At 38.3% G+C, this 144,179-nt stretch overlaps 5 protein-coding genes across 7 annotated transcripts; 3 read left to right on the forward strand and 2 right to left on the reverse strand.

Moving 5' to 3' along the window:
• Positions 1-6,615: 6,615 nt before the first annotated feature.
• Positions 6,616-16,453, forward strand: il15l (interleukin 15, like). Of its 2 annotated transcripts, none has more exons than XM_079823609.1 (5): positions 6,616-6,863; positions 7,030-7,340; positions 7,436-7,480; positions 10,953-11,084; positions 16,136-16,453. In XM_079823609.1, exons 2-5 carry the CDS (start codon positions 7,149-7,151, stop codon positions 16,247-16,249), a joined length of 483 nt encoding a protein of 160 aa, XP_079679735.1. In that variant the 5' UTR covers positions 6,616-6,863; positions 7,030-7,148; the 3' UTR covers positions 16,250-16,453. The 2 variants fall into 2 exon arrangements, with proteins under 2 accessions (XP_079679735.1, XP_079679736.1); XM_079823610.1 differs by having other exon boundaries at positions 10,956-11,084.
• Positions 16,454-27,571: 11,118 nt separating this feature from the next.
• On the forward strand, positions 27,572-77,069 carry supt5h (SPT5 homolog, DSIF elongation factor subunit). Of its 2 annotated transcripts, XM_079822656.1 has the most exons (30): positions 27,572-27,654; positions 28,109-28,231; positions 34,400-34,559; positions 34,669-34,734; positions 40,849-40,860; positions 42,735-42,804; positions 42,890-42,958; positions 43,078-43,143; positions 43,247-43,277; positions 43,368-43,436; positions 46,125-46,376; positions 46,527-46,616; positions 46,967-47,037; positions 47,119-47,224; positions 47,308-47,401; positions 48,967-49,103; positions 49,299-49,454; positions 49,561-49,707; positions 57,840-57,986; positions 58,074-58,199; positions 58,283-58,367; positions 60,811-60,945; positions 61,081-61,183; positions 63,179-63,306; positions 63,386-63,491; positions 63,579-63,737; positions 63,809-63,977; positions 69,868-70,071; positions 70,362-70,457; positions 76,722-77,069. In XM_079822656.1, the coding sequence occupies exons 2-30, from the start codon at positions 28,151-28,153 to the stop codon at positions 76,860-76,862; spliced, it is 3,276 nt and encodes a 1,091-aa protein (XP_079678782.1). In that variant the 5' UTR covers positions 27,572-27,654; positions 28,109-28,150; the 3' UTR covers positions 76,863-77,069. The 2 variants fall into 2 exon arrangements, with proteins under 2 accessions (XP_079678782.1, XP_079678783.1); XM_079822657.1 differs by lacking the exon at positions 40,849-40,860 and having other exon boundaries at positions 27,577-27,654; positions 34,669-34,736.
• rnaset2l (ribonuclease T2, like) lies at positions 76,959-87,983 on the reverse strand. The gene is made up of 10 exons (XM_079822669.1): positions 87,871-87,983; positions 87,690-87,783; positions 87,504-87,561; positions 87,260-87,327; positions 87,048-87,105; positions 86,901-86,968; positions 79,320-79,433; positions 79,188-79,236; positions 79,024-79,098; positions 76,959-77,682 (listed from the first exon to the last, which is right to left on the reverse strand). Exons 1-10 carry the CDS (start codon positions 87,878-87,880, stop codon positions 77,497-77,499), a joined length of 780 nt encoding a protein of 259 aa, XP_079678795.1. The 5' UTR covers positions 87,881-87,983; the 3' UTR covers positions 76,959-77,496.
• A 2,694-nt stretch (positions 87,984-90,677) lies between these two features.
• cox7a1 (cytochrome c oxidase subunit 7A1) lies at positions 90,678-97,014 on the forward strand. Its single transcript, XM_079822673.1, has 4 exons — positions 90,678-90,811; positions 94,692-94,778; positions 94,915-94,999; positions 95,118-97,014. The coding sequence occupies exons 1-4, from the start codon at positions 90,797-90,799 to the stop codon at positions 95,174-95,176; spliced, it is 246 nt and encodes an 81-aa protein (XP_079678799.1). The 5' UTR covers positions 90,678-90,796; the 3' UTR covers positions 95,177-97,014.
• On the reverse strand, positions 95,520-101,550 carry chp2 (calcineurin-like EF-hand protein 2). The gene is made up of 7 exons (XM_079822670.1): positions 101,220-101,550; positions 100,654-100,726; positions 100,464-100,544; positions 98,668-98,792; positions 98,357-98,418; positions 98,161-98,283; positions 95,520-98,049 (listed from the first exon to the last, which is right to left on the reverse strand). The coding sequence occupies exons 1-7, from the start codon at positions 101,284-101,286 to the stop codon at positions 97,996-97,998; spliced, it is 585 nt and encodes a 194-aa protein (XP_079678796.1). The 5' UTR covers positions 101,287-101,550; the 3' UTR covers positions 95,520-97,995.
• Between the last annotated feature and the right edge of the window lie 42,629 nt (positions 101,551-144,179).

Below are 144,179 nucleotides of genomic sequence, written 5' to 3' on the forward strand. Positions count from 1 at the left end.
ACATTGTGTTTTAATGGTGCATGTACTTTTTAAATAACCATAACTTGCTACATTTTCTATCGATTTTCAAACTGTTTGGTTTGTTATAAACATCGGAGGTGTAATTATGACACTGCATACTTATGAATAATTATTCATAATTTGTTCAACCATCCAGAATTATAGCCACGTTAATAACATTTGTAAGAAACCAAACCATTTGTAAATCCGTCAAGATTTCACCGAGATAAGAGTATTTGTGTTCAGATCACTCACCTTACATCAGGTACCACAGAGCCCGCCAGAAAGCTTGCCTGTGACAAGATGGCCGCCGGTGATGACGTTAGAGACTTCGCCGTAAGACATCTAGCCTTTATTATGTATATCTATGGTCGTGTTTACGAATAGGTCATTGAATCTTTGATTCAACCGACTCATTCAAACGCTGAATCATTCAGTAACACGCTGTTGCTGTGAGGTGCGTTACATTTCTGTTGTGATCTTTGTTTGGAACTATTTTCGCTGCTGAAATAGAACAAAAACAGTCCATTTTGCATCTAAAATGTAAGTGACTTAATGTTAATTAATTGTTTATGGAACTGGCGTATGAAATCAGTGTCATTTTCAGTATTCAGTAAAACACTCTTAGTGTGATGTTGCTTAACTGTAGCCTATCACCATGGGCGTCAGTTTGGTTTGAAATGTGCTGGGGACAGAGACGCATTCAGAAGTGCATTTTCAGAAGTGCTGGGTACATTTTTTTTTCTCTTTCGCGCAGGTCATGTTTTGAAAGACTATGTCCTGCAGCTTACTAATGTAAATAAATAAAAATGTCAGATGAGAGACATATTGCGGGTCTTGTAGCCTATCTTACTCATGCCGACGAAAGCGCCCCGCGAATTCTTTAATATTTTTCATTTTTGCAATTTTTTTTCCACTTCATTATCAGAGTCCCACTGGAGCCCGTGTTTTTTTTATCCTCCCTATTACACATTAGTTACAGCCATTAAAATAGTTCAGTTTTGTTTTTAATGTCAAAGTAGATATATTTCGTTTTGTTTCTTTATTAAGTTAATTTAGAAAAATGTTTAAAGCATTTAATGTTTGTTAAACTAAAGTTTTTGCTTTTTAAAGTGACGACCAAGCGGCCAGCGGCCGACAGTGAGTTAACCCAACACTTTAGCCTCTGAAATCAACACTTGACTTGTCTTGCTTATTAAATCCATAAAAAACACTTAAAGCATCGTTTAAACGTTTAGCCTATTATCACCACCATCACAGTAAAAAGGCATTTTTGACAAGATGAGGCAGGCAGATCGCAACGGCGCGCGCAAACAAAACGGGCTACACAATCTAAACAAATAATTAAAAATAAAAAACATGCTGGTTGTCTTACCTTAGGCTACACCTCTCCGCGAAATGAATATATATCCGATCTTCAATTCCCGTGCTACATGCACATTTAACGGAGTTCATGTCAACGAAATCAACCGATATGAGTATTTTATTCATCAGCTCTTTTCAACATCAAAGACCGCATTATGAGAACGAGCGACCTAAACACTGGTAAGAGCATTTAGTCTCATTAATTTTAATGAAGATGATTGTGCTTTTGTTTTGAGCATCTAAAACTTAGCTTATTTTCAGTTTCACTTGTGGCAGTTTGCGTGTTGGCTTGCTTTACTCATTTGCGGCGATGCGTGTTGCATAGCGCCGTCCTATAGCCTAAAAAAGCCCGAAGCCCGGCCCGCGTCTGAGGTAGGCTATGACTGGAAAATTGGCCCGAAGCCCGGCCCTAGGGCGTAAAAAAGTCGGGGCCCGTCGGGCTCGGGCAAAAATGTAGGGCTCTACTTTGAGTAAGGCTGAAAGCGTCTTTCTTTTTAATACATTTCTTGAATGTCTCAATTACAGTAGGCCTACACTGAAAAAACAGGAAAACACATGTTGTCCAATTTACTTAATCGTATTATTTGTGATCTACGCAACAAATTTGTGTTTCTCTTCTAAACATGATTTCATTGCTTTCGATTAATGTAATTCTCTAAAATGTGCAATCTACTAGATTAAATTATTTGGGGTGAATGTGAACCAATTAAGTACTCGAAAATGATTTTTGCTGAAACTGTAGTTCCCAGCATGCTTTGCTTGGGACTTGACGACTAGAGTAAAATTGTTGAAATTAAGTGTTATTTTATGTGTTTTTGGGCAAAATGAGAAAAAGGGGGATACTTTATATTGTTTATTAGTGTTTAATGTTTAATTATGTTGGAATTATTCGAACCATTTAAATTACACTGGGTTACCATAGTGGAGAAGAGCGGAGCGATTGCTTAGGCTATGGACTGACTCAGCACATATCATTAAAGAGCATTTCACACTTAGCATGTATATGATGTGCTATTGCTGGCAAATATAATGAAAGCTATTGAGTACTGTGTTATAGATCAGTCAAGTGACAACAAAAATAAACAAAAATAAACGTGTTTTGATTAAAGAAGTAGGGTCTCAAGCCCCCGTGTGCACCACTGTTGTAAGAGAGGCATATTAAAATCATTGTGAGACTACTCAATTCGGTTACTTAAAAATTACTTAATTCCATTATGTTGAAATTATGTGAACAAATTATGTTTGTTTAACTTAATTGAATCATGTGGAACCGATGTACATGATTAAATCATGTAAATCCAACACAACATTTTTTTCAGTGTAGCCTATAGATAATTATGATATTTGTGGCTGCACCGGGGTCCGTCATTACGCTAAATCATGAGCGGTCCATGGCACCTGCTACCCATGGCTGTTAAGAACTGTATAGGCTACATCAATCCATTACAACAATTTCGTGTTATGGGCACTGCCACTGATACAGGCAGCGGAAGAGCCTATTTTACGGAGCTTCTGCTTTTCAAACGTTTTTACACAAAAGATGTCGTTAAAACGACATAAGATATCGTTATTACGACACAATTGAGTGGAAAAAATAATATGTGTGTGTCAGCAATGCTTCACCGCAAAATTGAACTCGAGGTTTAAAAAAAAAAAAAAAAAGTGGTGGGTACAAAAGGACTCATGACGAAATCTGGTGGGAACGCGTCCACCCCGTCCCCCCCGAAATCGACGCCTATGCCTATCATGTTATAAATATAAAAACTACACAATTTTAACCGAGTATGTTAAAGGGGCTATATGCAACTTTTTCCCCAAAATAAACGTAACAATAGCCTTTTTATTTTACCATTTATGACTCAAACATCTCCTGATGAGCCTACTGACACCTTGTCCGCTCACAGTGGGTGCACCTATAAGCCTGTATCCTATTTTTCCTATTTTCTGGCGGGTCGTTTTTTTCCCGCGCTGTCTGCGGGTGTGACGTCACCACCGCTGCGAGAGCGAGCAGAAAATAAGAGCAGTTCTGTTTTTTGGCCACAGGTGTCAGTCGCGAGTTTAAATTTCAGAAAAACGCATATAGCCCAAGCCTGTCAGAAATTGAAGCTTTCGCGCCTCGATCGCCCCCCGGTGGCCGGTCCCAGTATAGCTCCTAAACCCCGCCTCTCCATGTATTAGAATGGGCGCGAGACACACTAAACAATTTAATTACACTTCAAATAATTGTTTCCTAAAGATGGTTTCTGTCATTTTAGGCAGTTTTTATTACAATAATTTCATTTCAAGTGTTCGTTTTTTAAATAAGTTTAGTTTTAGTGAGTTATTTGATGCTATAAAAACGAGGGGTGTGACGTCATGATTGACAGCTGAGATTGACGGGTTCTCTGAATGAAGTTGTCACTGAGGCACTAACGGACTTTTTTCTGGATTTTTGGGAGGAGATTGGAGCTTTAGCTTTAATTTCTACACTTCCATAACTGTTTATTTCACACCAACATAATGAATTGTTCTGCATCTGCGAGAGTGTGGGCGGGCTTTTGATAATCGCGCCTCTACTTCCTGTTCTCTACTGCGCAACTCCGGTCCCGAGATCGCTACTGCGCAGACTCGGTCCCAAGATGTCAGCGCCGTGAGCGGGCCTATGAAAGCTTCAACTTTGGTCAGCGGAAGTCAATGAAGTCGCGTCGTCCATATTTTTTTACAGTCTATGATATAGCCCCCTTAACTGGGTTTCTTTGTATGAGCGGTGCTCATTTGTTAATTTGTCAACAGACAACCTTGTGTTCGTCAGTTCGTTATATATTATTATCCACTATCGATCTCCACTTACACTAACTGAATGCAGAATCATTCTTGCACTTTGGTGAATGTAGAATTCACAGAATGTAGCGTATACCCCGTCCGAATGATGGCCAAACTTTACTGATGGTTTGTGAAGTTTATTACATCGTTTTTCACTTTTTCACACATACAAGCTGAACAAACAAACAAAGCATAAGTGCGCCTTAATGTCTCATTCACAAACTCTCTCTCTCTCTCTAGCCCTCTCTCCGTGGCATTACCATTAACATACACAGTAAATTACACAAAAACACACAGTAAACAAACATATACACAGACCATATGCTTTTCGGGGGTGCAGTTAACTGATAACTGGTGAACTTTGTATCAGCAAAACAACTCGTGCGAGCTCTCCCTTTCACTACCCGTTGACTATGGCTACCCATCAAAATAGGAGTCCTCCTTATAAGACAGATAATGCAGACCTTTAAACATATCTAAACTCACAGAAATAAAATAAATATGGTGAGAGATTAATTTGGAAGCGATGGTTTAACGTTACAGATCTCAATGCAAACGGGAGAAGCCTCTTGTTACGATCGCAGATGATAACATCCAGGATCAACACTGTTCATGTACCGCAGGGTAAGATTACATAAATTCACATTTAATCAGCAGTTTAATATGGAGAGATGCACTGAAATGTAGACCTTCGTGTTTCTCTGACCTACACCGTTGCTTGAGAACAGTTAGTTAGTCGGTTTGTAGCCTACGTTAGCAGGGAATTACTAACTTTAATAGTAACTTAAGGAGAGTAACCAGAAAATCCTCTCAGGATCCCTGGCATCAGTATTGCAGTATACCTCAGGCACGACGTTTGCCATTTTTGCATATATATATTAATGTAATCTATATAGACTATATGCTTCTTATTTATTAAATCCAGGCAATTATCTGATGAAACATTGATTAAAATGAAGATACAATTTGTACAAAACGAAATTCACAGGCTCATAAGCAAAATCATAAAAAATTTCGTTTAAAATCATTTCTGACCTTCTGTCTTCTGACATATTGCGCATCTCTTCACTTTTCATAATCAATGTAGCCTAGATTGAATTTAAAATAATTTTTTATTAAAAATAAAGAATTTAAACATAAACAGGAACTTCCTGTAAATGGTCTGAGTACGAACCATACAAAAAATGCTTTCACACTAGAAACGAACCTTTGTTCGGTTTGATCCGGACCGAGACTACCTCTTTTCGTCGGACCAAATTTCGTCTGTTTGGTCCGGACCGTGGTACGGGGGAGGTTTCACACCTGTAATTTTGATTCGGACCAAACTGAAAAGTCCGAAAATCCGGACCAAACAAGGTAGGTGTGAAAACGCCCATGGCTTATAACAAAAAACAGAACAATGTCTAAAAGCTGCTACGTGACAGGGTGTACAGCAAACAAGCTAAAAAACACAGAACTAAGTTTTTATAAGCTGTCGACCCCCGTCTCGGGTGTAGTTCATTGTGATAAGTCGCCTGTATCCACTTTTGTGTCCTTAAACGCTCGTTTTTTGTGTCAACCGCTTATAAAAACTCCTAGGTTTTTTTTTTTTTTTTTTTTATAGCTTGTTTGCTGCACACCATGTCACATACCAGCTTTTAGACATTGTTCTGTTTTTTGTTATAAGTCAAAAATGACAAAGAGGCCGCTTCACGGTCAAAGTCAATGGAGACGGTTTGATTGGCATAATCTGAAGACCACGCCCACCGGGGGTGGGGGAAACAATCAAACCGTCTTTGAAGCGGCATCCTTGTCATTTCGGACTTATAACAAAAAACAGAACAATGTCTAAAAGCGGATATGTGACAAAGTGTACAGCAAACAAGCTAAGCAAAACCCACAACCAAAAACCCATAAGTTTTTATAAGCTATTGACCCAAAAAACGAGCGTTTATGGACAAAAAAGTGGATTCAGGATTGAGACAGCGTGACACGTTATATTACACTGAGAACTACACCCACTACAGGGGAACGTCGTCAGAGGCAGGAAATATCATATATAAAACTGACATTTGGATATTTGACTTAACAGTGACAACATTACTACAAATAGGCTATAGGTATACTGAGGCATACTGAGTGTCAGGATCCCAAAATTTACCCATTATTCCTGCTGAAGCGTCACGTTTTAATGCCTTTATCCACTTTTGTCTCCTTAAACTCTCGTTTTTTTGGGTCGACAGCTTATAAAAACTTATTTCTGTGTTTTTTTTAGCTTGTTTGCTGTACACTTTGTCACATATCAGCTTTTAGACATTGTTCTGTTTTTTGTTATAAGTCCGAAATGACAAGGATGCAGCCTCACGCAATGCAAAGTAAATGGAGATCTCGTTGGATTGTCCCCCCCGGTGTGGGTGTGGCCTAAATACGCTCTGTCTCTATATAAACACACCGCACCTTCTGCCCTCCAGTGCTCCGTCGAGATTACACTACGCTGCGGTGCTCATGAAGACTGATACGGTTATTTATGTAGGCTATTGTAACGTCACATCAGCAGAAAGTGGACGGAGATACGGATCTCAACTTTTTATGAATGCTTTGCTTTTCCTTGGAGTTGCGGCAGATGAAAACACGCTGATCTATTCTACACAATGATTACACGTGAATGTGCAATTCTTGGACTTGTTAAACTTTTGCCTCCAGAAATGTTTGATGAGGTAGGTCGGTGCTTAAAAAGTTAAAAAATGTCTTAAGTCAGTGTCAATTTTATTTGTCAAATGCAGTTTTGCCTTTACATTATATCAAATAAATAGCTGATAAGAATGCACATATTTCTTAAAGAAATAATCCTGTTAATTCTATTTGTCTCTTTTGTTTCTTTAGATTAGAGGCAGAATGTGTCTTCAACCATGTGCTCCGTTGTGTACCTAATAATAAGCCAAAACCCAGGGAGGTTGAAATGTAGGTAGCCACTCAGAGCACCCCATCTCTTCCTAGGCCTGATGACACATCTGGTGCTGAGGGGGAGCTGGATATTTGATATGAGGAGAGATTTACTCCACTATTCCATGCGTTTCACTTCATTATCTCTGTATCTGCTGATCATGTTGACAAGACAGATCAAGTGTCAACCAGCATGCAGCAAGGAGGGTGTGAAGATAGTGCAAAATATCACAGAGAAGCTGAGCCCAGTGGTACCTTGTTATTAAGTACTTTTTTTTATTTAGGAATTATTGATGGGGATTTCTGTCCTTACTCTGCGTCTAAGGTGTGGTTTCTCTCATGACAGGAAAACGATTGCATGCTGTACACACCAACTCTAGCAGATTTTGAGGTATGTGTTTTTACACACTTTCATTAGTTGTCAGTATATGAATGTCCTGCCAAAAAACAAAAATCTTTTACAGGTCTGTTGCCTGAAGGGACATTTGAATCTTTGTCCTGTGATAATAGTAATATATAATCACTCCTCAGATAACTGATCATATAATTGCTTTAGAATTGGAGTCGAGATAGTGTTTGGATACGTTTTATGCTAAACGTATATTGGATAGCATTGCATTGCATGCTGATGCAAGCAACAACACTGAATTTCTGGGCTCGTAGATTTTTTGTGAGCAACAGCTGGGTCATTTTCATCCTTTGTTTATTCTTTTGTCGATCTTTGGTTTACACAAGATTTGCAGTAGAAAACATTCCTGTAAGCTGATTTATTTCTGAAGACTTTGTGTCAGCACCATTTGGAGATGTTGTGTAATTTGTTTGTATTAAATGCATACAGGCTGTATTGCATCGTGTCAAACATTGGCCATTTGTCGCAAAGCCCGCCCATTTATGAGCTCATCCAATGAATAGCAAAGCCGGCTGTCACAAATACAGCCATTTAAAAGGCACCTATTATGGTTTGGACATAAATGTGTGTGTGAGCACAATCACCCTATAAATGATAAAATCCACCCGATGCTTTTAAAAAAAAATCCCCATACATCATAAGCACTGTCTCAGAACGAGACGTTCACTATGCTCAGGCCCCGCCCACGACTATTGACAGACACTGTCGTAGCATAGACCCCGCCCTGAGCGAGATGTACACAGTCTGCCGTTGTTCCAGCTATGGTATTTTTCTGTGGTGTATATAATAAATGTTGTGAAATAATTGACTAACAGAGTACTAACATATTGACCAATTTAGGGCTGTCAAAAGATTAATCGCGATTAATCGCATCCAAAATAAAAGTTTGTGTTTACATAATATATGTGTGTGTACTCTGTTAATTATTATTTATATATAAATACACACACAAGCATGTATATATTTAAGAAAAAAATATTTTTTATATATAAAACATTTATATTTATATAGATTATATAAATGTATATACATGCAAATATTTCTTAAATATATACATGAACCAATTAAATTAAAGTAGGCATTCACTGAAGCTGCAACGCTTCAGTAAACGGTGCGAGATGTAAGTAGCTAAACTAAACATTTCGTATTTGACGGCAGTTTTAGGGTAGAAATGTTAATCAACCAACAAAAATAATCAGGCAAACTACAATACAATTTTGCTATTTTGAATTAAAAAAGGACATTAATGCGTTTAAAGCCGATTTCATCCAATTAGGCATAAGGTCACAAATGTGTACATATTGTGAATTAATTTACCTAGCATTCGTAGCTTCAGTAAATTAACTTATCTAAGAAAATGCTTAAAGGTCCCATGGCGTGGAATTTTTTAATTGTGTACTTATATTGTTAGTATGGTTTTTACATCATAAAATGTCACAATTTAGGAATAAAAGGCATTTTTCTATCCTGATTCTAGCCCTCTGGCTTGAACGCTCTGTTTGAAGGGCATGTCTGCTGTGAAACTTCAGTGAAAACGCCCACTGTTGTGATTGGCTGACATCTTTGCATTTGAAATGAGTAATAGATTTCGTGGCGGAGGGGGCGTGGTTTAGCGGGGTCTGCAAGCCCTGCCAGAGAGAGACGGACTGGGTAGTGGGCACTCGTGGACCAGAGAGACGAAGAGCTGGAGAAAGATTGCTGAGAAAGTTATTTTGTACTGAGTTGTTGAGAGCGCTGTGAGCGCAAGTTTAATTTGTTTGTATCTGAGAGTTCTGAATAAACATGAGTCCCAGTCACGCCGACCCTGTCTTCCTCCTTATTCTACAAACTTTGTAACATGTGGAACCCCTCTCGCTCTTTTTTTTTTTTATTGTTTTTTTAAGGTTTTTTTTTTACCATTACCGCTGTCGAGATGAACGAATCGTCAAAGTGTTGATTATAGCATTATTTTTAGATCTTTTCCCATCGCATTAAAGGCTGCAGTGATGAGCATTGAGTAGACAGACAGTCTGTTGAATGCAGTGATCTCGTCATTGCAGTGCTATTTCTCTCACAAAATGCTTTGACCACAACTAACAGCAAACACGACATCGACATGAAGCCACCTGGGGACCATATACAGGCAAGGGGAACTCATATTAATGTTAAAAAACCTCATAAAGTGACATTTTCATGTCATGGGACCTTTCATAAAATATAGGCTAAATATCAGTTGACCCTATATTTACTTTCTTCACTGACACAGACGAAAATGAAAAGACTATCGGTCAAAGCTCAGCTTTAGGAGGGTAAGAGTCACGGCAAGAGAAGGAGACTGAGAGAAAAAGAGAGTGATGGAAATGAGGAGAGGGCAGGTATGACAAATAATCTACTGCCCACTAGCATGGTTCCCTTTCGATACCTCACTCGTACTGCGTCGCTAGACGCTGTGGGGAAAACTCCTTTTTCTCAGAATACTGAAGCTTTTATGGTCATGCAGTGAAACTGCACGGCCATTGGTTCAGGACAAGTTGTCTATGGTCCTGAGGGTCCTCAGGGGTCCCCATTCGAACCTCTCCAGTCTGCTGACTTACGGCCTTTCTCTCTCTAAAATCCACCCTTCTGCTAGCTCTAGCATCGGTTAAGCAAGTCAAAGACTTGCAGGTGCTCTCAGTGAGCGCTTCCTACCTCGAATTTGGGCATAATGACTGCAAGGTCATCCTCAAGCCAAGACACGGCTACATACCTAAAGTGCTCTCCATTCAGTTCAGAACACGGGTCATTACACTCTCCTCTCTTCCCCCGTCAGGGGATGAAGGAGATTTATATTTGCTCTGCCCCATTCAGGCTTTGAGTGCTTCTATTGAGTGCTCCGCCTCATTTAGGCAATCGGAAGCAGAGATTATCCCATTGGATAGTGGATGCAATTGCCCTAGCCTACTCATTGGGCCTAAATTGGTGTCTAGCGACGCAGTATAAGTGAAGTATCGAAAGGGAACTCCAGTTTCAACTGAACACCGCTACTGACAGTTTCTGATTTCTTTTAGTTAGGTGAGATCTTGAAGCTCGGCCCTCTTCTCGAAAGGGGGCTGGAGACACCAGCTCATTTGCATTTAAAGGGATACACACAAAAATACACGTTTTTGCTCACCCCCCAAAAGTGGCAATTTGAACATGCTGTAAAAATGATCTGTGGGGTATTTTGAGCTAAAACTTTACATACACACTCTAGGGACATCAGAGACTTATTTTGCATATTGTAAAAAGGGGCATAATAGGTGCCATTTAAAGCCCGGCAATATCCAATCAATAATCTGATGCTTTTTATAAAGTAAATAATGCTCATGCTGCTCTCATAGACCTTGCAAAACCATTTTTTGCCGATTCGAATGTGGTTAGTTTTTGTAGTCTGAACATTCAGTCTTTAAGCAGCATCGCTGCTACAGGCTATTAATCGTTGTGTCTTCTCCTTTAGCAGAACTGCTCCAGCTCCACGCTTGCGTGTTTTGCATTGGAACTGAGAGTTTTGTTTGTTGAAATCCAGAGTGTTCCCAATGTGTATCAGAAGCTAATTAGGATTCTCAACAACCTGAATAAACATGAAAAGGTGAGTTCAATATCTACAAGTCATCTAGGATGATACAATAATCTGATCATCTACAGTGGGGAGAACAAGTATTTGATACACTGCCGATTTTGCAGGTTTGCCCACTTACAAAGCATGTAATAGTCTGTAAATTTTATCATAGGTACTCTTCAACTGTGAGTGGAGGGATCTAAAACTTACACAGCTCTCTAGTCTTGGCCATTGTGGAGAGGTTGGAGTCTGTTTGATTGAGTGTGTGGACAGGTGTCTTTTATACAGGTAACAAGTTCAAACAGGTGCAGTTAATACAGGTGATGAGTGGAGAACAGGAGGGCTTCTTAAAGAAAAACTAACAGGTCTGTGAGAGCCGGAATTCTTACTGGTTGGTAGGTGATCAAATACTTATGTCATGCAATAAAATGGAAATTCATTATTTAAAAATCATGTGATTTTCTGGGTTTTTTTTTTTTATTCCGTCTCTCACAGTTGAAGAGAGTGTGCTTTGTAAGTAGGAAATCCTGCAAAATCGGCAGTGTATCAAATACTTGTTCTCCCCATTGTATTATTAGAGAAGTGGCTGTATAATTCTGAGGTCTGTGTTCAGCTCATGTAATTGTTAGTGGCTTTGTAATCAAGATATTAGTTCATAACAGATAACCTTTAATATAATAAAAGATGGTATGCAGGGTTTGAAATAAATTTTTTACTCACCAGCCAATTTGGCTACTTAAGTTACCGGCCATTTTGAACTTCTACTAGCCAAAACAAAAATATCAGAATCCTATGGGTGACGTCACGGACACTACGTCCATATTTTGTACTGTCTATGGTTGAAAGTTATATTATAATGCTACTCTGCGTTTGCTCGGCGGCTACTATGAGACACTTAGATAAGATGGATCGATATTACGCACGACTGTACAAAGTGGAATCAATGATTTCTAATTAAGAAAAAAACAATGCATCAAGAAGAAAAGGACAATCTATATTATTATTTCTGTACATGAAGCATAGACTTTATTCATGCCACAAAAACAAACTGAAAAATGCACGATACACAATCTTCCAGACTAGTCAGTACGTACACAGTTCTTTCACAAATCTTCTTATTTTAATGGAAAACATTGCGAGTGATGTTTTGGCACGGGCTATGACTTTGAACAGCCGAGTCTCGTAGTTGGGCGCCGGTGTGAGTACGGTCAAAAGTATATGTTCAGGCTCCTCTTAGGGAGAAGGCCTCTGATAGCGATGACATGCAAAGCAATACATGATTTAGCCAAATTGGCTAGTGAGTTGATATGCTTTACCCGCCGCGGTAATACTTGTAATGGCCGTACACATACTGTATACAGTTACTGTGTATATATATAAGTGACAGGGAAAAATTTCCCCACATATGCAAAAAATGCAAGTTACTTTGAAGTAAATACTTATTTACAATATACTATTCTTTGTTATTCAACAGCTATTGAACAAATATTAATTTAATCACAGCCAACCAAACTTGAATTCAGTTAAATGTTTTGAATAGCACTTCTCATAATGCACAACATATTGATCCAAAGACGGTGGCAAGGGAAGAAAGGAAGAAATCCTGAGAGGAATCAAAACTCTGTGATGGAATCCCACTTTCTCGGGTTGACGCATTTAAAGTCGCCATGAAATCAAAATTGACCATTCTTGTAATTTGTAAACAGTATGTAATGTTGTTTTTATTATAAATTATAAATATCTGTGCACTTATGTGTCTGATTTCAACAGTATTTCTCAGAAATCACTTTCTGCACCTTTTAAACCAATTTATTTAAAGCATATATGCATGCATTTATACATCCACAAATGTTTCACCAGATTTAATGCTTTAAGTCCTTAAAGGCACAATATGCATAATATCCATAAACCTTTTAGAACAATTTGATGTATTTTGTTGACTTGTGTACTTGCATTATCCCAAATGTTTCTAAGAATGTTTAAATCCAGAGACATAAGCAATTTTAACCAGCACAACCAGGCCTATCAATAGCCGCGTTTCCATTACCCTTCATAATGTGCAAATTGAAATTATGAATTGAAAATACGCCCAATGGAAACGCACCAATTTCGCAAAAACTTCTAGACTGATCTGCCGGCAATTTGATTTTCGCCCTGCAACTCAGTCTGGAAACCTGTACATTAATTTCAACTGCCTCTGTTACACTTTTGCGGGAACCAATCACAGACTGGCTTATCCACCTGCCGCGCTATTGGCGGGTTTAACACGATGACGGATAGAGAAGGGATGGGTTGTTGCCCGTTGATTGATCACGCCTCTTGTGGTCTGATTGGTTGAAGGTCTATCCAATTGCGTACAGAGTCATTTGAATTATGCTCGTTGATCACACCTCTTGTGTGGTAGAAAATACATAGCAGAGTCCTCAGACCAATGTTCAATCTTAAATTGAGCTTGGTCTGGTGATAGCCAGACAAAACTCCAATATCGCAAAAAAGTTTTTGCAATTCGAAAAAGGGACTGCAAGGGAAACCGTTTTTCGCATTTACAGGTCACCTGGTGTATGTAAAAGTCGATCATTCTTTACAGATGACGGTATGTTTGGACAGAAGACGAGACAGTCCTTTGTTAAACTCATAAAAGACAAGAAAATTACAGGAATACTGGATTCTAAACAACGAAGAAATGCCACAAATGATCAAGACCTTGAAGCAGATATGAGGGAGAAACACCCACAAACACCTCATACGTGGCCGCTCCCAAAGGTGCTTTCCTTGCCATAAATGCTTGAATAACACGCCTACATCTCCTTACATTTATAATATCGGCCAGTGCGGTGACTGGGATATACAGTACACTTATCGCGAGAGGAAAAAATACCTTTTAGTCGCATGACATCGGTTAATGGAAACGCTGTCATTTCGCAATAGTTTTTTATCGACATTTAGAAAATATCGCAAACGTTTTGTGCAAATCTGTAATGGAAACGTGGCTAATGACATCATATCCGCGTTACCCTCGATTTTATTCAGTAGAAACCATGGAAACACACTTAGTCTTATTGTTTAAATCTGGTTATCTTGATTTACCGCGAGTACCATATTTTACCATGCCTAATATCGATCTAGCTCACTGCAGTGCGAACAAGTGTCTCATAGTAGCCTCCGAGCAAACGCAGAGAAGCATTATAACATAACTTTCAACACACTCAATGTATCTACTATGGTAAAGCAGCGCTGCGTTACCCCACCTACACGAGAAGAAGAAGCGGAAGCGCTCGTCTGTCATAATAAAAGCTCCACTGCTCTCGAGCCGTGTGTCGCGCTTGTCTCACATTAGCAATCGCTCCAGCGGCCTCGTTCCGCTCCAACGGCTTTCAGCCCCACCCAAATCTTTAATACATTTGCTCATCCATGAATATGATTTCTACCCGAGTCCTGTCGGATTCTTTTCCAACGTCTGTAGAGGTGAAGACAACAACCCCCATGAAATCAAGGCATCATCAAACTGCACCTTTGTTTTGAATAGGCGACCTTTAGCGGCATAAAATACATATTGTGTCTTTAATTGTCTTTAAACAAAAATAAAAAAAAAATTCATGAGATTTACACAAGACACTAAAAATAAAATAAAATAGATACCAAAAATGTCAAGTAAAAGTATTTGTTTCTTCTATTCGCACTGGCCTGCACCCAGACGTAATGATGTTGTGTGGCACATTACGCACTCGAAATAAGCTGTCACGCAACTGAAATTGCAAACATTTTTTCCACTGAATAGTTCATGTAAGTTCAAACGTTCTAGCCTGCTTGCATGTTAGGCAGCTATTTTAAGTGACAGTGACATGACGTAAAGTACATGTCACAAGTACAGTAACTCGTACTCTGAATTTGTCCTCTGCATTTAACCCATTCAAGTTCATGCGCGCGCACACCACACACGCCACACACACACACACACACACACACACACCAAACCGTGGACAGCCATTTTCACTGAGGCACCAAGCGTGATTGGGGGTTAGGTGCCTTGCTCAAGGGCACCTCAAGTCCTTTCCGAACCCGCTGAATCGCTAACCATTAGGCCATGACTGCCCTAAATGTATCACTGCTTATGTTTTCTATTTGTTTTTACAAAGGGTTGAGTCTAAATTATTTCCTGTGACCATAAAGATTTAAGCTTTAAATAACTAAGCTTTAAATAACTAGGGTTTTTCCTGCAATTAACGGCTGCGCTTGTGATCGGGTTCATGCTAACTGAGGGAGAGAACCCAAACTGAGCACTGTCTAGCTCTTTCTCCCCCACACATATGAAACAAAATCAACTGAACTGACACAATGGTAAAAGTTTGGAACACCGAATACATGTGTGCTCACTCCATTGCTTACGTTGCATGAGTGCCCACTATTGGCAGAAAAATCTTTTGCAATGGACTAAACTGGAACGTCCTAAGCCATTGATCACTTGAATCCACTATGGAGTTGATTTATTAATTATTATTTTTCCTTATTAAATTGTTTAATGTAGCCTTCTCAATGTATATAGGTGTGTTTGAGTTGTTTTTAATGTTTTTAAAAAAATAATTAATATATCATAGTTATTTGTGGTAGGCTCGGTCAAAATCAAGGGAGTGAAGGAATGTCCATATAAACTTCCCTCGTCCACTTCACGAAGTGAAACGCACTTTAAAATAGCAGCAGGGATTCCCCACAGGGGAAGTTCGCAAGTAGGGTTCGCAAGTGCGTGACTAAAAGTGGAGTGGAACGCAGCCAATGTCTGTCAGCCACCATTGAAGACCATTTTGACCCAGGAAAAGGCCACCCATAATACAAACAAGGATAATAAACTTAGGTGTTGGTTCCACAAAGCCTTGCCAAAAAGTAAAGAAGAAAATATTTAAGTTGTAAATAAAACTAGGGTGCTATGGTGTTATGCAGTTGCTAGGTTGTTCTGGGTGGTTTCTTAATTGTCATAAAAGTTTTGTCCAAAAAACAAACCTGAAAATAACCTGGAAAATGTTTTCATGAGATTCACACAGATTCCACTGCTGAGCACTAATCTTTTTACATAATACCCTATTAAGTTACAGGACAAAATGGACCCATGCCCAGACTGTGAACTCTACCAAGAAAAAAAAGCAAAGACTTTTTTGGAAAGCTTACTAAACATTTTACAATGGATGAATACTAAATGCTGATGTTACGCTCCAAAGGAACGTCAAGAGACATTTAGAGAACTTCATGCAAAAACTTGATCTGAAGGAGCAGCTCTGTGGATCCCTGAAGCAGTTCTGGAGAAGTTTCTGAGTGGCGAAACGGGCAGCATACGCTAAGCTACGCACATATCCATCTGTATACGAACATGCAAAGATATATTTTTCTTAAATAAATTACTTTTATGGAATATTTGCTACAGTAGTCTGCTTTGACAACAAGTTACCTCTAAGTCTAAATCCATGACCATGTGTTTGTTGATCATTTACTCGACTATAAATTATTGCTGGGAGGCTAATTATGCAGTTGGTTGGTTTGAGAATTAGTATATTCTTATGAACAAAACTAATGACCGTTACCTTAACTAATATAGTTTAATGCAGTGGTTCTCAAATGGGGGTACGCGTACCCCTGGGGGTACGTGAAGGCACTCCAGGGGGTACGTGAGATTTTAAAATATAGCCTACATATATTTAAAAAGTAGCATCAGTGCAAAAATCTTTTAAAAATAATGATTTAATAAATATTTCAGGAAAATATAAGTATAAGTCCATAAAATGAATTTTATATTCAGTAGGCCATTCAATTTCATTATCCTAAAAACCCAGAGTCTCCCCCCATACCAGGATGGTTTAACCCAACCTGTCATATGCCACCTGGCATCACCTGTCAATCACTTGGATCAACGATAGGGTGACCACGTCCCCGTTTCCCGGGGACAGTCCCGGTTTTGTAATGTTCTGTTCCCGACTGGAGTTGTCCCCGGAAATGTCCCCGTTTTACAGCTCGTTGCAAACAACCCGCAGATATATTGGAAAAAAGCGCCCAACCAACATACAGCTGCTATACGCTGACTCTACTTGGTCGCGCGATTGCCGCGCCGCTACTACTTCATGAAGAACGTACCGAGTCGAGAGCAGACAGAGCGCCATTATCGTCAAATATCACAAGAAACCTCGTTTTCGCTTTCAAGGTAGTAACATACTAACTATTCGTTTTTAATTTAAAGTAATATTTTATGTGCTTTATAAATGGTAAATGGACTGCATTTATATAGCGCTTTTAACAGACCTACGGCCATCCAAAGCGCTTTACATTTGCCTCACATTCACCCATTCATACACTCATTCATACACCGAGGGCAGTGTCAGCCATGCAAGGCGCCATCCAGCTCGTCGGGAGCAGCTGGGGTTAGGTCAGCTTGCTCATGGACACCTCGACACTTGGTCAGGTGGAACCGGGGATCGAACCACCAACCTTCCGGTTTGTAGACAACCTACATAAACCACTGAGCCACTGCCGCCCCACGGCATATAACAGAGCCTCAACAAGGTGCGGGAATGTTTTGTCCCCAAAAGTCCCCGCAGTCACAACGCAGTGATTACCACACATCTGAACTATAACTTCAATATAAAAACCTTAACCCTAACCCCAAACAATTACACTTGCAACCAATACATGTGCAGAATACATACTTTCTGCTTAAAATAATCCTAAAATGCTAAATAACAAGACCAATTAAGGACAGGAAGAATTATTTTCAAGCATAAACGTAACAAAACTTTTGAAGTAAAAAAAAGTAATTTATGTAGTATAACTTAAATACAATTATAAAATGTTATAATATTTGTTGAATAGTTTTATTGATCATATTTATGTTTTATTTTTGTAATGTGTTTTTGTTAAGTCATGTTACAATATTGTTTTTAACTGCTTAGACTATTTACAATGGTTAGCTTACCAATAACTGTTTTCATTGTTTGTTTGTTTTTTTTATTGTATGAAATCCAGACCAAAAATCCTAATAATCAAAATAAATCATACTTATTAATGTTAATAATAATATACTAATATAATAAACAAATATTTCACAGGGGGTACATCACTGAAAAAAGGTTGAGAACCACTGGTTTAATGTATATTAATAGAAGATTTAAGTAGTTCACAGTTACTAAAAGCATGAGTCAGGGCCATAAAATGTGATAAGACAAGTTCATTGAACACATGTTGACCTTTTGTTACATGCCATTGTTGAGTCATTATAATATAGCCAATAAGGAGTGTTGGGAGTAACTAGTTACTGGTTAAATTAGTTACTAATGAATGGTTACAAAGAGGGTTAAATCTGAATATTTACTGTAAAAAGCTATGTTGAATAATATTTGTTGCTTTGCATGTTTTTGTGTGCATGATGCCTCCTGCCATTTAAAGGCCGTTTAGTAAATCGATGCTATTCTGATGCTTTTGATTGCCTCTTTTGTTTGAATTTGCAGCGTCTGCCAATAACATCAATCCACATTGCCGCTCAAAGCTTTAGGCTACAACCTGTCTGAGAGTGGCCAATAGTCAAGTGATAAATGCGTTCCAGTGCTGGAAATGAAAAAAAAATCATTTCACTCAGAAATCTGTATTTAAACAAAACAATCTCGAAGTAAAAAAGGTGAAAAAGTCCCCACAGTACATTGCATGGTTTATTTGATAATCGGCAGTTCGGCCATGATGTTCACATCACAAAAGTACACACATGCATAATGAAACCGAGAATATGCAGAACATCTAAAAAGTTTCAAGTTTAATTTACTGCAATTTGACCTTTACAGATGGTCTATAACTTTGCAGAGAACAAAACTACATGACTTGCAAGTATGTTATGTGTATAATGTATATTACTGTACATGTTGATTGATTGCCGGCAGATGCAACGCAACATTCTACTTTGTGACGTGAAAAGAATTTGACAGTTTCAGGGACATTGCTGACTTTGGCAGTCCTCCAAAAAATATCTGTTTTTGTATATGTATCTCTTACCTTTTTTTGGTTAAAAAAAAGTTTATTTAGTATTCAGAATGCACAGTTGGAAAGAAAATATATTTATAGGAACATTTCAGCAGCTTCAAGATAATTAATGTTAAAGCAGAGAACATGATTCATGTTTTACTTTAATGTTTGCCTACTTTTATGAGATCCCACTCTCGTGACTCTCCCTTCAGAGCTCCTCCAACACACATTAGATTCAGAGTCTGCGAAGTGTCTCAAAGCACATACCATACAATAATAACGAATGTAAAAAACAGAGCTCCTACTTGTACCCAGGGGGGTCTCTTGGTTTTATAAACATCAGGGGCTGAGCCATTTTCAAAGTCATTAAATGTCAACAGACCCCTGCATCATTTAATTTAACTCTTTCCCCACCAGTGTTAAAAAAGAAAAATCCATCCGAAAGAGTCATAAAAAAGAAAGAGTCCATCAGCTTGTGTTACCGGCCTCAGCAAAGGACACACAGGCAGTGAAGCACTGTTTACCTATGAAAACACTGTGAAACAATTAAAGAGACAAACAAAATGAGTGTCGTTCCTTTGGCGCTTCAGTTTACTTCTGAGATCGCACCTGGGAGAAAGCTAGTCTCTATAGTGTGCTTCACAGGAGCGCTCAGGGGACATCTGCTGATGTGGCGGTGAACTGACATATAATTCTATTGGTGTTCATATTTTTAAAAAATAATGGGGTGTCTGTTTTCACAAAAAATTGGATGACTTGTAATTTTCTACTTCATTCTGAAAAAATCTGAGCTTAGACAAAAAAACCTCAGCGAATACTGTCTAAAACTTGATGACTGCTCTGTCAAGTCCTCGTCATCAGTTAGGGTGTGCCCTGGGTGTGCTCTTTGAAACCAATCTTGCATCTGAAAGCCATGTTTCATCAGTAAAACCGCATTCTTCCATCTTAAAAATATATCTAAACTACGACATTTGCTCTCAATGAAAAATGCTGAACAGTTAGAACATGCGTTCATGACCTCAAGGCTATTATTGTAATGCTCTACTGGGTGGGTGCCCTGCATGCCTAATAAACAAACTGCAGCTGGTCCAAAGCGCAGCAGCTCGAGTTCTTACAAGAACCAGGAAGTATGACCATATTAGCCCGGTTCTGTCAACACTGCACTAGCTCCCTATTAAACATTGCATACGTTTTAAAATCTTGCTTATTACTTACAAAGCACTAAATGGTTTAGCTCCCCAGTACTTGAGCTGACTCTTAACACATTATATTCCATCATGTCTATTGCGGTCTCAAAATTCTGGCCAGTTGATAATACCTAGTTTCATTGAATGGAAGAAGTTTGGAACCACCAGGACTCTTCAGCTGGTGGGAGGTGACCAAGAACCTGATGGTCACTCTGACAGAGCTCCAGCGTTTCTCTGTGGAGAGAGGAGAACCTTTCAGAAGAACAACCATCTCTGCAGCACTCCACCAATCAGGCCTGTATGGTAGAGTGGCCAGACGGCACATAACAGCCCATCTGGAGTTTGCCAAAGGGCACCTGAAGGACTCTCAGACCATGAGAAACTAAATTCTCGGGTCTGATGAAGCAAAGATTGAACTCTTTGGCCTGAATGGCAAGTCTCATGTCTGGAGGAAACCAGGCACCGCTCATCACCTGGCCAATACCGTCCCTACAGTGAAGCATGGTGGTGGCAGCATCATGCTGTGGGGATGTTTTTCAGCGGCAGGAACTGTAAGACTAGTCAGGATCGTGGGAAATATGAATGCAGCAATGTACAGAGACATCTTTGATGAAAACCTGCTCTAGAGCACTCTGGACCTCAGACTGGGGTGAAGGTTCATCTTCCAACAACACAACGACCCTAAGCACACAGCCAAGATAACAAAGCAGTGGCTACAGGACAACTCTGTGAATGTCCTTGAGTGGCCCAGCCAGAGCCCAGACTTTGAAAATCTCTGGAGAGATCTGAAAATGGCTGTGCTCTGACAAACCTGACGGAGCTTGAGAGGTCCTGCAAAGAAGAATGGGAGAAACGGCCCAAAAATAAGTCTGCCAAGCTTGTAGCATCATACTCAAAAAGATTTTCTAAGTGGTGCCAAAGGTGCTTCAGCAAAGTATTGAGCAAAGGCTGTAAATACTTTTGAGTTCTTGATATCAACAATTCAATTACTGATATCAACGATTAGCATTTCTAATATCAAGAATTTAATTGTTGATTTCAAGAATTCAATTGTTGAAATAAATATAATTTCAGATATCTAATAACAATCTCATTCATGATATCAGAAATTAACATTGTCACTAGTGGCAATTGAATCGTTGATATCAAAAATGAAAATTTTTACTAGTAGCAAATCATCAACAGTTGAATTTGAATGGCAACCTATGGTGACGTTTCACGAGTGAAAATACAATTACTGATATCAAGAAATCGAGTTTTTACTAGTTGAAATTGAATTGTTGATATCAAAAATGTATATCCTGTAAATGAATAAAAGTCAAAACGGCTTGCCATAGACAAACACCATCGCAACAAGCATGCAGAGACCTGCTAGTGAGTAATAACTTTTTTCATAGATGAGAGATGTGCAACCGAGTGGATAAGTGATCCAGTGACTAAAGATGTAACTATCTAAATGAGTAACTATCTCAAGTGGCATCTCAAGACATGAATAATTGACTCATGGACTGTAGGATTGCAAGGTGAATAACTGATTCACAGAATCTGTCAATATCCACGGTTAGTTATATTATTTGTGGAAGGTTGAATCACTTAATACCTGCAATAATGCTTATGACTTGTTAAAACATTGATAGTCTCTGCCTAAACTGACCTATGTGAAATAGGTTTCTGCTGGAGCTTAAGGGTACTCAGATCTAACCCTTCTGTCAGACTAGGCTAGTAACATGGGTTGTTGTAACACTGCCACCAGGATAGCTTAAGCACAGGTACATGGCCTAGTAAACTTTTAGTTTTTACTTCTTTGACTGTTAAGAGACGTTTCCCCCTTTTTGTTAAATCCCATGTTCCCCCTGTGAAGTGTTCATGGTTTTTTTGTTTTGTGGTTTCTGTGGGGTACTGAATGTCATATGTGAAGTTAAGACAGGTTTTGTTTTTAATTGTATGTATTTTGTTAGCATTTTTTCTCCCCCATACAAATGCACACACACACACACACACACACACACACACACACACACACACACACACACACACACACACACACACACACACACACACACACACACACACACACACATACCCTCCTTAGTCATTTCACTCCTCCAACCTTCCCTTTTCTACCCTAAACGAGACAATCGGTTCTCTTAAGATAAGCTATGATGTAAATGGTCTCCATAGTCCAAAGATGATTTTATATCAGTTGAAACAACCCCTGTGTCAGATAGCATTTATTTAGGAAACGCATTTATCAGATGCAGATATATATTGAGGCTCATAGGGTGTCTAATTCAAACACATGGGGAGACTTTAAATGTAAAATTATTACTAGATATTTCCGCACGCCACAAATTGTGACAAAGATGGGAGCAGGGCTTTCTACACTCTAAAAAAAAGGTTCTATATGGCACCAAAAATGGTCGTTTTGCTCGTTATCATAGGGGAACCTTTTAAGTGCTATATAGCACCAATTTTGGTGCTTCAGTGGATCTTCAGAGGTTCTTTGACTAGGTGCTATATAGCACCGCTAACTAAGGTGCTATATAGCACCGCTACAATATAAAAACATGTTAAGATATGGTGCTATATAGCACCGAAAGTGGTTCCTCTATGATTACGACCAAGAACCATTTTTGATGCCATGTAGAACCTTTTTTTTTTAGAGTGTAGTTGATGCTGGAGGAATTGTGGGGCACAAGAAGGCAACCATACTCACATTTTCTTGGCTTTTCCAAAGTTAAAACCATTTTGGGAAGATGTTTACTTAGAGATATATTCAACACTGATATTCCTTTTGACCCCATTGTGGCTATTTTAGGGGCAATACCTGAAGAAAGAAGGAAAGATGATTGAATTACCTACTTTAGATACTTTCAGCAGCTTTGAAATGGATTACGTTTAAATGGCTCAAACTAGAACCGCCCACACATGAACAGTGGATCCAAAGAGATATATTTATGGAATGGATTGAATAACTTTCTCCCTTTGCCTTCAGTTGAATATTTTTGAGGCAAGACAGAGCCTGATTTCAAGAATATTACACAACAATGATTAACAAAGCACTGTCACGGTGTTCAGGCAGGAAGACAAAGACAGGCAGATACGATACAACATCCAAGGACAATTTAATGATGAAGGTACTCAGGCGAGGAATACAAACAGGTCGACACGCACGCGCGCACACACACGCACACACACGCGCGCGCGCGCACACACACACACACACACACACACACACGCACACACACACAATAACAGAGATCAGACACAGACTGGGAGAAAGGGGAGAACTAAATATGGAATACAAACGAGATAATTAACAGGGCATAGCTGGAAGGAACTTAACTAATGAGGGTTACCATGGGGACAGATGAATGGCGGGAAAACTGAACAAGGAGACATGTGACAGGAAGAAAACACACAGGAAGTCCATGGAACAAAACAGAACAAAACTGTGACCACACATATAGGAGTGGGAAATGTACACACAATTACAAACCTTTGTCTTGTTTTTGTGCTCGATTTTTTTTATTATTATTATTTTTAAAATTATTATTATTAAAATTCTGTTAAATATATGCACCGCTGTTGCCTATTATTGATGTTTATTCGTGAAGACATGCTGTTTCTAATAAAAAATTAGTTTGGAGAAAAAAAAGCAATTTCAGACCCACTTTATATTAGCTGGCCGTAACTACTATGTACTAACATTTTAATTAACCATTTGATACAATGCACTTAATGTGTACACACATGTTTTTACATTGTACTTACATTTTTAAAATTAGCTGCATACATCTGTAATTAATGTCTGCATTTATAATTACACAGTTGACACTTCCCTTACACCTAACCATACCACCACACCTGTCCCTAACTTTACCCGTATCCCACCTCAATATCAGCAAAAGTGTTTTGCAATACAATATGAACACAATAAGTACATTGTACTTATTTTTTGATGTAAGTACATAGTAGTTAAGGCCACCTATAAAGTGCGGCCGCAATGTCTTTACAAGAAAATATCTCCCTTTGCTTTTAACTATGAGCGTCGTAACTTTCCAGATATTGTTTAAGCTCAAACAGCAACATTACACACTAACTAAAGTTAAAAAAGTGAAATCATAATCAACCACCCCTTTAATCTGCGGCACCAGACACCAGTTATTTTGCCAAGAGATTTCTTTTATTCAACATTTTTGTCAGACATAGGAGAGAGAGACAGTGAACCAAGAAGATTTATCTGGTCCTTCTCTGATTCTCTGGACAAAGGGATTGTGTGTATGCTCCCAGAAGAACATAATGGTTTCCATGAATGGAATGGAAAGTGAATTAAGTCAACATGCACTGAAACTTACAGTGCACACACACACATTTCCATGTTCATATAACTCTCCTAACTCTTCTCCCTATGCAGTCTAACTCTCCCATGCCTCTCTAACACATGTATACAAGAATACAACGGTTATAAATGATTATGAATGCTAATAAAAAGTGATAATACAGATACACAATATTAACTGATTATGAATTCTAATGAAGAGTCATATTTAATAGTAACATTTAATCTACAATAAAGATTTTGTAATTGCTGTTGGAGATATTCTAAGATAGGCAGAAATCACTCATGTGTTGTGCGTCACGCAGTGTGGGGGAGTGTGAGTGTGGGGGAGGGAGAAACAGATTTCAACTCAGGAGCCTCTTCCAGACCAAAACTACAGTGATGCATTGCTGCCACATACATATTATTTTTTCCACTCAATTATGTCGTAATAACGAGATGTTTTGTTGTTTTAACGACATCTTTTCTCGTAATAACGAGATGTTATGTCGTTAAAACAACTTATTTTTCTCTTTAAAACGACATATATTTTCTCCTAATCAGGACATGTGTTGTATATTGATGTGTGTGTCTGTATCCACATTAGAGAATTCATATAGCCTATGTGCCTTTGTCACACTTCCATGTTTGAAAAGCAGACGCAAGCTCAGCGTAAAATAGGCTCTTCCGCTGCCTGTATCAATGGCAGTGCCCATAGCACGAAATTGTTGTAATTTATTGATGTAGCCTACAGTTCATAACAGATAGCCATGGGTAAGGTGCCATGCATGGACCGCTCATGATTAGCCTCAGTGGCGTAACTTTAACCTAGTAGCCTAAATAACGGACCCCGGTGCAGCCACAAATATCATAACTATCTATAATAGGCCTACTGTAATTAAGACATATATTCAAGAAATTTATTAAAAACAGAAAGACGCTATAGTTTCAGCCTTAGGCTTCTCAAAGGCTGCGGAAACATGGCCAGTGGGTTCATTACGCACGTCAATTCATTACCGGCGTTCCTGGTTTGCTTCTTATTTATTAAATAAACAGGCAATTCGTTGATGAAACTGAAAATTCACGAAATTCACTTCAAAGTGAACGGAATTCACTTTAAAGAAAACCTTGGCTGACAAACAAGTGTGACAAAGGCACATAGGTTATATGAATTCTCTAATGTGGATACAGACATATATACACACGTCACTATACAACACATGTCCTTATTAGGAAGAAATACATGTCGTTTTAACGAGAAAAATAGGTCGTTTCCGACGACATATCTTGTTATTACGAGAAAAGGATGTCGTTAAAACGACATATCTCGTTATTACGAGAAAATTATGTTGTTTAAACGACATAACATTTCGTTATTACGAGAAAATGATGTTGTTAAAACGACATATCTCGTTATTACAAGAAAAGATGTTATAACGACATAACATCTCGTTATTACAAGAAAATGATGTTGTTAAAATGACATAACATCTTGTTATTACGAGAAAAGATGTTGTTAAAGCGATATAACATCTCGTTATTACGGGAAAAGATGTTGTTAAAACGATATAACATCTCGTTATTACGGGAAAAGATGTTGTTAAAACGACATCACATCTCGTTATTACGAGAAAATGATGTCGTTAAAACGACATATCTCGTTATTATTAGAAAAGATGTTGTTAAAACGACATAACATCTCGTTATTACGAGAAAAGATGTTGTTAAAACGATATAACATCTCGTTATTACGAGAAAAGATGTTGTTAAAACGATATAACATCTCGTTATTACGAGAAAAGATGTTGTTAAAACGACATAACATCTCTTTATTACGAGAAAAGATGTTGTTAAAACGATATAACATCTCGTTATTACGGGAAAAGATGTTGTTAAAACGACATCACATCTCGTTATTACGAGAAAATGATGTCGTTAAAACGACATATCTCGTTATTATGAGAAAAGATGTTGTTAAAACGACATATCTCGTTATTACGAGAAAATGATGTTGTTAAAACGACATATCTCGTTATTACAATGCGTCACCGTACAAAACATTAGGGGCTAGATTTAAATCATTCGGAATCCGAGAATCCGAGAAACAGCTCCAGGTAGAACGTCACGGGTTGTCATCTCATAATTAGGGTTACGACATTGCGTGAACACAGCATAAACATGTTCTTTTGGTTCAGGAGGAACTGTAAAAGGTGACTGCTGTTTGTTTGGTGCCCTGTGACCGTCTACACAACACAACACACTGATGACGTGTGATGTCGGACCGAATGCAATGATTGGACAAACAGTTTCTGCTCCTGAGACTTCCACAAAAAAATTATGTTTTAATATTTAGACCACTTCTATTATAGGGATGTGAAGAGAGTTTCGACAAGTTTAACAAAAAATGTGTTTAAAAAACAAGTGATCTACCCTTCCTTTAACTTTACAATTAAATCATCAAAATTTAGTAGGGTAACATGTTATTTCTTGGCCGTCACAATTAATCTTTTTTTTTTCCATTTTAATTATTTTTTTTAAACAAACCTTTTCTTGCAAACTCATATGGTCACAGGTTTGCATCGAAAAGGTTTGCGTCACAGGTAAAATTATTATTATTATTAATATTAGGCTTCTTTCATTGGAATAACACCAAAATGATTTAATTTAAATATAACATTTGTTTTCCTCCTAATCAAATTCCCCACATCCACCCCAAAATTATTTGTGTATATACAATTACAAAACAGATGGAGAAGAAGTTAAAATCTTTCATATTTCCAGTAGTGCACATCACAGAGGAGCTAGGGCTGGTATGCATGTGAGGCTGTGAGTGCAGTGGTTTGTTTTAGTAGCCATCGTTATAAAAGACATAATCAGGAAGAAAACGAAAGTACTTAAACGTGTACGGGTGGTTAATCAGCAACTAAATACAGGATGAGGTTCTTGCGCCATACCTTTGCGCTGCAACAAAACGGTTCTCCTCCGAAGCGCGAGGGGGAGCTGCGCATCTCTGGCTCTGCGTGTCGCTTACGGAAGTTGAAGGAAAGAAAACAACATTGGCCTTCGCTACCTGATAGAAGCAAATCCAGACAGCTGTTTAAGGGTAAGAAGACTTTGTACTCGTTTTTTAAATCATATGTTTTGCGCTATATGGGCTTTGTGATGAATTAAAACATGACTGTGGTGCTTAAACGACGACGTTTTATTCGTAAAATAAGCTGTATGTTATCCAGCTCATGTGCTAACTCCTTATCGGCTGGAATTAGCAGCATTAGCTAGGATCACATCACTGTAAACAAATACAATGCAAGACAAAAGGACCAAATTATATATATTATTGATGTTGATCTGTAGCTTTAAACACGCGAGTCGTGTTATGCACACGCTAATAAAGCGCTAACACACTGTATTTGACCAAATCGCGGTGTAAATGTCATGATGGCTTTGTGCATGGTCTTCCAGCATGTGAAGTGTGATGCCCACGAACGGATCTCTCATCTATTTGTCTTTGTTATTTATTCATTGCATTTAACGTGTGTTTCGTGTGGTTTATCCAGTAGTATTCCCGTCTGGATAGCACGGACAGAAGAAAACAAGAGATGTCCGACAGCGAAGACAGTGATTTCTCCGATAATCAGAGTGAGAGGAGCAGCGAGGCTGAGGAGGCGGAAGAGAATGAGGTTTGATAAACAGCTCCTCCCTCAATGCGTGTTTAACTTAAGACAGCTGGATGTACCTTTGTATGGTAGCCAGAACCATGCTTTACCACTGAGATTCAAACAATAGTAATATTTGAAATGCAATTAGTTATATAGGGTGCGATTTGTAGTGGGAATGGGTCTCTGTATCCCCGCCTCTGCTGAATAATTTTTTTGACCCCCGGTGGGATGCTACTCTACAAACCACCAACAGAGCATATAAAATATTTTTTTTTAAAACATCGCCAAGTAAAACACTGACACATGACAACACAAACAAGAATAAAATGAGAAATGGACTTTAAAGGTATAGTCCATACCCCAAAATAAAAATTAGCCTATCCTAAGGTGTATATGACATTCTTCTTCTTTCAGGCGAATACAACCGGAGTTATATTACAATTTGTCCTGGCTAGTCCAAGCTTTATAATGGCTCGCAACTTTTTTTTTATTGAGGTGAAAACTTAAAAAGGAAATAAATTGCGCATGCACACAAACATTCAGGAGCAGAGGTCCGTTCTTCATACGTCTCTAACTCAGCTGGATTTGATTGTTGATAATTTGGCATGATCTTGGATTGTTTGGTTCTTCGACGCTCATCCTGAACTTGCTGTCATAGCAACAGATCCTTAAGCTTAAACCTGCTCGGAAGCAGATTATTTCATGTAAACAGGATTCGATTGCAACTTTTTAAGCGGTGTTGATTCTTAAAATTTGTCCCAACCACTGCTACTTTATTACAAGTGTTCTTTACTGGACCAGGGGCAATAATAATTTTAAATAATAATTAATAATAATTAGGGTTGGGTACCGAAACCCGGTGCTAACCGGTCTGTAACCAGACCGACTCAGAACGGATTTCGGTGCCACTTAACTTCAAACGTGCTTTCGCGCTTTGGCTGGCGCCGAGCCAGAGACAGACACGCTCAGCGCTCGTCACATATCACAACTGTTCAGTGTTTTCAACCACATAATATTTATTTTAGGTTTTGCGTTATAGATCAACTAACACACATTCACTTACACATATTTGAAAATCAGAATATCAGAGAGTTTGTGACATAGTATGTGAACATTTTGAATAAAAAAAGAAATAAACCCGATACAGCTGAGCTGTCATACAGTGCTATTGTGTAGGGGTGGGAATCTTAAGGCACTTTTCCATTGTTCAGAATTGTCCATCTGTTTGAAACATTGTGCAGCAGTTCAGCAAAATATTCGATAAGTCATTCCAAAAATTATACCAAGGATGTTGGTAGGTTTATGTATATCCCGGCCACCGAGATAGGAGTGTTATTAAGCATTTATGGCAAGGAAAGCGCCTTATAGCTTACTTGAGCACCACTTCGTTATTTTGGCTCAGAATTTCGTTTGTTAGAAATATGAACTTAATTTAGAAATGCTTTTGAAATTAAAAACTTTGCATTTAATAAGCAAAATAAAAAAATTTTGGCGAGCGCAGACACAGAGCGGCCAGAGAAATGGAGAAGCGACTGCTGTAAGGCGTTTGCGGAAAAACTGCATAAAACGTGCGGGTGTTGAACCCTCTAACCGGGAAAAGTGTCCCCACGGGTGCGACGCCCCTGAGCAGGTCGTAGTTTGTCCATTTTATCTTAAACGAAGCCAATTCACCAGCATACGAATGTTCGCCTATCAACGGGTTTTTCTGTTTGGCCGGTGACCGCGCGCGCAGTGGTGAAGTGGCCGTTTGAATTGAACACAGAATCGATTCTGAACTTTTGAGAATCGATTCTGAATCGTTGGATAACGAATCGCGATGCATCAACCACTATTGTGGCATCTGTGTGTCATGTGAGAAGCATGACGCGTCGCTATGGAAACAATAAGGCGATGCGTTCTAAAATATTTAGCCAGAGAATATGGTCATATTTCAAAATAAAGCTGAACCTTGAAGCTGGTGTGTAGCATACCAAGAATACAGACTACTTTGCTGTTATTTGTACTGTAGTGTAACTGTTATTTAGTGTTACATTAGGCCTGTTGTAGTTGGGTTAGTATTTATATTTATATATTTAAGTATACTTTAAACTTTTAATAAATAAAATTAAAGAATGACTTTTTATTGATTTTTTTTTTTTAATGTCATCCACTTCGTTTTGTGGCTCTTTTTTTTATTTAAGCGATACAACCACAGCTATACTTCACGAGAGACAGCCATGCATCCTGGCTGGAGGTCAACCCAAAGCAGCTGAGGAGACTAGATTTAAACCTACAAAATCATCATCTACTACATATGAAAGCAGAGAAAGAGATATTTATTTTGATTATCCTTGATTATTCAGGTTATGGAAATGGTAAAAAGAAACATTGAGAAGGATAGGTGTATAAAAGAAGAGACACAGGTAACTGACCTGCCCCTTCAACAAATACTATAAAATCGTGAATATAAATAATTGTACAGGTCATTTATCTATTATAACTTTTATGTTGGTTTGGTCGTTTGGCTGTTTCCTTATAAAGGTCCAGAAATTTGTGGGGTTTTTTGTGTGTAATTTGTCAAGTTTTTTGCCAGGTTGCTTTTTTAATTATGTGATGTCATTACGTTGTCTTGACGCCAGCCAATCGCTGCTTTACTGATCGTGGTTTTGAGTATCGATGCATCTGCCCTCTTCATTGAACACACGAACGTGTTCACTGTAAGTAAAATCTTAGATTTTAAGTAATCTTAGATAATTTTATCCAGATATTTAAATCCAATCCGCAAATTCGTGTGAAGAACCAAACTAGCCAGAGATCAGTTATCACGATTAAAAGATCTGGGATCTGTCAAATCATCTCGGATGTATTAAGCGAGGTACGAAGAACACCCCTGGGGTCCGCACGTTCCTGTGTTCCCTGAATAGGGCAGATGCATCGATTCTCGAAACTATGATCAGCAATGCAGCGATTGGCTGGGGGAAAGACAGCAACGTAATGACATCATATACATTTTTTTAAAAACAACTGGCAAAAAACTTGATGAGTTTCTGGGCCTTTATAAGGAAACAGCCAAGCAACCAAAATGACACAAGTTATAATAGATAAATTAATGTGCACTTTTTTTTTTTTTTTACATGATTCCCAGTAATTTATATTCACGATTTGTAGTATTTGTACAGGCTTTACATTTTTATTTTAAGGTTGTAATTAGCAATTCATTTAATTTGACCTTTGAAGCAGATTTGTTACGTGACAGCATTAATATACTAAAAACATATCTATCTAGGCCTACTAAAATTTCTTAAGGATCAAGATCTGCGTCTCCTGCGCTGCATCAAGCCACTCCCATAATATCTGTCACCACTCAAATGAATACACGGCTCAGATTAACTGTACAGCATGTGTGTAAAATTAAATGATAAAGTAATTATTCCATCACAAATAAATCTCTCTGTCAAGTGGCTGTGTCTATAGTATTATACACAACATTATAAAATTCATTTTTTATAATATTATTTTTAATTATTATTGCCCCTGGTTAGGTAAGGAACTCTAATAAAGTAGCAGTGGTTGGGACTAATTTTACCTGTCAACGCCACTTCAAAAGATGCAATCAAACAGCTGATGTGGAAACCAGGAGAAACACTGTGCCATGAATGAACAAGTTATAGAGTGCTTTCAGTCCACAAATTAACAACATTTGCCATGGCTTTAATGTAACAATAACTGTAACCATGACATTTTTTGGCAGGAATAGGCAAGGCAAGGCAAGTTTATTTGTATAGCACATTTCATACACAGTGGCAATTCAAAGTGCTTTACACAGAAATGAAGTTAAAATATTCGTAAGTGAATCAAATAAAAATAAAAAATATATATAGTATAACAGTTATAATAGGAATTAAAAGAAAGAAAAAAAAAGTATAATTAAAAATAAAAATAAAAACAGGGTTAAATTGAAACGCATAATTAAAGTGCAAGCAGTTCGGACAAATCACAGAGCTCATTCAGTAAATGCACAGCTGAACAGATGTGTTTTGAGTCTGGATTTGAAAGTGGCTACTGTTGGAGCACATCTGATCTGTTCAGGAAGCTGGTTCCAGCTACGGCTGGCATAATAGCTAAAAGCAGACTCTCCTTGATTTGAGTGAACCCTTGGTATTTCTAATTGACTTGATCCTGATGATCTGAGTGATCTGTTGGGTTTGTACTTAATCAGCATATCTGCAATGTATTGAGGTCCTAGGTCATTGAGTGATTTATATACTAGTAGTAGTACTTTAAAATCGATCCTAAATGTAATTGGAAGCCAGTGTAAAGACCTGGGGCCTCATTTATAAACGTTGCGTACGCACAAAAGAAGGCGTACGCCACTCTCTACGCAATAATTGGTATTTATAAAAAGCAAACTTGACGGGAAAATGTGCGGTCCTTCACGCAAGCTCTGACCCAGGCGTACGCACAAAAACGGGTGAAATGAGAAATGGCGACACCGTCGGCAGATGGAAGAAACACGTGAAAGTGTGTGAAACTGTAGACCGTTGTGTAAAAGAAATGGCAATACTGACTCTCATAAATAACTTGAAGACTTCACAAAGCAAGTATTACAATTAACAGCCTACACGAACACCCGTTTGGTCGACCTGCAGTGTAAAACAAACAAAATCAAACGAAAATTACAACAGAAATGCAAAAAAAATAAATAAAAGTGAAATATTGTCTGCAACAATATTGGCATGTTATGCAATTCATCCTCATAAATAATATGGTAAACAGAACGAAATAATGTACAAAACTGATATTCTCGTCAATGTGTCCGTCTGGCGGAGCAGATATAGATGCAATTAGATAGACAGATAGATAGATAATTAGGGAGATATATAGATAAATAGATAGATAGATGTATTAATTGTCCACTGGGGAAAGTTGTTTTCATAGTAAACATTTCTTCATCAGCTACGGAATCATGGTATTCATGCAAATGCCTTTAGTTTGTTTTATTTTCGATAAAATAACATATGACGTATGTCTCAACCATTCAGAAAACTGCAAGAAATTACATTTGCACTGAACTATTTCCCATTTCCATGTAGATAATAGGGATAGGGATTAATAGGGATTCCCCAATAATTGCCACCAGTCTCTCATCAGGAGGGGTCAGCTCCGGTGTCCCCTCTCCCCTACCCGTGGCAGACACACTCTGGCGATGGAGCGCTAGACGCTTTTTTGCCTCGACTTTGATGTCCGACCATTTCTTTTTTATTTCGGCCGCGGTCCGAGGTCGTGAGGCTACAGCATTTAGGCGTCTGCAACCTTTTGCCACTCAAGTGCCTTTTTGGCATTAGTAATGCCCACACTGTGCCCTCCAAAACAAAAATGTTCTCCTCTTTTCCACCTCGCCAACGATAACTTCTACTTCACATATGAGTGAAGTTACGTTTTTTTGATTTCCTCTCTGTGTTTGCCATGATTTCGCAAATTATGAATATTAACTTGTGGGCGTTTCACGGACTATATATGGGCAACTATGGGCGTGACATGAAGCCGCAAAAGCTGCGCTACATTTAGAATTGATTGTGATTTATTAAGGGAAAACTGCGTAGCATGTGCGTGCGCACGGTTTTATAAATCCGAATATTTCTGTGCGTACGCACGTCCTATGTTTCATCCGTACGCCACTTCTGACGCAAATCCTACGCAAAGTTTTATAAATGAGGCCCCTGAGGACTGGTGTGATATGGTCATATTTTCTGGTTCTGCTCAGAATCCAGGCAGCAGCGTTCTGTATGAGCTGCAGCTGTCTAATGGTGAGAATAACCTTGAGAATTTCATCTTTGTTTCCAAATGTAGTGATTTCAGTTTTTTCTTTGTATAACTGAAGAAAGTTTTGGCACATCCAACTGTTGTAAGCCATTTTGTTATTTTTCATTTATAAAGGAATAGTAAAATACTTTCAAGTACTTGACACATCTTTTTCCAGAAATTCAAACGCTAATATTAGTTATTTACGTCCATTTTTGAAGCTTATTTTATGCAATAGCTGCCCAGATTCTAGGTCTTTCATGAAGGCATGAACATTGAGCAATCACTGTCCGTTTTGTTTTTACATATTATTTAGAGTTGGTTTATCTGAAATAGTTAATAGATTTAAATGGTTTTAAAAAAATATGCAATCTCTCATCAGTTGCTCAATTTATTCATTGCTTTAAGGATGAGGAAGAGCAGGGGAGTATAACTGGCAGTGACAAGGCTGCTGAGGAGGAGGGAGAAGATTTGGAGGATGAGGAGGAATATGATGAAGAGGAAGAGGAGGATGATGACCGGCCCAGGAAAAAACCTCGGCATGGTGGCTTCATCTTGGACGAAGCCGGTTCGAAAAATCCCTCGCCAACATATATTTCTTATTAATTTTCAACATATGGGGCCTTTTTTGCAAACCTGAAAAATATATGTATAAAGATGTACCTCTGTTTGACTAGATGTTGATGATGAGTATGATGATGAAGATCCATGGGAGGATGGTGCTGAAGACATCTTGGAAAAAGGTGTGACTTTTTTTATTATTTATTTCTAAGTTTTGCTGAAATGACTGCATTACTTGTATAGATTTACTGTTTATTTTATAGCTGATGTAATGATGTCTCCTATATATGCCTAATATAATTAGTTAAAAATCTCTGTTTATACTGTTGCCATTATGTGCTGTATGCTTTATATCATATCCATAGCTTAAAAAATTAAGAAATGGAGGCATTTTAGGTTGGGGTCTAACGATACATCATTAATCGATATATCGCGTATAAAAATATATTTATATTGAAATGTATAAAAATGTGATGGTATGTATTAGGGCTGCACGATTCTTGCTAAAAAATTTTTAGCAAGATTTTTCTCCATGGGAATTGAGATCACGATTCTCTTACGATTCTCATTTTTTCTTATACTTAAAAAAAAAAAGAATCAATTTTAAATAAAAGTAATTAGTTACAATTAAATTAAAATGTAGAAACAACAAATGTAGACAGACTAGATGTAAATATATGCTTATTACTGTTTATTTATATTTTTATGATTATTTAATATCTTGCCTTGTGGAGAGAGGGTTTTTGTTGTCTTATTTCGTTGTTTCATTTTGTTTTTGCGTTTTTGTAAAAAATGAAAACTATAAATAAAATATTTTAAAAAAAATGTTATAAGAAAACGCTTAACGTGGCTTAATGTACTAAGACAGTGTTACAGACATCCCAACCTGAAAAAAGTCATTTCAGGGAGGTATATTTCATTGCAACTTTAAACAGGTCTAAGGAGTTTGTTGTTTTCATGTAGCCTTGGCAACTAGCCGACCTGAAAAATATGCACATGAAATGAAACTTGTTTAACTCAACCATAACATGTCAGTAACAAACTGTACAGTGTGCAAGATTGTCATTATGTTTATACTTTATACTTTCATTTTTTTGGGGCACTCTCCCTCTGCGATGGCGCTCCAGTTTCTAGATACACTGAACTGATTAATTCGGTTCGGGAGAAGAGATAAAAGCCCGCCCACACTGACAATTGATTGGTTGACTTACCAAAACAAGCCAATCAGGACGCTCTCCGTCTTACATGCGCTTCATTAGGTGCACACCAGCACACACACGCAAGGTCTCTCGCTCTCTCTCCCTCTCTGCCTTGCGCGTGCACAGTTTGCGGTTAATTTTTACCTCTTACCGCTACAAATCTGACTCCGTTTAGGTCTGCTCTGCCGTCTTGTTACACGTCAGTAACAGCGAAACATGGCCAATGAGGGAGAGGAGAGAAGTGGAGATTTATGATTGATTGGTTAGTGTTTTGTTATTGTGTGAGTGTGACAAGCTCTGGTGTGACCAATAACGCGTGAACGCAGCATGATCTGAGGGAAATACACGGAAGTGAATCGCCAACATTAAGAAATGAGATCGCATTTATGTTTGAATCGAGATCGTGATTTTTTTTTTCGATTAATCGTGCAGCCCTAGTATGTATCATTGATGTGAACGCAATATAGAGTTGTATAATATATAATATATGTATAAGGTATAATTCACCCAAAAATTTTACCCTCATGCCGTTTCGTTTAACTTCTAAACACAAATTCTTTATAAAACCTTAGATTTCTGTCCCTCCATTTGAAGTCAATTCCTCTCAAACTTAAAGGTCCCATGGCATGAAATTTTCATTTTATTAGGTTTTTCAACATTAATATGAGTTCCCCTAGCCTGAATATTGTCCCCAAGTGGCTAGAAATTTTGATCGGTGTAAACAGAGTTGTGGCTGTGTCTCTCTGCCTTAGAGAAAATGACAGGCCAGACTAGCCAATCCTTAAGTCTCTTGTTATGACGTAAAAACAGGAACGGTTACCTCCCTTTCCTCCGCCCAGAGAATCTGTCACGCCCATGCAAGCTCCATATTTGTTTGTCCTCGAGAGATCATGGCGTTTCACAGTGTTTGGATGTACAAATGAAAACAGAAGTCTTTTTTCACTTCCTTCTGATCTGTGATCAGTGATTTCTGATGTGTAGCTAATTATTCAAGTTCACACAGAAATGTATTATTCGTGCACACGCTGCGGCTTCTCTCTCCCGACAGAACGGTGTTTTCGTGTTTTCTATCTTGTGAGTCCATGTTTTTGTACGTCCTCGTCGCGTCTATCTGTTCTAAAATGTGCATACAGTTGTGAGTTTCTGCTCCATATCGGCAGAGTCAAGTCTTTAGAGATAAACTTCACGCACACGGCGAAGCTCGGACTGCACTGGCCGTTGGCCTTCAACATCACCGACTCCCAGTACTGCATCTGGCCCACAGCGGAGGCACCAAACGCGGCGCGAGATTAAGCAGAAGGGGCTAGCCAGCTATCCACACAATAAACTGGATTACATTCGACTGCCCTGTTGTGTCATTGTTTGCGCTGTGTACTCAATGCGCATCACTGACACTTTTCATATGATAGGAAAATATCTAAAAATAATGCTATAATCAACACTTACTAACTCGTTCATCTTGACAGCTGTAATGGTACATTGCATGTTACAAAGTTGGTAGAATAATGATGAAGACGGACTCGGCGTGACTGAGACTCTTGTTTATTCAGAACTCTCAGATACAAACAAAATAAACTTGCGCTGACAGCTCTCTCATAACTCAGTAGTTACTATAAATAACTTTGTTAGCAATCACTCCGTCTCTGGTACATTAGTGATGTCCGGTTCGCGAACTAATCATTCTTTTGAACCGGTTCTTTTTAGTGAACCGAATCAGTTCACCAAATCGGACTGAATCGTTCTAAACGGTTCGCGTCTCGAGTCAGCGCTGATCCATAATTTACTAAAGTTACTAACTTTCTGACATGAGTGACAGCCCCTCCGACTAGAAATAAACGAATAACCTGAAGTATATTCTAGTAACTACAACAGTTCACCCTGAACTGAGACATGCTTAGAACTGATGTGAAGTGAACTCTGGTCCATCCGTCTCTCTGGCAGCAGCTCGTGCGTCGTAGACCTCGTTAAACCACGCCCCCTCCGCTCATTTCAAATGCAAAGATGTCAGCCAATCACAACAGTGGCCGTTTTTACTGAAGTCTCACAGCAGACACGCCTCTTGAAACAGGGCATTCAGCCACAGGGCAAACAGCAGTATAGAAAAAATGCCTTTTATTTCTACATTATGACATTTTATGATGTAAAAATCATACTAACAATATAAGTACACCTCAGGAAACATTATAAAATAATAGAAAAATGCCATGCCATGGGACCTTTTAAAAGATCCAAAAATGTCATGAAGGCATCATAAAAATAACTAATCGAGTGTCTAATCCAAATCCAAGTCTTCTGAAGAGACTCGATGGCTTTATATGATTAACAGATTTACATCATACAGCGCATGCTTGCGTGACCACGCAAAAACAACATGAGAGTGAGTAAATGCAGAATTAACATTTTTGGATGAGCTAAACATTTACAGTTCAGTGTTTCCCACAGATTAGAAACCAATGTGTGGGCGAGGGGGTTATTTGGGGTTGGTGATTGGCACAAATATTGATTTTGATCTTGATTCAGTATCAATTCATATGTATATAGCCTACTGTACATATAAGGAAACATAAGTTTGCCGTAGCACTATTTTAACACTATTTTAAACGTTTCTTGGGTTAAATTATATTTGCTTGCATTCAATAATATTCACTTGTTTGTGTGTGCTTATATAAGTATCATTAAAAATATTAGGATGTAAGTTATTAACGTTTTAAAATGTCACATTTAAAGAAATCTAGTGTTTGATCATGTCTAAATATGTATTCAAATGCAAAACCTAAAAATAAGTAACCAGTTATGATCTGCAATACTTTTTTTAAGCAACTAGATACATGTATATTTATTAAAGAGCCATACAGGCCCCTTGGTGGGTAAACCATGGCATTACGAATGAAAATTATAATTTTTCCAGCCACATAATAACTCTAATTTGCCTATTTTATTTCTCTATTCTCTATTTCAACCTTAATTACTACACTAATTGTAGTATACATAAGATGAATATAGATATATGAAATAATTATTGCACAAATAGTAGGCCTATTTAGTACCAAAAGATCTCCTCAAAATATTCAATAAATATTATTAAACTAAAATATAGAACATTTATTTAATTGAAAAAGAGTTAAGGTGTATGGTCACATTTGACCACCAATGAGTATGAGTGTGACCAATTAGTAAGGAATACCTGAGGGCTAAATACAAGAAAAACATTAACAACAATGTTGCATCTCCATCACTCTCCATAATAAAATGATCCTGTAAATATGTTTGACGTAATAATCAATGCACACTATGCTGTACTGTTTACCAACAATTGCTGCAAATACCTGTATAGTGAAACTGTCTATCCATTCAAATGCATTGACAGCGCGGGTTTGAACCACGTGACCGGAGATGGGAGCATGTCGCAACTGTTTTTCAACGCCTCTGGCTTTAAACTGTTATGCCACATTAGCGCCAAAACGCTATTTAGGGCCCGAGCACCGATGGTGTGAGGAACCTATTGGAATTGCTCAGTTTTTATTGTTTGAATTTCGTATTAAATTTTTTTAAAAGCTTAGACTTTTTCATATCAAGAGCAGGTTTGGCAATTTGAGAGCGAGAGATGCGCGTGAGTGACAGAGAGACGAACGAATACGCTGCATGTTTTAAATAGCGAAGGGAAAAAAAAGAATAACGACACGCAATATGTGGCGGCCGGTGTTGATTCTGTGGCGCACCACCACAAATTAGTCTATGTGTGGGAAACACTGACAGTTTGAGTGGTCATTTTGACACTTTCTTGATACTACTTGATACACTCGCCGTAGTACTATTCTTTGAAACGACAGAGGGCGAATTGTTCTATAAACCCAGGAAGGTACACAGTTGACGGTATTTATTTTTGCAAAAACCACACAACAAAATAATCGTGTGAAACCCAGTAAACCTTGAGATTATTACTTGTGACATTAGGAAATATTCAAGAGATTGTTCATTTAGTTTCGTGAAAATTTTTATTTAACATGGATCTTTATTTACATTGAAAGGGTTTACACACTGTCGCGCTCATGCGGACACGTCAAGTATAAACCAAGCTTTAAGAGATCCAATGCCTGCATTGAAAGCGCGAGTACTGCGTGAGGGGGGAAAAAGAGTTTGTGACATTACTACATTAAACGACTATATATAATGTAATGCAATGGGGGAATGTTTGTGGGTCCTGATAATAATAATATTAAAGTAATTAAAAAAAAACCTCAGTTCTTTATTTTGGCTTAAAATATCGCGATACATATCGTGTTGTGAGTTTCAGTATCTTGATTTGTATCGAATCGCGACAAGAATGTATCGCTACACCCCTAATTTTAAGTGAGATACCAACAACAGTCTGTACGTTAAATGTTGTATAAACTGATGCCAGTAATTTGAATGTATTTCTTGCTCTCATTGATTCTTTATTTCTTGTGCATGCCTCCTTCAGTTAACGGTAAACCAACTCCAGATTTCTCTGTTTTCTCTGTCTAATTGAACTGATTCATTTTCAAATCATTGTTTCACATTCGGTAAAATCCATTCCCATAATCTGCACCCCTCTAACATCTGTTTGTGATGTTTAAAGCTGTTTGGCAAATGTGTAATTTGTTTCTAAATAAGGAGCATGGATGGCAAATACATTTCTAGCTGTACATTTTTTTTTTTACATGTACTGTACATATTCAGTAAGGGTAATGTTAATAAAGGCGATCATGATAAAACACACCACTCGTTAAACAAGGGACTGTATAGTGGGGACTGACTGAGTTCTTAAAGGGAACCATTTATTGTAATTTGCCTTAAAATGCTCCTTTGAACAAAAAAAAAGAAAGAAAACCCAATTCATTATTGATAGTATTGTGCTTATTGTATTGCATAAGCTAACAGTGACATGACATCATTATCACGTAGTTTCCATCTTTAAAATGTCACCTGTCTAAGCCTGCCCATCAGTGGTAATTTACCTTTTTTATTTCTGTTATCTGGTCCTGTTTATGCCCTTGCCTGAAATTGCTGTGTACACGTGACATTGTATAATGGCTCATGTTCCCCCCTTCCTCCCTCAACACTGGATTTGATCAGAAGAGGCTGAAGGTATGTGCAAAAATCTTCTGGTGTGCATGCATTTGCTTTTATTATGAATCAACCATGTGTGCAATAGCTGTGTTTATATGCACCGCTTTAGTCTGAGTAAGTTCAGTCCGTTGCAGATTCTGAATATACGCTACCATGCAAGCAACTCGGGTTAGTGGCATTTAAAAAAAAAGAAGAAATTAGCTCTTTAGCATTGATGCATAAAATGTATTAAACGTGGCATCAAAGAATCCTAAAAAAGCATCACAGTTTCCACAAAAATAAGCAGCACATCTATTTTATAAGATAATAATAAATGTTTATTGAGCAGCAAATCATCATATTAGAATGATTTCTGAAGGATCATGTGACACTTTACTTAATTTTTTTATGTCAACAGGTTCCACGTAAATTGGGTTATATTGAATTTAATTAACATGGTTTATTTCAGTAAACTTTCGTTTTTTCGCAAAGTTAACTCTATGCCATTTAGTTAAATCAGGTTAACATTCTTAATTTTGTCCAAAACTATTAAATTTAATTATTCTAAAATGAAAATAAAAAACTAAAACAAGTAATTATTTTTATTTAGTGAAATACTATTTTGACAACATTTACAAAATCTTATTGGCTAGCCAGAAGATGGTTTTGTTACATCCATGGCATGCCAAAAGTAGTTGTTTTTTATTATTAAAATAGCTTTAATTGTTATTAGCAGGTCTTCACCCCAAGCACATGCGCTACACTTCACCACAATGGAAAAACACTAACATAACACAAACTTTTAAATACCAATATAACAAAACATTAAGCATTAAAAAGTCTCTACATTTTCCCAACTTGTTAAAAACGCATCAAATGGCACTTTATTTAAACATCTACTCTCTGAATTCAGCCCCTTTGCAAAGCATGATGGGAAGTGAAAGTCCTGTTTGATTGGGGTACTTGATTGAAACGTTATTTCAAAATGAAAAAATCAAGTTATGTCAAAGTAACGGTTTTAAGTCAGTTTAACATGAATCAATTACATTTGAACCAGAAACCTGATATAATTGTGTTAAATAAAGATTAATTGCTTAAAGCGAACAGCATCATAAAATATTTTATTGAGTGTAGATAAATAGTTACATTTAAATTACATTTTAAAATATATTGAAATAAAAAGGTGAATTTTACATTTCAATAATATTTCACCATATATTTTTTTTTTACTGTATTTTCTTCAAATAAATGCAAACTTGAGCATAAGAGACCTCTTTCAAAAACATTAAAACATCTTACAGACCCCAAACTTTTGAATGGTAGTGTACTTTTTATGACATTTTCTTGCACGTCATATGTTTAAAAAAAAAAGTTTAAAATATAAGTATTCTGTTTAATGGAGTAAAGGGATAGTTCACCAATAGTTCACAAATTCTGTCATTTACTCACCCTCAAATGATTCCAAACCTGTATAAATGTCTTTCTTCTGCTGAACACAAAAGAAGATATTTTTAAGAATGCAAAACAGTTGATGGACCCATTGACTTCCATAGTAATGATTTCCCATACTATGGAAGTCAGTTGGGCCCTGGGCCTGGTTGGTTACACACATTATTCAAAATATATTTTGTGTTCAGCAGAAAAAAGACATTTATACAGGTTTGGAATCACTTGAGGGTGACAAACATTTTTGGGTGAACTGTCCCTTTAAGATCTGCACCACCTCTTTCAATTGGATGGAAATTTCATTATTCAGCTTGAGGAACTAGTAATTAGGCAAATTATTAACGGATTATTACACTGCATATAAACATAGCTGCTAGCAATTTTTGAAGTGTTTTTCTTTTCTTCTAGCCACAATATTTTTTTTTTCTTTTTGCCAATTAGTTGCTTGTTCTGTTTTCATCTGTTAGTGTCCAACATTGACCAAACTGTCTTGGATGAGGATCACTCCGGTTCAAGGAGGTTGCAGAATCTCTGGAGGTGTGACAACTGCACTTAAATGCACTTTTTCATGGCTGAATCTGAAGCATGTAGATCATTTCTAAATACCTGTTTTTCTCTATAGGGATTCACGTGAGGAAGCTCTGGGGGAGTATTACATGAGGAAATATGCCAAGTCGTCAGGAGGCGAGCAGTAAGTCAACAATCGTCATGGTACTTTTATGAAACGCATGACTGACTTCAGCACTTGCCAGTTTTGGAATTAAAGGAATGTTGGTCAACAGCATTAACCTTTCTTTTTCTTTTTTTCAGTTTCTATGGCGGCTCTGAAGAGCTTTCTGATGACATCACTCAGCAACAGTTGCTTCCTGGGGTCAAGTATGGAAGAAAAAAAAATCTACTTATTGATTATTAAATGTGTTGAATTAAATATGTAAAAAAAAATCCACTGGGCTTGTGTTAAGAGATGTTTCTCTTGCAGGGATCCTAATTTGTGGACCGTTAAGTGTAAGGTTAGTTCTGGACATATCTATCGTGTGGCTTACGGGTTTTGTGATAAGGCTGCAGTGTGTGCACCGTTTAATTCTTCTGTTTCTCTGTAGATTGGAGAGGAGAGAGCAACTGCCATCGCTTTGATGCGGAAATTCATTGCTTATCAGTGCACTGACACGGTAGGTTTTCCATAGTCCCTCTTAACTTAAGGCAGGGCTCAAAGCTAAGGCTTTTTTCTACTGGCCCGGTTGGCCCCACCACACAAAAACTCACACAAAACTCAGTGCACGCGTATAACGTTACCGAACGGTCCGGTACCGAATCTTTAACAGTTCACAGTCGGCTTGTTTGAAGCGCAGAACACACTTCAATCCAAGTTCCCACACGAACATATTAAGTATTCAGTCCATTTTATCACGAGATTCAAACGATAAATGCCGTTTTGACGCTCTATATATGGCGTGACTGGTCACTTCATGATCACAGTTCAAGCGGCCGCGCGTGAACGCGATCATCTGTGAAGGCGATCGATCATCTCTTACTAAAGAATAAACATGAATGAAGGTATGCTGAGGATACATTACAACTTACTGTCATGTATATATGTGGTGTAATCGCTAAATCAGTGTTTCAATGACGTCAATATAACTGCTTGTAAACTAAACCATAACGTTAGCATCACAATTACCTCAGGCAGTCATTCAGTGTGCACAGAATTTTATACACTAGAGAAATCAACTCTTTCACTAAATACAAGCTCTATATTAGCCTATATATTCATTACATTTTACTTAACCTGTTAGTGATGTCTTGATTATTTCATGCATGTTAAATAAACCTGTCATGAAAATGACAGACACTGTGTATAAATTATTATATTTTAACAACAAATTGGAGAAGAAAACTATTTTATAATTAGATTTAGAAGTTAATGCAAAAACTGCCTTATGTGAAGTTTAAATGTTTGCATACAATGTGTTATTTGAGTGTTGATTATTATACCTATTATTCTTCCATCTGCTCCTTTCTGATCATGGAAATGTAAAGGAAAACTTCAAATGAATTTTATGTGCCTTGTACAAATAATCCATTTTCATGAAAGGAATAAAAGAGAAATGAATGAATGAATACCTAAAAATAAATAGCAACTGAATAGTTTGGGCTCTATTTTGTTAACCTTTAATATTAATGTGCAAGTAAGGGCTCCCTATATAGTTTACAGCAATATCTTCAATACACTTTTAGATATAATTTAATTAATTCAAGGACAGACACTTTTTTTCCTTCTTCGGTAAACAACTGTTAAATCTAAAAAGCAATTTTGTAAAACTGCTGTACCGAACTCCATGATTTCAAAACTGAGGTACGTACCGAACCGTCAGTTTTGTGTAACACCTCTGCTGTCAGTCTTTTATTTTTTGTCATGCGTCACAACACTTCCTTGAGTTCCAGGTGTTTCCGTGTTGTAAATAAAATTATTTTTTAAATATTAAATGTGTCACTCTCTTTAAGTCACGCTCAGAAATGTGTCATTTGCATACCTCACCCTGTTTCTTTGTTCATATATTGTATCTTATCTTATGCATATAAAACAAACACAAAAATGCCTGCACACTGGTGAATTTACAAATAGACGTTTTATATTTGTTTTATTCAAGCATTGCTGTTTCTTTTGCTATAGATATTTTACTTTTCAGATTATAAAGCAATGTTAATAATGTTCTTAATTAGATTTATTAAATAAAAAATGTATAACAAAAAGAACCGATAAGAATACTGTTAAAGGAACACGCCACTCTTTTTGAAAATGGGCTCATTTTCCAACTCCCTAGAGTTAAACAGTTGAGTTTTACCGTTTTCGAATCCATTCAGCCGATCTCCGGGTCTGGCGGTAGCACTTTTAGCATAGCTTAGCATAGATCATTGAATCTGATTAGACCGTTAGCATCTCGCTCAAAAAAATCACCAAAGAGTTTCGATATTTTTCCTATTTAAAACGTGACTCTTCTGTAGTTACATGGTGTAAAGTTTCGATTTTCTAACCGATATGGCTAGAAGTTTTTCTCTCATTCCTGCGTAATAATCAAGGAACTTTGCTGCCGTACCATGAGTGCAGCGGCGCAATGATATTACGTAGCGCCTGAAAATAGGCTAACTTCCTGTCAGCACAACCATTCCGGTTCAAATTGATACGGTTCAGGATCTGCACCAAAGTAAATATCTTCTGAATCGTCTCTCAGATATGTCTCCATGGTTACAAGGCACGCTCCCTGTGCAAGCAGGTTGTCACGTTGGTTATGCTGACGGAAGTCTATTTTCAATGAGCCTATTTTCAAAAATAGTGGCGTGTTCCTTTAAAGTACTGGATCGATAAGCAGTATCGGTAAGAGTAGTAATACCGTTAAAACCTTAACGATACCCATTCCTACTTCAGACTTATCACACAGCATGCAAGTACTAAACTGAGAGATGCGGGTACTTTCGCGTCTATTTGCGCTTGAATGTTAAATTTGGCAAGGCTTAAAAACACGCGCAAATGGTCAACTTTCATGAAAATGCAGCACTGGCAAGTAACAGTTCCGACAACTGGCCTGAGTGTCTTTAACACTGGCCCCTAGCCATCAGGCAGTCCTTATTGTCGAGGTCAGTTCGTTTCAGTCATTATTACGTAAGGCACAAAACTTTATGAACATACACTTGGGTGCTTGCTTTGTGTAAAACCTTTCCTTGCACCTTGATGTTTTTCTGAAAGTAGATTCCTCAGTCTTTTTTTTAATTTTAGGCAAAGAGAGAAGAACTGCAGTACAGACAGCAGTTTGCTTGAAGGTGTGTCATACTAATATGTTGTGCTTTGTTTGTCTACACAGCCACTTCAAATCAAATCAGTGGTGGCCCCTGAGCATGTCAAAGGTTATATCTATGTGGAGGCGTACAAGCAGACCCACGTCAAGGCGGCCATTGAGGGTGTTGGAAACCTGCGCATGGGCTTTTGGAATCAGCAAATGGTGCCCATTAAAGAGATGACAGATGTGCTGAAAGTGGTTAAGGAAGTGACTAACCTTAAACCCAAGTCTTGGGTTCGTCTTAAGAGAGGCCTTTATAAAGATGACATTGCCCAGGTGGGTACATCATAACACTTGGCTATTTTGTCATAAAGAAACGACTACAATGTTTTAAGTTCAGTTGCATTTTATTATTAGGTTTTCACTCCTACGGCTTTGTGCCAGGAGACCGTTTTATGTGTGCATCTAATAATTTGCCTTTGTCAGGTGGACTATGTTGAACCGAGCCAGAATACGATCTCGCTGAAAATGATTCCTCGTATTGATTTGGATCGCATCAAAGCGAGGATGAGTATGGTAGGTCATGTCATCATAACGATCATACCGCAATGTATTTATACTACTATAAATATATAACAATGTTTTCAACATTGATTATGTTTCTTGAGCACCAAATCAGCATATTAGAATGATTTCGGAATGATCATGTGACAGTGGTGCTAAACATTCAGCTCTGCCATCACAGGAATAAATTACATTTTAAGATATATTACTATAGAATTAAAATATTTCATAATATTACAGTTTTTATTGTATTTTGATTAAATGAATGCCGCTTTGGTGAGCATTAGAGACATTCAAAAACACAAACTTTTAAAATGTAGTGTATATGCACTTTTGGTGACATGATCCCGTTCATTTCACAGAAAGACTGGTTTGCAAAGAGAAAGAAGTTTAAGAGGCCACCTCAGAGGCTTTTTGATGCTGAAAAGATCAGGTAAAATAAATTTCGAGTCTCATAATCACAACCCTCTGAAACATATCAGCCTCACTGACACACACGTGCTCTGCTCCACAGGTCTCTTGGCGGTGAGGTCAGCCATGATGGTGACTTCATGATATTTGAAGCCAACCGCTACAGCCGCAAAGGCTTCCTGTTTAAAAGCTTTGCCATGTCAGCTGTGGTAAGAGCCCTCACAGGCATTCTAGTTCTGGGGGTCTGTCTAATTGCTCCTTATTGGTTCAATCCATGTGTCTTTTTGCATAGATCACAGAAGGGGTCAAACCCACTCTGTCGGAGCTGGAGAAGTTTGAGGACCAGCCAGAGGGTATTGACCTTGAAGTAGTCACAGAGACGACAGGTAAAGACAACCAGACATCACTAGATCTGCAACAATGCATCAAAACAGGGGGAAATAAAAAAGATTCCATGGAAAATACATGCATACACCGAGCAGGCATAACAATATGACCGGTGAAGTGAATAACACTGATTATCTCTTCATCATGACACCTGTTAGTGGGTGGGATATATTAGGCAGCAAGTGAACATTTTGTCCTCAAAGTTGATGTGTTAGAAGCAGGAAAAATGGGCAAGCGTAAGGATTTGAGCGAGTTTAACAAGGGCCAAATTCTGATGACTAGACGACTGGGTCAGCGCATCTCCAAAACTGCAGCTCTTGTGGGGTGTTCCTGGTCTGCAGGGGTCAGGATCTATCAAAAGTGGGCCAAGGAATCTATCAAAAGTGGCCGGCCAAGGCTCATTGATGCACTTGGGGAGCGAATGCTAACCGAAAGCGCCAACAGTGGGCACGTGAGCATCAGAACTGGACCACTGAGCAATGGAAGAAGGTGGCCTGGTCTGATGAATCACGTTTTCTTTTACATCATGTGGATGGCCGGGTGCCTGTGCGTCAGCGGAGGCAGTGTGATGCTTTGGGCAATGTTCTGCTGGGAAACCTTGGGCCCTGCCATCCATGTGGATGTTATTTTGACACCTGCCACCTACCTAAGCATTGTTGCAGACCATGTATACCCTTTCATGGAAACGGTATTCCCTGGTGGCGGTGGCTTCTGTCAGTAGGATAATGTGCCCTACCACAAAGCAAAAATGGTTCAGGTATGTTTTGAGGAGCACGAGTTTGAGGTGTTGACTTGGCCTCCAAATTCCCCAGATCTCAATCCAATCGTGCATCTGTGGGATGTGCTGAACAAGTCAGATCCATGGAGGCCCCACCTCACACTTTACAGGACTTAAAGGATCTGCTGCTAACATATTGGTGCCAGATACCACAGCACACCTTCAGTGGTCTAGTAGAGTCCATGGCTCGATGGGTCAGGGCTGTTTTGGCAGCAAAAGGGGGACAAACACAATATTAGCAAGGTGGTCATAATGAAATGCCTGATCGGTGTATATAATGCATCATATATATCATTGTATATATAAAGAATTATTGCAAAATGCCAGTTTTGTTGAGTATTCTCATAAGAGCAGTTTTAAATGGGTTAAATAACGTTTAAATGAACAGAGTTGTGAGAAAATGTGTGACAGCGCATCAGATCCGCATCATGTTCGGCAGAGGCCGTTCTTAAAGTGACAGCAGCCTAATAAACCAGTCGCTGTGATGTCTGTCATTAATGTTAATCAAAGAATTGATCGCTTTCAGTTATACTGTAATGTTGAATGTCTATCATTAATATAAAAAAAAAATCTATTTTATATAAACATATCAGTGATACTGGCCTTCATTCATTTAAAGATGTCATTAAAACAACTATTTACAATATACTGTCTATAAGATGTTTCTACGTTCATTTGGAGAGTAACTGTGAAATGATTACAAACTGTTCTGAGCCATCTGGTGAATACATTTTTGCCAAGTGAATCACAAAGAAATATTTTGTTTTTGTTTTTGTTTATGTGCAGGTAAGGAGCGAGAGCACAATCTCCAGGCAGGAGATAATGTGGAGGTGTGCGAGGGAGAGTTGATTAACCTTCAGGGCAAAATCCTGAGTGTGGATGGCAACAAGATCACCATCATGCCCAAGCACGAAGACCTCAAGGTGAGCAAATCAGAACAAGGAATTGTATCTTGGCAGCACTTATTAGTTTCAAGTTGGCATGTGTGACGTTAATGGCACGGAAATTACACAAAGGCCTTATGAGAGTTCAAGTGTCCTGAAAATCTTGTTCTTCATGATGTGCCCCTTTTTTTGCACCATGATCATTGCTTCACTCTCTTGTATTTGTTTTTATAGGATCCTCTTGAGTTCCCAGCTCATGAGTTGAGGAAGTACTTCCGTATGGGTGACCACGTGAAGGTTATCGCGGGACGTTTTGAAGGGGACACGGGCCTCATAGTCCGTGTGGAGGAGAACTTTGTCATTCTGTTCTCGGACCTCACCATGCATGAGGTAGGTTTCACTAGTAAGCTACGGAATGCCCCATTTAGAAAAACACAACATGCAGCCGTCAATGTTGTGTGTCCTTTGTCTGATGTGATGCCTCTTTTTGTTCCAGTTGAAGGTCTTGCCCCGGGACTTGCAGCTGTGCTCTGAGACTGCCTCAGGTGTGGATGCAGGAGGCCAGCATGAGTGGGGAGAGCTGGTACAGTTAGACCCCCAAACTGTAGGGGTCATTGTCAGGCTGGAGAGAGAGACCTTCCAGGTAAAGTCCAGGAGAAACAGACAGGTTCAAGTGTAATGCAAGCACAATCTAGAAGGACACACTTGCTGGATGTGATTCTTCACAGCAATAGCACACTTTTCACTCTGTGACCATCTTGGCAGCGTTCCAGTTCGAGCAGTTGTATTGTAGTCATGCAAGTTTAGGATATGCCTTTAATTCAGTAACATGTCATGTCAACAATAGCATCTGTCAACAGTGATATCAGGGGATCAGCAAAAACAGTTACGTTCATATTTGTATTTGCACTGCCAGTGATCAATCTTTCAACTCTTTTACATATGCCTGCTTTTAAGATAATCATTCTTGCATCTCCACACACCCTCTTTTACTCTTTCCAGCTAAATAACTTAACTTTGACACACTACCATTTAAAATGTTTGGTAATGTTTTTTTAATCGTTTTTTTGGGAAAATACGAGCTTATATGTAGGGCTGTAATCTCCCAGTCGATTAGTCGATTATTAGTCGATACGTTCTGGCTCGACCAAAATTCTGATTGGTCGATTTTTTTTTTTTGCAGCGTTCATTTCATCAGTTTGGCCGTATTAATTTCATCAGTTTCAGGGTTCCCACTTGTCCTGGAAAACCTGGAAAATGTATGATACATTTTCCAGTCCTGGAAAACACATTGAAAGTTACAGAAAATGTAAAATGTCCTGGAAAATTATTTTTAAAAAAGTTAAAGGGTAACTTCAGTGATTTAGCATTAAGTTTGTATCAGTAGAAACCCGGTAGTATATTGGAATTATGGTACTTTCCCCCCTCATATCCCCCTAAGACGAGAGAATTTTCCTTTTTATTTTCAGGAAAAAATCCTCCGATGGTGCCAATATCGTCATTTTGTGTCATCAGAGGATTTTTGGCCAGAGGCTATAGACTAAAGGAGCCAGTTCCGCATGTTTTCAACCCCATAACCCCATAACCAACTCAGAATTATTTTGAGATATAGTCAGAATTGCGAAATTCTGACTTTTTTTTTCTCGCAATATCGAGTTTATATCTTGCAATTATTACTTTTCTCAGAATTGACATAAAGTCCAAAAGTTTGAGGGGAAAAAAGACAGATTTTTTTTGCGAGAAAATCACAATTGCAACAAAAAAAAATCAGAATAGCAAGATAAATCGCAATTACCCTTTTTTTTTAATTCTGTGGCGGAAACAAGCTTCCTTAGTCATAATGTATGATTAAGAGCTCATATTAAAAACTGATTTTATAGTTAAGTCTTGGCAATAAACTGTGCGCCTTTTAAAGACTTAGAGAGCAATATATTACTTTAGGAGTGATCCTTGTCTTTTATTCTCACTGTAGTAAAATTTAAAATATCCTGGATAAGTCCTGGAAAATGATCGCTGAAAAAGAGTGGGAACCCTGAGTTTGGCAGCGTTCATTTCATCAGTTTGGCCGTGTTCATTTCATCAGTTTGGCCGCGTTCATTTCATCAGTTTGGCCGCGTTCATTTCATCAGTTTTGCTGTATTAATTTCATCAGTTTGGCCGCGTTCATTTCATCAGTTTGGCCGCGTTCATTTCATCAGTTTGGCCGCGTTCATTTCATCAGTTTGGCCGCGTTCATTTCATCAGTTTGGCCGTGTTCATTTCATCAGTTTGGCCGTGTTCATTTCATCAGTTTGGCCGTGTTCATTTCATCAGTTTGGCCGCGTTCATTTCATCAGTTTGGCCGTGTTCATTTCATCAGTTTGACCGCGTTCATTTCATCAGTTTGGCCGTGTTCATTTCATCAGTTTGGCCGTGTTCATTTCATCAGTTTGGCCGCGTTCATTTCATCAGTTTGGCCGTGTTCATTTCATCAGTTTGACCGCGTTCATTTCATCAGTTTGGCCGCGTTCATTTCATCAGTTTGGCCGTGTTCATTTCATCAGTTTGACCATGTTCATTTCATCAGTTTGGCCGTGTTCATTTCATCAGTTTGGCCGCGTTCATTTCATCAGTTTGGCCGCGTTCATTTCATCAGTTTGGCCGTGTTCATTTCATCAGTTTGACCGTGTTCATTTCATCAGTTTGGCCGTGTTCATTTCATCAGTTTGGCCGCGTTCATTTCATCAGTTTGGCCGCGTTCATTTCATCAGTTTGGCCGTGTTCATTTCATCAGTTTGACCGTGTTCATTTCATCAGTTTGGCCGTGTTCATTTCATCAGTTTGGCCGCGTTCATTTCATCAGTTTGACCGTGTTCATTTCATCAGTTTGGCCGCGTTCATTTCATCAGTTTGGCCGCGTTCATTTCATCAGTTTGGCCGCGTTCATTTCATCAGTTTGACCGTGTTCATTTCATCAGTTTGACCGTGTTCATTTCATCAGTTTGACCGCGTTCATTTCATCAGTTTGGCCGTGTTCATTTCATCAGTTTGGCCGTGTTCATTTCATCAGTTTGGCCGCGTTCATTTCATCAGTTTGGCCGCGTTCATTTCATCAGTTTGGCCGGCCGCGTTCATTTCATCAGTTTGGCCGCGTTCATTTCATCAGTTTGGCCGCGTTCATTTCATCAGTTTGGCCGCGTTCATTTCATCAGTTTGGCCGCGTTCATTTCATCAGTTTGGCCGCGTTCATTTCATCAGTTTGGCCGCGTTCATTTCATCAGTTTGGCCGCGTTCATTTCATCAGTTTGGCCGCGTTCATTTCATCAGTTTGGCCGCGTTCATTTCATCAGTTTGGCCGCGTTCATTTCATCAGTTTGGCCGTGTTCATTTCATCAGTTTGGCCGTGTTCATTTCATCAGTTTGACCGTGTTCATTTCATCAGTTTGGCCGCGTTCATTTCATCAGTTTGGCCGCGTTCATTTCATCAGTTTGGCCGCGTTCATTTCATCAGTTTGGCCGTGTTCATTTCATCAGTTTGACCGTGTTCATTTCATCAGTTTGGCCGTGTTCATTTCATCAGTTTGGCCGCGTTCATTTCATCAGTTTGGCCGCGTTCATTTCATCAGTTTGGCCGCGTTCATTTCATCAGTTTGGCCGCGTTCATTTCATCAGTTTGGCCGTGTTCATTTCATCAGTTTGGCCGTGTTCATTTCATCAGTTTGGCCGCGTTCATTTCATCAGTTTGGCCGCGTTCATTTCATCAGTTTGGCCGTGTTCATTTCATCAGTTTGGCCGCGTTCATTTCATCAGTTTGACCGCGTTCATTTCATCAGTTTGGCCGTGTTCATTTTATCAGTTTGGCCGTGTTCATTTCATCAGTTTGACCGTGTTCATTTCATCAGTTTGACCGCGTTCATTTCATCAGTTTGACCGCGTTCATTTCATCAGTTTGACCGTGTTCATTTCATCAGTTTGGCCGCGTTCATTTCATCAGTTTGGCCGCGTTCATTTCATCAGTTTGGCCGCGTTCATTTCATCAGTTTGGCCGCGTTCATTTTATCAGTTTGGCCGCGTTCATTTCATCAGTTTGGCCGCGTTCATTTCATCAGTTTGGCCGCGTTCATTTTATCAGTTTGGCCGCGTTCATTTCATCAGTTTGGCCGCGTTCATTTCATCAGTTTGGCCGTGTTCATTTCATCAGTTTGGCCGCGTTCATTTCATCAGTTTGACCGCGTTCATTTCATCAGTTTGACCGCGTTCATTTCATCAGTTTGACCGCGTTCATTTTATCAGTTTGGCCGTGTTCATTTCATCAGTTTGACCGTGTTCATTTCATCAGTTTGGCCGCGTTCATTTCATCAGTTTGGCCGCGTTCATTTCATCAGTTTGGCCGTGTTCATTTCATCAGTTTGGCCGTGTTCATTTCATCAGTTTGGCCGCGTTCATTTCATCAGTTTGACCGCGTTCATTTCATCAGTTTGACCGCGTTCATTTCATCAGTTTGACCGCGTTCATTTTATCAGTTTGGCCGTGTTCATTTCATCAGTTTGACCGTGTTCATTTCATCAGTTTGACCGCGTTCATTTCATCAGTTTGACCGCGTTCATTTCATCAGTTTGACCGCGTTCATTTCATCAGTTTGACCGCGTTCATTTCATCAGTTTGGCCGCGTTCATTTCATCAGTTTGACCGCGTTCATTTCATCAGTTTGGCCTGGCCGCGTTCATTTCATCAGTTTGACCGCGTTCATTTCATCAGTTTGGCCGCGTTCATTTTATCAGTTTGGCCGTGTTCATTTCATCAGTTTGACCGTGTTCATTTCATCAGTTTGACCGCGTTCATTTCATCAGTTTGACCGCGTTCATTTCATCAGTTTGACCGCGTTCATTTCATCAGTTTGACCGCGTTCATTTCATCAGTTTGACCGCGTTCATTTCATCAGTTTGGCCGCGTTCATTTCATCAGTTTGACCGTGTTCATTTCATCAGTTTGGCCGCGTTCATTTCATCAGTTTGGCCGCGTTCATTTCATCAGTTTGGCCGCGTTCATTTCATCAGTTTGGCCGCGTTCATTTCATCAGTTTGACCGCGTTCATTTCATCAGTTTGGCCGCGTTCATTTCATCAGTTTGGCCGCGTTCATTTCATCAGTTTGACCGCGTTCATTTTATCAGTTTGGCCGTGTTCATTTCATCAGTTTGACCGTGTTCATTTCATCAGTTTGGCCGCGTTCATTTCATCAGTTTGGCCGCGTTCATTTCATCAGTTTGACCGCGTTCATTTCATCAGTTTGGCCGCGTTCATTTCATCAGTTTGGCCGCGTTCATTTTATCAGTTTGACCGCGTTCATTTCATCAGTTTGACCGCGTTCATTTCATCAGTTTGACCGCGTTCATTTCATCAGTTTGACCGCGTTCATTTCATCAGTTTGACCGCGTTCATTTCATCAGTTTGGCCGTGTTCATTTTATCAGTTTGGCCGCGTTCATTTCATCAGTTTGACCGCGTTCATTTCATCAGTTTGGCCGTGTTCATTTCATCAGTTTGACCGTGTTCATTTCATCAGTTTGACCGTGTTCATTTCATCAGTTTGGCCGTGTTCATTTCATCAGTTTGACCGTGTTCATTTCATCAGTTTGACCGTGTTCATTTCATCAGTTTGACCGCGTTCATTTCATCAGTTTGACCGTGTTCATTTCATCAGTTTGACCGCGTTCATTTCATCAGTTTGGCCGTGTTCATTTCATCAGTTTGGCCGCGTTCATTTCATCAGTTTGGCCGCGTTCATTTCATCAGTTTGACCGCGTTCATTTCATCAGTTTGACCGCGTTCATTTCATCAGTTTGACCGCGTTCATTTCATCAGTTTGGCCGCGTTCATTTCATCAGTTTGACCGCGTTCATTTCATCAGTTTGACCGCGTTCATTTCATCAGTTTGACCGCGTTCATTTCATCAGTTTGACCGCGTTCATTTCATCAGTTTGACCGCGTTCATTTCATCAGTTTGGCCGCGTTCATTTCATCAGTTTGGCCGTGTTCATTTCATCAGTTTGGCCGTGTTCATTTCATCAGTTTTGCCGTGTTCATTTCATCAGTTTGGCCGCGTTCATTTCATCAGTTTGACCGCGTTCATTTCATCAGTTTGACCGCGTTCATTTCATCAGTTTGACCGTGTTCATTTCATCAGTTTGGCCGCGTTCATTTCATCAGTTTGACCGCGTTCATTTTATCAGTTTGGCCGCGTTCATTTCATCAGTTTGACCGCGTTCATTTCATCAGTTTGACCGTGTTCATTTCATCAGTTTGACCGCGTTCATTTCATCAGTTTGGCCGTGTTCATTTCATCAGTTTGACCGCGTTCATTTCATCAGTTTGGCCGCGTTCATTTCATCAGTTTGACCGCGTTCATTTCATCAGTTTGGCCGTGTTCATTTCATCAGTTTGGCCGCGTTCATTTCATCAGTTTGACCGTGTTCATTTCATCAGTTTGGCCGCGTTCATTTCATCAGTTTGGCCGCGTTCATTTCATCAGTTTGGCCGCGTTCATTTCATCAGTTTGGCCGCGTTCATTTCATCAGTTTGGCCGTGTTCATTTCATCAGTTTGGCCGCGTTCATTTCATCAGTTTGGCCGCGTTCATTTCATCAGTTTGACCGTGTTCATTTCATCAGTTTGGCCGCGTTCATTTCATCAGTTTGGCCGTGTTCATTTCATCAGGTGGAAAGCACTAATTGCTAATGGGGGTGTTTTCCGAGCATCCCTGTTTCGCAGGCAACAGTCTGTCTTCAGAACACCCCCCTTGTCTTCACTTCATTTGGATTAGCCCAACCCGCTGGAGAAGAGAGACAGATTGAAGTAACGTTAGGCTACTTTGCTGTATAGGCCTATTATTTATTTAATTGTGAGCGTTTTCCTAGTCAGTCCACTTCTACCATGTCAACAAAGACATCGGCAGTGTGGCAGCATTTTTTAAAAATAGAAAAGGGGAAAAAAGTCGAATGCCAATTTTGCAAGCAACAGTTTGCATATCACAGCTCTGGCGACAAACATGTCATATCACCTAAAAAGGGTACGCTAACTTGTCTGCGTTAGGTTGCCCAGTCTGTTTTGAGTTGCACTTTATTTCGTTTCTGCTCTTGATCTGGTTTGTTTAAAGAGCACCTATCATGGAATTTTGAAATGTACCTTTCATGTAGTGTGTAACATAGATCTAAGTGAACAAAAACATCCTGCAAAGTTTGAAATATGACAGTGCACCGTATATGTAGTTATTTTCTTTCAAAAGTAAGAGTCGACTCTGAGTCATTTTTAAGAATCGTTAGAAGACTGAAGCTTTTTCTCTGACTAGATGACGTCAACCTGTAAAGTTATTTGAATACGATACGCCCACTTATTGCGCTCCAAGACGCCAGTGAAAACTAGAAAACATCATGGCGATGAGACGCTGTGTTCTGAAGTGCGACTCAAAAGCAAACTTTTTTCATCTGCCCAAGAATGAGCATTTGAAGACTAAGTGGCTTGAAGACAAACCATACATCGTCGCGATTGTGTGTTTATTAGTCTTCAAATTACTCTATTTGCATGTTTCGCGATCTCAGGAAGCTTTTATTAGGGACTTCTATTATGGCACATGGTATATTCTCCGTCTGTCTGTACCATATATGGACTACATGTGCACAGAGCGCCCTCCGGCTGCCAGTATGAATTGAAAACAACACATAAGAGACATCTTAGAAATTTGACACAGATATATGAGAATCTATCAATATGTCTCCTCATCTGCACACTTTTGAACTAAAAGCCCTGAGGGATGTTGATTTATCGCGAGTCTTCGTGAGGAGAATAGAGGAGTTTTTTTATGAATGAGATCAGCTGAGGCTCATATTACAATCAAACGGTACAGACGCGGTTTTCATATTCATAACTCCTGACACATATTAACAAATTACTGTCACTATAAGACTTTGATGGGCGTTCCGTTTCTGAAAATATCTGCACAGACTATACCAATCACAACTGACTGGGTCATCGGACCAATCACCGCAGATTAGCGTCACGTAAAGGCGGGGTTTTGAAAAGTGAATCACTAAAGGAATCATTTGAGAATCGCTGTCAAAACAGGTAAAAATAAATGCATATTATAAGAAAACTAAAGTCTTTTTTTGTCATTGCATGCATGCAAAACTGTTGTTGGGGACTTCTAAAACAATATTTGGAACATTTTAAATGCCAGAATAGGTGCTCTTTAATAAATATTCGTTTTTTATTAAAGTGGACGTACCTTTTGTGTTTAACAGTAAAAGCGAATTGAATTGAATTGAATTTTATAATACATATGACAAAAACAATTGTCTAAATTATGTCGCATATTCCTCAAAAGTTCTTGTGAGGATATCACTAGTTGACAACATAGTAACAGTTACTATATTTTGGAAAATCATAGGCTATGATATTGCGCAGGTGCACGTGATGCAACGCTGTCAGAGCCGACAGACTCGTGTGTCAGACTCATTTCAGTGCAAAATAATCGGGTCAAAAACGATTTAATGTACTGCAAATAGCCTACTAGTTTTTTATGTTTATTTATAATTAATTTAGGCAGACAACAAGGCTACCAAGTACTGCGCACAGTGTGCAGCTAATTAATTTAACGTTTTTTTTTCTAACGTCATTTTTAGTCGAAAATTTCAGGACTTCAGTCGACCAAGATTTTCTTTTGTTGATTACAGCCCTACTTATATGCTCACCAAGTCTGCATTTATTTGATCAAACATTTTCTTTCACAATCATTTGTTTTAAGGTTCTGAACATGCACGGGAAGGTCTTAACTGTACGGCACCAGGCAGTGAACAGACGGAAGGACAACCGCTTTGCTGTCGCTCTCGACTCTGAGCAAAACAACATCCATGTGAAGGATATTGTGAAAGTCATCGATGGACCTCATTCGGTACCTACCAGAGACCTGGGACATAGGTTTGACATTTACGGTGTAACTCAAAAGGAAGTTAATATTCTCGTTTATGTAATCTATCAGGGCCGTGAAGGTGAAATTCGCCACATCTTCAGAGGCTTTGCTTTTCTTCACTGCAAGAAGCTGGTTGAAAACGGAGGCATGTTTGTCTGTAAGGCACGGCACCTCGTTCTGGCGGGCGGCTCAAAGGTACGTCTGTTCTACACCTGTGGACATATCTTATGTTTTTCTCAACTTCCCTTTCATAAAACAGTCCTCTTTCATACCCAAAGCCCAGAGATGTGACCAATTTTACAGTGGGAGGCTTTGCTCCTATGAGTCCACGCATCAGCAGTCCAATGCACCCTGGCGGTGGTGGTAAGTGTTTACATTTCACTAAGTCAAGTCAACTTTATTTATATAGAGCTTTTAACAATGCAGATTATTTCAAAGCAGCTTTACAGTGTTAAACAGCAAAATAATGCAACAGAATTTTATTCAGCTGTATAGCCATTCCAGAGAAAACGGTGATGTCATCAGTTCATTTCAATTATCATACAGTGACAGTGTGGGCTTTAGATCAGTAATTAGATCAGTAATTTAGTTTATATGGTTAATTTAGTTTAATAATTAGATTTATTTGGATATTTAGTTGAAAAAATTAAGAAAAATTGAGTGTCCCCAACTGAGCAAGGAAACCAAAATCCCATCAGGTGTTAGAAACATAATGGAGAAAAATAAACCTTGGGAGAAACCAGGCTCAGTCGGGGTGCCAGTTCTCCTCTGGCCAATTGACAAACAGCGTATGATTATTATTCTGGCAACTTTACAGGTCAGAGTCCATAATAGATTGGAATATTCGAACAATCGGAGTCATCACGCCGGAGACGGGTTTATTGAGGATGACATATCGATTTAACAATTATTAAATTGTAATTTTCGAACAATCGGTGTCATCACGCCGAAGACGGGTTTATTGAGGATGCCGTGTCGATGAGGCAATTTCAGGGGGAGGCTAATTGATACGGTCTCTGCAGACACTTCAGGGTCATGCGTTGGTCATGTCTGGGCGCAGGTCCACCATCTGATCTGGATCCGGCCCGGATCCGGCTGACTGCAGTAAACCTCGGGATAAAACAGAGAGACTATCATTAGCGTAGATGCCATTCTTCTGATGATGTCACGAGTACATCAGGTGTTATGGGAAGTGTTCCCGGTTCCGGCTGACCTAGTTAATGCAGCCTAACAATCATTTAATTGAAAAAGTGTTTTATGTGTATGCCATAGTAAAGAGATGTGTTTTTAGTCTAGATTTAAACTGAGAGAGTGTGTCTGCTTCCCGTACAATGTTAGGAAGACTGTTCCAGAGTATAGGTGCTAAATAAGAAAAGGATCGACCACCTGCAGTTGATTTCGATATTCTCAGTATTGTCAACTGGCCAGAATTTTGAGACCGCAGTAGACGTGATGGAGTATAATGTGTTAAGAGCTCGCTCAAGTACTGGGGAGCTAAACCATTTAGTGCTTTGTAAGTAAGCACTAACAGGGTTGTGGTTAAAGATCAGGTTTTTAATCAAAAGATTTCAGGTTCAAATCCTGCAAGAGGATTTGATTATGCATTTAAGCTTTAAAGATGCAGTGTGTACATTTTAGCGCCATCTAGTGGTGAGTTTGGGAATTGCAACTGCCCACCCCTCCCTTTCGAAGCACATAAGCTGTATTTCCACCGCAGGAACTTTCCCCAGGAACTACGAACTTTGGGGTGGTACTCGGTGTGTTTCCACCGCAGGAACCAGGGTCTAAATGAAGTTCCGGGTAAATAATTCCCTCTCCGAACGGCCCTGCTCCCGAGGTTGTACTTTTTCAAAGTTCGGGAACTTTCGGGGGTGGGACTTGGGCGCTGAACATGCTGATTGGTTGAGCTCACGCAGCATTTTAAAAAGTCTTTTGCGAGGATCGTTCTGCGTTCAGCAAATCTCAGCCTTGCTCTTTCTGTCTGATGGCACGCGTTCGTCTCAGCAATCTCACGGTCAATGTCCGTAATAGCTGATAATAACATACTTTGTCTTATTTTAAATCTAGCTTTACGAGCTTTCAGAATACGCTTTAGTATCAGTGCTCGTCTCTTTTCCGCCGTTTTGTTAATGACCTCTTTAGTAAACCAATACATAACCAGCAAAAGCAGCGCTGCTTGAATCTCCTCTATACTTGTTATTGTTGAAGACAGTGTCGCACGAAAATTATTCCTATCCGTCGCTGACTGGGAGGAGCAGCTGCGCGCAGTCCTACATCACCGGACTAATTTGCCTAATCTTCACGGTACTTTAGACCGCAGTGGAAATGCAGACAGTAGCAGATCTAGGGGGGGAAAAAGTTCCTGTAAAAAAAGTTCCTGGTACAAATTGTATCGGGTTATTTCGGTGGAGACGCGGCTATAGAGAAGCTACGGTGGCCGACACAGCACAAAGATGTCGTCGTCTGAGAGAGCAGAGAGTAGCTAGCACTCTGTAGAGAAGTTTGTCCGTTTAGGGCTACTGTAGAAACATGATTGCACAAAATGGTTATATATGTTGATAGAAATGGCTCATTCTAAGGTAATAAAAATATAACGCTACATTATGTTATGTCTTTATACACCACTGAATACATAGTTATGTATATTATATTGCATTTCTGTCAATAGATCATCATGAATACTACACACTGCACCTTTAAGGGTCCATTTTGGTCTGTCTGGTTGCTTTTTGAGCATTTGAATCTTATTGATATAAGCTGCTTTTATGTTTTTAACTGGGCATTATCTGTTGTGTTCTTCCTCCAGGTCAGCAGCGAGGAGGTGGAGGAGGAGGTGGTGGTGGTGGTGGTGGTGGCGGCGGAGGCATGGGTCGGGGCCGCGGACGACGAGACAATGATCTGATTGGGCAGACTGTCCGTATATCCCAGGGACCGTACAAAGGTTACATTTTTTGAAAACAACTTTTTGTGAGACTATTCGCTTTTGTTTGGTATTTTGTTGTAGTGTGGCTTACATGTCCAAGTACTTTTATTCTCATAAGCCACAAGTTTTTTTTTAACACCTTCATTTCCACAGGTTACATTGGTGTGGTGAAGGATGCCACAGAATCCACAGCTAGGGTAGAGCTCCACTCAACTTGCCAGACCATTTCTGTGGACCGCCAGCGTCTTACGACTGTGTATGTTTTCAGTCATCTCTCTGCAGTTTTTAACACAAAAATTATGCTCTTGTTTATTCCATATTTTAGAAAATGTTTTGACACTGCTTAGCTAGCATTAAAAGTGCAGCACTCACAGCTCTGCTTAACACATTAACTCCACACAGATAATATAAACGAAAGGAGCAGGTCTGTTAAACCAGTCTGCAGTGAAATGAGGCAGAACTGTCAGTGTTCGTCTGGCATGTTATTCTGGATTTCTTGTTAGCCGGAACTCTAGTGCAGTGAACTATAGCCCCGTTTCTATCTAAATTAGCTGGAACAATTTGTCCCAGGAACTTTTTTCCCCCAGACCTGCTGCTGTCTGCGTTTTCATAGCGGTCTAAAGTACAGTGAAGGTTAGTCCGGTGACCTAGGAATGCGTGCAACTTTCCAGTTCCCGCTGGATTTCGTCCTCCCCATAAAAGCTTAATAAATTTTGGACCTCGGCGTCGGTCCATCAGTCATATTTTTTAAACTTCATCGTCGATTTGAAAAGCAAACAACTCTTACTGCACGCGCCACAACAGACTTTTAAAAATGGTGGTTGAAATAAAATGCTGAGTGGAGTCAGCCAATCAGCATGTTCAGTGCCCAAGTCCCACCCCCGAAAGAACTTTGAAAACGTACGACCTCGCGAGCTGGGCCATTTTGAGGGGGACATTTTTAGCCTAAACTTCATTTAGACCCTGATCCCTGCGGTCGAATCACATCGAGTACCACCTGGGGAAAGTTTCTGAGGTGGAAACGCAGCTAATGACTGACAGTACAGGCCAAATGTGGGATCTTTCTGAAAGCACAGGGATATTTAGGGCCCTATGAAATCCGTTTTATTTTTTACCAAATTCCTTTTTTTTCCCTCCATTTTTAAAAAAATTTTGGACTCCATTTTAATGGTTAAATTAAATTTTAGTAATCACAAAGCATGTCTAATTAATTAATACAATTTAAAAACAATTTATTAAAAGTTTGACATGAAAAAAATGACATGTTTAGAGTTAATAATTTATTATTATTAGTGTTCGTATTATTACTTTGAGAGCTAAATTCCACTGTACAACAGTAATATATTTTGTTAAACCAAACTTTTATTTTGACGGGTTGCCATGAAGACATTTGATTTTCTGTGTGTTTATGATATGACTATAGTTTTTCTCAAATGAAATGGTTAATTGGTCATAAAGATGAAGTTTATGTCCTCATATAGAGGCTGAAAACACCACATGTGTGTGTGTGTGGGATAAAAGAAACCGTCTTTTTGCGGTTTAATATAAACAGACACTAGTCTATATCATGATTTGATTTAAGTGTACTGACCTGCTTTTTATTTGCTATCCATCAAAAATGTTACAAGTTCAGTGAAATTCCGCGTTATACAGTAAATTCTGCTTTTATGACTGGATTCCGCCCCTGTTTTCCGCATAGCTGAAATCATAGGGCCCTAGATATTTAATGCTAGAACAGATTTTGCATATCGCACACCTCAGATTCCTGAGATGCTGCTGCTTTTGGTGTTTTTATATCTGTGAATCTACACTACCATTAAAAAGTGTATTTTTTATAGAATGTTTATGTTCTCTAATATTCACCAAGGCTGTATTAATTTGATCAAAAAAACTGTAATAACAGTAATATTGTAAAATATTATTACAATTAAGTTGTATTTTAATACATTAAAATGTAATTTATCCCTGTGATGATAGAGCTGAATTTTCAAGAACAGCATTTATTTGAAATGGAAAGCTTTTCTAACATTATAAATGTATTTACTGTCACTTTTGATCCATTTCTTGCACATTTGCTACATAAGTATTAATATATTTCCACACAAAAAAAACTCTTACTGTCCCTAAACATTTGAATGGTTGAAATAGGTTTTATATCTTGACTGTCTTGTAAAGTCTAGTTTATTTTTTGTGAAATCTTTTCTCCTGTATATATATTTTACATCTCATCTTTTTGCTTTCTTTGAATCAGCGGTGGCAAAGAAAGACAAGGAAAGTCTTCCACCCATTTACGAACCCCAATGTATGGTTCCCAGACGCCCATTTATGGAACTGCTTCACGTACCCCCATGTATGGTAGCCAGACGCCCCTCCATGATGGTAAGAAACTGTATATTCTTATTGACCTTGATGTTCTGCAACACCATTTGTTTTTTTTAAAGTCTTTCATTGCTCACAGGAAGCCGCACTCCTCACTATGGCTCTCAGACTCCTCTGCATGATGGCAGCAGGACGCCGGGTCAGAGCGGCGCATGGGACCCAAACAATCCAAACACACCATCACGGTGAGAAGCAGAGCGAGACAATCAGCGCAATCAAACAATCTCACACACACACACCTCAACTTCAACTCATGTTCCCTCTGTTTTCAGGCCCGATGACGATTTTGAGTTCGCCTATGACGACGAGCCCTCTCCGTCTCCGCAAGGCTATGGTGGTACGCCCAACCCTCAGACTCCTGGCTACCCAGAAGTGCCCTCTCCACAGGTCAACCCTCAGTACAACCCTCAGACTCCCGGGACTCCTGCCATGTAAGAGCTCATTCAGATGCTTGTGATCTGGCTTGAGAACATCTTAAACTGAGTTTGTTTTTTCACCGTAGGTACAACACAGACCAGTTCTCCCCATATGCAGCGCCCTCTCCACAGGGCTCCTACCAGCCCAGCCCCAGCCCTCAAAGTTACCACCAAGTGGCCCCAAGCCCAGTGGGATACCAAAACACACACTCGCCCGCCAGTTACCACCCCACCCCATCACCAATGGCCTACCAGGTACAGAAAATGCACAGAATTGTTTTTGTTTTTTTACTATAACACTGAAACCGAAAGCTGAAAATGTATTTAATAATCCTTTAGTTACTTTTATTTGTATAAATGTTGTGTACAAACATTTAAATTGCTGTCATTATTAGGGATGAGTCACGATTTTCGAATATTCAACTAGTTGTATCGAATAGGTTGTGCAATTTATCGTCTAAAAAAATCTCCATGTTATCGGTGCTAATGTGGTGGTGATGCGTTCATGTAACCATAGGGTGGCGCTGCCAATAACGCACCTAAAAGTTGTCAATCAACTCTCAGGGTTTTTAATACTGGGCACATTTGCTGCGGTCCGAGCATTGGTCTGGTTTCACACTCAAAATTCTTTTGCGTTCATCTTAAGTTATCACAACCGTGCACGGGCATGATCGAAAACAGAACGTGGGTCAAATATATATCGTCGCTGTCCGATGAAAACCACGCATGTCCATTTTGAGATTTTTCGACGGATTGAATGTCCAGGTTCATTTCCGTACAGTGTTAATTTTGACAGCAAATTTTTATTTAGTTTTAGTCATAGTCTTTTGACTAAAATGCCATTTAGTTTTAGTCATATTTTAGTCACCTGAATTGTTTTTAGTTTTAGTCTAGTTTTAGTCGACTAAATCTACAGTAGATTTAGTCGACTAAAATCTAATGAGTTTAGTTAAATTGTAATTCATTAAGCATTTAAGTATTACATAACCGACTGTCACTTGAACTGACATTTTGACATAATTTTGTTTTTGACATTAAAAAACACGAAAGAGCTCAATTCACTTTTTTGTTTGTTTTTTAAAAACATCTATATCGTTTTTATAACTTTGTATTTCTGTTTTAGTTAGTAGGCCATATCAGGTTAAGCTAAAGCTTCAAATAAGTTTGTTTATTTTTTATTTTTTTATTTCAGTTAGCATTTATTTAATTTCAAGTAATGAAGATTTTTTAAAATGGTTTTAGTGAACTATTATAACCCTGATATTTTATTGAATATGTGTCAAATACTGGTCTTTCCTCCTGACTATGAATTAAATGGGAATGAAATTAAATACAGTTTATTGTGTAACCAAAAACGAATATATAATGCGTGACTTTTAATGATAAACAAGCTGGAAATACACCCGGACTCTTATTTTGAAATGTCTGCGCCTCTGTTGCAGTGGCATGGCAGCTGCTCATTCAAGTTCAGATGAGGAGAGAAAATATGGGTTGTTAAAGCCGTCTAAAACATATTACTATATAAACATCGTAAAGTAAACATTGTCATTATTCATCAGCATTAGTTCATAAACAATTGCCTGGCATAAATGAGTGTTATTCATTGATTGTGAGCCGCTCTGGAGCGCTGGATTGGGGATGCGTGAGCCTGTAGATCAGCACGTTCAAATCAAATGTGCACATCTGTGACACAGGACATCAGTTCTGACTGGATCTCTTCCCTAATCGTCCCTCCCTAACATTTTCGTCTCGTTTTTATTTGTTGACGAAAATGACAGTTAATTTTCTTTATAGTTTTTGTCATCCAACACTAGTTTTTATTTAGTTATCGTCTCGTTTTCGTCAGTGAAAAAAGGTCGTTGACGAAAATTATGACAAATTATTCGTCAACGAAATTAACACTGTTTCCGTATACAGTATGCTTCACATATCTAAATGGCCAATGAAAAGTTGTGAAATCATGTCATCTGATATATACGTATATCCATTTGGTGTCAAAGCTGTCAATCACGCCGCGTATCTCCCGCCCTGTGGAAGCATCTCGCCGGTCTCGTGAAGTTTCATCGAAGCTCAGCACTGGATAGCCGAAAGTACGACATTGAAGCTCTCCACAGTTTAGTTCTAATCTAGTTCTTCACAGATTAGTTTGCTTGCTAGTATGTAAATAAACTCGGTCTCGTTGATAAGATTCAAACTTTTTTTTTCTTAGTCAAACTAATCAAATTATAGCCTGTAATGCTACTGTCATGATTGTCACTAGAACATGCCTCACTCATACTGCTATCACCGCTTGCCAGAGGCTGAGAATGTCCAGCACGTATTCCTCTGTCAATATAAAACGCGACTTGGCCACTCTAATTAATGATCGGAAGAACGCGTATCGACCACCGTTACTGTAAAATATGCACGTATGTCCATTTCAACTCAATTTTGGTCAAATGTGGATTATATCATTACACTGGCAAGAATATGGTTACATGTAAAGATGCCGTACCAAGTATGACAACGCTACATTCAACTGCTTTTGATATACGGTGTTTTTTTCACTTCCTGAAAAGTAACCGTGTTGGACATACGTGAGTTTCATCGGGCAGCGACGATATATATATTTTTTATTAATTTGGTGCTATTATGCACAACTGAGTAAACAACATTTGGGTGTACCATATGTGTGTCGCTTGAAGGCGGATTTTGCTGCTTGCAAACACTCTTTTAAGGAGACAGTTCATGCGAACCTTGCCCCATTTTGAACTAAACTGTTAATATAGCCTATTCCCTAACGAATTAAACAGTATGCGTGCATACAGGGGGAGGAGTTGTGATTTTTCGATGAATAATTATATTATTTTTGTTTGAAATACCCATCCCTAGTCATTTTACAGTACGAGAGCGGCCTCTAGAGACAAAATAGAAACTATCGCTGACACCTCGTGGAGTTTTTTACATGTGAGATTGCGCACTGCATGGAGCGGATACTTCAGATCAGACATGTTCACAAGTCCCTGCGGTCCAAGTCAAGTCTCTAAGGTCCAAATCAAGTCTTTGTTCTATTTTTAGCAATCATTTTGTCAGTGTATTGAACTATCAAACAGATTACTTTTACTTTAAAATTGCATAATAAAGCACAAAAAATACTACTTATATCATTACTATTCCTTTCCAACTTTGTACAAAATTATACCATTTAGAACCACCACAAGGGGGAAAAAGTGCTGTGTATTTTGAGCTATTTGAGTTGCCATAGTTTGCTATAGATTTCAAGCAATTCTGGATAATGTAGTCTTCCAGTGAGCGCCAGCGGTAACAACCTGTGTATAGACAAGCGTTACAGTAAACGACACGAACAATATTTCCATCTGCGTGTCTCGTTTGTAGAAATGAGTCAGACAGGATCATAATTTGCGTATGAACGTGTTTGTGCAATCCAGATGCAAATTAACTTGGTAAATCTGGATTATATGCATAACAAATAGCCTACTATGGGGAAAAACATGAAAAGGAAATGTTACTACTTGAAAATGGACAGCAAGCAAGCCTCTGCTGCTGTGCAACACCGCAGCTTCCCTTCGGATTGATTGATTGCTTTTCAAATGAAATGACACAGTTTTGTAAGGTAATGCTATATTTGTTGTAGCCTTTTGTCTATAAGTTTATTATATTATAAGTTATGTTAATTGTTTACTATTATTATTTACTATGTGCATATTCATACTTTTATTTAGATGTTCGGTTTTTGGGATGGTGGTTATTCAGTTTTTTGACCACACTTTGTTTCTTTTGCTGCAATGTTAGTTTGTTGTAATTATGAACTTGGTTTGGAAATGCTTTTAAATTTTTGTGTTTGATAAACAAATGTAATTTTGAAATGAAGACAGTGGTGGACTGCAGTGCGTGCAAATAGTTTAATCACTTTTCCCTGAATCCACGGCGTACTACGAAAGTCCGATACAATATTGTTGCTAATTTATTTAACAGCAGTTTTCTAATGGGTGATGAATTAACGTGCCTTCAGATGCATCACGCGCTCACTGGCTTGGTGTGTTTAGAAGTGTTTTGTGATATTGTAAACGTCCATCCGTTAGCCCAAAAAAACGGATTCTAACGGCTTGGTCAAAAGGAATTCTGCGTGTAAGCCTTTTCAGCATTTCGGTGAGGTTCTCTTAATTTATTGATATCTAATTTCTATTCTGACTCCTCGAATAATTTTATCTGACTCCAATTTTATGTGACTCCATAAAGTGTGTTACGTTTAGAGTTTATCAGCTGATCTTAAGATTGGTTGCTATTTAATTTTGATCATTGATCTTCTTAGTATCTCTTAATTTTCAAATTCGTTCATCAAGAGACCCGATATCGCACAGAACAGACGGGTCCGGTTCGCGTGTTCAAGAGCACAAAATGATTACTTCTGATATTAGTCAGAGGATGCAGAGTGGATATTTTACCTTTAAGTGGTTGCACATGCTCACTCAACAAAAAGTGTAATTTCAGATTATCGCGCACTCTGCGCTCCATGCTTCAGTAGTGCCGTCCTCAGTATGATCTATCATAACACTAGATTTTGCGGTAATAAAGGAGTCTACATTGATCCATACTAAAATAATGATTTCAGAATAATACAAGATAAATCAAGATTAACATTTATTTTGGCCAGACAGGAAAAGTAAATAAGTAAACAAGAATCCATGGTACACAACTGATCAGCGCAAAAGCATAAAACACAATTGCAAAGTAATATGAAAATAATTTCAAAGAGTCATCTGCCACAATAGGCTACATGCAGTGTGTGTGAGTGTCTCAAAGACACTGACCCAGCTCCACATGGGGGTTCTGGCTGCAGAATGTTTCCCCCCTGGCAGCTCTGTTATCCCTCCTTATATACTCCAACTAGAACAAAAGGGTTGTAAATATTTGCAACACAAACACCTGGTTTTGGGGGAGTGGATCAGATATCTTTGAAGAGACCACTCAAAAAGGAGAACAGAATTCTCATTCGTTTTCAACCTTTCTAATACTACCAGTGACTGCAGTGAAACTGAGACCATTTTACCATTCGCACCGAGACCTTTAAAATGACAGCAAACATGAAAGGGATAAAACAATAGATTTACAAGATACATCATCATTGGTATATCTGCATTTGTTGACTTGAACCAGGGCAAAGAGAGGGCAAAATGGGGAGGGGGAGTTTCTGTGAGATCTTCTCTCAAGATTAGTGACTTTTATTGTTCTATTGTTGGGGTTTGGATCTCAGCTTTCTCCTTAGCAGCAAAACCGATCCTTACAATATACATATTTGTGAATGAATGAATAGTAAAAGGTGGTGTTTTGTGCGGTCACGTGGGGTAGTAAATAGAGAACGTAATCAGGAATGCCAGGCCAAAAGACTTGCTTTTTTTTCCACAAGTCTCAGTCTTCAAGTCTCAGTCTTCAAGTCTCAGTCTTCAAGTCTCGAGGCAAGTCTCGAGGCAAGTCTCGAGGCAAGTCTCGAGGCAAGTCTCGAGGCAAGTCTCGAGGCAAGTCTCGAGGCAAGTCTCGAGGCAAGTCTCAGGTCAGTTGTTCACGAGTCCAAGTCAAGTCAAAAGTCTTTTTTTTTTTTTTTTGCGACTTAAGTGCGACTCGAGTCCAAGTCGCAGACTCGAGTTTCCATCTCTGCAGCAGATGTCCTCCACTAATGCAGCTGATGATCTGCTGTATGTTTATGGTCAAACAGTTCAAACAAAAATGTGACACATACATGTAAATCTGACCCAAATGTTTGATGTCACGATTGTTACCATCTATTTTCTAACCAGCTGGTCACTTTTATGCATTCGTTAGCCAACGAAGTTGGTGATGTGAGAAAGCAAATCAATATGTTCATGCAGCCGGCAGAAACATATAAACGTCAAACCAGCCCTATAGTGCCATGTTTACCATGTTGTGTGCACAAAATAGACACTGACCAAAACTGTGACGTTTAATTAGCTTTGCTCCGGTTTTGACTGTGTCAATGATTTCGGCCATTCCAAAACAGCTGAAACTGTTTCTTTCAGCCAAATTTTTCAGTTGCTGGAATTTCAGTGCATCACTAGCTTGGCTTCTTTATTTGAATAAATTGACTGCATAAAAATCAGTATTGAATTGTGCTCCATGTGCTCTTCAGGCCAGTCCGAGTCCCAGTCCGGTAGGGTACAGTCCGATGACTCCTGGAGCTCCATCTCCGGGAGGCTACAACCCTCACACACCTGGATCTAACATCGACCAGGCCTCAAATGATTGGGTTACCACAGATATTATGGTGCGTGTGAAAGACACATTCCTGGACGGAGGAGTCATCAATCAGACTGGCATCATCCGCAGCGTGACTGTGAGTATAGTATTCATTGCTGTTAAATGTATTTGAAAAGGAGATGTGCTAAAAGATTCTACAAGCAGAAGCATGTGGGTTTTGGATTTGCATATTCACTAACGTTGTGTTGAGATGCCTGGGGCTGATTACTTTTGGCATGGATTTTTGTATGGATTAGGCTTGTCTATGTTCTGATATGTCTGTTCAATTGTATGATTTATAACATTTGTTTGTTGAGACATCACAACTTCACCCTGAAATATAGTGTTTCATCCATGGAAAAAAAATATTTTGCTTCTTTCACACAGGGGGGGATGTGCTCGGTTTTCCTGCAAGACACAGATAAGGTGGTTAGCATTTCAAGTGAACACCTGGAACCTGTTACACCAACCAAAAACAACAAGGTACTGATGAACTTATGGAACCATTTCCCAATCTACTAAATATGATCGCAAGATAATTATGATCCAGTATACACTTGGTACTGCTTATAAATTAACAAAAAAGTTTGTTAAAGGGGTCATGAACTGAGAAATCCAGTCCTTTTGACATATAAGAGGTCATCACACTATCAGAATATCCTGTTAGTTTCAGAACTGAAAACTTTGTTAGTCCAAAAATTATTTATTGTAACCAAGCCCAGATAATGACTCAAAGTTGAATTGGCCCCGCCCACTAGCGTGTTAGTGAGATGACGAGGAGAGAAGTGGATCAGGATACAGGACTAAAAATAACATTACCTTCCACAAGTTATTTGTTTTCAACAATGTGAATGTCTCAGTTGAGCATTATTTATTTGTGTTCGGTACATTTCACTGTGGATTCTTTGGTAAATCAGTTGCAATTTCGGCACAGGCTTTGCAAACACACTTTTACGATATGGATTCGACAGTAATGCGACAATTATGTAATGATTCATGTAGTCAGATATTCTGTCCATGTGTCAGTAAAACAAACCAGTGACTAAACGCTCAACTTAAAATGCTCACATTGTTTCTCTTTGTAGGATGAAAATATTCTGTAATTTAAACTGTGAATAGCAATTTGCAATCGTTGGAGCTGTCAATCAAACAGCGCAAGTTTATCAGTGATTCGCGCCAAAACTCCCGTAATACTGAACAAATCTCTTATTTACATCGTGTTTGCACTGTTAGTTATGATGAAAGCATTTGTTAGTGTGCAGAAATCGAGTTGCAATGACGAGATCACAGCATTCATGCGCTCAACATGTGATCGGCTACAACGCTCATCACTGCAACCTTTCATGCCATGATCTAAATATAATGCCATAGATATAAATATGCTATAATCAACACTTTTCACGAGTAAACCTTGAGAGCTGTAATATTAAAAATGTGCTAAAAGATTCAGAGCGAGTTCCACATGTAAAACTAGCTATTTCATATGAAAAGACGTCAGCCAATCACAGCAGAGGCTGTTTGAAGTCTCACAGAAGTCCCCTTCAAACAGAGCCTTCATATCAGAGGCTAAAATCAGGGTAGGAAAAATGCCTTTTATTTCTTAAAAATGTTTAATGTAAAAATCATACTAACATAAGTGCATCACCGGAAACATAAAACAATGCAGTTCATGACCCCTTTAAACATTATGCAAGACCATAACCATGAAAAGAAAACAGCTGCAAGAACCAATGAAGCATATATTCACCTTTTATGCAATCTGAATTCACTCATAAATGAAGTCCATGCCGCAGAGAATCAACCAGCCCTGCTCGTCTCCATTATCCTTTTTCCTCATCTATGCAACTATACTGTCATATAAGGGATGAGCAGTGAAGAGTTTAGCAAATGAAGCAGAGCCCCACAGAAGATCACTTAGATTTAAGCAAGTCGCTCCTCCCGCTTGAACAACACGCTCAAATTCACTGGAAACGCAGACAGTGATTATCCTTGTGATTTATTAGTGTTGTTTTTGGCGGCCTGTTTTAATTTTAGTTTTAGTCTAGTCTTTGTTTCAAGCTGTCATTTTAGTTTTTATTAGTTTTAGTCACGTTCATACTCTTTTTAGTCTAGTCAAGTTTTAGTCGACTAAAAGTCTGAGCATTTTAGTCTTATTTTAGTCAGAATTATCTATGACTATTTTCGTCTAGTTTTAGTCGACGAAAACTGATGACATTTTAGTCAAGTTTTAGTCAATGAAAATTGTATTTTTGTCTCTTTTTAGTAATGCAATTCTATTTAACCCAGTCAATATAGGATAAGTACATATTATAGACGAAACCAAAATCTTCTTTTAGCCAAACCCGTTTCAAACAATGTTATCTTATTATATTATTGTTACCTTATAGACTCCAGAATACATCCATTCCAGACACGGAAGACGCTCTGATTTGAATTTACAACATATTTATTTTTCCAACTAAACATGTTAGAAGTACACACACATACATTTAAGTAAAATAAATAAAAACATTGAGATGTCTCTTAAGGTTTGTGGTGTTTTTCCTGTGATTTTTGTGGCCACATTTCTCCCCATCTTTTTCCACAACACCCGTTTTATTTTCCACTTCAATGTAATAAAAGTTTTTCCAAATGTCTGAAGAATAAATGCATATTTAACTTAATAATAGGAAAATAATATCCAAATTATTATTTATTATCTGTTTAAAATTAGACCCCCATTATAGTTCAAATGTTTTTCTGTCTTGTATTTATCTCAAAATAAAAGATGTAATTTTATTCCACATGGAAATGAGCGGAAATAAGTGAATACAGCCTCCTATTCACTTATGAGGCAATCATAATGCTGCGGTTATTTAAACAGATAATTGCTGCCGTTATAACGGCACATTTCAAATGTTTACGTGCTTTTCTTTCTTTCTTTTTTTTTTTGAGCGGTGATGAAATATCTTGCTCTTGTAAATACTTTTGCCAATATTTCAGTCTAGATCTTTAAAATGCATCCAAATAACAGCGAAGCACAGCCGCACGGTGCTCTGCAGTGGCCAAAAAGGATATAAACAGTGAATTCTGAAGTGATGTATTATTGAAAACTCAGAGATGTGGATTCAGACAGCACCACACGGCCTTGGTGTTTGTCAAACAGTAAGTTGGGTAATTCGGCCGGAGATTTTTACACGGGTGGTGGGAGAAAAACACGGATATTCTGGATTAAGACGACAATAAAATCACTGACTAGCCCCTGTAAGTGATGAAAACACTGTATGACCGCAGGACAAACAATTACCGTCCGAACAGGGCTTACAAACACCGACTGGATGCCCCGTTCACTCATCTTCTAAAATGTCGCGCGAGTGGGGTTTGAAGAGAGTGATGTGGCCTGCGTCTGCGCCCTGATGCAGCCCCTGAATGAGACGCACAGAAATACTGCAAAATAATAATAAAAACGCGACTTTTCGTCTCGTCTCATTTTCGTCAACGAAAATGAAGAGACATTTTAGCATAGATTTTATTTTGTGAACCACATTTAGTCTTGTTTTTATTCGTCATCATCACATGACCAGCATTTACGTTGCGTCTCGTTTTCGTCACGTGATAAAGGTTCGTTGACGACGATATTTAGTCATACTTTTCGTTGACGAAAGCAACACTAGTGATTATGAGGACCTATCCCTGAACCTTGTGATTATGTGTGTGCGCAGACCCAGATTAAGAACACGTAGGGCCCTGGGGCTGCAGCTAATAGTAACCCCCATAGTAGCTGATCTTGGTGGCACAATGTTTTCTACCACAGAAATAGAAAATGATATATAATTATTCCAGGCTGCAACACATGAACAGCACAAATGCATTAACTCCACATATGAGGTCACAGCAAATAGATTTCCAGAAACAGCAAAAACTGCCTTAAGGAGTTTACTTTAAATGGTTAGTTCACCCAATAATGAAAATTGTCATTAATTGCTCACGTGGTTCCAAACCCGTCGTTCATCTTCGGTACACAAATTAAGATTTTTCACTTTCAAGGCCCAGAAAGGTATAAAGACATTGTTAAAATAGTCCATGTGACTCCAGTTGTTCAGCCTTAATGTCATGAAGCGACGAGAATACTTTTTGTGCGCAAAAAACAAACAAAAATAACGACTTTATTCAACAATTTCTTCCTGTCTGTGTCAGACTCCTACACAGTTTACGTTGGCCAGCTCCTGCGTCAGCAACAAGCGTAACTCGGAAGCGCTGCACTGTATTTACTACGTCAACAGCGTAGGAGACTGACACAGACGTGAAGAAAATTGTTGAATAAAGTTGTTATTTTTTGTTTGTTTTAAGCGCACATAAATAAGGTTTCTGAAGAACATTTTTTTAAGCCTAAAGGGGACCGAGCCGGCTGTCGCCATCTTGGCAATGCGTCCCGGATAACTTAAAGCTACACTGTGTAACTTTTTTAGTTTATTCTTAGCTAAAAACACTTAGTTCTTTCAAAAATATATGTGCTCATTAATGCATATTTACTTCTTTCAAGTAATAAAGTATTCTCGTAAGTTTATAATATGCCATTGAAAATACATACGGGTGAGGGGTTCGAATGCGGGTCGCCATGTTGCCCCTCCATCTTGAAAGTACATCAGCCAAAGAGGGACATATACCCGTGAATTAAAGCTTTGCCTTTCGCGTTTTAACACTCGATGGCACCGTGTCGAATGTGGACGAGGTCGAACTGGAAGCCATGTTAATCTTGGACTAAATCGGCCACCGTAGGAGTTAAAACGAAATCGGAATTGAGAGGAAGAGAAACTAATATTCACTGGATGGTCATATACCTTTTAACCGCTAGATGGGGGAAAATATCACACAGTGTAGCTTTAAAATGGGCAAAGAGGCGGGACATGGGTGGAGCTGAGGTGCCTGGTTGCTGAAACCACGCCCACCTAGTTCAACCATAGTTGCAATCCACCTGTCACTCAAAGTGTCCACGCCCTTAATTGTGCAGAACTTTAAGGCTTAATATAATGTAAACGAATGAGTTATAAAAAAAATTCACCCCCTCACAGTTGTCATGAAGGGCAAAATTAGTCTTATAGACCAAAACCACTTTTTGTACCAGGCTGTAAAGTTTCTTTCTGCTGTAAACTTGGGCATTTTAACATGGGGCAGAGACAGATTTGACTCCCTTTTGGAGCCTGTCTCTAGTGGCCTGCATGGTTTTAAACAACAACAACAATCATATTAATAATACTAAGAAATAACTATGGTATTTGTAATGAAAAAAGAACCTCTAAAAGTGACTTATATAGCCTTTATATGAACTAATATTTCATTTAAAGCTAGTTGTAAGATTTATAACACCACGTTCTCATGAAATGCGTATCTATATATCTATAGGTTCAGTGCACGCGTGAAACGTTACCGCACGGTTTCCGGGTGCAATCTTTAACAGTTAACAGTCGGCTTGTTTGAAGCGCGGAACACACTTCAATCCGAGTTCCCACACGAACATATTAAGTATTCAGTTCATTTTACCACGAAATTCAAACGATAAAAGCTGTTTTGACGCTCTATTTGGCGTGACTGGTCACTTCATGATCAATCATCTCTTACTAAAGAATAAACATGAATGACCATTTGAAGTTAGGCTGAGGGTACATTACAATTTACTGTCACGTATCATATGTGGTGTAATCGCTCAATCAGTGTTTTCAACAGCGGAAAGACGTCAATATAACTGCTTGTAAGCTAAACAATGTCATGTAACTTTAGCATCACATTTAACATTTAACGTCATTCAGTGTCCACAGAATTTTATTCACTAGAGAAATCAACTCTTTCACTAAATATATGCTCTATATTAGCCGTTATATTCATTATATTCTACTTGACCTGTTAGTGATGTCTTGATTATTTCATGCATGTTAAATAAATCTGTGTATAAATTATTATATTTCAACAACGAATTGGAGAAAAAAACTATTTTATAATTAGATTTAGAAGTTAATGCAAAAACTGCCTTGTGTGAAGTTTAAATGTTTGCATGTGTTATTTGAGTGTTGATTATTATATCTAAACATAAATAGCAACTGAATTTATGCTAATAGTTTGCTGGGCTCTATTTTGTTAACCTTTAATATTAATGTGCAAGTCAGGGCTCCCTATATAGTTTACAGCAATATCTTCAATAAACTTTTAGATATAATTTAATTAATTCAAGGACAGACACTTTTTTTCTTCAGTAAACCACTGTTAAATCTAAAAAGCAATTTTGTAAAACTGCAGTACCGAACCGTGATTTCAAAACCGAGATGCGTACCGAACCGTCAGTTTTGTGTACTGTTACACCCCTATTGTCAGTCTTTTATTTTTTGTCATGCGTCACAACACTTCCTTGAGTTCCAGGCATTTCTGTGTTGTAAATAAAATCATTTTTTAAATATTAAATGTGTCATTCTCTTTAAGTCACGCTCAGAAATGTGTAATTTGCATATTAACCCCTCCCCCCACCCTCCGCGACACTGTCACCTTTTTTACTCTGAGGAGTTTGCAGGTCTGAGCACGCCAAATACGCATAATCTTTACTCTATTTAATTTAATGCAAGTGTGAATGGCTGTCAATCATTTCCTCGGCTAATCTCATGCCCCCACCTAGCCCTCAAGTTAATCCGCCCCTGTGTGTGTGCGCGTCATAATCGTTGGTTGTAACATTTGAAAAAAAAGTTTCTCTGAAACAAATACGTGTGAATGTGTGCTCTTCAGGTGAAAGTGATTCTGGGAGAGGACAGGGAGGCCACAGGAGTCCTGCTCAGTATTGATGGTGAAGACGGCATCGTTCGAATGGAACTGGACGAGCAACTGAAGATCCTCAATCTCCGCTTCCTTGGGAAATTGGAAGTGTGAAGGAAACCACACATTTAAACATTTTGCTATTTGAATGCAGATGCTGCAGATTAGTCCGTTTCAGTGAGCTCTCTTTTTTTTGTTTTTTTTTTAATTGGTTGAAGATTTTAGTGGATAGTCTTTTTTCTGTTTCTTCTGTGGTGTAGAAACGTACTTTTTGGAAAATTGATTCCATGTCAAATAAAATGTGAACTGTGAGTTCCCAGATCCATCCATCCATCCTGAGTGTTCGCATGAAATCTATAATAGCTGTTGGCTGTTCGTTTTAACCCCTTTACTGCCTGCCAATATTTGGAACATCGACCATGAAGAGGAATTTCATTTTTATTCACTTACGACTACGAGAGATTTGAGCTCCAGCTGTTAAACCAGGAGTTTGCACCACTAAACTTTATTCAACATCATATTCCATTACATTCTCAACCTTTAATGTCATTGACAATTGATATATTAAAGGTCTTTCAAAACACTGATTTGCATTTTTATTTTTTTTTACAGATGGGGAAAATACCCCAAGTTGGAATACTTTAGGAATTCTGTAGCATTTTTCTTTAAATAAATGCCTCGCGTCTGAGAACTGAAAGTGGATAGTCAAGCGTGAGAGCACGGAGAAAGTCTATAGCTACAGCATCTCTTAGTTACAGGGCTTGTGAGGATTCTCATAGTTGATTGGAACATAATAAATGGTGGTGTTCTTTGGACAGGGATGCCCTGGACTGTCAAACCACGCTAATGTTTTGAACTTTTCCTCTTGTTTGGGGCATCCAAGGGTTTGGTTCCTGAAGAGATGGATCTTCAGCTGGATCCACGCTTCACGACCCTAAAAATAAGGAAAGGACTGTTATGCTTTTGGATTTAGTAATTGATTGTCTTTTTTATTATTATTAATCATTAATATGATTTGGGCTGGGTGTTGATACAGATTTTCCAATTCGTCTCAATAGATGTCCATTATAATGCAACTTTTACTTGCATATTTGAGAGAATCTCTCATATTTTTTTTTTTTTTTTTTTACTATTTATTAAAAGACAGTCAGTCGTCTTGGAAATCTGGCTACAATTGTGCTATAAGTTTTGTGATTCGCAGAGAAGTTATTTCCTCATGAATTAGGTGATGCTCGCGAAGGAAACTTGACTAGAAATGTGTTTCTTACCATTATTCTTTGGTACACTGTTGTTTTTTTTGCATTCATGTTTTCTTTTTACACAATCAAAATGGGTTTTAAAGTCATGAAATTAAAATGGACTATTCCTAATTTATGGAATATTGCAGTATTAATCTAACCTGGATTTAGCCCCGCCCACAACATTTGAGGTCGGGAAGTTCGGTCTGGACTTGATCTGTTGTGGAGCAGCTATGCTCGAACCAGAGCTGTTCGGACCAATCAAATTGTCAGGGCGGGCTTTATACAGTGATGGACAGATGATCAACAGTAACGTAATCATCCACGTCACCAAAGAGCGCTTGGGTTGAATTAGTTTACTAAACGGAGAACTTGTTCGTATATGCATTCACCTTTACTATTTCTCAGAGTTCTGTTGACAACAGAACTCTGTTATGTGTCGCTTAACATACGTTGCTTACTCCGTTGCTCTGATTGGTTGTAGGTCTATCCAATTGAGTGCAGAGGCATTTTCTTTCCTGGTCCGGTTCAAACGCCCCATAATCACGGCCCAATGGAGCAGCATCAGACTCATATTCTGACTGAGTATGACGACGACAGGCTAGTATTAATCACTATTTGTTTTTTTTATTTATGCGTCTTTGTAATAATTAATCAAAATAACTTCCCCTCCCTCTTGCAGCGACAGCTCTTTTCTCTGATGACGTGTATAAAAATGCTAGGGCGGGACAACCTGTCACTCACATGAGTGACCAATAGCAAGCCACTACCATCCAATCAATTGCCAATGGACATAATTAAGCCCCGCCCTACATTTGTTCTTGTTTGATAAGCTGTTTTACTTGGATATAGATCATAATAGGGACGATAACACTATCGCAACTTCCGTTTTATTACGACTTTAAAAATCAACATCGGGGACATTTAGATGATTGCCATTAATGGCGAAATCAATATTTTCTTGAAGTTATGTAAACCAACTCAGTGTATTTGTTTACTGCATACTATTAAATATAATTTAACATTGCTTCTCTCACCTCGCTGTCCGTCACACATTGCAAATCATAGTCGTTTCCAAGCAGCGGAGTCAGGGCGCCATGTATGTCGTCATGCTGCAGATCACATGATGGAAAGATTGATGAAGTGTTTCATAAATGTTTATGCGATGCATCCTGATTCATGGCGAGTCCATTAATCTTACCTTATACGACACGTCACATGAGGTTTTGATTCCAGAGCTTTCCAAGACACTACAAAAAAATGGGAATGGGGTGGAAATGGATGAGTTCATGATAAGATGATATCATGCTATGTATGTGCTGATAACACCCACCCGTCAATGTCAAAGAGTTTGCGGAGCTTGACTGCGGCTTGGAAATAAAGAAACGGTGACCCCATGGTCTCCTCGCAGCCCGCACACGTCCCGTGTTTAATCCATTCCTCCCTCCTGCCAAACCAAATCAATCACCATCACTTTGAGAACGCTGAGAAATACGCCTGAGCTGCCATCAGACACACCAGCAATCGCACATTTTTAAATGCTCTCATTTTTCTGTTCTCTGTTCTGTTACACTTTCTCACAAGTGGCCTTGAAGTGAACTGTAGGGCTTTTCACAGTTGAAATAGTCAACCGTGGGTCATTCCAAACCACAGGTAAACTGAATCCTGGGTTATCTTGATACACGTTTCCCACTGCTCATAATTTACCAGCGGTTAACAATTAATCCTGGGTATTTCTTAAAGGGGGGGGTGAAATGCTGTTTCATGCATAGTGAGCTATTTACACTGTTAAAGACTTGAATTCCCATGCTAAATATGGACAATGTTTTTTTTTTAAAAGTTGGATGTTTGATGGAGTATTTCTGTGGCAAAAATACTCCTTCCGGTTTCTCATAAATTTCGGAAAGTTTTTTTCGAGTATGGGCCAAAGTGACATCAATAAGGGCGGAATGTCCTTGTACGGGCTATGCGCACGACTATGGCCCTGTCCCAAATGGCACACTTCATGTGCACTTTCGGTCTTTGGACTTGTGTCCATTAAGTCCACGAAACCACAGGGTGTCCCGTTTGACATTTTAGGTCTCAGAAGGGTACTTGCAAGCGCCCCCTTTGCGGTCGATATGCGCCCTCGATGCACACTTCAGCTGAGCTTGCACTGGTGCGGGTTACGCAGCGGACTTCTTCCCGGCAGTCAAAGCGACACTACGTCGTGAAAGTGCGGACTCAGAGGAAGGCCGTGAGAGTTTAGGGTGCCATTTGGGACAGGGCCTAGAGCGAGAGTGCAAATGCACGCCCGTTAACGCAATGTGCTCGGCTTTAGGGAAGTCATCGGCTGCGCGCTGCAGTCACAGGACTTCACGAAATCAACAATGTCAGCAAAGTTGTGTGCTTTTGGTTGTCAGGGCAAGACAACCCTCCACAGCTTCCCAAAGAACCCAGCGTTAATGGGACAGTGGATGGAGTTTGTTTTCAACGGAGTTGTGCAAGTGTTTTTATTTGTTCCCTGAATTTCGGCAACGATGGTTTATAAACAAGCTCCAGTTCGACGCCGGATTTGTAGCTCATCTAATGCTGAAAGATGGAACGGTTCCAGCGATTAAGGTTCACGGTCGTATGTTGGAAGCAGGCGGTGAGTAAAACTGCTTCAAATGTCTTTGTGTTGTTAGCTATTGACTCGTTCATTCAAACGCGCTACTATTCCATTGTTTTTTTATGTAAACATGCACTAGTCTGACGTGCAAAACCGTTCCGCTTGCTACTGCTAACATTAAATCGCATATAGTCCATAAACCAAATGATGTCCTCATAAACCACGAGTAAACACACACCAATGTTGCAAAACTCACGCATGACAAGCCGCTAAGCAAGTATACAAGTTACAGTAACGTACATACCATTGAGACGTCCTGCTGTAGTCGTTGCTGCTTCTCCTGTTCAATTTCAGCCTCTAGATCTGATTCTGGATCATATATGAATGGCTAAATCTGTTTGATAGTCATGGTTTATTTAGGATAACGTTTTTTTCCCCACGTTTCAGGATGTCACCGCTTTCAGACGCTCTCAACGCAATAGCTGCGCGCGCTCGTGACTCTTTAGCTCCGCCCACATGATACGCCTCCAGCCGCTCGGTTTTTCTCGGAAAGACTCTGTACAGCGTATCTTTCTTTTATAAATATAATAAAACTAAAGACTTTTCGGCGATATGAAGGATGCAATACCACTCTATAGGCACTCAAGATTGACATGAGATTGACTTAAACTGAGTGTTTCACCCCCCCTTTAAGGCTGTTCACGCTACATTCCTAAGCACTGGGTTAACGTCCTTATTTGCAAATTTACGGTGTCAGTGTCACCGATTGGACGAACGCCGCACGTGATATGCTTACATAAGGGCTCTAGCATTGTGCACATCGGCGAATTTAATGCTCTTTTACTCCAATTGTCGTGTTTTCTGTAGTCGTTTTACATTTTTCTTCTCAAATGCTGAAGCTACTGTTTATTTCACGCGGCGTTGTTTCCTGACTGACCCACAAGTGTGAAACGTTTCTTTACCCGAGGTTAAACAAAAGCGTTTAGAATGACGATAATCCGGGGTTAAGAGCAGTGTGCAAAGCCCTTATGAAAAATAAAACAATGACAGTTCTTATTTTTTAAATGGAATGTTGCAGTATTTATTAAAAATGTGCACACATATTTTTTCAATATGACCTTGTAATCTTTAATCAAAATAATTTTAAAGTCAGCGAGAAATCATGCATGATATATGCTATCTCTATTATATGGAAGCTTGTTTCCGCCACAGAATAAAAAGGTAACTGCAACGTTTTATCTCACAATTCTGACTTTTTTTCTCTCGCAATTTTACTTTTTTTTCTCAGAATTGTGAGATATAAAGTCGCAATTGCGAGATATAAACAGTGTTGGGGGTAACGCATTACAAGTAACATGACACAAGTTATTTAATCAGATTACTTTTTTCAAGTAATTTATAAAAGTAACATTACTTTTAAATTCCCGGCAAAATACCTGAGTTACTTTTTCAAATAACACAAGTTACTTTGTTTTCCCATTTATTGACTGAAAGCTCTCCTGTCCTCATGTTGAGAGAAATCAGGAGTAAGTGTAGAGGCTTTGTGTGTAAACATGATGGTTATTGTAGTTTTAGACTATCTTTTAAGATTGACCATTATGGCGCGTTGCAGGCAACCCGTAACCCGTGTTTTTCCAACCTTCTACCCGAGAAAGTGCACTGGAACGGCAGTCAAACTCGTGAACTCGTACTAGATCGATGTACTCCCAGTTACGAGATCTTATGTCACATAGCTCGCGAAACAACAATGACAGCCCCGTACGGATGAGGTGTTTATGAAACGAATATACAATTAACATTAAATAAAAGGTATAACCGCTTCTCTTGCCGTATGCGCCGTTTTTCCCCTCCGTTTCCCTCAAATAAGCAAGTAAGATAGAAATGATTGTAAATTTAGCATAAGCCTCATACGGTCCGCCATGCTTTGTTTACATCTAGCTACCACACGATTCCTTGCGCTAAGGCAGTTTGGCGTGACTTTGCCTGGAACTCTACAAAGTCGTGAGTCGTGGTTTGAAGTTGTATCTTACGGGCTCAAAAACCTGCCTGGAACGCAGCATTAATCTGGGGAGTCTGCTCTGTATTTTCTACTGCAAGAGGCGTGATCAACGGGCATAGTTCAAATGACTCTGTACGCAATTGGATAGTCCTTCAACCAATCAGACCAACGATCCATCGCTTCTCTATCTGTCATTGTGTTAAACAAGCCAATAGAGTGATTGGTCCCCGCGAATTTGTAACAGAAGCAGGATAGAAATATGTACAGGTTTCTAGCCTTAACTGCAGGGCGAGATCCAATCTCCGGCAGATCGGGCTGGGTTTACCCAGTCTAGTTATTGACTAATGTGAGCATGCATTTACTCATCTCACTGGCACTAAACCAGATTCAGTATTCCTCAAAATGAAATGCAAACTCAGAATATTACGCAAACCTGCAATAATTAAATGTTAAATGACACAAATATACTTTATGTATTTAATCTCACTTTATGAACCGATGTCTTTGCTGTTAACCTTTGATGATCCAGTTCAACCATACTAAGCAAAATGACTTTAGTTAAACAGCACATTTGCATTTCATTGTTTTATTGCTGAAGAGTAAGAGTGTTGAGCTTTCTTCTGTGTCCTATGCTGAATTCGGAACCGCATTGCATACTACTTGTATCATACTTACTACTTTTACCATATTGTTCTATGGCAGAAATAGTATGAGTTATGGGTGTCGGAAGCAAAAAAATGTGGGTGGGATTTTTTTACTGGAGTAGATGGCAATTACATTAAGTACAAATATACCGCTTTGCTTGCTAAACGTATTGTTCGGAAAGACAAAATTACGGAAATCGCCATATCATTGAGAGCGGCAGTAGTGTAGGGGTAAGACGCATGGCATCTAGTTTTGACACAAATCGACCCGCGGTTCGAGTCCGGCTTTCGCAGAGATCATTCTTCTCCCTTTTCCCATCACATATCAGATCGGAGAGGCATTTTTTTTCAATAAAAATGAAGAAAATATTAGAAAAGTGTAAACAAAGCGTCTAACATGTGTTTAATAAGAAGTGTTTATTGATTAGATGTAGGTAAACAGACATGTGCTGAATGTTAGAGACGATAAAAGTGAGTGGGTCCAATATCATTGATCGTAAAAAGTGGGTGGGTCTTGTCCCACCCACATACAATGGTTCCGACGCCCATGGTACGAGTAGTATGCAAGTATGCAGTTCCGAATTCAGCACAGTTCTTATTCAATCTAGAATGGCAGTGGAAAGGTTTGTTTGAGCGGCGCCCTCTACTGTACAGGCGTGAATTTGTGTTTCCTTCAGCCTGAGGCTTATTATTGCAATTTTGGTGTGAAAGGGCCTTTACATTTGCCAAAAAATAGAACTTTTGTTGTTTTAATGTCATTAACAAACAAGGAAGCCCAGCCCAGATTAGAAAAAGTAACGTAACATAATTTAAAAATATTTTTTTACAAAAAGTAACACAATTGGTAACTTTTTAAGGGAGCAACACAATATTGTATGCATCACTTTTAGAAGTAACTTTCTCCAACACTGCTGATGGCCATATCCATGGACCTTTTAAAGGGTTAGTTCACCCAAAAATGAAAATTCTGTCATTAATTCCTCACCCTCATGTCGTTCAAAACGAGTCGTTCATCTTCGGGACACAAATGAAGATTTTTTTGATGAAATCCGAGAGCTCTCTGACCCCTCCATAGACAGCTATTTAATGAACACTTTCAAGGTCCAGAAAGGTAGTCGTCATCAAGACATTGTTAAAATAGTCAATTTGACTCCAGTGGTTCAACCTCAATGTCATGAAGTGACGAGAATACTTTTTGTGCGCAAAACCCCCCCAAAAATAACGACTTTATTCAACAATTTCTTCTCGTATGTGCCAGTCTCTTACGCTGTTGACGTAGTAAATTATTTTGAACAAAAAGTATTCTCGTCGCTTCATGACATTAAGGTTGAACCACTGGAGTCACATGGGCTATTGTAACAATGTCTTTATACCTTTCTGGGCCTTGAAAGTGTTCATTAAATAGCTGTCTATGGAGGGGTCAGAGAGCTCTCGGATTTCATCCAAAAATATCTTCATTTGTGTCTCGAAGATGAACGAATGTCTTATGGGTTTGGAGTGACATGGGGGTGAGAAATGAATGACAGAATTGTCATTTTTGGGTGAACTATCCCTTTAATGTAATCAGCTAAACTAGCTAGTTATTAGGGGCCAAGCACCGAAGTGTGCAAATCTTGCAAATCAAGTTGATTCGTTAAATCGTTTTCGATAAACGCGCAAAAACATTTTACGTAGTGGTTGCAAAAACACACTTAAGGCTATATCTCCGAAACGCTTCATTGCATTCAAACCAATCTTGGTACGTGTCATCACAAGCATGACCTGAGGCAACATGCAGCGTTTCGGCGCAGCGCCACCTACTGGTCCAGAGATGCACAAAATTGCTATTTTTGCTTATAACTTTTGAACCGTTTGTCCAAAAATCATAAAAGTGGTATCGTTAGATTCAGGACGGCATGCCGAGTCGTTTAATATTCAATTTTACCATATCGCCAATTTTGGCTCTCGGCCATTTTGAATTATGTGCTAAAATGCTATATTTTACAAACTCATTAGTCTATCATTACGAAACTTGGTATGTTTCTTCCGCACCATGCTTTGAAGGTACTCAAAAAGTTTTGGGGCAGTGCCACCTTGTGGTCAAAGGTTATAACAAAATTTACAAAAATGCTAATAACTTTTGATTAAATTAGCTTAGTTTAATGAAACTGGTCATAATACATTCATTGGCTCATGCCGATTCAATTGCACCCTATGACGTCATTTTCGGTCATGACAATTTCCCTGCCATTTTTAATTTTCCAAAAAACCTACTTTTGCCAATTCGTCCTAGACGGTTTGTCCGATTTGCACGAAAATTGAACCAGATCATCTTCAGACCATGCTGACAAAAAAATCTTGCAAATCAAGTTGATTTGTCAAATCGTTTTCGATAAACGTGCACACAAATTTTGCGTAGCGGTTGCAAAAACACTCATAAGGCAATATCTCTGCAACGCTTTATCGTATTCAAACCAATCTTGGTACATGTCATCACAAGCATGACCTGAGGCAACATGCAGCGTTTCAGCACAGTGCCACCTACTGGTCCGGAGATACAAAGAATGGCTATTTTTGCTTATAACTTTTGAACCGTTTGTCCAAAAATCATAAAAGTTGTCTCGTTAGATTCAGGACGGCATGTCGAGTCGTCTGATATTCAATTTTACCATATCGGCCATTTTGGCTGTCGGCCATTTTGAATTATGTGCTAAAATACTATATTTTACAAACGCATTAGTCTATCGTTACGAAATTTGGTATGTCTTCCGCACCATGCTTTGAAGGTATTCAAAAAGTTTTGGGGCAGTGCCACCTTGTGGTCAAAGGTTATAACAAAATTTACAAAAATGCTAAAAACTTTTGTTTAAATTAGCCTAGTTTAATGAAACTGGTCATAATACATTCATTGGCTCATGCCGAGAACATAGATACAAATTTTGCCATATTTGGTCAAACATCCTGTCCTCAATGTTCTTATTTGGTCAAAACCTACTTTTTCAAACTCATCCTAGACCGTTTGTCCAATTTCCACCAAAATCGAATCGTATCATCTTCAGACTGTGTCAACAAAAAGTTAGGGATTTTGCATCAATAGATGAAACCGTTTTTGTAAACCGCAGCGACGAAGTTGAGGCATGATGCAAAAATGACTCTTGAGGCTGTATCTCTGCAATGCTTTGACATATTGGCATCAAACTTTGCATGTGTCATTGTTCCCTTATTCTGACCACACCACATCAATTTCGTAACTGTGCCCCCTATTGGTCAAAAGTGCTAAACCATTAACTTATATTATAAGTGACTCTATATATGATATTTTAATCATTTTGCCTAATCTTCTTAAACTGTATAATTGTTCATTGTTGCAGTTGGTCTGACACTCTCAGACTACAATGCATTTTCAGCCTTTTGCTTAAAAACCTCTTAAAACGTGATTAATTGCTCATTGCTCCAGTTGATCTGACACTGCCAGCCATTTTGGCATGTCTTGTCTTCTTCTTTGCGCTTGGCCCCGGTATTGCTGCTTGCAGCTATATTTGGTATTATTACCGTTGAATTTGATTTAAATCATTTAAATATCTTAATGTTTGTGCATGGACATCAGTTATGCTCATCTTTGCTTGCTCCTTTTTAAAGTATCTCCATATTTAACAAAGCACAAATAATCATACATGAAAAGATCATAAAAGTCATGTTTACCAGAAGTAGAAGTAGTGTTTTCCTTTTATAAATGAAGGCCAGAGCTGAGTGAGTTCTGGCTCAATTTCCTGAACATAAACATGATCATTCAAATTTTATATTTCACTTTTTAAAATAATAAACAAACAACCAAATAAACATTTTTACCTGAAGATGGGAATGAAATACCGGCCAGCAGTCACAGCAGTGACCTGTACGCATAGGCCTAAGAGTCATTAGAAAAACACTGTTAACGTACTTCTGATGTTTTTAGTCTTCAGAATAAATCTTAAGATTTCAAAATAAAGAACTGAATAATGTTAGAAACGACACATAATGTTCCTGTGAACTATGGTGGGAACAGCCGTTGAATTTCTCACCATAGGCCATGGATGGTCCAGTCGTGAACAGTCTGAGGAACTTTGCAAATGGTTTTGTTGTTAAGACCCTGCAGAAGGATGGACAAAATATGAAGGATCATGTTAAGTAGAAGTGACAGAGGCAGAGTTCACAATTAGTTTTCAATATAAATACGAATTAAAACCTTCACATGATTTCAGGTGGATTGCAATGGAGTCTTGCGTGAGCTTTTTCTAATGTAATATATCAAATATAAAGACATACTATACAGAAACTCCCAGGCCACTGAAGAGTGAGTACCATACAAGTCCAGTTGCATGAGCTGAAAATGAAAGTTTATTTATTTTATTTAATTGTGTGCATTTACAGTAACTGCTGGTCCCTGCTAGTCAGTAACCTAAACGTATGGTGATTTCTTCACTTAAAAATATTTGAATATTTGTGTCTTACTGCCTCGTGACAATACCAGAGCAATGTCCGCCATCGTACGTGAGGACCCAACCAGTGACCAGAGCAGCGGTGCAGGCCCAGAGGATGTGTTTGTCTGAAACAATACAGTTTAAGTCTATCTATAGAATTCAAAACAACTGGAGGTTAAATATAGCTCTTGTAAATTTGACAAAATACTTACCATAGCTCATGTTGATCCGGCAATTTTGAAATCCTGTTACAGAGTGCCAACTTCAGTTTCCTTTCCCTGGTCTAATGCAGAATCGACACGCGCCACAATCTAGAGAATGTTCTTTGTTTGCATGCCTGAGAAAAGGAAGTGATACTGCGGTGCATTACGATTACTAGAATTTGAGGAAGACTAAATGCGCCTCGTCTGTGTTTCATATACAGTATGTGAAAAGGTTATCTGTAACCCATTTTAGGGCGAACAGGCTGCAATGTTTTTTTTTTATTTTTTTTATCAAAATAAAATACACGCGTATGTTTATGTATAAAACAATAATTTTATTTTGTTTATTCGATTTATAGCGACTTTTAGTAATAAAATAGCTTCGCTACTGAATTGCAACATTATATTTCTCAGCAACGAGGGAGTTATCGCTTTTTTGAAGTAATTAAAAACTCATAGCTTTAAATGGAGAGAGAGGCGCTGATCAGACAGGAGTACACATTTCTTTCTCATGATAATTCATTAAAATAAATGTAATGTTATGCACTACTTTATCTCTGTGTCTGACTCAAAGTGGATAGATATAACGAGCCGTAACTGACAAAAATAACCGTCAGTTTTACCCTTCCGGTCAAATATTGAGCTGCAAACATCAATAACAGCTTTAAGTGGCAAATGACCATGTTATAAGCGGGATAATCTACGGCTAGCTGTGCATTGAACGAGACAAAGAACCACCCGACCCGAAGTGTTGTTTAATATACAGCTAGCCATAGATTATCCCATTTATACCATGGTCATTTGAAAAAAAAAATATGATAATCCCAGATTTGATGCTCAGCTAGCCATGGATTATCCCGTTTATACCATGGTCATATGAAAAAAAAATATGATTATCCCTTATTTAATGCACAGCTAGCCATGGATTATCCCACTTATACCATGGTCATTTGGAAAAAAATATGATTATCCCTTATTTAATGCCCAGCTAGCCGTGGATTATCCCGGTTATACCAAGGTAATTTGGAAAAAAATATGATTATCCCTTATTTAATGCCCAGCTAGCCGTGGATTATCCCGGTTATACCATGGTAATTTGGAAAAAATTATGATTATCCCCTTATTTAATGCACAGCTAGCCATGGATTATCCCGCTTATACCATGGTCATTTGGAAAAATATATAATTTTTATAAAATGAACAGCTAGCCATGGATTATCCCGCTTATACCATGGTCATTTGGAAAAAAATATGATTATCCCTTATTTAATGCCCAACCAGCCGTGGATTATCCCGCTTATACCATGGTAATTAAAAAAAAAAAAAAAAGATTATCCCTTATTCAATGCACAGCTAGCCATGGATTATCCCGCTTATACCATGGTCATTTGAAAAAATATATAATTTTTATATAATGAACAGCTAGCCGTGGATTATCCCGCTCATACCATGGTCATTTGGAAAAAAATATGATTATCCCTTATTTAATGCCCAGCTAGCCGTGGATTATCCCGGTTATACCATGGTCATTTGAAAAAAAAATTATTATCCCTTATTCAATGCACAGCTAGTCGTGGATTATCCCGGTTATACCATGGTAATTTGGAAAAAAAAAATGATTATCCCTTATTCATTGCACAGCTAGTCGTGGATTATCCCGGTTATACCATGGTCATTTGGAAATAATTATGATTATCCCTAACACTGTAAAAAAAAAAAATTACAAATTAAGTTACCTGGTTGCCTTAAAATTTTGAGTTCATTGAAATTAAAAATTTGAGTTAATACAATGAACATTTGAGAATCGACATCACCCTTTATTCAAATATTATTAAAAGATTTTGTAAGAATATGGCGTACTTGTGCGTTTTATTTGTAATAATGCAGTGAAACATGCCAAATTGTGCTATTTTCATGATTTATCAATTTTTTTTTATTTATGTGGTTCAGATACAATAGTATTTTGAGTTTATTAACTCAAATTTTTTATTTCATTGAACTCAAAATTTTAAGGCAACCAGGTTACCTACTTTTTTTAAGTTAAACCAACAATATTTTTTTACAGTGTATTTAATGCACAGCTAGCCGTGGATTATCCCGCTTATACCATGGTCATTTGAAAATAATTATGATTATCCCTTATTTAATGCACAGCTAGCCGTGGATTATCCCGTTTCGGCTATACCATGGTCATTTGGGGGGAAAATATGATTATCCCTTATTTAATGCACAGCTAGCCGTGGATTATCCCTTACTTATTTTTTTACAGAGCAAAATTTCACTAAAATTGCAAACCATTTAATGCTAATGTAACAGGAAACAGTGATGTTAAAAAAAAAATGCTTTGTCTGATGGCAATTTATTATTTTGATTAATTTTTATTTTTGAAGGTAAGTGAAATTGCAAAATAGTTGTGACAAATAAATTGCTTAGTTGTTTTATTACATTATATTTTATATTCTATATTAATTTTAATTTGATTTAATTTAAAAAATATAACATGAAGTTGTAAAATAGCTGTGCAAAAGTTGTTAAATCCTAAATTAAGTCTAACCAAAATCGACTCCATTAATATTTTAAGCATTGCATGTCATAACTGCTCATCTGTTGTAGAAATGATGGACACTCTTGAGAGAAAAAGATTTCACGACAGTATGTTATTTGTGCTGATGTTTCTGATTAAGAGGTAGCAGTGTGTGACCTTTGGTCTACTTGTGACAAAAAATGTGTTAAACATGAAAAATGACTACTATTACTGCAGTTCAGTGTTGTGCTGTATATATTGAATCAGCTGATATCTTGACTGTTCAGGGTTGTCTTTCCCCACCTGACCGTACTTGGCTCCAGTTCAAAAGCTATGCAAAATGTGTGTGTGTCCTTGTAAGGGCCCCGACTAGACAAGAATCAACAAGCTTAACAGAGAGCAGCGTCGGACATGAGGCATTTACTGGTAAATACACTGCTGTTCTTCTTTATTCCTTCATGGTTAGCAACCCAACAGCTGTGAGATCAGGAAGAATCTACTCCTAAAATACTCGTGAAACAGGAACTAAGCTACAGAACGATACTCTGACCATCGAACTGCAGACGTTGTTTGGGAAACTAGTTTTTAGGTTGTAGTCTCATTTTTTGATGCAAACACATTTCGTGATTTGCTGTTGTAAAGATTTGGCATTTTTAGTGGCTGTTGAATGACTGATAGCCGTAAATGACCTCTAAAGAAAAGACTCGTTCAACGGTCACCTGATACTGTAGCTCAATTTATGAACTAACATTTGTTTGTCCTTTTATTCCAAAAAGTTTGATTGTGCACTGCAAACAAATCCTTTTTTATTTTGCCTTTTTTGTTTTTACTAATCAAACTCTAGTACTCTACATGGCATTAAAGCGATCAGAAGTGTGCTTGTAAACTCATCGTCTTCATTTTCTGCTTTAACCGTGTCCTCATATGAAACAGACACAACTGTTTTTTAAATGGACAGTCAGGAGGTCATGTCACCATTAGCCTCTCCACATTTAGCATGCGTACATGCAGACAAACACACACACACGCTGATGGGCAGTGAAGTAAAAAGGGGTGGGACATTCTCAGTCTAACCAACCAGTGTGTATTACACTCTGATTGGTTTGTTCCAGGTGCTGAAGTGCAGCAATTGGCTAAAACCACAGCACATAACTGCTCCACATGAGCTGAGATGACCTTCAGAACCATAAAATGTTACATTCAGTTTGCATGTTTTGTTCTTAAAGGGATAGTTCACCCCCCAAAAATACAATTCTCTCATTATTTACTCACATGTTGTTCCAAACCTGTATGACTTACTTTCTTCTGCTGAACACAAAAGACAATATTTTGAAGAATGTGGGTAACCAAAGAGTTGATGGACCCCATTGACCAAATAGGGAAAAAGTATTGGAAGTCAATGGGTCCCATCAACCGTCTGGTTACCAACATTCTTCAAAATATCTTCTATTGCATATCAGCAGAAGAAAGAAACTCGGTCACACTTCATATTGTGTGTCCTTAAAGGTGCACTATGTAAAACATTTTGAGTAAAATATCCAAAAACCACCAGGCCAGTGTTATATATTTTGTTCAGTTGAGTACTTACAATATCCCCAAATGTTTCCAACTATTTGTAAATCGTGATAAATTGCTATTTTAACCGAGGAACCGGGACGTGTGAGGGAGTCGCCTGTCAATGGCATCATATCTGCGTTACCCTCGGTTTCCGGTTTTATTTTGTGCTTTACTCTCACTGCAGTGTGAACAAGTGTCATAGCAGCCGCCGAGAGAACGTACAGAGTAACGTCATAACGTCATTGATTTCTCCCCGAGTCCTATCCCGAGTCTTTCCCACCGGCTGTGAGGGGAAGACCACATGTCCCAAGATTCTGTGCTCAAACGTGGCGTCATCAAACTCTGCCCTTGTTTTGAATAGGCGACCTCTAGCGGATGGAAAAGTTACATAGTGCACCTTTAACTACTAGTTACAATGTACTTATTGTGTTCATATTGTATTGCAAAGCACTTTTGCTGCTATTGAGGTGGGCTACAGGTTGGTTAGGGACAGGTTTGGTGGTATGGGTAGGTTTAAAAGGGAAGGGAAGGGTCAACAGTGTAATTATACACTCACCTAAAGGATTATTAGGAACACCTGTTCAATTTCTCATCAATGCAATTATCTAATCAACCAATCACATGGCAGTTGCTTCAATGCATTTAGGGGTGTAGTCCTGGTCAAGACAATCTCCTGAACTCCAAACTGAATGTCAGAATGGGAAAGAAAGGTGATTTAAGCAATTTTGAGCGTGGCATGGTTGTTGGTGCCAGACGGGCCGGTCTGAGTATTTCACAATCTGCTCAGTTACTGGGATTTTCACGCACAACCATTTCTAGGGTTTACAAAGAATGGTGTGAAAAGGGAAAACATCCAGTATGTGGCAGTCCTGTGGGCGAAAATGCCTTGTTGATGCTAGAGGTCAGAGGAGAATGGGCCGACTGATTGCAACTTTGACTGAAATAACCACTCGTTACAACCGAGGTATGCAGCAAAGCTTTTGTGAAGCCACAACACACACAACCTTGAGGCGGATGGGCTACAACAGCAGAAGATCCCACCGGGTACCACTCATCTCCACTACAAATAGGAAAAAGAGGCTACAATTTGCACAAGCTCACCAAAATTGGACAGTTGAAGACTGGAAAAATGTTGCCTGGTCTGATGAGTCTCGATTTCTGTTGAGACATTCAGATGGTAGAGTCAGAATTTTGCGCAAACAGAATGAGAACATGGATCCATCATGCCTTGTTACCACTGTGCAGGCTGGTGGTGGTGGTGTAATGGTGTGGGGGATGTTTTCTTGGCACACTTTAGGCCTCTTTGTGCCAATTGGGCATCGTTTAAATGCCACAGCCTACCTGAGCATTATTTCTGACCATGTCCATCCCTTTATGACCACCATGTGCCCATCCTCTGATGGCTACTTCCAGCAGGATAATGCACCATGTCACAAAGCTCGAATCATTTCAAATTAGTTTCTTGAACATGACAATGAGTTCACTGTACTAAAATGGCCCCCACAGTCACCAGATCTCAACCCAATAGAGCATCTTTGGGATGTGGTGGAACGGGAGCTTCGTGCCCAGGATGTGCATCCCACAAATCTCCATCAACTGCAAGATGCTATCCTATCAATATGGGCCAACATTTCTAAAGAATGCTTTCAGCACCTTGTTGAATCAATGCCACGTAGAATTAAGGCAGTTCTGAAGGCGAAAGGGGATCAAACACAGTATTAGTATGGTGTTCCTAATAATCCTTTAGGTGAGTGTAGATGTAATCACATAAATTAATTACAGCTAAATATATGTATGTAATAACATGTATGTACACAATAAGTGCATTATATGAAGTGATGCATTTAAATGTTATTACAGTACAACGCCTAATATAAAGTGGGACCAGAAACTCATAGAGGTTTGGAAGAAATTGAGAGTTAGTAAAAGATTACATCATTTTCATTTTTGGGTGAAATATCCCTTTAATGTACATGAAATAGATTACGTTAAAAACATATCGAGTGAGTTCTCTGAGACAAGCATATGCTTTTCACAAACGTGAAGCAGATATAAGCTAAAAATTCGGATTTGGAGACGGTTTTGACTTATATGCTGTTTAATGTTTGATTTTAAGCAATGCTTCAGTCTAGGGCTGTGTCCGAAATCGCATACTCTCTTGAGTAGGTAATTATTTTGAATAAGTAATTACTTAACAATCGCTTAAAAAAAAAGTTATATATGGTATGAATGTAACCTGGGCGTACTACATTTGCTACATACACTTTTGCTGCTATTGAGGTGGGATATGGGTTGGTTAGGGACAGGTTTGGTGGTGTGGGTAGGTTAGGTTTAAGAGTCAACAACAGTGTAAGTTGTAATTACAGAAATTATATACAGCCATAATTTTTGTAATATAAGTACAATATAAAAACATATGTAGATTTTTAATTTAAATGTTAGTACAAAGTAGTTAAAGACACTTAATATCAAGTGGGACAATTAAACAAAAAAAATTAACTACATTATAGGGGTAAGTTTCACAAGATGTGTTACTTGTCTTAGTAATTGTTTGTGAATTTACTAGCAATTTGAGAGTGAAATTTGTTTCTACACCAAATCTGGGATTTTTTAAAATACAACTGTCCATCTCAGATCGCCTGAAGATTATTGAATATGCTTCAATTTCTCACATCTTTAAAGTGTAATGAGACCGTGCTGAGGTAAAAATGTTGGCTTTTTTTAGTGTATTTCTCCTTCACTTTTTCAGAGTCTTCCACGTCTAGCCTCCCGGGCGTTTAGCACAACAGTCCGGCAAATGAAAAACAAGGTGCCGGATAAACAGAAGGTTTTCCTGGTAAGACATATTTCAGACTGACATGGTGTCAAAAATACAGACCTATACATTAAATATGAATCCGTTCAGAGAGTGCACTGACTTACATTTGCACAGATATGGAAATGAATCCAATAAAAACGATCTACATTTACAGGAGGATAACGGTCTGCCTATCCACATTAAAGGAGGCACTACAGACGTCCTTCTGTACCGTTTGACCATGACCATCACAGTAGCAGGTACAAAACCTCATGGTCAATCATGAAAATTCAGATTGACTTGTTGTTGTTTATTTAGGTTCATATAAAGCACATACCAGTATTAAGAAGTCTCCTTTTCCTTTGTGATTCTGTTTAGGCACTGGCTTTTCCTTGTACTGGCTGCTGTTTGCCTGTTTGCCCAAGGGTAAAGCATAATAACTTGAAACTGCATGATGCTGTATAAATCCATTTCATTTCAAAAACCTTGAGCAATAAAACACATATATGAAAGATGAATGTATTACATCCTACAAATGGGTCTCTATCATTGAGCAGTGTTTTATCACTACAGTACGCACCACCGTTCAAACGTTTGGGATCTAAGATTTGATCATGTTTTTGCAAGAAGTAATAATGTGCTTTTATAGGCGTCCTTTATGCTCATTAGATCAAAAATACAGTAAAAACTGTAATATTGTGAAATATCACAATTTAAAAAAAAATTATTCCTGTACATTTTCAGCATCTTCAGTGTCACATGATCCTTCACAAACCATTCTAATATTCTGATTTAATGCAAATACATAGTAGTTAAAGCTACCAATACAAAGTGTGATTAATATTTGTATGAAAATTGACAATTTTTTCAGGATTCGTTAATAAATAGAAAAAATAGCATTTTTTGTAACATTATAAATGCTTTTACTGTCAGTTTTGATCAACTGAATGCATCCTTGCTCCATAAAAGTATTAATTTCTTTCAAAAACCCTGACATCACTGTATCAATGACATGAATCAACAATACACACTTGGCGCCACCTACTGTCCACAGTAAAACATGGCTGAACTTTTAACTTGTAAATAGGTTTAGGGTTGTTCAGATACATTAATAAAATATGCCATAACTTAACACATTTCAAAATGAATTTCTGTTGTAAAAATGCTCACTGCTTAACAAGTTGGGCTTGTGCCACAATAAGAGCCAATGTTTAAAAGTTTCTGTCCAAAAATATATGAAACAATACTTTGAATATTATGCAAATGCTTTAATATCATTCTTAAAAGTCAGTTACATTTAATACAAAGATGAAAAAAGCCCTTTTTAACTGGTTTTGGCACAGCATGCATATAAGTGTGGTAAGATGAGGTAGCCTTGTAGCATTTAAAGAAATAAGACATATTTTGAGATAACCAGGGAAAAAAAATCCAGTTTTTATCAGGATTCAGGATAAAGTGACAGAACGGTATATGCATAAAAAAGTGTTTGCATCTAATAAACCTTCAAACCTGTGAAATCTTACACTGGGATCATCATACTTCACAAAAAACCTGTTTTTTCACATATGGTGCTGTATGACAATTTAACACTGGGCATTATGAACATTATTATGAACTCTGTCCCCTGCTAGTCATAATTATATAACAAAATCAACTATTCAATTCAGTAAATGTAATTATTTTTTAAGATGCAGAATGCAAATATACACTACCATTCAAAAGTTTGTGGTCACTGTTTTGGAAATATTATTCCCATTTAAAGTAACTATTTCTAATTGAATATATTTTAAAATGTCATTATTTCTGTGAATGCAAAGCTGAATTTTCAGCATCATTACTCCAGTCTTCAGTGTCACATGATCCTTCAGAAATCATAGTAATGATGATTTGCTGATCAAATATTTGTGTGTGAATTTTTCAGGATTCTTTGATGAATTGAAATTTCAAACGAACAGCATTTATGTGAAAGAGAAATCTTTTGTTACATTATAAATTAAATGTACTGTCACTTCAGGTCAATTTAAGGCATCCTTGCTAAATAAAAGTATAATTTCTTTCAAAATCTAAACTTTTGAACTGTAGTGTTTCACTGACATGAATCAAAAATATGCACTTGGCGCCACCTACTGTCCACAGCAAAACATGGCTGAACTTCTAACTTTACTTAAAGGGATAGTTCTCCCAAAAATGAAAATTAGTCCATGATTTACTCATCCTCAAGTCATCCTAGGTGTATATGACTTTCTTCTTTCAGATGAATAAAATCAGTTATATTAAAAAAGCTGGCTCTGCCAAGCTTTATAATGGCAGTGAATTGTTGCCTCGTTTATGAAGTTCATAAAAGTGCATCTATCCATCATATAACTGCTCCACACGTCTCTGGGGGGCTAATAAAGGCCTTCTGAAGCAAAGTGGCGCATTTGTGTAAGAAAAATGTCTATATATAAAACTTTATAGACTAAAATAACTAACTCCGGCGGAAAGCTGTACGCAATTCGACTTGCGATAAAAGAGTAACCCATAATGCAATGTATAGAAGCATCGCAAGCTTTGACATCTCTTTGCGGATAGGGCTGGGCAACAAACTCCAGCTCTTCTTCTCTTATATCGAAATCCTCCGCTATTTCTCTTTAAAAATTCTCGTTTTAGACTCTAATTCATGAGCTGTGTTTTGTTTTGCTCTATCCTCTGTGCTTCTGTGTTCGTCAATACACATACATCAAGGGTCAAGGGTCAAGGTTTACTCTTTTGCTGTAAATCGATGCGTATGGCAATCCGCCGGAAGTTAGTTATTTTAGTCTATAAAGTTTTAAATATGGATATTTGTCTTACACAAACGTGCCACTCCGCTTCAGAAGGCCTTTATTAACCCTGGAGCCGTGTGGAGCAGTTATATGATGGATAGATGCACTTTTATGGACTTCATAAACAAAGAAACAATGGCCAGAACATTTTTTATATAATCAAATTATATTCGTCTGAAAGAAGAATGTCATATACACCTAGGATGAGGGTGTGTAAATCATGGGCTAATTTTCATTTTTGGGTGAACTATCCCTTTAACTGATCCAAAATTTTGAATAATAGTGCAAATCTTTTGTCAGTTTTAGTGCAGACATTACCAGTGCATTAAAATCCTGTTAGACAGACAAAAGCTGATCCCGTCATACTGTCCCGTGCGTTTGCGATATTCCTTCCATTTTCTCAGGCATGGAGATAGAGGCGTACATGGTTGCCTTTCCCACGATGCTCTAGTCTAGCGCAAGAAGCGAATGCTCATCTTGTGATCAATGTTGACCTTCTCCAGAGACTGATACAAAGCAATAAACAGGTCGAAACACAAGTATTAGCAATCGTATTCCACTGACATCACAACAGGCGCTTTTGTCAAACGCCGTGAATGCAGAATGTCGGCCGATACCTTTCGAAACTCCTCAAAAGATATTGCGTCATCGCGGTCTAGATCTGCTTCCTGTATAGTGCGGTCTGCTATGCTCTCCAGCTGCTCCTCTGTCACCTGCATCCCCAGCATGTCCTGGAGAACCTGTCAATCAGTCATGTTCAGTTGGTGAGAAGACAGCAGAACATCTCACAACATGAATGAAGAAACTACTGACCTTTAAAAGCTCGTCTCTGGAAATCTTGCCATCCTTGTCCTGGTCATACATTTGAAACGCAACTACAGGAATGGAGAACCAGGCGAGAGAGAAAGGAATCATTTCAACTCAAATCAATATTTCATATCCATTTATTTCTTTACTTTGGTGAACAACAGTGTTATAAGCAGGATATTGCACATTCTCATTCTCATAAAATAAACCCTTTCACAATGATACATCTCCATTATTGACCGCCTGGATGTACATTATCCGTTCCATTACTGAGAGGATGTGGTTAATTTTCCAGGTAAAAGCGAAAGCAAACATACATTTGAGTTTGTTGCTCCTGCTATTAATGGGTTCAGGAGAATTGGGGTCTTTGGGTCGGTCCTTGTCAACGGGCCGGAAATGCGCCAGGATCTTCACGAAAGCGTTGAAGTCCACCGTTTCCATTCTGAGAGTGACATCATTATTTATATCAACAAGATACAATCACAGTTTATGATTTTGGTAACTGAAAAACAGCTTTTTGAGAAATGTACACATGCAGTATCAATGCAGTCTGAACAAAAGGCAACTCGACTAATCATAGTTTGTCTTTTAAAGAGGTCACGAACTGAGAAATCACATATTCCTTTTTGACATATAAGAGGTCATCATATTATAAGAATATCCTGTAAGTTACAGAACTGAAAACGTCCTTGTTAGTCCAAAAACAGCTTTTATTGTTACCAAGCCCAAAGAACGACTCATTGTGGAATGTGCCTATCTAGATGCCTATCTGCAACTTTGGCCCCGCCCACTGGTGTGTTAGTGAGATGACGAGGAGAGAAGAGCTCCTCAAAGGATCGCTAGGATGCTAAGAATGCTAGGACTGTGGTTATTTCTTTTCAACAATGTGAATGTCTCAGTTGAGCATTATTTATTTGTATGCGGTACATTTCACTGTGGATTCTTTTTGAAAATCATAGTTTTTGCTCAGGCTTTGCAAACACACTTTTACGGACTTGACAGTAATGCCACAACATGTAAATAAGTGTACGTGTCAAAATGTAAAATGTAAGTGTCAGTAAATCAAACCAGCGACTAAACGCTCAACTTCACATTGTTTCTCTTAATAGAATGAAAATATTCTGTAATTTAAACTGTGAATAAATTATAGACAGAAAGCCATCAAAGAACGCTCCCTTTGCAATCGCTGGAGCTGTCAATCAAACAGCGCAAGTTTATCAGTGACTCGCGCCAAAACTCCCGTAATACTGAACAAATCTCTTATTTACTTTGTCTTTGCAATGTTAGTTATGATGAAAGCATTTGTTAGTGTGCAGAAATCGAGTTGCAATGACGAGATCACAGCATTCATGCGCTCAACATGTTTGTGATCGGCTAACGCTCATCACTGCAACCTTTCATGCCACGATCTAAATATAATGCTATAATCAACACTTTTCACGATTAGTTAACCTTGAGAGCTGTAATAGTAAAAACGTGCTAAATGTTTTTGAGTGAGTTATACATGTAATACTAGCTATTTCATATGCAAAGACGTCAGCCAATCACAGCAGAGGCCGTTTACACTGAAGTCTCACAGTAGACACGCCCCTTCAAACAGAGCCTTCGGATCAGAGGACTAAAATCTGGGTAAGAAACGTTTTGGAGTAAAAATCATCTTGACATTATACACTGTATAAAATTTGAGGTCTCCAATAGAACATTTTCTGGTGACTGATCACATCTAATTTTTTTAGTTGGCCAAATTGAATTTCTGTGAATAAAATTGTATCAATTTACAGAAATTCAGTTTGGCTAACTGAAAAATTTAGATGTGATCAGTCACTAGAAAATTTTCAATTGGAGAGGCCGGAAATTTTTTACAGTGTAAGTTCACCACAGGAAACATAAAACAATGCAGTTCATGACCCCTTTAAGGGGTGGTGATATCCAAAATAAATTATAGCCTACCACAATAATAGGTCAGCATGAAAAAAAAATACTTAAATAGATCGCGCCAGCCTCATGTTAGAGTGTTTTATGTTAGAATCCAACATTCAAGACTTCAATGTGAACATCAATTATTTTCAATCCTCTAAAATATCACTTTGTAGCTTATGCCAAGATTCGTTACCCTTGGGAGAAGAAGGCACCTATTATTCTGTCTCCTATGGGGTTCATTGCCAGCTCCTTTATGGCTCCAAAATCCTGGGGACTATTTGAGAACGAGACAGGAGGAACGAGCAAATGTTTTTGAAATTACAAGTGAAATCTTAACTGAGGCGGTGTCATGGATAACACATCAGTCTAAACATCAGCCTCACCAGAGATGACCTCGTCCTTCTTTATCCAGAGCATTGAAACGATCATACAGGCGAATAATGTGAGCAGGCGAGACTGGAAAAGAGAAAGTCTCATATTATGAATTGTTTCACTGAAGCCCTGCGAGCATCATGACTCAACAAATAACAAAAGAGTGCATCAATTCCAATGGACCGTGAACAAATTGAATTGACCATTTAATCAATTCTCTTCTATAACAAACCTCACTGACATTCATTAGTGTATTTTATTTCTATATTTCTCAACATATACACATAGGCTACTATCTGTGCAATACACAGAGGATTTGTGTATCGTTGGTTTGCAACTGTGGAGTAAAGTCTCATGACCTAAACACCTGTCACTGTCAATCTAGGACAGTTTCTGCTCATGCACCCGAATTTACACCCACACTTTGAGATACTTTTATTTTAGCGACCATATGAGCATGAACGTTACAAGCACTAATGACAACAAATGTGCAGATACAATTGTTGTTTTGTTTGTTTGCTCGTTCAAGCGCGACAACAACAAAACGCCAGTAATAAAACACAACTATGTCACTCACAGCCCGTTTCTTGCATCAACTCCTCGGCGTTTGGGATTTTTAATAGGGTGGAGCGCGTCGAACCCATTTTATATTATGTATTGACAGCTTTTAAACATGCAAGTTAACGTTATCCCATACCCAGATAGCTGAGAGCAAAAACTGACGAAAACTAAGAAGTCACGACATTAAAAATCCGATTTTAGAAGTTGCTAAATGTTAACGGGATGTTTGCATACGCCACTGTTTCTTGTGCTCGCTCAGAATAGGATAATTTATACTCTGTCTGTGCACAGATTACACAACGCCCAATACACTAACGCAATCTGATTCTTTTGAGTCGAATCTGTTCAATGAATCCCGTCTGAGCGGTCGAATGATTCACTGAGTGATTCAACCAAGAGTCGTTTTTGTTCGAACGACTCGTAATGAGCCAAAGCAGAATGCAAAAATGTTATAAATACAAAGTAGTATTCATGTTATATCAATACACTTACGAAGCAAAATTACACTTTACATTTAACGTGCAAAGCTTTTGTAGACAAGACAGTTATTTTTTAGTTTATATGTTTAAGAGATAAATCATTGTTGCAACTAAATTCGGACACATGAAGTGACAATAAACATTCTTTCAAATAAAACCACAACACACACACACACACACACACACACACACACACACACAAAAGTGGATTTACACAAAGTGAGAAAGTCAAAAAGCGTTAGGTTGTCCCCCACTTCCCGGTTAACATGAACCAATAATGAACTAAAGATTGTATTTATTTTTGTTAATGTTAATTTCAACATTTCCTAATACTTAATTAAAATATTTTTAAACATTAGTTAATGCACTGTGACCTAACATGAACAAACCACAGCTGTGTTTTTATTAACTAACGTTTACAAAAATTAACAAATAATGTATTGCTCATTCATGTTAAAGGGGTGGTAAACCACGATTTCACTATTCTAACTTTAGCTAGCGTGTAATGTTGCTGCTTGAGCATAAACAACATCTGCAAAGTTACAACGTTCAAAGTTTAAAGCAAAGGGAGATATTTGCTTTTAAAGAAATCAGTTTCTAAGAACTACAGCAAACGGCCAGTAGGCGACTACACACATTCCTCCAGGGTTGGTGACATCAACAGGCTCAATATTTACATAAACCCCTCCTCCGAGAAGATTAAATAAGGGGGGGTGAGGCCATTTTGTATCGCGGCGCTGTTGTGGTATAGTTAGGCTGGAGTGTTGTTGCCGCGATGCTGAGGAAACGCTGTTATTTTCATCCGGATTGCAGGTCTGGGGTACTTGCTCTGTTCAGCCTTCCTTGGGACGGGGGTGCGTTGCAGAGCGTTTAACATACAGCATGTTGCACGTGTGTTTGAGTCAGCGGGGAATCAGGCGCGCGCAGGGCTCCCTGCAGCACATCTAACAGAGGAAAACATCCACCGTCTTCGCGATTTCAATGCCGGATTTGCACAACGTCAGCTGCGTGAAAAAAACACTGCCGGTGCGTGGATGCACGACGCGCGCGCTGCATATTTCACGGAGGACAACACAAACTTCCACAAACTTTGCGAGTTCAATACAGGATATGCACCACGGCGTGTCCTGAAAGCTGGATTTACAAACAGAAGCTGTTTACGGGCCACAACCTGTAAGTCTGATTTATTTTTCATCGATGTGTTTTCCTGTAATAGGTTGTAGCAAGGAAGTAAACAGATGACAGCGCTGTTCTGCAAACCAGTCTGTTAAATGCTCATTCATACTTAACGTTATCCGACGAACACCTAACATTACAAACACTAACGTTAAAATCTCAACAGCGAACTTGGCATTAGTGTAAATGATTCTTTGATTAGAGCTTTTATGTATTGTTTATCTCCAGGCATGCTAAACATGGTTCTGTGTGTGATTTGGCTAACTTACTAGTAAAGCCAGTGTTTGGTGTTCGTTTTGGGTTAGTTCTTGCGACAGATATTTGGCTATAATCGTTCTAAAAATACAAAAGTTAAAGTGCCATTCAGTAGCGATCATTATAGACCCGCAGTCTTTACTCTTGAGGACTGAACAGGTTCTGCTCGATCATCTTCACTCAAATGTTCTGGGTCTGATTCGGGCTCATATGGTTTTATTGACGCCGTTGTTTCTAATACTGACCAAAGCACAGCCTCCGGTAAGGGGCGTGACATTTCCGACAACCGTGCACTATGCGGTTAGCGAATCACAACACACTGGGCCAGCTAACCAATCAGAGCCCACTGCGTATTTTTGAGGGACTGGCTTCATACAACCCGGAAAGCATCAGACCGTTTTACAAGGAGGGACAGAGCAGTGTAGAATAAAGGTCAAATATATGAAAAATAAGGCAATTTTTTTTTAAACGAAGCATGAACACATGTTACAGTGCACCCCACAAACACAGTCAAGCCTTCAAAAGAATGTGTTTTACCTCCCCTTTAATGCATTAACTAATGTTAACTAATGAAACCGTAGTGTAAAGTGTTACCAAAACATGTATCAGAAAAGCATATTTCTAATATAAAAAATATGCTTTTATTGTAATATTTGTTGACTAAGTTTGGTTGAATGGTCTGTTATAGGTTACTTTATACACTCACCTAAAGAGTTAGGAACACCTGTTCAATTTCTAATTAATGCAATTATCTAATCAACCAATCACATGGCAGTTGCTTCAATGCATTTAGGGGTGTATTCCTGGTCAAGACAATCTCCTGAACTCCAAACTGAATGTCAGAATGGGAAAGAAAGGTGATTTAAGCAATTTTGAGCGTGGCATGGTTGTTGGTGCCAGACGGGCCGGTCTGAGTATTTCACAATCTGCTCAGTTACTGGGATTTTCACGCACAACCATTTCTAGGGTTTAGAAAGAATTGTGTGAAAAGGGAAAAACATCCAGTATGTGGCAGTCCTGTGGGAGAAAATGCCTTGTTGATGCTAGAGGTCAGAGGAGAATGGGCCGACTGATTCAAGCTGATAGAAGAGCAACTTTGACTGAAATAACCACTCGTTACAACCGAGGTATGCAGCAAAGCTTTTGTGAAGCCACAACACGCACAACCTTGAGGCGGATGGGCTACAACAGCAGAAGACCCCACCGGGTACCACTCATCTCCACTACAAATAGGAAAAAGAGGCTACAATTTGCACGAGCTCACCAAAATTGGACAGTTGAAGACTGGAAAAATGTTGCCTGGTCTGATGAGTCTCGATTTCTGTTGAGACATTCAGAGTCAGAATTTGGCGTAAACAGAATGAGAACATGGATCCATCATGCCTTGTTACCACTGTGCAGGCTGGTGGTGGTGGTGTAATGGTGTGGGTGATGTTTTCTTGGCACACTTTTAGGCCCCTTAGTGCCAATTGGGCATCGTTTAAATGCCACGGCCTACCTGAGCATTGTTTCTGACCATGTCCATCCCTTTATGACCACCATGTACCCATCCTCTGATGGCTACTTCCAGCAGGATAATGCACCATGTCACAAAGCTTGAATCCTTTCAAATTAGTTTCTTGAACATGACAATGAGTTCACTGTACTAAAATGGCCCCCACAGTCACCAGATCTCAACCCAATAGAGCATCTTTGGGATGTGGTGGAACGGGAGCTTCATGTCCTGGATGTGCATCCCACAAATCTCCATCAACTGCAAGATGCTATCCTATCAATATGGGCCAACATTTCTAAAGAATGGTTTCAGCACCTTGTTGAATCAATGCCACGTAGAATTAAGGCAGTCCTGAAGGCGAAAGGGGATCAAACACAGTATTAGGTGTTCCTAATAATTCTTTAGTTGAGTGTAAGTTGTAGCTATATCCCACTATGCTCTGCAGCTTCGCTAGCTTCATTGTTTGTGATGAACATCAGTAGGCTACAAAAGTACAACGGAGATGTATGTATGAACAATTATGAATTAAACATGGTCAGTCACTCTTTGTGTTGAAAGTTCAGTTTTAATCCAATATAGCAGGTCCATTGTCACGTCATTTATTCGCCACGTTCCATCGAACGTTCGGTGAGTATAACCTTGAGTGCAGAGGAATCAAGCTCTTTGTAGCGAGTCGGCGAGTGATCGTAAGTACGCTTTTTACACAGGGGTTTGGGGATATGAATTTTAATTAATATTTCATAACTCAGATTCTGCTTAAACAGTGGAATGATATTGAATCGATGCGGTGTAAAATGAGATGTTTGATATGTAAATCAATAATGATCAAACTAATGAAAATTGGGTTTTATTTATGTATTTATTTTTAAAATAATTATGTAGGCTACCTATACATCTTGTCGAGAAACTTCATCAACCACTCCTTTATTATAAGAAATGTTTGTCATTCAATCTCCCTTGTTTTGAGATTATTATATTTTATTCACCAACAAATAGTCTAGCTGAAACTAAAGCAAAATAGTGTAACTGAAGTGATACTTAAAGCTGATTGGCCTTAATGTTACCTCTGCGTCTGACCTTTCCTGATGGTTTTCATTTAGACTTTCTTATGTCTTTAAAAGCCACATTTTGGACAGAAGCAAACAACATTTATTTACATATGAAGACTTCAGATGCAAAAGCCTCTAAGTCCGTCTGACGTTTTTAAAATATTTAAAATAAGCATTTTTGTCAGGTTTCTATGTATAGGTTTCAACCTAAGTACCGGTACTTCTGAATGGGCTGAGGCTGGGATTTAGTGGGTTTGAAGTGAAAGTATTTTTTGAAATTATTCTAGCCTATATGCGGAGAGCATTCACTCAGTATCATTATCTAATTTTTGACCGAAGTGAGGCTTTTGCATCTGAACTCTTCATATATTCTTATTGGTCAGTTTAATGAGTGGAGCTTCTATTGTTGTCATATTTGTGCAGTCAATAAACGGCATGATAGATACGGGTTAAATTAAGACATTGATATATACTTTATATGCAGCTTAGTTATGCACATTAGTAGATTAATTGATTTTTAAAAAAAAAACTTTTTCAGCTTCATTGTTCATTTTGAATACATTCAAAATAGGCTTTTATCCTCCCTTGCCTCTTTTATCATATATGTTACCATATTTACTCAACTCATCACTTAAATGTATCTTTCTTTTACAGTGTTTACAGATATAGCACAAAGGCAGTATTGTTCCCTTCTTACGATAATCTTCAACCATGGCAACTTATTTTCCTGAGAGCGTAGAGCAGTCAGATGAGCTCATGACGGCACTTGCTGCGGGGCCGTGGTGGGCCATAATGGAGGTTTCCGACCCCATATCTGCTTATGAGGATACTCCCTTATGGTAGTGGTGTGGAACAGTGCAGGAAGAAGAAACTTCATGCCCGACATCTCTGGTCTTCAGGGATTCCTCTGAGAATGTCCAGTCTCCCGAGCACAGCATACCCCTTCGCCTTCCCCTACCCCTACACGTTCCCCTTGCCCCTTGAAACAGAGTGCCAAGGCATAGGGGTGAAAATATTCCCCTAAGAAATGGGACACCACTACTATACCATTACACGTCATCATACCCCGTTTATTTTATTAGTGTCCTGTGACATTTAACCAGTATAAACAGCTAAATGAAGTGCGTAGGCTATATCTAACAGAAATCAGGCACGTTTAACAAATTACTCACTCCCAACAGATTTTTGCGCTGCATTTGGACTTAATAAAACAGCGCTCATTTTCAGTTCAAAAACATATGAGCCAGAGTTTCCTAAGATGATACAGAATGATACAAGCCTGGTGAAGCCGCTTTTCCATCGGGTCAAACTCTTCTCTTTGTTTACTAACTGCTCCATTCTGTGCTGATCCGAGCCGGCCGGTACGGATATGTTTTACTGTGGTGCTGCGATAATGTTTATAGGCTACGTTATACGTCAAGTCAGTCATTGCCTTGGTAACGCAAGAGTTTACAGACGATATGTGATGTAAATATCAACTGCGTTATGAAGGATGACCAGATATATATTTTTTAAACTATTATTAATATGTGTTCAAATCAATCAAATAGAGCGTTTAGCAAGCTACGGAGAAACTGGCAGCCAGACGACACACAAGTGATCGATCCCGAGTGGCCACATACACACATTCAAGCAGCACGGAGTCGGTGGAGGGAAACTCCTCATACCCCTTCGTTTGAAGTGTGGTCCTGAAAAATCTTCGCTTGAAGGGCTATCTGGCCCTTCCCCTTACCCCTACCACTCCAACCAAAAGAGAATCGAGACACCCCTACCCCTTCACGTGAACGCACAAAACAAAGGGGTAGGGGAAAGAGAGGGGCTAAGGGGTAGAAATGGGATTGGGCCTAAATCTGGTCAGCATTAGATGATTATGTTTGTTTTTTCAACAGGACAACGCAGGCAGAAACAAAAGATTCCTGAGCCGCTGAGGTGGGAGCTGCTGGAGCAGAAGCCCTAATGGCTGTTCTCTTCAGGGAGGACCTGTGCCCAACAACATCGCAGAGAAGAAAAAGCTTAGGATTTCTGCGCCACTGAGGCAGCCTCTTGCCTCTTCTCTAAAGGGTGCAGGTCTCTGTTGCACACAGGATGCTCGGGGTGTCCCTGACAAGATCCCAGAGATAAAAACTCTGAAGATCCCCGAGTTGCTGAAAGCAACTGAGAAGACTCAAGTCTCTTCCTTACAGGTAGCACTCATGTCTACCAAGTCCCCACTGGACGCACCTTTACCCAACAGTACCCCAGCGGGTGCACCTGTGCATGTCAGGACCCCAGAAGCAGCAGTGCTGGCCGAGTCAGCAGTATTGCATGCCCAGAAAATATTAAGAGCGAGACAGAGCACCCGCAGTAGGCGCAGTAGGCACCTTCTAGCCTATATGGGCTGATAACCACTGATAACGCCCATTCAATCGAGTGATAACATTCGATGCGGGTGCATTTTTTGCCAAATTGAATGTAAAAAAAAAGCTGTATTTATTTATTAATTTAAAAGAAAACAATGATCACGATAAGCAACAGGTTCATTAAATATTTATAACACTTAAAGCCTTTTAATATAATTTATTATAAAGGTATTCATTATGTACGTTATAGTGCATTGTGTATTTTCATAAATAATTGTAGACAAAGTTAAAATGCATTACATTTATTGATTCCTTGGTATGCCTGAAATTGGTTGTTTGTCTTGTGTTATATACTATATTAAGTGTATAACTGAGGTTCTAATTATTCATCAGTCCTTACAATGCATTAGAAGGAGTAATAATGCATTAGTAATACTTTTATAATGCATTATACATTGAATAATTATATTCCATCTCAGCTCTTCTTATGCATATTTGTATTTCTGCAACCAAAACTATGTACACTAATGCTTAAATTTCACCTCGTAACCTCAGCTTGCGATAACCTCACATGACAGTAATTTATTGCAGTTAAACTTTATTTTAAGGTGTCATTGTTACAGTATAATTATACATGTAAGTACTAAGTAATATTGTTTAACAACATGCAGGGTTAGTTGCATGTAATTATACATAATTATTAACTGGTATTACTAAATGGTAACATATGTAAGTGTTACCTTAATTGCCATGTGTAATTTAATTACAATGTATAATTTAGTTCTTCTTCAAATTTGTACAGAATAGGTGTTGGTATTTGGACAAGTCTAATTTGTGTCTCTACGTCAGTGAGCGTATGATATGCGTGATTGCGTAATCACGTCACGTAGAAAATGAATCGTTGACTCAGATTTTCGAACTGATTCTGCGAAATTGTTCAAAAGTATCAATTAGTTTAAACGAGTTTGATTTCTCATCACTATACGATTGTGTGGTCTTAGCAAATAAGCTATTTGTTCATAATAATCACATTTAATTTATAAAATAGCATGCTTGTTTGTTTTTATTTATTTGTATATATAGACAGGGGTGTAGCACAAAATCCTGGGCCCTGTGCATAGGCAGTCCTGATGGGCCCCCATGTTCCATGTTAAAATATATTCTAGACTTTTCAAAGGGCCCTCTCCCTAGACGGGGCCCTGGGTTGTCAGGTCCACTTTTCCCCCCACTTCCACGCCCATGTATATAGATATGCTGCCACTTGGTAATATTATAAGAAAGCATGGAATTAGTTTCCACTGTTATGCCGATGCCCGATGATATATATTTCAGCGCGACCATGAAATCTCTAAATTATCCAAGCTAACAGAGTGTGTTAAAGATATAAAATATTCTCCTACTAAATTCAGATAAGACTGAGGTATTACTTATATGACCAAAAACTGGTACACAGAATCTTTTAAAGAGCACCTATCATGGCATTTAAAATGTTCCAAATATTGTTTTAGAAGTCCCCAACAACAGTTTTGCATGCATGCAATGACAAAAAAGACTTTAGTTTTCTTATAATATGCATTTATTTTTACCTGTTTTGACAGCGATTCTCAAATGATTCCTTTAGTGATTCACTTTTCAAAACCCCGCCTTTACGTGACGCTAATCTGCGGTGATTGGTCAGATGACCCAGTCAGTTGTGATTGGTATAGTCTGTGCAGATATTCTCGGAAACGGAACGCCCATCAAAGTCTTATAATGACAGTAATTTGTTAATATGTGTCAGGAGTTATGAATATGAAAACCGCGTCGGTACTGTTTGATTGTAATATGAGCCTCAGCTGATCTCATTCATAAAAAAACTCCTCACGAAGACTCGCGACAAATCAACATCCCTCAGGGCTTTTAGTTCAAAAGTGTGCAGATGAGGAGACATATTGATAGATTCTCATATGTCTGTGTCAAATTTCTAAACAGAGGAGTATTTTTTATTCAATACTTCCTCAAAATGGGCAGAAATAGCCTAATCATGAGCGATTGAGTCTCTTATGTGTTGTTTTCAATTCATACTGGCAGCCGGAGGGCGCTCTGTGCACATGTAATCCATATATGGTACAGACAGACGAAGAAGATACCATGTGCCATAATAAAAGTCCATAATAAAAGCTTCCTGAGATCGCGAAACATACATTTGACGACTAATAATAAACACTCAATCGCGACGATGTATGGTTTGTCTTCAAGCCACTTAGTCTTCAAATGATCATCCTTGGGCAGATGAAAAAAGTTTGCTTTTGAGTCGCACTTCAGAACACAGCGTCTCGTGGCCATGATGTTTTCTAGTTTTCACTGGCGTCTTGGAGCGCAATAAGTGGGCGTATCGTATTCAAATAACTTGACAAGTTGACGTCATCTAGTCAGAGAAAAAGCTTCGGTCTTCTAACGATTCTTAAAAATGACTCCGAGTCGACTCTTTTGAAAGAAAATAACTACATATACGGTGCACTGTCATATTTCAAACTTTGCAGTATGTTTTTGTTCACTTAGATCTATGTTACACACTACATGAAAGGTAAATTTCAAAATTCCATGATAGGTGCTCTTTAAATTATAACTTACATTTAGAAGGATGTACTGTAACTTCATCTGCTACAGTTAAAGACCTGGGTGTTATATTAGACAGCGACTTGTCTTTTGAAAATCATATTTCAAATACTACAAAAACAACCTTCTTCCACCTCAGAAACATTGCTAAGCTACGAAACATGCTATCTGTCTCTGATGCAGAAAAGTTAGTTCATGCATTTATGACCTCTAGACTAGATTACTGTAATGCATTACTAGCTGGCTGTCCTGCCTCCTCAATAAACAAGCTACAATTAGTCCAAAATGCAGCTGCTAGAGTTCTTTCTAGGTCAAGAAAATATGAGCACATAACACCAATTCTAGCATCTCTACACTGGTTACCTGTTAAGTTTCGTATCAATTATAAAGTATTGCTACTGACCTATAAGGCCCTAAATGGTTTAGCTCCAGTGTATTTAACTGATCTTCTATCGCCTTATAACCCATCACGCTTTTTAAGATCACTAAACTCTGGGCTTCTGGTAATGCCGAGGATATCGAAGTCAACTAAAGGAGGACGTTTTCATATTTGGAACCTAAACTATGGAATAGCCTTCCTAATAATGTTCGGGGCTCAGACTCCCTCCTCCAGTTTTAATCTAGATTAAAGACGCATCTCTTTAGCCAGGCATTCACATGATGCATCTCCTTAGGTTGTACTCTATAGTTATATCATTGCACATGATCGTCTTTGCTTAATGCCTTGAACAGCAGCTAATCATTTTTCTGTTCTGTTTTTATCTCCGAACGCCCATCCCGAGGTAACTAGAGAGTCCGTCAGCTCCAGTGTGGATCCAGCTTCTCGTAAAGACTTCAGATGACCAACACCTGTGAAGAGACGACTCAACTCCTGCGAGGACTTCAGATGACGCAGTTCTGCATCAACACGCACCCATACTCATCTCTATATACCCTATTCATTAACAACATGTATATCTGTGTGCTTATGTGCATATGTATAACAAACATGTACAAATCAATTTAAAATGTTAAAAAAAGCTGCTTTGAAACGATATGTATTGTGAACAGCGCTATACAAATAAATTTGAATTTAATTGAATTACCTTAATTGCCATGTGTAATTTAATTACAATGTATAATTTATTTCTTCATCAAACTTGTACAGAATAGGTGTTGGTATTTATTTTTTTATTAATGCAAGGAACATACATAATACATGCCATGGGTAAATACAATTGAAAGTACAATTACAGGTAAGACAATCAGGAAAATATCATACATATGACACAGTGAGACAGTTTTAAGGGCTTTGGAATTGCTGGATGTAAGAAGAGTGTCCAAGTAGGATTTAAGTTATTTACGAAAGATAAAAAAGTAGGGCTTAGCACCTTGAAATTTACATTTGTGTAAGAAGAATTTCCCTACAAAAATAAAAAGGTTTATCAAAAAATATTGGTCCTTTACATCTTTATCAAAGATGTGCTGACCAAATGAAACATCTTTGTATAACGAAGAAAAGCTTTGTGAAGAAAATGTGCGTACAAAACAACAAATATCCTTCCAGAACAAACATGTGTATGAGCAATCCCAGAAGAGATGTGAAATATTTGGACAAGTCTCTACGTCAGTGAGCGTATGATATGCGTGATTGCGTAATCACGTCACGTAGAAAATGAATCGTTGAATCAGATTTTTGAACTGATTCTGCGAAATTGTTCAAAAGAATCGATTAGTTTAAACGAGTTTGAGTTCCCATCACTATATATGACACTCGCGATTGTGTGGGCTTAGCATGTAAGCTATTTGTTCATAATAATCGCATTTAATTTATAAACTAGCATGCTTGTTTGTTTTTATTTATTTGTAGGCTGTCTATGCTAGGTGATGCGATTATGTTTTCATCATCGGACGATTACACGTATAGTTGTAAAATTGTACAATCTTCTTTTTTTTAACTGCGAGAAAGAACAACAACAGTTCGGTCTCCGCACAAATCCATAAACAATTTGAGGACAAAATGCCGTGGCTTTTTTTTTTATAGCCTACACTTGATGGCGCTAGAGTCTTTTGTAGGTTTAGCCTGCCCTGTTGGTTTTAGTTGCCAATCCCAAACCACAAGACTGTCGTGGGAAATTGTGACAGCTGATCTCCGAGCTTGGTTACTGTTGCTAAGTATGTGCTTTAAAGGCAAATTACTGGAGAAACTCTATAGGTTACAGATGCAGTTCAGCACAAGATCGTCTGAAAGTATATTGAATCTGAAAGGGAATGAAACTCGCCGGTAGATAAATTAATATGAACTGTAATAAGCTTAAAATCCAAATATCCAAAAATGGTGTCAGGCAAGGCAAACTTAAATATAGTTTCGACAGAAAGGATCACATTATGTGTAGCTAAAATCTCATATCCACTTGAAAATACATTGGAATGGATGGCATGTGTGGACAAGAAACTCAGCCAACTTCCATGACATTCATCCCAAACTGAAGAACCAAAACAACCACCGTGCTGAATTTGGCAAATCAAAATAATAAAACTGTTGTATTCCCAAGTTATTTTGCATCTTTTCTCATGATCTAAAAGAAGGGGAGAAAGAGAGAGAGAGAGAGAGAGAGAGAGAGAGAGAGAGAGAGAGAGAGAGAGAGAGAGAGAGAGAGAGAGAGAGAGAGAGAGAGAGAGAGAGAGAGAGAAAAACATTTAAAGGCACAAACCCACTCAGAATTTCTGCCTGTAATGCACACAAATGACCTCAAATACTTACATAATAAACCCCATGCAGGAGAAGCTTTGCCCTGAGGAAAGTTCTGTATTTATACTAGGCCTATATTAGAGCAACTTCAGATTAAGAGAGACAATTAGTACCTCTTGGCAAGCTTTTCACTGCATGCTTACAAGGAATTTTTAGGAGTTTTGACATGCGCTGTTGGTTTAAGGAAAACAAGGCTAGTTGTGAGGTCCTGAAGGAATACATTTAAAGTTGCTAACTTACTATGCTCTGCGATTCTCAGTTTCAAGTGTGATATTTCTTCTGCAGTAGAACTTAATCATTTATAAGCTGCTCATTTTATTACATTCGTACACTCTATTAAACCTTCATTATTGCATTCCCTCAGGTAAAATGCAGTTTTACAGTTGTCAAGTTGGCAGTTGCATTGAATGTATTCATTCCCCAGTGGACTTGATTAAGAATACATTCCCGTTGGAAGCCATTATTATCACCAGTGATATGATTATACGGCTAATTTAATTAACCTTGTACACACACACACACACTACAGTAACTTTCTCCTGGAATGTTTTGCAAAGTAAAGAGAGATTTGAATTCCATTTCATGTTGCATTATAGTTGCATCAAGAACATATTGCTAAAGTAAAAGTACGGGGGAATCTTATGTTAAAAATTCATTGCAAGTGCACTTGCTGAAGATATAGTCAGCATGTCAAAAAAATGTCAACTGACCAGTTTATGCTTGGGATATTACGCAGCATGGGGATGTGGGGACTTTCATGATGTTTTTGCATATTTTCATGACGACAATACATGCACTATTCATGCCATTTGCATGTCATATTTTGCATTAATTACAAAACAGTCTTCAACTATTTAATATCCATATTAATGAACCCTTTCATGCATAGCGTCCACCACATATATATTTGGTAGCCATCTTGAACCATTTAAGTTTTAGTACCATGTCCCAACCACCAAGTGGCGAACCCACAAAGCATTGTCTACGATTCCATTTAATTATTGTCTCTTTGATCTAATTTTTTTTTCCACATTTAATTAATGTATCTCTTTGTTGTTTTGAGATATTGAATCATAGCCTACATTCAAAATGGCGGAGGAAAGAGGAGATGCACCAAGTAGGCGTACCTTTTTATTCTCAGAAAACCATACGGGAACAAAATATTTTTCGGCTAAATAATTTGTTAGAAATACTTTTATTCAGATTTTAATAATATTTTTCTTGTACATTTTTATTCAGTGACAGAAAATGCATCTATATTGTGCCTATATTTATAGTTTTAGTTAAAATTATGATATAATTTACACTTGAATAGTTTTATTAAACATATTCTTTAGATTGTATCATTTATTTTAATGCTTACAGTCTATATTCATTTATTAGGTCATAAAATGTAGGCATACTTATTTTATATATTTCATAATTCTTTTATTTTTAATGGGTTGAAGGAGGTAAATCAAATTATAAGTATGATACTGGTTTTAGTTGTTTTAAATACAAGTTTGCCATTTTTAAATTAATAAAATGAGTTGCCATTCAGTTTACATTAATAACCTAGACATTCCCATTTAGTCCCATTCATGTCAGACGACGTAACGCCTCCATCCTTCAGGAAATGGGATTACATTCGTAACCTAGACGAAACCTAAAATTATATGTTTTTCAAATGTCCTCTCCATATTATTTTTATTTAATTTTCTTATGTGTATTCATACCATTTGCTCGTAGTAAATGTTTTAAAAAGTTTTGCCGAATCACTTTTTATACGGACTACCGGCACATCCGGGAACTTAACTGTCAATTTCCTCACCGCCCCTTTTTAGGGGAAAATCAACTAGACTTCCCATTGACTTCAATACAAAATAGCGGCACAAAACAACGTCCGTACACAGCTGGCAGGCGTGAATAACTTAAGAAATCACTATGATGAAACATGTCAAGTTGTTATATGTCCAGCCTGCCTGCCACAGAGCGTGAAAGATACACCCACACATTTAATTTGGTCAATTTAAAAAGCATGTCCCTTCGTTCTCCCAGCGTCAAATTGGTGTAACAACCCCACCCAGTGGCCAGAGGTGTCTTACCCGGACATTTACTCGTACCTCATCGAGTCAGCAGGTAAGCAGACCTGCCAACATGTACGCATTTTTCGTACTCGGCACGCATTTTGACCCTTTGGTACGCTTGTACGATTCGCTGCTCTCAATGTACGCATTTTGTTGCATCTCGCATTTCGCCGGTTTCAGTGCAATCTATGACGTTGATTCTGCTGCTGAGGCACAGCGTGAAAGTGGAGTGAAAAGCTTTCGGCCAATCAGAGCGCTTCATTTTAACCCTCCGCTTACATGCCCGCCCCGCCCCTCCTAGGCAAATGCTTCGAGCCCGCGCCGCGCGCGTTGACCGCGTTCGTTTCATTTCAGTCAGTGCTTCAAGCAAGCTAGGCAGGCCGGATAACTGCAGCGTGCATGCCATGGCTGAACCGCCTCACAGAGATGCGCTGTTGGCGGTTACAGCCGCGGATGACTTGACGAAAAAAATATATTTTAAATTTGGGCGAGTGGCGGTTGAACCAATCAAATGGAAAACAAAAATATATGCATTCTTAAATATTGTTACAGTGCACTAAGCAAACCTGCAAGCTATGAGCCAAGCTGTCAGTATGGAGGCCTAGGCTAAGTTACTTCTCGTAGATATTTTAAAACAGCCAGTCGTTGTAGCCTACCACTCGGGGAATAGGCATTTAAAACAGACAGATTATGGAGTGATATAAAAATGGCATCGGGCAATGGCAGCGCGAGATGTTCAGAAGAACACAAGAGCTAAACTTCTACAAGCTCAATAACATCCACAGCACAAAAAAAATGTAAAAAAGTAGTCGAAAGACTTTGCCCATCGTTTATTAGCAGATGTGCAAGGCAAGCGGGCAAGTTTTGGGGTTGTTATGGATAATTAAAATGTGAACATGCACGTTGCACAGTTGTGCGGTTGACTTTCAGCGAATTTTAGTGAATGAATAGAGTTGGCGTTTCTGTAATATCAAATCTCCATAATTCTTTTCTTGTATGATTTTGTTTGACCTGCTGGTATAAAATGAATTAACGTAACGGTTGTGTTGTGTTGCGTCGCGTCTTGCCACATTCAATGTAGAAATTGCTTTCGTTTGAGGGTGCTTAACTCGCACCAGTAGACAAAAAGTTACCTGATTGTGACAGATGGTCGAATTCACATGACACATTATAAATTAGCATTATAGTCTGCCATAGCCTACCCTACAGTATAAAAAAGACCAAAGCCCTCTGATGCAGGGAAGATGGAAAATGGGGATAAAGACAGAGGTAAAGTGATGTTATGAATGAACAGTTTATCTAATTGCATAGTATTAAGATACTAGTAAATGAATGGCAGTTATTTTGACCTTAAACTTTATGCTAACAATTGTGCTGGGTTGTCTAGAGAGGCACCAGACAGTGTGACTTTACCTTAATCTTGTCAGATTTTTTTAAACGCATGGAATATCAGTTTTTTATTAATGTTTTTACTCTACAGTTGTGTAGTTGTGTTAAATTATATACATTTTTATTTATTAATTAAAATTCATATTTAATTTGATTAAATATTAAATTAAATGTACATGTAAATTAGTAATAATAGTCTATTTATATAATAGCAACATTTTATGTCAAATTCAAATAAAATATCTACTACTCATTTTCATTCATAGTGAAAATATGAAATGTGCCATAGTTTAGTGGAAGATTGCTGCCATCTACTGGAAAACAAACACTTTTGCTATTGAATACAGTAGTTTGTTATTAATCTTACTATTTGTGTTTAATCTGTCTTTGGTTCTATTTTTGTATGACGTTTAACCATCATCAGTCTTTTTTGTATATAATATCCTGAACACAATAATGGGTGTGCAGTAACTGTATAACATTTATGGTCTACTTGTATTTGTTTATAGAGTAGCTAATAAATCGTAATTGGTGAAAGTATATTGTGTATATTATGTATTTTAGTGTTAGGTATCTCATAGATTACTTACTGGTGGGTGGACAACGGTGGAGCGTACATTGGCAGTGGGCTGTCGGCTGCGCTGGGGGCCCGCGGTGGGGGTGGGGGGTGTACTCATAAAGTTTCTTCAAGGTTGGCAGGTCTGGGTAAGCCAGATAATGATTTTACTTTGTTTTGTGCCGCTATTTTGTATCGAAGTACCGGTAAATGGGAAATCTAGTTTATTTTCCCCTAAAAAGGGGCTGTGACGAAATTGACAGTTAAGTTCCCGGATGTGCCGGTAAAGGTTAAATGCAGAAATGTTTACAGTCTATGGGCACAACATAAAGGTGCAGTGTGTAGTTGCAGTTTAGTTTGTAGTATTTAGTATTTGGTTAGTTGTAACACCCATGGTTTAAAACTTTCCACACATGCCAGGGGTATTCCAGAAAGGAAGGTTAACTTACCCTCACATATACCTTAACTCTCGGTTGATTAACCCAAACCTTGCTTACTCAAGGTATGCTGGTTCCACAAACCTGCGAGTAAGTTCAGACAACTCAGAGTATGTTCCCGGTTAACACACAAGACTAGATGATTCATGGAAACAGATGCTAAGAAAAAGCGCGCCATTCTACTTCCTTCTTCTTTTGTTTAATGGCGATTTACACAACCTACTTATTGCACATCTGGTGGTTATGCAATAATTTTTTCAATGTCTTCATTTATTAAGTAATATTTTTTTTTACTGAAAATAAGGATTGTATTGTTTGTTTGATGTTAATTAATTGAATGCAGATGTGTTAGATGACTTGAATTATTTTACTTGAATTAACATTTAAACATTACCTTATATTTTTTTTAATTCTAATTCTTTAGAATTAATATATACTATTGTATATTATATAACTGAAACAAATTTGGTTATATTAATTACTATATTAATTATATAAAACACATCTGAAAACCTCTTAAGCAAACTAACCGTGGATCATGAGCTGCTGCGGAGCAGGTTATTTATGAGTTGCTATGGCGACTTACATACCCTGAAAGTTACCTCCGTTTTTGGAACCGAAAGTTGAGCTTATTAAACATACCCAGGTATGTCACATAACCTGCTTTCTGGAACACCCCCCAGGATGACGAAACTTACTGTATTTACTAGTTGCCATAGCAACATTATTTAGAGAAAAAATTGCGCCAAAAAAAATCTTTGGAAGATATCACTGAACATTTATTTAACCATAGCAAAAGTCAATTTCTTACTGAAGTTTATTTTTCATCTCTGTTTTTTGTGTTTATTCAAAATAAGACAAATCTGATATTATTGTAATGTTATATCTGTTATTTAACAGTTGAGATTGTTCTTTAATGCTGATCTAACAGCAGAAGACACAAGACGGGGTTAAATCCCAGTTGTGCAGGTGGGGCATGTTGTCACACGGCGTTACAATGAGCCCCTAGAACTATGCGCAATTATATTCTATACTTTTATGAATTATTTTGAGAAACCATGAGAAAGAGGTGGATAATGACTGAGAGTCAATGTTCAGAAATTATTCATTATTATTATTTTTTTAACTATGCTGTTTAGCGATGTGTTTGTTGTCAAACTCAAAATTTGTATTTTTTAATGATGAAAAAATGCCATTATTTTATTTTACAAAGTTAATAATTGTATTTTATTGACAAAGTATTTTAGTTTGTCTTGGATATTTTTTTGATTATATCATTTTAAGCTGTCATTTGGTCATGTCACAATGTACCCCTCGGGGCATGTTGTCACACTTCACTTCCATTCCTCTGTGGTATATCAAGAAAAAAGTATACACTGTATTAATGAAACAAAACCACATAATTGTACTAGATGGGTGTGATATGAAACCACAAGTGATTTTACACAAACTGAGAAAGTCAAAAAGCGTTAGGTTGTGCCCCGCCCTCCCCTACGTATACCATTGATGCAGTGTCCACTGCAGTGGACAGATATGTAACTCCCTCAAAATAAAATGTATTGAAGAAAAAAAGTTATCGGCATGGATTTTCACTTGTTTAAAAGTAAAAAACAAACATTAAAAAATCTTACTTTGTGATTAGACATGTGCCGGTAAACGGTAATACGATATACCGCAATAATGAACATGCACAATATTGTTATCGTGGGCACTTCAAAATACCGTGAATAATTATTTATTACGAATTATTCCGATTTTTAGAATTAATTTTAAGAATACTTTACCCATCAACCGTTTAAAATGAAAAACACGTCAAAGAGGAACGCGCACTGATGTAAATAGACCGTGCATGAGCCGAGCACATGGCGGAATGAGGAGACGCGCTGAAGTGCACATTCATTCTTCGACAGCAGAGGGCGCTGACGGAACAGCAGAAATGCAGCCGTTTCCCCAGTAATCACATAACCTAAAACATAATACTTAAAGACTTAAGGCTATTCATTTTCAAACTTGCATTTTATATTTTAATCTGGACTAAATTACATGCCCTTGAATATGTTCTGACTGTTGTTCAATCACACACTTTACAAGGCTCCAGTATTTAACATTAGTTCCTTCATTTACAAACTGACAATGAAAAATACTTCTAAAGAATGAATTAATCTTAGTTAAATGTACATTTCAGCATACCTATTGTTCTTTATAATTCTTTTGCACTTTAATCTGTTTTAAATATTTGTTTACTTTATACATTTTTGTGTATTGCTTTATTGTATTTAAATGTTTGGTTCTTTTGTTATAAGAAAGTGATTTAACCTGTTATAGTATGACAACACTTTTTTTGCAACTTATTTCAATATCGTGATAATACCGTATACCGTGATAAAAGCTTCAGCAATTAATCGCAACATGAAAATTCGATACCGGCACATGCCTATTTGTGATTGAATAATTCATGCATGAAAGGGTTAAATGGTTGGCCGATTGCCAAGTGGAATGTTTGTAAATGCACAGGGACACATCTCTGATGTCACAGACCTTGTGATGCAGGTAAAGCACCTTGAGACTCTGGCATATATCCAAACAAGTGTGATTACTGCAGTTCATGTTTACCATAATCAGCAGATTGTCCCTCGTGGTGCAACAATAATAGCTATACAAGTCAATGTAATTATTTTGGCATAATAGAGCATTACTGTAAATGGTTGCACACTCCTAAAAAGAAGAAGGATAAGAATAAAAGACATCTCCATGCTGCCTCCTTCATGGTTGACAGGTGTGGAGCACTTTGGGAACCCAATTTCCTCACATTTGTGGTTTATTCTAAAAGCACAAACAATTGGGGAGAAGAAGAGTCCAGCTCTGGAAACTCCGACATTAAACCCTCATCCGACCACTCTGACTCAGTGTATATTTCTGCCTGTCATCTTTAGATATGCAATCTCACTCCACATGGGGCTTGACGTACAGTCTTAAAAACAAAGATTCCAATGGGAGGTTATTATTATCCAATAGGAGAACCTTTTAGTAAACAGTTCTTTCTTTTTCTTAGTGTGAAGAACATTTTAATATTCTAAAGAACCTTTTTTTTCCACTAAAATGAACCTTGTTGGTTCCATGGATATTAAAGGTTCTTCAATGAGCCATCAATGCCCGTAAAGAAATGTTATTTTCAGGAGTGTAGGCTTCTTTACTCATAATTTTAAAATACACTGCAACTCATCTCTGTATTCCGTTGTAATCTATTGTTCCATGTACAACATTTTCATTACATAAATGAATTGAAAATGCTGGCAACACCCACGCATTGCTCAGAGACTGTTTGTTCTAGATATTTATCGGAAAGAAAAGCAATGCTCTCACAATCACATCCTTTGTTTACATTAATTCTGACGTATTGCCTCATGTTTTGAATGTGAAACGGTTCATCGAACGGCTGTTTTTTGTGTGCGTCATACAGCAATCAGGAATAGCCATTAGGAATGTCCCAGGAATTTGGGAGAAAATGCAAATATAGCCTAAATCATTGACAGAAGGTCATGAAATATTATATTATATTATATTATGCATTTACATGTATTTGCAGACTGTGCACACGCCAAACCCAAACTCGTTCATCAGATTGCCAGACAGAGAAGCGTGATTCGTCACTCCAGAGAACACGTCTCCACTGCTCTAGAGTCCAGTAACGGCGTGCTTTACTCCACTGCATCCCACACTGCATTGCACTTGGTGATGTAAGGCTTGGATGAGCTGCTCGGCCATGGAAACCTATTCCATGAAGCTCTCTACACACTGTTCTTGAGCTAATCTGAAGACCACAAAGTTTGGAGGTCTGTAGCTATTGACTCTGCAGAAAGTTGCCGACTTCTGCGCACTGTGACCCTCAGCATGCGCTGACCCCGCTCTGTGATTTTACGTGGCCTACCACTTTGTGGCTGAGTTGCTGTTGTTCCCAATTGCTTCCACTTTGTTATAATACCACTAACAGTTGACCGTGGAATATTTAGTAGTGAGGAAATTTCCAGAATGGACTAATTACACAGGTGGCAACCAATCACGATACCACGCTTGAGTTCACTGAGCTCCTGAGAGCGACCCATTCTTTCACAAATGTTTGTAGAAGCGTCTGCATGCCTAGTGCTTGATTTTATACACCTGTGGCCATGGAAGTGATTGGAACACCTGAATTCAATGATTTGGAGGGGTGTCCCAATACTATTAGCAATATAGTGTATATTGTTGACTTGTGTACTTACATAATCCCAAATGTTTCCAAGAATGCTTAAATCCAGAGAAATAAGCCATTTTAACCAGGACACGGACCATGTCTGTGCGTCGCCTATCAATGACATCATACCCGCGTCACTCGATTTCTGGTTTTATTTTGTAGAAACCTTGCAAACACCAAAGACACTTTAATATATGATGTGTTTTATTAGACAGGTGAGCAACTGTTTGGATACATTCATCGACAGAAAACGAATCATTGTTATACAGCTCAGCACAGTTAGTCTTATTGTTTAAATCTGTTCCATGGATATTAAAGGTTCTTCAATGAGCCATCAATGCCCGTAAAGAAATGTTATTTTCAGGAGTGTAGGCTTCTTTACTCATAATTTTAAAATACACTGCAACTCATCTCTGTATTCCGTTGTAATCTATTGTTCCATGTACAACATTTTCATTACATAAATACATTGAAAATGCTGGCAACACCCACGCATTGCTCAGAGACTGTTTGTTCTAGATATTTATCGGAAAGAAAAGCAATGCTCTCTGGTGAGCAACTGTTTCGATACATTCATTGACAGAAAACTAATCATTGTTATACAGCTCAACACAGTTAGTCTTATTGTTTAAATCTGGTTTTCTTGATTTACCGCGAGTACCATGTTTTACCATGACTAATATCGATCTAGCTCACTGCAGTGTGAACAAGTGTCTCATAGTAGCGGCCGAGCGAACGCAGAGTAGCATTATAACAACTTTCAACACACTCATATGTATCTAATTAGGGGTGTAACGGTACACAAAACTGACGGTTCGGTATGTACCTCGGTTTTGAAGTCACGGTTCGGTACGGATTCGGTACAGCAGTTTTACAAAATTGCTTTTTATTAATTTTTATTCAACAGTGGTTTAATGAAAAAAAATTGTGTCTGTCCTTAAATTAATTCAGTTATAACTAAAAGTTTCTTAAAGATAATGCTGTAAACTATATAGGGAGCCCTTACTTACATATTGCTATTAAAGATTAACAACAGAGCCCAAACTATTAGCCTAAATTCAGTTGCTATTTATTTTTAGATATAATAATCAACACTCATAAGCTTCACATAAGGCAGTTTTTGCAGTAACTTCTAAATCGAATTATTAAAATTTTTTCTCAAATGTTTTGTTGAAATATAATCATTTAGTGGCTGTAATTTTAATGACAGGTTTATTTAAACATACATTAAATAAACAAGACATCACTAACAGGCTAAGTAGTATATAATGAATATATATAGGCTAATATAATGAATATATAGGCTAATATAGTGCATGTATTCAGTGAAAGAGTTAATCTCTCTAACGTTAGTGAGCTAACAGCTGTGGACACTGACTTCTGAGGTAAACGTGATTCTACACGACATTGTTTACCAGCTGTTTTATTGTCTTTCCGCGGTTGAATCACCGATGGAGTGATTACACAACATATGATACGTTTCAGTAAGTTGTAATGTATCCTCAACAAGATATTAATTTATATTTATTCTCTTCCTGATCGCGACGCGTTCACTCGCGCGGCGCGCGCTGCCGCTTGAAGTTGAACTGATACGCGTCTATCAGTCACGTAACATTAAAGAGCATTAAAATGCATTTATCGTTTGAATTTCGTGATAAAATGGACTGAATACTCAATATGTTCGTGTGGGAACTAGGATTGAAGTGTGTTCCGCGCTTTAAACAAGCCGACTGTTAACTGTTAAAGATTGCATTCATAACCGTTCGGTACACGCGTGCACCGAACCGAGAGCCTTGTACCGAAACGGTTCAATACGAATACGTGTACCGTTACACCCCTATATCTAATATGATAAAACAGCGCTGCGTTACCACACTTACACATGAGCGGAAGAAGCGGAAGTGCTCGTCATAATAAAAGCTCTGCAAAATCAAGGCGTCCTCAAGCTACGCCTTTGTTTTGACCATGCGACCTCTAGCTTCAAAAATTATTGTGGCTTTAATCACTCTTTAATAACTGCATTAGTCTGCTATCAGTGGCTCAAGCCTTCGTTACTAGCTCTAAAATTACATTTTGGAATTAGCAACGGGGTGTGGGATGAGATGTGTAAGAAATGAGTCCTACACAGTAGGACTAATGTTTTAAGGACAGAAACCTGACAAATGTCTTGAAATACAACATCTGAACAATGTCTTGAGGTTTGGTATAAGCATAGCCTATATGCAGAATAATTGACTCTGGTCCGTTGAATTATTAGAAAATACCAGACCGGAGTTAATTATTATATTATATTATATTATATTATATTATATTATATTATATTATATTATATTATATTATATTATATTATATTATATTATATTATATTATATTATATTATATTATATTATATTATATTAATTATATTATATTATATTATATTATATTAATTATATTGCATATACTGTAGGTTACTCTCATGAAAGTACAGTAAAGGTGGTTCTATTTAGCACCAAAAATAGTTCTTCGTCGTAATCATAGAGGAACCAATTTTGGTGCTATATAGCACCATATCTTAACTATTATCAAAGGTGTATAACAGATATTAGTATTTCAAAAGGTTGGTAATTTAACATTATTTCAGTTAATTAAATACAGTTATTTACTGTAAATGTAACTTAAATCTGTAAAACCTAAAATGTTGCTACCGTATTTTTACGGTAAAGTTCTGGTAACCACAGCTGCTGTTTTTTTTTTTTTTACAGTGTTCGGCAGCGGCAGATCTTAAAGTGACAGCAGCCTAATAAACCTATATAGCACCTTAGTCAAAGAACCGGTGAAGAACCGCTGAATAACAACTGAAGCACCAAAATTGGTGCTAAATAGCACTTAAAAAGGTTCCCCTATGATTACGAGCCAAGAACCATTTTTTGGTGCCATATAGAACCACCTTTTTTTTAGAGTGTATGCATGAAAATCTACTTATTTAGTTATATTTATTTGCCTGTTTAAAATGTGCTCATAATATTAAATTGTTCTTTTTTTATCATATTAAATTGGCCTTTTAAGGTGATGCATGTGCTGTAAAGTTCTACGAATGCCTGTGAAGTTTAACTTGTAATGTGATATTTGGCTAGTTTAGAGGTTAAGAAAACTAGGTATTATGTATGATTAAAAATGCGTATTGTGCATAACTGTAGTCAGGTATTTTTTAACACAACATGTTTTCTGTAAGATCTCTCAATCCTCATTTCCTTAAACTGTCAAACCTGTCATGACATTATTTACTTTTCAGTCAGACATGTGAGTCATTCCATAAAAATGACATAGTAAATAATTCTCTCAGTGTATGACTCAGGGATCTTGTGGTAAGTTAAATCCTTACAATAACTCAGTAATTCAATGAAACTACAATGGCCATAATGAACATCGACCTGCTGGTTCAGCCCACAAAACATGAAATGAAACCTTTAACTTCACAAAGAATCAGCCATTGTTTGGAACTAAGGGAAAGCCACCAACAGTTTACCTGGCGAAAACTCTTCTGTTCTTTCCATCCAGTTTAATTCCTGTAACCCATACCTCTTTCTGTTTTCACCAACGCTTGGAAATGAAACTAGTTTGGATGATTGACAGATGCTAAACAATGACATCTCACAAAGGTCATTATCATAATATAAGAGGCGATAAATACAGAGACAGGACTTTAAGAAAACACCAGCCTATACATTCCACTACATTCGCAACCATTTCAGTGAATTATCAACACAAAAAGGAAGTGCTGTAAATAAAATCGTTAAATCGTTAAAATTGTGAAAGTGAAAGCCTGTCAGTTATAGGCACCAGGCCAAAAGGGAAAGGACATATTTCCTGCCTTTCGGACATTGACCATTTTGTTGGAATGCAGAAATTATGGTCAAAGGTCTTTTGTGCAAATGTTTTTGTTTTCTTGGGATATTCCAAGCTCGAACAAAACACGGTAGCATGGTCAACCCTCTGAATGTGTTGGAACTTTTAGCGTTAGATCTAATCAATGCCACACTCAAGGGGATTTTCAGGTGAAGGTGAACCTGTCGAGTCACAATGACAAACAAATAACTTTGGTCTACCTGGGTATTTTGCCAGTGTTCTGTGATTAAATGATACTTTATCCATTTTATTTGTAACGTAAAGAGTGGGCGCGGCCACTTGAAACCTGAATGGGCAAAGTCTTTGTGCCATTTTACTTCCAGTAAGATACTACTTCAACTTTCCATTTCACTTCCAGTTATTATACCTGTACATATACAGTTAATGCTGCATTATATTGCAATCTGGTAATTGTCATTATTATTTTAATTTATTTTAATTAGTGCTGTCAATCAATGATTTTTCCCCCTCTGTAATTAATTGTGATTAATCATGGACATTGGAGTTTTTTTTATATTTTTATATTGTAATAATTTCACAGTTACTCTCCAAATTAATATATAAACAACTTAAAGATAGTATATTTTAAATATTGGTTGTAATGGCATCTTTTTATGAACTTTTTTAAACATTAATGATAGACATTCAACATTACAGTATTATTGAAAGCATGTTTAAAAAAAAACATAAAACAATCTTCACATAAACCCATTATAATAAATGACATATGTGGCCTTCCTATGTTAGACATATAGAAATTGAATAAAATTATCAAACACTTTTCTTAACTGCATTCATTATAAATTAAATATAGATCCTTGTTAAAGGGTTAGTTCACCCAAAAATGAAAATTCTGTCATTAATTCCTCACCCTCATGTCGTTCGACACCCGTAAGACCTCCGTTCATATTCGGAACACAAATGAAGATATTTTTGTTGAAAGCTGATGGCTGAGAAAGGCTTCAGACAGGCCTCCATTGGCATTCAGTACATTTACACTCCCAAGACCCATAAAAGGCACTTAAAACGTTGTTACAAAGTCTATCTCACCACAGTGACTCTACAATAATTTTACGATGTGACGACAATAGTTTTTGTGCGCAAAAAACCCCCAAAATAACACCTTTATCCAACTTGTTCTTGTCTTCCGTGTGTGCCTCCACGACGCATGCGCGAGAATATGACGCAGATCCGGCGTTTGGACACATGACCCAAAAGCGATTTGTTTACAAGCAGAGGAAGACGCGCGTGTCTAAGCTGTTGAATTCTACATTGATCGTGCTTTAGGTCTCGGCGTAGTGCTCAAAATGGGGTTAAAGTGTGCATTTCATGGATTCCCGAACCCCGGCAACACCCGCACAAAAACTATTGTCGTCGCATTGTAAAATTATTGTAGAGTCACTGTGGTGAGATGGACTTTGTAACAACGTTTTAAGTGCCTTTTATGGGTCTTGGGAGTGTAAATGTACTGAATGCCAATGGAGGCCTGTCTGAAGCCTTTCTCAGCCATCAGCTTTGAACAAAAATATCTTCATTTGTGTTCCGAAGATGAACGGAGGTCTTATGCTGCGTTCACACCAAACGCGAATTGAGCGCCAGAATCGGGTCTACCGCGTCTAGTTTCACGTGCGAACATTTTGAATGCATTCGCGCGTCCGCAGAGAATTGGACGCGCGTAGAAATCGAGCGCTGGAAGCAAAATTGACGCGCGTTCAAGGCACTCCAGGAGAAATATGTCATAAAACACCACTCTGCCTCTTTTCATTTTCATTAAAAATATATATTAAGCATTAATAGCCACACAAATGTGGTCCAGGCAACTCCTACATTATCTTCACTGCATGTATATTTAAATATCCTTAAAATATAAAGTTATGAAACTTCTCTTTGCCCTCAGTCAAAACGATTTGGCAGACAACAAATTATAGATTCATGAGAGCAAAGCTCGGCCGTTAGATCTACACAAAACGAACCACTACAGGACATCAGAGCCAGCGGCAGACGCCAGAAGGACTGGCCGAGGAAGGGCTGCTCTCGTCGGAGTTATGAGCGGTGATTGCCCGGTGATCACCTGGATCTCACAACTCCAAAAACACAAGATTCTTTTTTTTAAATAGGCGCTCTATTTATAAATAAACCACAGATTTGAGCTTTAAACAACCACATTCCCGCCTGAAAAAGTCTTAAAACTAAATTTTGTGACAAAATAGTACTATTTTTAATTTATGCAGGGTTTCTCATACACGTCACTTTACCATGTGACAGCAGCAAGCAGGCTCCTGATTGGTTAACGTGGCGCGAATTGTCGCCAAAGTTCAAATTTTTCAACTCGGGCGTCAGACGCGAATTCGCTTCAAACGCGTGAATGCACAACAGCACCATTCGCATGTAACACACGTATCGCGCAAGACGCTCAATTCGCGTCCAATTCGCGTCATTCGCGCGAACTGGCCGCGCGAATGAGGCGGATTCACGTCCTTCGCGCCGCGCGAAACGCGCCTTCCGCCCCGCGGGACCTCCAGACGCGCGTCAACGCGCCTTTCCATTGACTTAACATTGAAATCACTCGCGCCAGACGCTCTATTCGCGTTTGGTGTGAACGCAGCATTACGGGTGTCGAACGACATGAGGGTGAGTAATTAATGACAGAATTTTCATTTTTGGGTGAACTAACCCTTTAAAGCTACACTTTTCTCTGTTACCTTTGTTCTTTGATTAATATTAATAAAATGTGCCTAGCAGCAGTGCTGGAAAGTCGACGGACAAGTGTGAATGCCCTTCCTCTACCATCATCCCGGTGGCAGCCGACAACATTTGTTCGGGAGGGCGAGGGACAAGCCAGCCTCACCATCACAAGACCAGACACTGGGCAGCTGAGTGGAGCACGGGACTGGAAGCTGTTGGCAGACTTGGAAAAGAAACTCTGCTTCCCAGCTGAGATCGCAGTTACCAACCAGTGACCAGACCTCGTTCTGTGGTCAGCCTCACTCAAGCTTTTGTACATCATCGAGCTCACTGTGCCCTGGGAGGGTGCAGTGGAAGAGGCCTATGAACGGAAAAGGCTGAGGTACGCTGAGCTTGCAGCCGATGCACAACAACATGGATGGAAAGCAAATGTGCGCCCAGTGGAAGTAGGCTGCAGAGGGTTCATAGTCACCTCAACATCTAGGCTACTCAAGGAGATGGGAGTGCGTGGGAAGGCCCATCGGCAGGCAGTCAAAGACCTCTCCAGGGCCGCTGAAAAAGGGAGCCAGTGGCTGTGGATGAAAAGAATGGACTCCATCTGGGCCTTCAAGTGAGTTGATGGCACCTAGGGAGTGAACCTGGGATGCTGGGATTCACTGCTGAACCTTCTGGAGGTGTCGTGGGTCACTCATTTGACCATCCCACGGAGTCTCATCGGTGCCACAAATACGCATTTAATAAGGGATGTTATCATCTAGTCCTATACAATAGACCTAATAACAGACATCACTGGTTTATTAGGCTGCTGTCACTTTAAGATCTGCCGCTGCCGAACACTGTAAAAAAAAAAAAAACAGCAGCTGTGGTTACCAGAACTTTACCGTAAAAAATACGGTAGCAACATTTTAGGTTTTACAGATTTAAGTTACATTTACAGTAAATAACTGTATTTAATTAACTGAAATAATGTTAAATTACCAACCTTTTGAAATACTAATATCTGTTATACACCTTTGATAAATACTGACAACCACCAATCCCAGGTGGTGATGAGTCACGTGATTTAAAAAAGCAATAAACATGAATTTATCAACATTAAATGTAACATAAAACCCTAATGTACATAACTGATTAGAAAAAAATAAGAAGAAACATAGTCATTTCAACGAAAATACATAAAATGTGAAGTGTCACGCAGGGAATTATGGGAATGTCAATTTGCGGTTTTTCACTGTAAATTATACAACGACTTGTTCTTTTTCACTTCCAAAAACTGTAAATGTAACGATATGTTACTGTTAAATGTAAGGTTAGATCTATTACAGTTATTCACCGTATATAGTAAACTTTCTGTTAACCAGTTAACTGTTTTTCACCGTAGCATTTTTACAGTCTTTTACCGTTAAAATCACGATAATTTTTTACAGTGTAGGCCGATATGGCTAGGAACTATTCTCTCATTCCTGTGTAATAATCAAGGAACTTTGCTGCCGTACCATGAGTGCAGCGGCGCAATGATATTACACAGCGCCTGAAAATAGTCCCCAGCACGCTCTCTGTGCAAGTAGATTGTCATGTTGGTTATGTTGACAGAAGTTAGCCTATTTTCAGGTGCAGGTTGTGCCCCGCTCTCCCTTTTTGGACCAAAAACCTACACAGAATCTCTTAGAATACAATTATCATATAGAAGGATGTACTGTAAATTCATCCGCTACAGTTGCGTTATACAGCGCTACCTACATGACACTAATTTTTATGATTGCCTTACCTTATGACCTTAGTGACACCAGACAGGTGACAAATATAGGCAACAGCAAATGCAAAACTGAAACTAAATAAGGCAGAAGTGTGTTTAGGTGGTAAAAAAAAAAGTACAAATTGTTCTCCTAGAGGCACAGTGAAAGAAAAGCCGAATTATATTTTTGACAGATGGTGGTGTGGAGAATGTGCCCTGAAAAACTGGAAAACAACCAGCTTTTAATTACCACATGCCTAAAAGAAGGACGAACGCCTCATTAGTGCAGAACAGGTTGACGGGACTCCGCTGACACCATTCACCACTGGCTCTAATTGCTGAAATGACTGAAGGGCTGTTTATGTGTGTCCTGTGACTCTGTGCTGAAAGGGACAAAAAGTGTGTTCATCCTGAATCTGAGAATTTTGAGCTTTGTTGATAAAGGGGAAAGCGGGGCACAACCTAACGCTTTTTGACTTTCTCAGTTTGTGTAAATCCACTTGTGGTTCAGAGTATTTCTTTTTTCGCCACATTCATTTCGCACACATCTAGTACAATTATGTGGTTTTGTTTCATTAAAACAGTGTATACTTTTTTCTTGATATACCACGGAAAAATGGAAGTGAAATGTGACAACATGCCCCATAGGTGGGGTACATTGTGACATGACCAAATGGCAGCTTAAAATGTTGTCTGATATAATCAAAAAAATAGACAAACTAAAATATTTTGTCAATAAAATACAATTATTAACTTTTTAATATAAAATAATGGCATTTTTTTTAATAATGAAAAATACACTAATGTTTGAGTTTGACAAGAAACACCGCTAAACAGCATAGTTAAAAAAATAATAATAATTAATCATTGACTCTCAGTCTTTATTCATCTCTTTCTCATGGTTTCTCAAAAGAATTCATAAAAGTATAGAATATAATAGCGTATAGTTCTAGGGGCTCATTGTAACGCAGTGTGACAACATGCCCCACCTGCACAACTGGGATTTAACCCCGTCTTGTGCCTTCTGCTGTTAGATCAGCATTAAAGAACAATCTCAACTGTTAAATAACAGATATAACATTACAATAATATCAGATTTGGCTCATTTTAAATATACACAAAAAACAGATGAAAAATAAACTTTTGCTATGGTTAAATAAATGTTCATTGATATCTTCCAAAGATTTTTTAATTTTGCCTCAATTTTTTTCTCTAAAAAATGTTGATAAGGCAACTAGTAAATACACTAAGTTTCGTCATCCTGGCATGTGGAAAGTGTTAAACCACGTGTGCTAACCCCGCGTTAGGTTGTGCCCCGCTCTCCCCTACATATAAATAACTGACCATCTTAGAACTTTACATTATGATTTCAACTTTTTTGTGGAGATGATGAGGTGTGGAGGTGTTGGGAATAAGTTAGCGTGCAAAGGCCTTTCCTCTGACTCGTGTAATCACAAAAATCATTGTGAGAAAACAGGCAGGGAGCAAAACTGCTTCCAATGATTAAACATTTGGGAAAATGGCTTATCTTATTTCCCTTCTCTTAAATGCACAGATAGCGGGGGGTGGGGGGGGGATTTACATGATTTGTTTTACTGTAGCCTACACTGAAAAGAATTGGGTGTGGAAACAATTTTCACTCAGGAAATGACAAATAGCACATTTAATTCAAAGGGAAGTAGAATGACTTTATTGACTTATTGACTTAGAATGACTTATTTTCTAAGAAAAGTCCAGTAATCTTTGTTTTACTTACAACTTTTTCTATGTAATATTGATTGATATTTTATTAAATTGAAGTTAACTAACCTATAAATCGCAGTGTATTCATCAGATCAGTCAATCTCCAGCTGTCAAAACATGAACATCCAGACACATAAACAAATTCTTTCCCTGGACAGTAACTTCTAAGATTACAAATATGTGCCTTCTCTTTATTTCTGTTTACTTGTTGACATTTTGTTTGATTTAAGAATGGATGCTGAGCTTCAATGGACGCAAGAACACCTGAGCATCTGTACAAAGAGTAATACAATTACTCTTCCCTTGAAAGAACAAAGTAAGGGATTCCTCTTAATTTTTCTGTAATTTAATTACAGTTATGTCTGATGTGATTGCATTAAATGTTTAGACTATTGAACAATTCTATATAAAAAAAAATGTGTGGATTTAACATCAACATTTAATGTCTAATGGTAAAATGTAACCTCCCTTTAAATACTTTGGTCAGGCCAAGAATAATTTATGCAGTTTTATATTGTTTATTTTAAAGAATTAAAAGAGCAGTTTCATGTATATCCTTGATTTCAATTCAGTTCAATTCACATTTATTTGTATAGTTTTTCATATTGTTTAAAAGCAGCTTTACAGAAAATGCATATGTCGACATTACAATTTAGAGTGATCTGTTATCAGAGGTGACAGGTAATGTCTATATGTCAGAAAAATACAGTTCTAAGTTAATACAAATCATGCATTCGCTTAGGCAGTAACAATGAGCTCATTAAAGCAATTATTATAATTTTAAGTTGTATAATTATAATATGGAATATTTGGCAGTTGTGTATGTTGATTCAGAGCTTGCATCATCTGAAGTTATCGTAAGGGTGGCGTCATTTTTTCACAGGTTTTAAGTCACACTGTAAAAAAAAATCCCCGTAAAATTTACGGACTTTACTGTAAAAAATACGGCAGTAACGTTTTAGGTTTTACGGGACAGCACCATATATTTTAAGGTTTATATTGTAATAATTACGTGTACACTATAAAAAAAATTACGTTAAAAAAACGCATTTCATTAACTGAAATGTTAAATTACCAACCTATTGAAATACTAGGGTGAATACTGGTAAAATGGGACGCTTTCTGATAATTTACCTTCTGCATAATTTTTTATTATGATCCAAATGTCCAAATATCTGTTATGTACATTTTATATACTGACAACCACCAATCACAGTGGTGATAAGTCACATGATAAATTTTTTTCACTGTAAATTACGCAATGACTTGTTCTTTTTCACTTCCAAAAACTGTACATTTAACGGTATTTTACTGTAAAATTAAATTGAATGTAAGGTTAGATCTATTACAGTTATTCACCATATATATATTATATACGGAAACTTTCTGTTAACCAATTAACTGTTAGTTAGTTAGTTAACCGTATAATTTTTACAGTCTTTTACCGTTAAAATCACGATCATTTTTTTCCAGTGCATCTGAAATCTTTGTAAGAGGCTGGATCCAAACTGGAGCTGGCATAATCTTTAGGTACCTAAGATGGGCATCGCCCAGATTTAAACCGGGAGAGTGAGTCTGAGCCCCTAACATTATCAGGAAGGCCATTCCTGAGTTTATAGGAGCCAAATGTGAAAGCGCTCTCCCTCCTTTAGTGGACTTATACATACCAAAAGTCCAAAAGTAAGAACTAAGCTGCATTTTGGACTAACTGTAGCTTGTTCATTGAGGATGGAGGACAACCACCACCTAGTAATGCATTACAATAATCCAGTCTAGAGGTCATGAATGTATGAACTAACTTTTCTGCATCAGAAACAGATAGCATGTTCCATAGCTTAGCAATGTTTCTGAGGTGGAAGAAGGCTGTTTTTGTAACATATGAAATATGATTTACAAAGGACACATTGCTGTCTAATATACCACCCAGGTCTTTAACTGTAGCGGATTAATTTACAGTACATCCTTCTATATGATTATTGTATTGTACAAGATTCTGTGTACAGGTTTTTGGTCCAAAAAGGGAGAGCGGGTTACAACCTGCTCCTGAAAATAGGCTAACTTCCGTCAACATAACCAACGTGACAACCTGCTTGCACAGAGAGTGTGCTGGGGACTATTTTCAGGCGCTGTGTAATATCATTGCGCCGCTGCACTCATTGTACAGCAGCAAAGTTCTTGATTATTACACAGGAATGAGAGTATAGTTGCTGGCCATATCGGCCTAGAAAATTGAAACTTTTTATTTTCCGTCAATCTTAGTACACGATGTAACGACAGAAGTGTCAAGTTTTAAATTGGAAAAATATCGAAACTCTTTGGTAATTTTTTTGAGCGCGATGCTAACGGTCTAATCAGATTCAATGATCTATGCTAAGCTATGCTAAAAGTGCTACCGCCAGACCCGGAGATCGGCTGAATGGATTTGATAATGGTAAAACTCAACTGTTTAACTCTAGGGGAGTTGGAAAATGAGCCTATTCTCAAAAAAAGTGGAGTGTTTCTTTAAAGCTCAAAAAGCAATAGTGAGGAGCAAAAATCCTTAGGCTGAATCATAAAATGAAATTCATAAAGATATTACTACTAGCTGTGTTGGAATATTCTGCTCAGGTGACGTCTGTTTATTTGTTAATCTAGCAAATGTATTAAATAACTTAATATTAAGCCTTAAAATGTGTTTAATATCACTATTAGTAAAGATAGTATGATCTCTGTATAATATCAGTCTTTATATCATATATTCTTTAAATGCAAGATAGTATACGTGCAATAGTTCCACTCTAGTATATTTTATCAAATATACGTATCTTTAGTTGGACCGCGGGACTATTTCCAGATAACTAAAGTTCATTAAGTACAAAATGAGTTGTTCCAATTTAGCACACTTTAAATATATCAATTTAGTATAGGCCTACCAACAGCACAATTGTAGGGTATTTATATTAAGTACATAAATATGTAAATGTATTTGTAGTATACTTCAAATACATTTTAGATTTATTTTACCCTAGTCTAGGGTAAAGACTTCTAAATGAGATTTGTTACGAGTTTTCTCTCTTGAGAGCGTATGGTTAATATGGGAGTGGATATGGGATTCAGAAAGTAATTAGTAATAATTAATGAAATACTTTTTAGAGAGAGTAATTAGTAAAGTAATCTAATTACTCAGTTGAAGATGTGATTAGTAGCTACTAATTGCTTTTTTTTGTTGAGTAACTTACCCAACATTGGTGACAAAAAAAAAAAAAAATCAGAATGCAAAATATTTTTTTTACTCATTTTGCATTCAGTTCTTTGTATTAAAAGTTTCAAAATCATTAAAAAAGTTTCAATGCAGTCAGACTGTTTTAAAGAATTGTTTGCAGAAATGAAGTTCCTATTTTATGGCAAGTGAATTTGAATGCTTAAACTCTCAACTGAAATTGCAGAACAGACCTCATTATCGTATAATGAAACCAGTTGCTTGTTGCCTTTCATTAAAATACCAGGGTTTCTTTTCTTTTGTGCAATCAGTTGTGCTGGGGAAAAGTTTTAAACAACTCGAAGCTCGCTCTTTTCTAGTCCCTATTGTTTGCTCTTTTTTTTAATAAACAAGAAAATCCGCTGTAGGTTTGACAGGGGATTTCCAGTATCTTTACATTGGTTTCTTTCATTCCACAGTCAGATGAAAAAGCCATCTAATTAGCCAAAACGTTTACAAATGTTTTCTTGTGAAGTTACGCCAAAGCAAGCCACCGGCTTCAAAATGACTTAACTTCCTGTTTACTTTTCTGAGGAATTTTACCCATTAAATCTCAAGATGGCAAGATTACAAATAATAATAGAAGATTAAAAAGAATTGTGGGGGATTCTTTGAACTCCACACAATTTGAATGACGTCCCTTCTTCATGAGTGATGATGAGTCACTCATGAAGGGTTTGACAGGTGCACGTTTGAAGATCCTTAATATAGAGGAAAGGATGATATATTTAATCTGCTGATGTTGTCCGGAATCATACTTAATTTCAATGGTTTTACTCTTGAAATTAGCTGCACAATGGGTTTAGTGTAGCCTGACGTCGTCATACTCAGATTATAGTCAGTACAGTGAGGAAAATAAGTATTTGAACACCCTGCTATTTTGCAAGTTCTCCCACTTAGAAATCATTGAGGGGTCTGAAATTGTCATCGTAGGTGCATGTCCACTGTGAGAGACATAATCTAAAAAAAAAATCCAGAAATCACAATGTATGATTTTTTAACTATTTATTTGTATGATACAGCTGCAAATAAGTATTTGAACACCTGTCTATCAGCTAGAATTCTGACCCTCAAAGACCTGTTAGTCTGCCTTTAAAATGTCCACCTCCACTCCATTTATTATCCTAAATTAGATGCACCTGTTTGAAGTCGTTAGCTCCATAAAGACACCTGTCCACCCCATACAATCAGTAAGAATCCAACTACTAACTTGGCCAAGACCAAAGAGCTGTCTAAAGACACTAGAGACAAAATTGTACACCTCCACAAGGCTGGAAAGGGCTACAGGGAAATTGCCAAGCAGCTTGGTGAAAAAAGGTCCACTGTTGGTGCAATTATTAGAAAATGGAAGAAGCTAAACATGACTGTCAATCTCCCTCGGACTGGGGCTCCATGCAAGATCTCACCTCGTGGGGTCTCTATGATCCTAAGAAAGGTGAGAAATCAGCCCAGAACTACATGGGAGGAGCTGGTCAATGACCTGAAAAGAGCTGGGACCACCGTTTCCAAGGTTACTGTTGGTAATACACTAAGACGTCATGGTTTGAAATCATGCATGGCACGGAAGGTTCCCCTGCTTAAACCAGCACATGTCCAGGCCTGTCTAAAGTTTGCCAATGACCATTTGGATGATCCAGAGGAGTCATGGGAGAAAGTCATGTGGTCAGATGAGACCAAAATAGAACTTTTTGGTCATAATTCCACTAAACGTGTTTGGAGGAAGAAGAATGATGAGTACCATCCCAAGAACACCATCCCTACTGTGAAGCATGGGGGTGGTAGCATCATGCTTTGGGGGTGTTTTTCTGCACATGGGACAGGGCGACTGCACTGTATTAAGGAAAGGATGACCGGGGCCATGTATTGCGAGATTTTGGGGAACAACCTCCTTCCCTCAGTTAGAGCATTGAAGATGGGTCGAGGCTGGGTCTTCCAACATGACAATGACCAGAAGCACACAGTCAGGATAACCAAGGAGTGGCTCTGTAAGAAGCATATCAAGGTTCTGGCGTGGCCTAGCCAGTCTCCAGACCTAAACCCAATAGAGAATCTCTGGAGGGAGCTCAAACTCTGTGTTTCTCAGCGACAGGCCAGAAACCTAACTGATGTAGAGAAGATCTGTGTGGAGGAGTGGGCCAAAATCCCTCCTGCAGTGTGTGCAAACCTGGTGAAAAACTACAGGAAACGTTTGACCTCTGTAATTGCAAACAAAGGCTACTGTACCAAATATTAACATTGATTTTCTCAGGTGTTCAAATACTTATTTGCAGTGGTATCATACAAATAAATAGTTAAAAAATCATACATTGTGATTTCTGGATTTTTTTTTTATAGATTATGTCTCTCACAGTGGACATGCACCTACGATGACAATTTCAGACCCCTCCATGATTTCTACGTGGGAGAACTTGCAAAATAGCAGGGTGTTCAAATACTTATTTTCCTCACTGTATATGAGTCTGATACTGCTCCATTGGGCTGTGATTATGGGGCATTCAGGAAAGAAAATGCCTCTGCACTCAATTGGATAGACCTACAACCAATCAGAGCAATGGAGTAAGTGACATATGTCGAGCGACGCATAGTTGTCAACAGATCTCAACTGCACGCACGATGGAAGAAGTAGAAGAAGATGAGTGTAAACGATCTTTGCCGGTGTTGTTAAAAGAATTTAAGGATACACGGAGTACTTACCAAAGCGGTCATCATTTTTGAGAGAATTAGTAAAGGTGAATGTATATACGAACAAGTTCTCCGTTTAGTAGACAAATTCAACCCAAGCGCTCTTTGGTGATGTGGATGATTAGGTTACTGTTGATCATGTCCATCATCGTATAAAGCCCGCCCTGACAATTTGATTGGTCCAAACTGCTCTGGTTCGAGCATAGTTGCTCCACAACGGATCAAGTCTAAACCGAAATTCCTGACCTCAAATGTTGTGGGCGGGGCTAAGTTCGGCTGGCATCCAGGCTAGGTTTAGTGCAATAGTCAGCCAAAATTTCCAGTAGATTCCCACCCAGACAGGATGCGCTCAAGGATTTAGTGTAATACATAAATTGTGCTTTTGCTTTCAACTCAACACAATAAACACCACATGCTATTCTTATTATTATCAAAACATGTAGCAGGAAAAGGATGGCAGCACATGTGCTTTCGGTTTCATTTTGTCATGTAACGTCACTAAAATGTTGTCGCATTCTGGTGTGACCTTAAAAGGTCTGACTCCTTTTCAATCGTATACAATACAGAGCTTTTTCTGACTCTGATTTTCCCAAGCAATTTTCCCATTCTTCTCTCGAAAGGGCAGACATGCTATCATTTGAAATCAAAACACCATAGAGTAATGCTTCCAATATCAACATTGAGGGATGCCAGACTGAATCCGATTGCTACCAAAAAGGCAATCTCACTTCAGAGACATCTGTGAGTGATATGAGACAAAATATGGATAATGGAAAGTCTTAATCCCTCCAATGTATTGAAAACCATACATTTAAGATACCAATGCATTCAGAATGGAACGTGTAAAGCTAGTCAGTGTTTCTTCTTTATCCGTGAAGGGCTGCCGCTTTTGTTTTGTTGAAATTATTAAAAATTTTAGTTTAAAATCACAGTCTGTCCAGGTTAATAACTGCATGACTTTCACAGTAATTCACAAGTCTGACTTCGTGCATATGTACTATGAAGGTACCCAGCATGCAGTGCGGCACGAATACATTGTGCTGTGGAGTTTCTTGATTCTTGTTGGTTATATATGTGCTGCAGAAGTTATTTTTGGTGTTTGTTTATTTTGGTAATGTTCAGAATTGATCTTTTTTATTATTATTATTTGAGTGTCACCATTGATGTTTTGTGTGTTAAGTATTGATTTCTGTGCATCATTAGGTGACGGAAGAAGAAAAAATCTTGTCAGACCTTTCAAAGATGAATCTCAGCTGCTGATTCACTATTGTGAAATATCCATCAACAAAAAATTATGAATTTGAAATAAGATATTGGTAAATCTTTATGCTTATATTATATTTTGACTAATCAGCCAATTAGCTTATTTTATATTCTAGCTTGTCATTGTTTTAACAAGTGTTTTCGTTTGTCACACTTCTGACTTGGCATCAGAAATTTGAATATGAATAAAGAGCATCCAAGATCCCAAGCAAATGTAACATTGATCACCATTATGGTGACTTCAAAACAATTAGAGTACTAAATAATATAATTTTGTAAGGTGACATCTTTATAATGTGAATTCCCAGTAAAACAAGGGCAGTTTACTGTGATGTCAGCATCATTTAGCTGTTGATTAACAGTAATTTGTAAGAAAATTACCCAGCATGCATTCATTTCACTGTACATTTCTGACTACAAAAGAGTAGACTGTAAAAGAGTAGGGGTCTGGACAAATTCCCTCCATTGGCTCTTACCAATCATGGCCTCCTAATAATCCCCATCCACTGAATTGGATCTATCACCCTCTCTCCTCTCCACCAATAGCTGGTGTGTGGTGAGCGCACTGGCGCCGTGGTCGCATCATCCAAGTGGATGCTGCACACACACTGGTGGTGGTTGAGGAGAGACCCCTGACATAGTTGTAAAGCGCTTTGGCTGTACAGTAGTACATATGAAAGCGCTATATAAATGCCTCACTCACTCATTCAGTCATTTATTGTTAAATAATACTCTTTAATCCAGTAAATTCCTCGCACTTTTTCACAGGGCACCATTCCCAATTCCTGTCTGTGTGGGTGTGCAAAGGAAGACTTGATAAACATCTTTCCTGGCTTGTCTCTCTTAGTCACCCGTCAATCACATTTTAAGATGCTGTTGTGTTCATTCAATAGAATAAAACACGGAGACAAACATAATTTCACTATCAGTTTGTTCACGGCTTATTTATCCACATGTCTGTGATGGCTGTATCATTTCCTTATTATGAATTTGATATTGCAAATTGGTATTTGCTTTTCAAAACACACTAGGCATGTTTCTCTAACTAATGCAAATGTATAGGCTATATACTGCACAGTGACAAAGTGAACCAAAAAGCCCATCAGAAAATATTATTAGGTCAAAATCACTAATATGACACAACATTCATGGAAAGTCGCATAGCTTGTTTGCATTTTACTGAGTCACACTGGATTCTACTGTGGTATTTTACTGAGTCACACTGGATTCTACTATTAACTGTCTATTTTCATGTATAACTTTTTAATAGAAGAGTTTAGTTTTGCTTAGAAGTATGGAGGCTTGTTCTGAGTTTACATCTCGCAATTCTGACAGCAGAATTCTGACAAAGCCTGAGTCATGTTGTCAATACTTCTGTATTTTCATTCACGACACTTTCACTCAGAATGTAAGTGCAATAAACCTACATCTGTTGTTTCAGTTATGGCTTGATGACATATACAGTATCATATCAGTAGAATAAAGATGGGAGGTGTCATGAATAATTATCCAGACGTTTACAAGAAATCAACAGCCTAGAATGCTTTTGGAAAACCCTCTTCCTTGAGCATGACTGATGCGTTTGTTAAATGCTAGAAAGTATTTCAGGACAAATACCAGGAAGTTGTAAAGTAAACTTTTGCTGGATTGCAAAAACTACAGGCTATAAAATTGCTTCCCGTTAAACATGCAAGCAGAAAATAAACACTTTTATAAATGAAAATCTAAAATGGGAAGTTGTGGTGTGGTTATGTGTTATTATGGGTTTCTTTAAGAGAGAGGGGCTGGGAGGAGTCAGGGGATAACAAGGAAGAGCTGTATGGGTAAAGGGCAGAACATAAAAGAATGGTTTACACGGTCAATGGGCCTGATCTCTTTACTTTAATAACACGGCAGAAGTCTTGACACTTGGTCGGTTTTTTAAACTTTAATATTGATTTTTCTGCATCCTCAGAGCAAAAGATTAGCAACTCCACTCAATTTGACATACTTGGATTTAACTGATGCATTGCACAGAAATGAAGACCAGCATGCATCAATACTTTCAGTTTTCACTTGTTTTTTGGAGCAGTGACAACAGGATGTGTCCAATTTCACTATGTCTGTCCCTGTCTGCAAAGATTTCGAGAACACCACCAAGTGATTCCAAAGATTTCTGGGAAACGTGCGTTGAGTACGTGGCGATGCTACTTAAGAGCCACTGAGCATTGAGATTGACGGCTGGTCGACCTGATCAAATGAGACACAAAATATTTTTTTTGTGGGATAAAATCACACATACATGGCAATAATAATCGCTAAAATACATTAATCTAGTGGATATCACTATTTTGTAGTGTGTATGTGGCCACTGGTCAAGCATGAAAAACAAAAGTTTTATCCAAATTCTGAATAGAAAAGCGCGCAAAGAGTGGTTCTTTTACAATTGCTAAAAAGCTGTCACTCATCTAAGTTCATCGCCTTGACGCAATCTCGTGAAGTACCATTAGAATTAGTCAAGCTCTCTAAACTAAACAACAAATTACAAAATGTTATAATGAGAGGATTTGCGAGCGTGCAGAACTCCACATTGGACAAAAAAAATGCTTTTGAGTGGTGAGTGGATTCTAATTTAAACACATCTGATTGGCCATTGCGTTCAAGAAATCAACAGACATGTCTGTGATTGGCTACATTGCTTAACACTGCAAAATAATTAACTTAATGCTCTTCAGAGCACAAATACACACAGGATCATTTGCCAAATCGCCAATGGAGAAAACTGATCCTAGACCAGCAGTTATGGGCAGCTTTTCCCTCTAAAAGCAGCAATTCCATGCTAGTCTCAAGTCTGTGGCCAGGGGAAGGCTAGAAGCCTGGCCCAGTCTCATACACACTCCCTCTGTGATTATTTATCTTTGGTGATTTTATTCATTATTTGTTTGTTTTTTTTAAACTGTTGGATGACAATAAATCGCCGGAGACCGCGGTTTGAGTCCTGCTCGGAGCAGATAGAGTAGGACCGGTTACATTAGGTGCCGTTGACCCGGATGGGAGTGAGGTTTAGGGGGTGGTTGTAACTGTCCAGTAAGAGCTGTGCATGTAAACCTCACTCCCCTGATCTCAAAAAGGCGCTGTAGAGGCTGCGGTCTTTAGCGTCCTTGTTAGAGCTCCCGCCTCCCACGCCGGAGACCACGTTTCGAATCCCGTTCGGAGCGGGTTGAGTAGGACCGGTTACATTAGGTGCTCTTGACCCGGATGGGAGTGAGGTTTAGGGGGTGGTTGTAACTGTCCAGTAAGAGCTGTGCATGTAAACCTCACTCCCCTGATCTCAAAAAGGCGTTGTAGAGGCTGCGGTCTTTAGTGTCCTTGTTAGAGCTCCCGCCTCCCACACCGGAGACCACGTTTCGAATCCCGTTCGGAGCGGTTTGAGTAGGACCGTGTTACATTAAATGCCATTGACTCAGATGGGAGTGAGGTTTAGGGGGTGGTTGTAACTGTCCGGTAAGAGCTGTGCATGTAAACCTCACTCCCCTGATCTCAAGAGGAGCTGTAAAGGCTGCGGTCTTTAGCGTCCTTGTTAGAGCTCCCGCCTCCCACGCCAGAGACCACGTTTCAAATCCCGTTTGGAGCGGGTTGAGTAGGACCGGTTACATTAGGTGCCATTGACCCGGATGGGAATGAGGTTTAGGGGGTGGTTGTAACTGTCCAGTAAGAGCTGTGCATGTAAACCTCACTCCCCTGATCTCAAGAGGCGCTGTAGAGGCTGCGGTCTTTAGCGTCCTTGTTAGAGCTCCCGCCTCCCACACTGGAGTGTAACTGTCATAGGCCAGTAAGAGCTGAGCATTTAAACCTCACTCCCCTGATCTCAAGAGGCGCTTTGGCGACTGACGCTAGAGGCTGCGGTGTTTAGTGTCCTTGTTAGAGTGCCCGCCTCCCACTCTGGTTCAATTCCCGCTTCGAGCAGGTCGAGTAGGAACGGTTACATTTGTTGCCATTGACCCGGATGGGAGTGAGGTTTAGGGGGGTCGTAGGCCGGTAGGAGCTGTGCGTGTAAACCTCATTCCCCTGATCTCAAGAGGCATTCTAGCGACTGATGCTAGAGGCTGCAGTCTTTGGGGTGGGTTGATAAGAACTGGTTATATGTATAAATTAGTTAATAATTGATCTTCAATGTGCTCAGCGCCAAAATAAATCTACCAGCATTCACAGTTTACATTTTGTGGGACGTACATGATATGTGCTGCTTTTGTCTGGGTCATGCAACAAGTGAGTCTAAGCAAAACAAGTTTTTTTGCACGTTTTGTTTATTCTAAAAAGAACATCATTCATTTAATTAGTTATGCTTGTGTTGAATGATCAAAGCCCTGCACAAGGAAAAACACTAGGATTCATCACATCAGATTCCACTGCTACTGGTGCATGAACGTATGCGTTACAGTTCAACACAGGGTCCTGTTTGGATTTGCCCTGAAGACTGTTATGCTGCAGATACGCGATATTAGTCAACAGGGAAACATGAGCTCAGAACTCAAAACCTTATAACAACACACACACTTTTACGCATATGAAACGAATGTACAAGTCCTAACAGAAATGCCTGGATGTGCATATATAGTTCTATTATCAATATTATGTTTACAAAAGCCCTGATGCTTCATAAAGCCCTGTAAAATACACACAGTCGGAATGTCCAGCTAAAGCGTATTAATATGACGTGCTGCTGATGTTATAATAACTTGGAAATTTTAAGATGTTGTATATGATTCAGTTGCACAGTCATTATCCTTTACCAAAAACAGCTTTCTTCAAATAATATTTAGACATCAAATATGATCAGAGGAGTCAGGACACCGTTCAAAACATCCTCATCATTAACACACCCTACACTGTTAGACTTTACCGCAATTTTACAGTTACTTACCGCAAAAAAGCCCAGTAAAATACCATTTATATTATTTA

This window comes from Gobio gobio (assembly GCF_949357685.1).
Source record: "Gobio gobio genome assembly, chromosome: 8".
Taxonomy (NCBI): Eukaryota; Metazoa; Chordata; class Actinopteri; order Cypriniformes; family Gobionidae; genus Gobio; species Gobio gobio.

Bases quoted from the DNA above. Each gene is read 5' to 3' on its own strand.
- chp2 (XM_079822670.1), bottom strand. From the start codon at position 101,286: ATGGGTTCGACGCGCTCCACCCTATTAAAAATCCCAAACGCCGAGGAG. The intron at 100,727-101,219 runs GTGAGTGACATA...TCTCTTTTCCAG, and splicing joins GTTGATGCAAGAAACGGGCT to TCTCGCCTGCTCACATTATT. The intron at 100,545-100,653 runs GTGAGGCTGATG...GTTCTCAAATAG, and splicing joins GAAGGACGAGGTCATCTCTG to TCCCCAGGATTTTGGAGCCA.
- supt5h (XM_079822656.1), top strand. From the start codon at position 28,151: ATGTCCGACAGCGAAGACAGTGATTTCTCCGATAATCAGAGTGAGAGG. The intron at 34,560-34,668 runs GTTCGAAAAATC...CTGTTTGACTAG, and splicing joins CTTCATCTTGGACGAAGCCG to ATGTTGATGATGAGTATGAT. The intron at 58,200-58,282 runs GTACGTCTGTTC...TCATACCCAAAG, and splicing joins TTCTGGCGGGCGGCTCAAAG to CCCAGAGATGTGACCAATTT.
- rnaset2l (XM_079822669.1), bottom strand. The intron at 87,106-87,259 runs GTGAGAAATTCA...AATGACTCTTAG, and splicing joins TGGACCATCCATGGCCTATG to GCCTATGCGTACAGGTCACT. The intron at 79,099-79,187 runs GTAAGATTAATG...TGTGATCTGCAG, and splicing joins CATGTGACGTGTCGTATAAG to CATGACGACATACATGGCGC.
- cox7a1 (XM_079822673.1), top strand. The intron at 94,779-94,914 runs GTAAGACATATT...CTACATTTACAG, and splicing joins ATAAACAGAAGGTTTTCCTG to GAGGATAACGGTCTGCCTAT. The intron at 95,000-95,117 runs GTACAAAACCTC...GATTCTGTTTAG, and splicing joins CATGACCATCACAGTAGCAG to GCACTGGCTTTTCCTTGTAC.
- il15l (XM_079823609.1), top strand. From the start codon at position 7,149: ATGACACATCTGGTGCTGAGGGGGAGCTGGATATTTGATATGAGGAGA. The intron at 7,481-10,952 runs GTATGTGTTTTT...CTTCTCCTTTAG, and splicing joins CAACTCTAGCAGATTTTGAG to CAGAACTGCTCCAGCTCCAC. The intron at 11,085-16,135 runs GTGAGTTCAATA...TACCCTATTAAG, and splicing joins ACCTGAATAAACATGAAAAG to TTACAGGACAAAATGGACCC.